General features: G+C 37.6%; 2 protein-coding genes and 1 non-coding gene across 5 annotated transcripts in view; 1 reads left to right on the top strand and 2 right to left on the bottom strand.

Moving 5' to 3' along the window:
• PALLD (palladin, cytoskeletal associated protein) overlaps positions 1-6,977 on the bottom strand; it is a 436,926-nt gene extending 429,949 nt beyond the window's left edge. For 2 of the 3 annotated variants that reach the window (XM_025384605.1, XM_025384606.1), the window contains exon 1: positions 6,849-6,977. The gene's annotated coding sequence lies outside the window, so the exon portion shown is untranslated. The remainder of the gene's footprint in view (positions 1-6,848) is intronic. The other variant, XM_025384604.1, reaches the window with a different exon arrangement.
• A 16,148-nt stretch (positions 6,978-23,125) lies between these two features.
• On the top strand, positions 23,126-141,608 carry DDX60L (DExD/H-box 60 like). The gene is made up of 38 exons (XM_025385892.1): positions 23,126-23,488; positions 30,819-30,937; positions 31,112-31,181; positions 31,697-31,886; positions 41,542-41,883; positions 45,569-45,685; positions 47,395-47,508; positions 50,308-50,466; positions 54,051-54,192; positions 55,263-55,418; positions 63,518-63,623; positions 64,052-64,167; positions 65,719-65,879; positions 69,038-69,299; positions 72,913-73,079; positions 74,024-74,173; positions 74,780-74,929; positions 76,332-76,451; positions 77,213-77,308; positions 79,816-79,931; positions 80,822-80,964; positions 81,112-81,221; positions 92,556-92,660; positions 93,182-93,310; positions 95,149-95,273; positions 98,239-98,400; positions 103,087-103,252; positions 104,588-104,740; positions 106,259-106,363; positions 113,053-113,253; positions 118,403-118,507; positions 118,730-118,871; positions 119,752-119,873; positions 122,653-122,800; positions 124,361-124,503; positions 126,450-126,601; positions 137,810-137,872; positions 140,669-141,608. Exons 2-38 carry the CDS (start codon positions 30,934-30,936, stop codon positions 140,796-140,798), a joined length of 5,142 nt encoding a protein of 1,713 aa, XP_025241677.1. The 5' UTR covers positions 23,126-23,488; positions 30,819-30,933; the 3' UTR covers positions 140,799-141,608.
• On the bottom strand, positions 32,092-32,221 carry LOC112625619. The gene has a single exon (XR_003119700.1). It is a non-coding gene; the product is annotated as a small nucleolar RNA SNORA51 (small nucleolar RNA).
• Positions 141,609-144,179: the final 2,571 nt, after the last annotated feature.

Here is a 144,179-nt window from a genome sequence, read left to right as displayed (position 1 = left end):
TCAAGGAGGACAAATATGAGCCAGGCATAGTTATTCTCCTTACATCATCTTACAATCCAGGAGGAGGGATTAGACAAGAGTAAAAAATAACTCAGTTACAAGGAGGAGTGTGATAATTGCTATTAAAATAGTTTCAACAAATTGCAGTAAGGGATAAAAATGGTAAGAGAGATCATAGTTACAAACTGGGTCACGTCCCTCTTTTGGTTTTTATTTTTTTCCTATGATGCTCTCTGGCTGGAGAAAAGCTCCAAAGCACGATGTGCAGGTTAAACATGCCCGTGGACAGTCTGAGCTGATGGAAGTTCTCCAGCCTCACCCTCCATCATCACTAACACACATGCACTCAGGCCTCCCTGGCCCACTCACCATTCCTCAGACATTTCAGGTTCTTTCTGGTCTTCACACCTTTGCACTTGCTGCTCCTTTTGCTTAAAATGTGCTTCCTTTCTCTTTTTCTTTTCTTTGTTTTTTTTTTTTTTTTTTTTTTTTGAGACAGAGTCTCGCTTTGTTGCCCAGGCTGGAGTGCGGTGGCACAATCTCGGCTTTCTGCAAGCTCCACCTCCCGGGTTCACGCCATTCTCCTGCCTCAGCCTCCCGAGTAACTGGGACTACAGGTGCCCGCCACCTCGCCTGGCTACTTTTTGTATTTTTAGTAGAAACGGGGTTTCACCGTGTTAGCCAGGATGGTCTCAATCTCCTGACCTTGTGATCTGCCTGCCTCAGCTTCCCAAAGTGCTGGGATTACAGGCGTGAGCCACTGCGTCTGGCCCTCTTTCTGTTTTTCAGGCTCCAGTTCATCCTTGAAAACTTTCTTAAATTTTACCACTTTTTGGTACTTTCTAACAATTCCCCAATCAATATAATTTGCTGCTTCTTCCAAGCATGTCGCTTCGCATTGCATTTCTCATAGCAGTCATCATATTAAATTACACGTATTTATTTAGAGAATGCTTTCCTCATTCAACTGTGAGCCCCATGGAAGCAGGAGCTGTGACTGCCGTCTTTGTATGGCAAATGCTTAGCACACTGTCTAGGTTATGGCAGATGATGGAGAAAAGCTAAGAAATACCGGGTGTTTGAAATGTGGTTTGAGCCCTGGATAGGATTTGACAGACCCATGAACAAAGCCATGAGGAAGGAAATGTTCTGATGTCTGATTTGCTTTCAGCCTCCCAGAACCTGCTGCGGCATTTCTCTGAGACATGCTCTCTTCAGCTAAACGCTATTCTGCTCTTTGGAGTGAGGGTCTCATTCTGTCTCCTGGCGTGGACTGAAATGGCATGATCATAGCTCACTGTAGCCTTGAATTCCTGTGCTAAAGGGATCCTCCTGTGTCATTCTCCTGAGTAGCTAGAACTACGGGCGTACATCATCAGGCCTGGCTAAATTTTAAAATATATTTTTGTAGAAACGAGGTCTCTCTTTTTTGCACATACCAGTCTCAAACTCCTGGACTCAAGGGATCCTCCTGCCTTGGTCTCCCAAAGTTCTGGGATTACAGATGTGAGCCCCTGAGTGCAACTAAATGTTATTCTGCTCTTAAACTAGGTTTTTCCTCAGTTTTATCAACTGTTACTTGTGTCCCAGGCTCTATTTTCTGGTAAGAACTTGATAGAGTAATCAGTGCTAAATGTTAGTATATACATACAACACATAACTGTGTCTACATATAAAATACACTTTACCTGCTCATTTTGCTAATACAAAATCATTCATAGGTCAGACATTGTGTTAAAAAAAAAAAAAGGTATCTATAACATGGATGTTAATGTTTCTCATTACCCTCGAAGACAGTTTCTTATGAAAAAATTTGGAACTAGAAAAGCATTCTATTTTCTGGCAATTCTATTAGACAAAGAATTCTGTAAACTTCGATGACGCTTTCACATGGATACTAGCAAGCTCAGGGTTAAATTTTCCGTCATAGAAATTCAGATGTTTTTAGCTAAAAAAATTTTTTTTGCTTACTTTTCTCATTGTTTTATTCAGTCAGCATTTATTTATTGAGTGCCTGCTATATGCTAGGCACCTCTTTTATAGGCCAGGGACATAGCTGGGAAGAAGATAGATTCTCTGTCCTAGGAGGTAAAGATTCTAAGAGAAAGGACAAAGGTAGTAAATTGAGAAAACATTTCAAGTTCAAAGCTTTTTATACTTGGTTTGATCTTCTATATTTTCTTAATTGATTTTGGGCAATTGTACTATGCTTTTATTGCATACAGCTTCAAACTAGCTTTGAAAGTTGTTAGGGTGCAAAAATATAAGATAAAATGAAATGCACATTCACATGTGAATTTCACATCTACAGACCACTGCTGTTTTGGGGGGCACACCCTTGGCGGGGAAGGTGGTGAAAGTCACAAGAGGAGAATGTGCTCAGGTCAATGTCCTTTAGGTTCCTTCAGAGTGTACCATGGGGGCACTGCTGTGTCATCTCATGGCACTCTGAAGGGAAATTCTCCCAGATGAATTTCAACATTTATGCATAATGCCAGACTCTTCATCTTAAGCAAACATTTAGTAAAGCAAAGGTTTGGGAGGGTTGGCAAATATTGTGAGTCATTACAGAATGCTATCCACCTTGAATTGTCAGCAGGCAGCTTATATCCTTATAAGCATCTTGGCTTATCCTAAGCAAATATTGCTTTCAAATGTAAACGTCCATGGTGACCTATTTTGTTAACCCCCTGGGCATATCTCCTTCTCCTGTTTTTTTCTTTTTTTAAATTTTGGAGATAGGGTCTCATTCTGTTGCCCAGGCTGTAATAGTGCAGTGGTGTGATCATAGCTCACTGCAACCTTGACCTAGTGGGCTCAAAGGACCCTTTTGCTTTAGCTTCCCAAGTAGTTGGGACTACAGGTGCATGTCACCACGTCCTGCTAATTCTCTTTTATTTTTTGTAGAGACAGGATCTACCTTCATTGCCCAGGCTTGTCTTCAACTCTTGGCCTCAAGCAATCCTCCTGCCTCAGGCTCCTGAGTTGCTGGGATTACACGCACAAGCCAAGAGGCCTGGCTATTTCATTCTTTCTTAAGGAATTTTATGTCACTTAATTTATAGATTACTTCTAATTGTAATTTTATGGTTTGCCACTTCTCCCTAAGTTAGTGTCATCTGAATTCTGTTAGATTCATGTTATACTATAAAATATAGAACATAAAAATAAGTTTTCATTGGTATGTGTATTACACATTTGACATAAGTAATTTTATGAATCTTATCTTGGCATGACTATCTTAATATTTGGGAAAACATTTATTTTTTAGTTCCTGAATATGTACTGTAGGCATAAATGTATATGGTTCACATTCATATATGAATATGCAAATGATAGAAAAGATAGACAAATTTAAAAATTATGACTACCGTTTACCTTTAAAGTTGCTGACTTTTGGGGATAGATTACCTGAAAACCAGCTCTATGATATTTGGGAGAATCCTCTCTGTTGTCATTTAAGAAATATTTATAGGGGGCTGGGCATGGTGGCTCAGGCCTGTACTCTCAGCACTTTTGGAGACTGAGGCAGGAAGATTGCTTGAGCCCAGGAGTTCAGTACCAGCCTGGGCAACATAGTGAGACTTCATCTCTACAAAAATACAGAAAAAACCCCAAAAACTTAGCTGAGTGCAGTGACGTGTGCCTGTAGCCTCAGCTACTCCAGAGGCTGAGGTGGGAGGATTGTTTGAATCCAAGAGTTCTAGGCTGCAGTGAGCTATGATCAGGTCACTGCATTCCAGCTTGGGCAACAGGGTGAGACCCTGACTCAAAAAACAAACAAGACTCCTGGGATCACCCCCTGGCGTGATCACCCCCTGGCATGATCCCCATGAATCAAGGCACTATTGACTGTTGAAATGGAAACAGGTTTCTTCCACGTGGAGGGACTTGGGGAAGACAAGGAATGTACATGAGAAAGAGCAGAGTCCAGTAGAAAGAATTCACTGACAAACAATGCAAGTTGTTCCTACGTAACAGCTTGGGAGTTACCTGCTTTCAAAACTGAACAGTTTGATCTTCAGAGCAATCCATGGAGTAGATGTTATTTTTCTATTTTATGTTTTGTATTACCCACAACTGCAGCAGAAAAACGTTCAATTATTTGTCCCAACCAGAGCCATCAGAAAGTGGCAGACTCAGGGTGGAAGCCTGCATTTAACTGCAGTTTTCTTTTCTTCTTGGGGATATTATAGGAAATTACTTTAAGAATTTAGATAAGGGGAAAACTTTTGAAGTCTGTTCATGAAATACTTTTAGAGTCGACGAAGAACTGCTACAATTTTGAAAGAAAAAGTTTGATGTTAGAAAAACGCTGACAGACAGTAAGGATCACTTAATACCATGTACCACATTCAGCAGATTCTTTAGAGAGTCCAGATGGAATAGCTAAATTCCCACAGTCATTTAAAAATGTATATATAGAAAGGAATAAATATATGAAAATGGTTGGAATAACATACACCAATCAATCAACACTGACTACCTCTGTGGGGGGATTTAGGCAGGGGTAAGAGTTGAAAGGTGGGACATTCAGGGGGATCTTTTGTTGCTTACTTTGTAATTTTTGAAAAAAAGTTATAAGTGATTTTTAATTTTAGGTTTAGCAGTTTTATTTATTTTCATATTTAAGCAATTACTAAAAAAGTAATGCAAACTATTGATACAAAGATTTAATATTGAAATATCTTTTAATAAAACCTAAACTATGAAAAACAAAGTTAGAAAGGCTTTAACACTTTATTTTCGTGCTTCAGAATCACAGGCAACCCCTAGACTAAATCAACTCCCTCCCTCCCTCCCTCCCTCCCTTCTCCCTTCCTTCTTCCCTCCCTTCTCCCTTCCTTCTTCCCTCCCTTCTCCCTTCCTTCTTCCCTGTTTCCCTTTTGCTACAAAGGGTCCTTTAGGGCAAAAGTCAAACATGAAAAATTTATGAAATTTTATATTTGATGCAGAAAATGTACTGCAATTTCATAATTTATTAATACACATGGATTATTTTCCTTTCTAATTATTAAATAAATTATCATTGCAGGAAGATATATTTATCCTACAGTTTTAAATATCTCTTTAAACAGCATATTTAATCTCAATTTCAAGGACATAATCTAATAGCTCATTTAATGCCAAAACAGCCAAATAAGATACTTTACAGAGTTTTTGAAGTTATCCCATGTCCTCTTCATCTTATCAACTTTATTCACCATGCCAAGTCCATTGCAAATATTTAGATTTTACATCTGAATTATCCATTTCCACTACCATTATCCAATTCAGGGCTTTATTCTTCTCACTTAAATTCAGAACCTATTCACCAAATTTGCTTCTATATTCTCTAATATGATTTAACAGTTAGAAATTTTAGTTGACGATGTTTTGTTCAATCTTTGTTTTCTTTGCTGTAATTTCACCAGGACACAGTCCTTAACTCTAGATGGCCTGAATTTCTAACTGGAGCTCAGTCATTGCAGTACCCTTTGACAGCCTCCACACACATATCGTTTAAGAAGTGGAGATCTTGTCTGGGCCTTGCAGATTTCACTTGGTATCTCTTAAAGAACTTGTCAGATTTATTTTTAAACGTGAATAATGAGTGCCCTCTACATTTTAAAAAAATGAGGTAAGGAGGTCAAAGTGATTGTACTTGTCTAGTGCAATCCAGATCCTCGTTCTATTGTGAAAGATGCTATAAGGCCAGTTTTAATATTCAACTCTAGCAGCAACACAGAGAAACCCAGAGGAAGAGCTGACACAGAACCCCTGGGATACAGACCCTAACCCACACCAGATTCTAGGATGCCGGAGGACTAATTTGTATTCTAGGAATGTGTAATCATGTATTTACAGGGCAGTTAGTGGCCAGATAAACCTCACTGGCCTTCTCTACTGTTAGCTATAACTTGTCAAAAAGACTTTGATTTTTAAAATCTGAATAATTGAGGTGAGTATTCAAGTTCTTTCTGTGAGAAAAAAAGATTGGAAGGCATCTTTATCATGCAATGAGGATTTAATTTCTGCATATATGTGACTGAATAGATTTTGAATAGTTTTATATTGCCAAGAAATGGGCTTTATATGTCACCACAGTATTCATACTAGAAGGCAATTAGTATTTTTAGCAAATGTTAATAAGTAATATGAGCCTGAAATCATTTTATGTCAACCTCCTCTGTTGGATTCAAGACAATTTCATGTGCAACTTAAAGCAACATGATAAAAATTATACTGTGATGTTTAAATTTGACTGGACTCCAGAGACTGCACTGTGGTTTCCCTTAGTAAGCGTTATCTTATTAAAAGTATGTAAATTTTATGCATGAATATAATTTAAAATACCTGCTGTTACTATCCCAACTCATTATGTCCAGTGAGTTACTTTTAGAATCTTTTGAAAGTGTAATTAACAATTTATAATGGACTAAAATCTAAAGTCTATCACTGTAAGCCATCATTACGTATTTAGCTTAAATATGGGTGAGGATCTAGAAAACTGCATTTTCCTTTTCTGTGAAACGTAACACGTACACAATCTTGACAAAAGCTGGCTCCATAAATACATTAAATTCTTTTGGAATTGATAGCACCAACTTAGCATGCTTAAGCTTATAACAGAAAGTATAATTCTCTGACAGCAAAGGCAGAGATAAAGTGGGCAGGCAAATCTTACGTATTATGTGTTTTTGGCAAAACCATAACATTCTCATTACTTTTCCTCTCCAAGCAAAAGAATAATTAAGATATTTTCTAAATATATCATGTTTTCAGAAAACCTTTTATAGTTTTTTTTTTTTTTTTTTTTCTTAAAACGTTGCCGTACTAGTTAGTATATTAAGATACACCTTACAGACCTTTTCAGTGCTTGGTCAGTTTGAAGACTCCAGAGAGGTGATGAATTTCAGATGAGCATTTCTTCTTTTCTGGGAGAATGGAGGTTGTGGCCTTGCCTATTCATTAAAGACTGCCTGGTCCGTAGTCACTTTGAGGCAACTGTGGCTTCAGACTCTCATCTGTCCTCTTCCTCCACTCAGCTATATTTGGTAACTGAGCTCATGTTTCAGCAGACTGCCATGATCAGGAATTCCAGCAGCGGGCTGGGAAGCACCCCCAGGACTGAGGGCTGGGTTCTTAGAAATAAAGCCACTTAACATAGAAGGAACTATATTTATGGATCTGATAAACATAGGATTTAAACACATTCTTCTATACTTTGGACTTGTAGCTGGAAATCACCACCTGCCCCGTTAACATGTTCTTAATCAATTTAAAGTACAGTATGTGACTCCAAGTAGAAAAAGTGATAATCCAAATGGAAGCTCTTCTTACTGTGATCTTCTGCTCTGTGCATTTAAATTTTGATCATGTGCTAGATTATCCTAAAATAGTAAATTCAGTAACTGAAAATTTAGCCACCTGGCAAATTGAGTGGAAAGTCCCATTGTTCTCTTACTTCATATTGCTAATTAAAAATTGATATATGACTATGGTATGTATTAAAAGTCTTGTCTATAATAGTATTAAATAAGTGTGAACACACAGGGACTGGTCTTATCCACGTGGCAACATTGAGTTCTTAGCTCAATGCCTAGGACATCATGAGCATCTAGTAAATATTCGTCAAAGAAATAAATAAATGTTGAATGAATAATATTCAGGAAAAGTATCAACCCTCTTACAGTTGCAAAAAATGTTTCACAATCATTTAATATTTTGATCTTGCAAATGACAAATAGAGATAGCAAGAGTTTAATATTTTGATCTTTCAAATAACACACACAGATAGCAAGAATAGAAAGCTTTTCAGTTTAAAGGTCAGATAGCAGAGTCAAATACAAGGGGGCACAAAGAGCAACACAGAAGCTCCCAGTTAACTTGGAAATGGAGTGCTGAGTCTTCCTTTGTCTGGATAAGACCATCACATTTGATTTAGTTTAATATCTAAAGTTTTTTTTTTCTGATGGTAGAAAATTTGTGAAGTATTTTCTTTATAGGAAATTGTATTGTATTTTCTTTATAGGCAAAACTGGTCCTTTATAAATGGTTCTTTCTGGAACTGGATACTTCTGTGGGTCATTTCATCTATTATATTAATTAAGAAGCGATTTTAAAATTTATGCTTACGAGGGAAATACAAGTCTCGTTGATTGTCTTAGTTTGTGCCATTACAACAAAATGCCACAGACTGGGTAATTTACAAAGAGCAGAAATTTATTTCTCGTAGTTCTGGAGGCTGGAAAGTCTAAGATCAAGGTGCCAGCAGGTTTATTGTCTGGTGAAGTTCCCATCTCTGCTTCCACAATGATGCCTTGAGCACTGTGTCCTCACATGGCAGAAGGTGGAAGGGCAAGAGGGGGTCAAACTTCCTCCATCAAGCCCTAAGGGCATCAAATCCCATTCATGAGGAGTCCTCCTGAATCACCTTCTAAAGGTTACACCTCCCCACACTGTTGCATAGGGGATTAGTAATTAACATAAATTTTAAAGGGGACAAAAACCTTCAAACCATAGCCTCGATTACACATATGTTTATATCTGCTTTTTCCTAAAGCCACAAGATAATTGTAAAAAACTGAAAAGGGCAGAAATTGGGAGGGAAGACAATAGAAGATATCAGAAGTGAACAAAACTATTGGAAAGAGATAAATGTAAGTATGCATGTAACTAAATTACAAAACTTCGATGCCTGCAGGAGGAGATGCAGAAAAGAAGCAAGTGATTCACCCCATGGAGTCTCAGAAAGGCTTGGAAATTGGAAGCAGTGAACTGTCTTTAGAAATAATTTTAATTGGCAACTCTGATTTTTGCCTCTGCCTTCTGGCGAACTGTGAGTCTCATGGTGAATTCCAGAGGCAATCATGTTGGTCTCCTGACCAGATGAGGCCTCTCCCACATTTCTTTGAATTGCTTGGTTCGTAAATCCTGGTACAACACCAGCGAAGTGATGAAGCCATAAGAAGAAAAAAGTAAAAAAAAAAAACAGCTTGTGGTCCTGAGAGAGGCTTCAAAGCCAGGTATGATTTTAGTCAAAAGGACAGAGAAATGTGACCTTTTTGTGTATGTATTATAAACAGTGCAGCAAACCAAGCTTGTTTTAAAAATCTTTGAAGAATTTGAGAAACAGAAGTTCTTTTCCTTAGAAAATTGGCATCAAAAAAAAAAATTGAGACAGTTGACCAATACTCTTAAGTGAGTATAGCAAGGTCCAATTGATATTAAGGATGAGATTAGTGTGTGGACAGTAGTATCATTTCTTATGCACTTTCATATTTCCCACCAGAGCCCATTTCTGTGTGCACCAACATTGGGAAAGGTGGTCTGTGGCTCCTTCACGGGGCTCCAGTTCAGCTTTCAAATGATTACTTCTTCTTATAGAAATTTCTGCTCTTTTGAAGCACTTACATTTGCATCAACCATCCTCCATCCCACTTTTTAAAATTAAGACTTTGGATCTAGTTGGGCTGTTGGTTCTCTTCTTCACTCCACACCCTGCCATTATTCTGGGTGACTCAGCACCCATTTTTCTATTCTATACCTTGGCATATTGGTTTTGGACCTGCTTTTCTCTATGAATCTTCATCTCCATTTCTCTTATAGATCACACAAACAGACCCCCTCCACCTCCAAAATCAGGTATAACTTATCTACTGCTTCATAACAAATTACTGCAAAAATTAATGCCTTAATACATATTTGTTATTTCACAGTTTCTATGTGTCAAGAATCCATTAGTCTTAGCTGGGTAATTCAGGGTATCATGAGATTGTACTGAAGATGTTGCCCCAGCTTCTTTCAGGTGGAAGCATGGCTGGGGCTGGAAAATCTGCTTCCAAGGCAGCTCACTCACATGCCTGGAAAGTTAGTCCTGTTATTGGCTGGAGCCCTGTTGACTTCTCTGTGTCACTGCCTGAGTTTCCTCACTTCCTGGCAGCTAGATTCTGCCAAGGTGTCTTTTTTTTTGTTTTGTTTTGAGGTGGAGTTTTGCTCTTGTTGCCCAGGCTGGAGTGCAGTGGCACGATCTCGGCTCACTGCAACCTGCGCCTCCTGGGTTCAAGCGATTCTCGTGCCTCAGCCTCCAAGTAGCTGGGATTACAGGCGCCCGCCCCACGCCTGGCTAAGTTTTCGTATTTTTGGTAGAGATGGGGTTTCATCCAGGCTGGTCTCAAACTCCTGACCTCAGGCGATTCACCCACCTTGGCCTCCCAAAGTGTTGGGATTACAGGTGTGAGCCACAGCACCCGGCCCCATGATGTCTTTTATGATCCAGCCTTGCAGGTCATATTTCATCTTTTCTGCAGTATCCTTTAGTTATACAAACTGGCAGTATCCACTGGGGGAGGAGACTGCACAGAGGCGTAAGAACCAGTTGGCAAGACAATGCATTTGTGGTCATCTTGGCAGTTGGCTACCACACCTCTATTCCCTTTAACCCATCAGTCCTACAGCCACATTGGGGCATGCTCTGTTTTCAAAATCACATTCAAACATGTTATTTGACTGTAAACTTTCTTCCTCTAGCTCTCTCATATACTGATTTTTCTTCTTCACCAGATTTTCCAGGCTGTAGATCACTCTGTTTTGAGATTATCTATCAGTGTGACCCCCAGGTTCAGGTCAATCAGGGAAACTGGTTTACAAACTTTGTTTTAGGAGATACTCTCAGGCAGCCAATAGAGAAAGTAAAGGTATTCTAAGTTTCCTTGATGAAAGGGGTGTGCAAAGAAATGCTGCAGACTTGCTCATTCATTCCCCTTTGATGTTTTCTTTCTCTTATGATCCAGGAAGTTTGAAAATCCTAAGTGTCAAGAAACAAGTCTACTTATTCCCTTTTCACTTTTATTCCTCTCTTTATTCCTGGCATCAACCATCAGGAAAACAAGGATCACGGAGCATGTGAGAAAATGGTAGCTGAGAAGTCTGATCAAAGAACACACTAAAATTGGAGGCATGAAACACTTGCAGAATTGTCCTAATGGTCCATCTGGTGATCCTGGGAACAAGTGTCTTTCAAAGCCATGACCAGTCTTTCTACTTCTTCCTCATACTTTGTATCTGGCTTGCGTACATGTCACAGAATCAGGTATGGCCCCAAAGACTTGTCTGATTAAACTGGTATATCTATCTGTACATAGCAGTGAACTCCACATTTGTCCCTCATGAGCTTGATTTTATGAAATGTGGTTAAATCTGCTGCATAAATGTAGCCTGAGCCTGTGGGTGGTCTTTTGGTCAAATGTTTCTGCTACTTGGGATGTTTGCTAACTGGTGCATATGCACAGAAATGAAGAGAGAAACATAATCTTACGATGATAGGTAATAGAAGTAGAATTGAAATAGTCTGAAAACAAAATCTATGTCTATATACGAGTATTGGGGTACAGTTAGATATTATGATCCTTAGAAATAATCTCGTTTTCTATTCCAAATGTAGAGAAAGTATTTAGTGTGAACAAGTCAGTAAAATTAATTTCAAAAGCAGATTTTATTGAATTTAAGCAAATAAAATAAGTCTTAGAATTTACAAAGAATGACATCATTATATCCTTATATTATCCCTTTATCATTGTGTCATTATTCAGTAATATAAAATTGAATGAGGAGAGATGATTGCACATTGGTGTTTTGAATAGTAAAATAAAATTTGAAAAAAATAGTAATAAATAAAAGCCAACAGTGTATTAAAAGAATAATACACTTTGGACAATTGGGTTTTAGCCAAATCATAAAAGTTGGTTTAACATCCAAATTTCTAGTATTTAATTCCTCAAAAGAAACTCAAATGAAAAAAGCCATATGGTCAGCTCCATATATTGTTACTGAGTCTTCAGACAAAATTCAATATCTAGTCCCAATGAAAAAAAAAAAGTTTGTGAGAAGTGAAGAGAATGGTTCTACTTTAACATTATATATTAAGGTATAGGTGCGTGTGTGACTGTGTATACATATACATATATGATGCAATATATAGTAATGAGATAAAACACCAAGGAATACTAACAACTAATATGCAGGTTTTAATGTATACTAAAGAAGAGAAAGAAATGAAAGAATGAAATAAATGGAATGCTATATTCTGTTCTTTATATAGGAAGAACTGAGTTTGTAATGTAATCAGTTATCAGAATAATCTACAAATGTCATATAATCTCGATTAAAATAGCATTTTTGCCAGGTACAGCAGTTCACACTTGTAATCCCAACACTTTGGGAGGCTGAGGAAGGAGAATTGCTTGACGCCAGGAGTTCAAGACCAGCCTGGGCAATAGAGTGAGACCCTGTCTCTAGAAAAACTAAAAAATTTAGCCAGGCTTGGTGGTGTGTTCCTATAGTCTCAACCACTTGGGAGGCTGAGGTGGGAGGATTGCTTGAGCCCAGGAGTTCAAGGCTACAGTGAGCCATGATTGTGCCACTGCACACTTCATTCTGGGTGACAGAACAAGGTCTTCTTTCTAAAAAATAAAAACGAAAATAAAAAGTAAAGTAGCATTTTTTGCTTTACTTAGAAAAACTGACACAAAAGTTTACCTAGACAAATTAGCATGGCAGTATATCCAGGAAAATTGTGTGAAAAGGAACTCTAAGGGCAGAGGAGTAGCCCTTCAGTGCTACTGGAGCACTAACAAATTTCTTATGGCAAGACAAGGAATGGAGGAATGGATGAATAAAATGACATATTTTATTCTTGTATGGAAAGAACATTAGTTTGAATTGGCAGTATATATGAAATAACTACATACATTTTGATTTATTTCTTGGCCTTGTTCAGTTCCACTGACTTCCCCCTCATTATTAAAAAACTGGATTCCTGTTTCTCTTCATTCAGCCAATTGAAGTTCTTTTGGCTCACATGAATTGGAAAAAAAATCATAGTGAAATGGATAAATACATATGTAGTCATAGAAATATATTCAAGATTTAGGATAAAAAGTATATACACAGGAGTGTGTTAGAGCATCATCATATTTGTATGTATAATTATATCTATTTTTATAATTTGTCTCTCTCTCCTGACATATGAATAAAACATTTTAAAGTTTTCCTGGAAGATGACAGTTTAATTTTAGTGAGAAAATGCATTCTGACTAGGATACAAATAGGGTTGTACGTTGACTCCAAAGTACATGCTGTATTGTTATTTTAAAAATGGTATCTGAGAAAAACAATGGCATCAGAGATTATCTTGACTGTTACTGTTTCTTACTCTTTATACTTTTCCCTATCAATAATTATGATTTTTAAAACGTGTGTTCTAAGGTACTAAAACAAGTGATATAGAAATAAGATATCCCAAATATAGCATTAAGTGAAACAAACACATCGTATACTAGTTATTATATCTGGAAGGTAAGATTAAAGGAAACTTGCATTTTTTTCTTTTTGTATTTGAAATTTGCATGTGTTTGCATTATATTTATCATCAGAAAAATTGCTGGGCTCAGTGGTACATGTTTCATTGTTGTATTTTTTTTTATGTTTACTTGGGAGGATGAGGCAGGAGGATCCCTTGAGTCCAGGACTTTGAGGCCAGCCTGGGTAACATAGTAGGACTCCATTTCTAAAAAAAAACCCAAAAAACAAAAATTCCAGTCATGAGCCTAAAGTCCATTTAATCTTTAAAAACCTTTCTTAATTGTTTAATCCACTAGAGAGTAAAATTTTTTGAAGTCTTTGGGTATAAAATAGAGAATAATCAATTAAAGAAATTTTGAATGCAGTATGTTTCTATTTGGAGAATGAAAAAAACTTTACTGATTTTAAAAATCTTAAACCAGATTTCCTCTACTGTGGAAAGCTCTTGTGTGATGATTTGCACATCAGACCCATATACAAGTGAACGATATTCCGCATATACTGTATGAACATTCCTCTTCATCTGGCAACCTTTAAAATGTCATCACCTTTGATCCACTCTATCTCTGGTCTGCTCCAAGGACACAATCCTAACTACAGTAAACACTTTATATAAAAACACATTTAATTCTATATTATTTATGGAAGCAAAAAAATTGAGGCAATCTAAATGTTCACGTTATGGAATGGCTTAATAAACTCATGGAATTTTAAAGTAACTGTAAAATATTTTTCTGATGTGTTTATATTAAAGGAAAAATGCTGATTATATTATGCTAAGGGAAACAGGAAGATAAGTCTTTGAAGTCTGAATATAACTTAAAAAAAGTTAAGACTGTTTGCATGGCTGAAAGTTTTAATGCTTTAAATTGAGTTGCTTTGACATTTTACAACATATGAAGACATCAATAAACTGTATAGGGTGATTTGTTTTTTCCTCCACCAGAAAGAAAAGGCAAATCTACCAAGATAATTAGTTATTTAGAATGATCTAAATCAAAATGAACAATATTTTGTTTCTCTTAAACTTTGCATTTTATATGCCTCATAGAGATACTTAGCGATATTCAACAACCTTGCAAATGGAGTGGTCGCTGCCAGACAGCTACGAACAGCTGTAGAACAATTTCAGAAGCTGCTTACCCAAGAAGTCTAATGTGGAAGGACGTGGCTGTCATTGCCTGGGGAAGCAAATAGGAAAGAATATGACAAAGGAGGAAATCAGCTGTTGGACCAAAGAATTTAAACATTGAAAAAATGCCAACCATCGAAGACAGTTGCTCTCTCGCACAAAATCCCAAGAACTGTCCATACTCTACTTCTGTCAGCCTAGCAATTTGCTCAGCTATTGCTATTTTGGGAAGGAATTTCCACCAAGCTTGGCCTATCTTCAGCCCCTGAGGTTTTCTCTGATTGACTGATCAACAGGTGTTGAAAAAGCCTGTTGCAGAAATATCACAGACCCAGTGTGCTCATCTGACTTCTGTAACTGTGACTGTAATTTCATTGAATATATTGTTTCTTAATCAAGAAGGCTTTCTCTGCAGGGTAAAATCAAACAGATTATTTAGAACATTTTTAGGTAATTACTTTTCCATAGAGACAGCATATGCATTTGTTAATATGCTTTATTATTTATGAGTTATAAATTGAATACTGTACTAATGATTGTACAAATGAAACCTAAATTAATATAACACAGAATGAACTTGTCAAAGCAATATTGGTATTATAAGCATAAAAATGCAGTTAGCCCTCCATGGACTCTGCATTTGGTGATTCAACCAACAGTGGATCAAAAATAAAAAAAAAAAAAATACAACAATGAAACATAATACAAATAATATAGTATAACACCTTTTTATAAAGCATTTACATTGTATTAGGTATTATAAGGAATCTAAAGATGATTTAAAGTATATGGGAAGATACGCCTAGATTATATAAAACACTACACCATTTTTTAAAATAAGGAACTTGAGCATCTGTAGCTTTTGGTATCTGCAGGGGGTCCTCAAACCAATCTCCCTTGGATACTGAGGAACAACTGTACTCCTATTTTTCTAAGCTATAAAAGGAGATTGAATGGAATCAAGGCTAGGTTATCTAAGTGTACCTGATTCCTGACAAGCCCAGTCTGAATGATGAGCAGGACTTTGAATTACTTTGACAGAGGTGTACCCTATAGGGTGCCCACTCAATCATCAGTGAAGCGGGCACCCCAGAGCCAGGAGTTTCCGTGGAAGTCTTCCCCTACCTTGCCTACCTCCAGTGACTTGTGAGAGAACCTCTCCTGAACCCACAAAACAGGTTCAATCAAGTTCCACCTTCCATTCATGGACTTTCCCCTCTTCATTGCCTCACACAATGTCATAGCCGGAAGAACTGACCTTGTCTGACCTCCCAAGAGAAGATATCTTACCCAAGATCACAAAGCGCCAAATGTCAGCTGGGCTGAGAAGTGGCTGGACCTATTCTTTGACTGTCTGGGCCAGCCCAGCCTGGGGAAGTGCTCTCAGTGCAAGACCCATAGTCCCTGAAAGCTTCACAGAAGTGGGTGAAGATGGGGAGAGAGCTTCTCCCCTCCTAGTTAAAGACAGGAATAATCATTAACGTTGCTTAGTGTTGCCCAATAAACAAGCTTAGCAGATGACTGAGAAGGCAAGGAAAGAGGATCAGACTTGGGATCCAGAAGCTGAGATGACCCTAGGGAAACTATTCTGCCTCAGGCTACTCTGAGGAATTGGGAGCTTTTAACTGGGCTGGTTAGGCAGCTGTTACTCACTGGTGTTTATGCCTGGTATGAAAAGGTGACTGGGGGAGGTGGGGAGATTTTAAATCAGGCAATCATCATAGGTGTAGACGGTGAGTAATAGGGAAATAAATGGAGTTCAGTGGGTGAAGCCTTGTCCTTTGAGCTTTTCTGAGAAACCCAAGTGGTATGTAGCTAGATTGGGGGGGGGGGGTGGATGACAGTGGGCCAGAAACTTGATAGAGGGACACTGCTCAAATAGAAAGCCATGGGGGAAGGATGAGGACTTCAGTGATTCCTCTGAAGAAAAAAGAAGTAGCTTTATGAGAGTAGATTAATTCGGATCAAGGGAGTGAGCCTGGGCAGAGGTTTTGAGTAAAGAGGGGTGGAGTTTTACAATGTGAGTCAAGAGCCAACAGCCTGCTGGATCATGCAGGGGTGAGGATGTCGGTGATAGGGCAGACCCCTCCCGGGGCAGAAGGGCTGGAATGCAATCGGTGCCCCACAGAAAGGACTAAGATCTACTGTCCCAGCAACCCAAGTTCACACCTGAAAGCAAGGGTATAGGATCAAGTTTCCAAAACCCAAGAGATCAGCTGCAGTGCATACCCTGCTCCCTGGCCTGCTCTAGTCCCTGTCTCCATCAGGGTCACCTCAGATGGGAGTGCTAGGGCTTACCAGCCATCTATCTGAAGAATTAACTCTGAGGCGTTCATTAAACACACTTAGACCATTAAACCTCACACCATACGCCAACATAAATTCAGGTGTTAAATGGAAAAAAAAACCCCAAAAAATAGCCGTAATAAAATACATGCTTATTTTTTTTTCCCCCCCCTCTATGGTAGTGAAGGAGTTTTCTACCCATAAGGGCAAATGAAGAAAATATAAAGGCACAATGTGATAAATCTGATGACTTCTAAACGTTCCTAACTGTAAAACTAAAACAAAATCTTCATTTAAAAAGAAGAAAAGGCAAGTTAAAAAAATGAAAGGAAACCGTGGCAAGATGTGTCCTTGCAATTCAATAAGAAAAAACACATGGATAGGAAAATGAGCAGTATATTTAAAATTTATAAGACGATAAATCTATGAAATAATATACAGTCAGCCCTCTGTATCTGTGGCTTCCACATCTGTGGATTCAACTAACCATGGATCAAAAATATTCAGAAAAAATCTGTATTGAACATGTACACTTTTTTGTCATTCTCTAAACACATTATAACTGTTTACATACTATTTACATTGTGTTAAGTATTATAAGTAATCTAGAGATGATTTAAAGTTTATACGCAAATATGCCATTTCATAAGGGACTTGAGTATCCATGAATTTTAGTATCCAAGAGGGTCCTGGAACTAGTTCCCCATGGATAACTAGGGACAACTACGTATTACATTATTTTGACTTAATTTTGTCTCAAAAACTGTCAAACCACTAGAACAATGATCAGTATTAGAGAAAAAACAAACCAAAAAAGAAAACAATCCAGTGTAAGATTGTCACACACGTAAGGAATACAATTGGTTATACTATTTTTGTATTAAATTTAATTTCTTGATTTTTTCTTTAACATATATCCAAAACAAAAGGAACATGTGTACATGAATTGTTCAAATTTTTAATAAAAGTATAAAATAAAATCTCAATGTATTTGCCATGACATGCCTTCTTATCACATTCAAAGTAAAAGTCACAGTCTCTTTTGTTCTCTGAGATCAGACATGATCTGCCTCCTCACCTTATCTTTGTGACATTCTCCCACTCTTGCCTGGTTCTTCAGCTTCAGCCACACAGGCCTCTCTAATGGTCCTTGAACCCACGTGGCTCACTGTATCTCAGGGACTTCCCTGTCCCTCAGCCAGTCTCGGTCTCTGCAAGAAAAAAGAATGGCCTAACTTCCTTCCAATCTTAAGTCACCTTCTTAGTGGGACTTTCCCTGTCTATCCTATCTAAAATTTCATCTTCTTTTCCCATCAGGATCTGATATTTCCTCTTCTCTGTGTATTTTTTCTCTTATAGCTTATTTTTATCTAACACAATGGTCTTTTTACTTCTCTTCTTATTGTTTATATTCTTTACTAGAATGTAAACTCTGAAGGAAGGAGTTTTTAATATTTTGTATCAGTGTTTAAAAAGTGTCTGGATGTCGTAGGTCTCCATACACACATGTTTAGTGAATCCCTAGAAGGGAATGTCCAGAAATTATGATGTTTGAATGCACATGGATTGACATTCCTGTTGCCACTCAACACAAGGCTTTAAGGCTTTTTAAGACAGAGTAAGACCCTGTTATCTGTCTCATAACTCAAGGAAGGACATGCTACCTAGTGCTGCATTCATGGTTCTCAGTATTTCCTGAAGAGAATAAAAATAATGATACCTGCATTTTATTGCTTCGTATCTGATCTCTTTACAACATTGAAGTCACTTAATCCTTTAACAACTCTGTGGATTATTTTTAACTCCCATTTTAGAGATGAAAGACAGAGGCTAACTTACCCAATATGCCGAAGCTAATACATGATGGAACTGTTATTAGAGAGATCCTCTGAATCAAAACGCTTACTTGTCACCATTAAGGTATAGTGTTTGGGAGCTCTAAAAAAAAAAAAGATGAAATACCAATAGGCAGATTTAATCTGAAAGCAATGAGTGAATGCTAATGGATTTTAAGACAGGGAGCAACATGATCAGGTTTACATGTTAAAGAAATTACCCTGGCAGGAGAGTGGAAAACAGAATGGAGAGAGCAGGCTGGAGTCAGGAAATGAATAGGCTTTTGCAATAAACCAGATGACAACACATGAAGCTCATTCTAGTGAGTGGAAGGAATGACATAAAAGAGAATATGGAATTCAGATGTATCAGCTGTGGTGAGCCAAGATCAAACCATTGCACTCCAGCCTGGGAGACAGATCAAGACCCTGATTCAAGGGAAAAAAAAAAAAAAAAAAAAAAAAGGAGAGGCTGGTATAAAATCTCGAATATCACCAATAGGTCAATAAATCATGGACTACATTGAATTTGGCAATTAATAGGTTATCATGAATGATGTTTGGCAGAGGTGCTTCAGGGCAGATTCTGGTCTAAAGGTAAACTAGACCAATATTTAGGACTTTGAAGGAGAAATGGAGATGATGAATGTATATCCTTATGAAGTGCCATGATCAAAAGGAGGAGATGAGGCCCTGGTGTGGTGGCTCACACCTGTAATCCCAGCACTTTGGGAGGCTGAGGTGGGCAGATCACCTGAGGTCAGGAGTTCGAGACCAGCCTGGCCAACATAGTGAAACTCCATCTCTACTAAAAATATAAAAATTAGCCAGGTGTGGTGGCATGCCCTTGTAATCTCAGCTAACCAGGAGGCTGAGGCAGGAGAATTGCTGGAACCCGGTGGGCAGAGGCTGCAGTGAACCGAGATCGTGCCACTGCACTCCAGCCTAGGCGACAGAGTAAGACTCCGTCTCAAAAAAAAAAAAAAGAAATGAAATAGGGCAGGGCTCATTCTTTTAATTGTTTTGGAGAGGAAAGTGACTTTATCATTTTAGTGGAATGAATAGTAAATGCCAGTTGCATTAGGTTCCTATTGTTGCTATAGCAAGTTTCCACAAACTTCGTGGCTTAAAACACACATTTGTTACAATTCTGGAGGTCAGAAGCCTAAAAATCAGGGTATTGGTAAGGACTCCATTATTTCTAGGGGCTCTAACAGGGAGTCCGTTTCCTTTTCCAGCTTCTACAGGGCGCGTGTATTCCTTAGCTTGTGGCCCCTTTCTCCATGTATAAGCCAGCAGCACAGCATCTTCTCTCTCCCCTGATCTCCTGTTTCTCTCTTATAAAGACCCTTGAGATTACATCAGGCCTACTCTGGAAAATCTAGGATAATCCCCCATCTCAAGATCTTTAAATTAATCACATATGCAAAGTTCCTTTTGCCATGTAAGGTAACATGCACAGGTTCTGGGGATTAGGGCATGCACAGCTTTGGGAGCCATTTATTTGTCAGTGCACACTCTGCCCCAAATATTCTCATCAATTCCGTATGCAAAACGAACCATTCTAAGGTCCCCGCAAAGTCCCAGCGTATTACAATATCGACTTAAGTCCAAAAATCCCATCTACATTTCATCTGCTGAAAAGACCTAAATGATTAAATCAGGTAAGGTTGAGACTTTGGGTATGAACCATCCTGAGGCAAAATTTCTCTCCATATAGTGAACCTGTAAGACTAGAAAACAAGTTATTTGCTCCCAAAATACAATGGTGGGACAGGAATAGGGTATGAGTGATAGATATTCCTGTTCACAAAGGGAGAAAATGGAAGGAGAAAAAGCCAAGAAATTTCAAAAATCTGCAAGGTTAACTCCATAGGTTTTAAGGCCTGTGAATAACCATTTGTGTCTCTAGGCTCTGTCCTCAGAGTCATCCTTCATGAAAGATAGCACAAGTTTGTGGCTGAATAGTTTCATCAGACTGTTCGTTGCTTACGAAATTCTGGGAGTCCTATAACCATCTTTCATTTTATTGTCTCTCTGTAGCTTTCAGCTCAAGCTAGCAGTGTTTCTGCTGATATTCTCAGAAATCTTTTGGATTCCCTGTGTATGTCACAGAGTTCTTTTTGAGGCACTAGCAAAAGGTTGTCCAACCGTACTCATGACTTTCTCTCCAGAGTATGTTTTCCCAAAAGCGAATCTCTTACTTTTACCATCCTTTGCAGTCTTGAAATCCTGATAATTTCCCACATTCTCCTTGTCCTGGTTCCTTTTTGATAACAGTCCTTCCCTCTTATAAGGACCCTTCTCATTATATCAGGTCCCCAGATAATCCAGGGTAATTTCCTCATCTCAAGATTCTTAGGAATATCTGCAAAGTTCTTTTTGCCACATAAGATGACATATTTATAGGTCCAAGGATTAGGATATAGACATCTTTGGGGGACCATTGTTCAATCTTAGGTCCAAGGATTAGGATATAGACATCTTTGGGGGACCATTGTTCAATCTACCACAGCTGTGAATAGAGGTTAACAATATAGGAATGGAGTGAGATTCCTGAGGAAGCTGGAGGTAACCAACTCAAAAGGGAGTGGTTATATTGTATATGGAGCATGTCATGGGCTTCTTGGACTAGATGGATGTGTCAGACAGTTGAGAGGAGTCTCTTTAAAACAGATATATTCTTAGTGGACTTGAAGAGAACAGCAGGATGCTCTAGGGTTTTAAGGGCCACTGTAAAAAAGATTGGGGACCTATAGTCATAAACAGTAAATTTGAGGTGAAAAATATTAGATAATTTCCTTCAATGTCCTGGTAAGGGCAAAAAATGGTTTACTAGATTCAGGTGATCAAGTTGCAGGGCAGGTGCACAGGAAAGTGAGTGGATGGAGTAGTTGAGAATGTTGGTGAGAGGAAGGTTCAGTGCCTGTTCACAGAGTTGACCCTGGGGAGGTGAAAGAGTGAGGCTCCTAAGGAGGCTGAGAGATTGAGGCAAGGGGGAAGGCTCCAAAAAGTTGAAATGGAGTTTATGATTTTCAAGTTTCTGAATAAAATCTAGGCTGGAGTCATGGTAATATCTTATTAAAGTGGAAGAGAACTGAATATTGATTTGGAGTAGAGTCTGTTTATGTGCATCGTACATATACTTTGGGGTAGGCAGTGGGATGTATGGAGTTAATATCTAGGGAATCCCCACCTGATATATCTATTTCTTTAAGACAGAAAAACAACAGCAGTCAGTCAATTACATTAAGAACATGTAGGGCCCACTGCTACAATCAAAAGAGGAAATCCCCATTAAATTGTATGTGCTTTGGGGACGGAATAATGACACTGTAGTATTTAAAAGAACTGGAATGAGATAATATATACAGAGAATATTGCAGATATTATCTTTGGAATTAAATTTTGAAGTCTTGGCTACCATTAACTACCTGTAGGGTCATGGACAAGTAATTGAATTCTCTAAGCCTTATTTACCTCTCCATAAAATAGCAACAGTAAAGTTGCTCATGAGCTTTCTGTGAGATTTAATGTGATAACACATGTTAAGCTCTTAGCCCATTGCCTGGCACATAAAAAGCTCAATAAATGCTGTTACAACAAAGCCCAATTTTCTGCTGCTAGCAAATGCATTCTTATGATACAAAGGTCCAGTATCAGATGCTAGAGAAGAACCCACCTGAGATGAACTCATGACTTAATCATGAGTCATTTCAAGTTCTTTCTCAATGTCATCCTCATTGAGAAAGACAATCATAACTCTTTTCAACCGAAAAAAAAAAAGGAAAATCTTAACAGAAGTGAGCAATGTTTTCACCTCCTTTTCGAAGCCACTTTATATTCCAGAGTCTAAGAAAAAACTACCCTTCTGGGCTCTTCCTATTGTGAACAAGTCACTTCCTCCCTTTTCTTGAAGACAGAACTTCTGGTTTCGAATTCTCTCCATTTATTACCCAATGTCGTTACTGGGGCACCCTCACCACCATCTGGACTCTCAATATATTCTGCACATGCATAACATTATGGAATTAAGTGTCTGGAGCACTAAGGGGCACCATGGGCTGGGGTTGAAACTCGAATTTCCAACATTAATGAGCTTGATGACAAAACTAAAGAGCATTCTTCTCAATTTAAATTCTTTGTGATATATGATTGGCCTTTCAAATGTTCACACTGGACAGTTATAATATTGGAAATTTTTCATAAAATGAACTTCTTAGGACAGAAACTCAAAGCCCCTAATCTTTTTTTACTCGATTTTTGCATGTCCGGTACCTTGCCGGAAAAGAAAAACACCACACCTCACCATAGACGTTCACAGTGCTTACAGTGCTGCATTTCCTCTCAGCCTCAATTCCTTGTTTAGACTCCCAGGTTTCTCTGCTCTTACATGCATGTCCCAGATAGCATATCATCGCTTCTGCTATTACCTCCCTAAGATGATCAGAGTAAACCAATGCAGACCTATATTCTACCTTCAGAAAATTGGGGAAATCGAAAAGGCCCCAGGATAGAGAAAAGAAACCGAAACTAACTCCCTAGATAAAAACTCAGGCGCTGGCTGCTGTGTGGCTCAGAGCGCCCAGACCGACGCCAGGGGCTGAACCCCTTCCACCAGGCCCTGTGCTCGGTCCCCCTTGCTCCACCTCCTCCCCGCGGGGCGTGCAGCTCAGACGCTCTATGGACCTAGCAGGTTCGGTGGTCGGGGTGAGGATTGCAGGTGACGTGGGGTGTCGCTAGGCACCCTGGAGCGGCGCTGTCCCGCGGGGTTCTAGATTTCCTTCAACATTCCGATGGACCGGGCGGGGAGGTGGCCCGGTGGCTTCGTGCGCGCCGGGGGAGGGGAGCTGGGGCGCCCACTGGGCTCCGGCGGCAGCTTCGCGGGCAGGCGTAGAACGGGCTTGGGGAGGGGTAGGGAAGAGGGACAACCGCCATGAGAGAGGAGAGTGCTCAGGCTTTTAACGAGTGCTCTTCACCCGAGGGGGCTGGGGATCTGGGGTACTGAGGAGAAAGTAAGGGTCATCAGAATGAGTACAGCCAGTCGAACCTGGACATTGACAGGCAGCAAGCCGCTTCCTTTCTTTCGTCTTGGATTTAAGCTCTTAATAGCGGAAGTCAGGCTTTGTTATTTCCCCGAAAGGTACTTCGTTCCCTTTCCCCGCTTCTCTTTTGTTTACAAAGTTACAATGATAAATTTATAATAAAGTCCTCAAGGTTTTCCATAAAGAAGCTGACATCGTCCGTGATGGGGACTTAAGGATTATGAAGCTCCTAATGACTGCTAGAAAAAGCGGTCAGAACCAGACAGAAGCAAGTCCTTTAAAGACACAATAAGAAGTCCAAACCATAACATCAACGACATACAGACCTTCATGATTTCGAGTATTCTCCTGAAAGCAGTAACATATCATTCAACCTAAGATTTGCAGTTTGAAGTTTAGTGGAACTCAGGTGCTGAGAGTTGAGGGTACTAAAATAAATGAGAGTGGATTATGCTTCCAAGGCCCTTCCTCTTCTATCCCAAAGATTTGGGGGTAGTTTAGTGTGAATCCTTCCTGATACTCTACAAAGAAACAAGTTTCTGTCTGTAGCTCCTGTCTCTCTTTCTATCCATCCATCCATCCATCCATCCATCCATCCATCCATCCATCCATCATCCAACCATCCATCCATCCATCCATCCATCCATCCATCCATCCATCATCTGTCCCTCTCTATCTTTAAAAGATATTTTGTCTGTCATACTGGTATGCTTTTCTCGGTTCATGATTTATTGGTACCTGTCAGTCTCATTTAATAATTGCTGTATGGTACCCCATGGTATGCTGGGTCATTATTGATCAGTTTTATTTGAAGCAGAAGAGAAAGACAAAACAAAAATTAAATGCCTTTCTCTACTACTTTCCCCTTCATACTCAGTCTCACAGTTTTAGTTCTCCTGAGGCGTTACCACTCCAAATATATACATTTATTTCTCAGTTGCTTATAACTTATATGCTTACAAATCAGTATTTTGTTTTATCAACTTTAGACAGACTCCAACGACTCCCTGTGAAAGGAACACCCAAGCCACCCACTTTGTCTTCCAATACGAGTTATATATTTTTAAAATTTCTTCTTATGATTGGCTTTATGGCTTTTAATAAAATATCCATGTTAGTTATCATCCACGGCTATGTTGATATGGGTGGAAATCTCTGCGGTTTTCCCTCTGCAGGCTCATTTTCTGCTTCGTAAGTATGGAGACCTGCTGGTTGATTTACTGATACAACCCTTTTTTATAACCTGCTGCTTGTTTTACTGATGTAACCATTTTTAAGGCAGCTCACAGTTTATTTGGAAATACAATTCTCTAAGAAATGTATCCAGCTTCTGATGCCCTATGCCGTTAATTACACCCAGAGAGTTTCTATTTTCATCCTTAATTCCCTCTCAAATTAGCAGAATCTGTCTTAAATTCATTTGAAATGATAGTCTGGCCTGGGAAGGTAACACCTCCACATAACATTTGCAGCAAGACGAAGTCCTTCTGTTTAACTGAAAATTCTTTATGAGTCTTTGTTGAGCAAGGTGGTTTTTTTTTTTTTTTTTTTAAGTCTTGTCACTTTTTATTTGCAGTACAGAAACTGTCACCTGTGCTACCCAAATTTCTTGGCTCCCTTCCTTCTTCTCCTCCTTTCCCCTCCCTCCCTCCCTCCCTCCCTTCCTTCCTTCCTTCCTTCCTTCCTTCCTCCCTCCCTCCCTCCCTTCCTTCCTTTCTCCCTTCCTCCCTCCCTCCTTTCCTCCCTCCCTCCTTTCCTCCCTCCCTCCTTCCTTGCCTCCCTCCATCCCCTTCCCTCTCCCTGCCTTTCCCTCTCCCTCCCCTTCCCTCTCCCTTCCTTTCTCTCTCCCTTCCCTCTCCCTCCCCTTCCCTTCCCTTCCTTTTTTAAATAGGGATGTGATCTCATTGTTGTTGCCCAGGTTGGTCTTGAACTCCTTGCCTCAAGCAGTCCTCCCACATCGGCTTCCCAAAGGGCTGGGATTATAGGTATGAGCCACTGTGTCCAGCCAATTCTCTTCCTTCTAGCTCTGCTTTCATACCACCCAGTTCTTTCTTAAGACATTTCTCTTTCCCATTCTTCTTTGGTCATAACTCCTCAAAAACAGCAACTAAAACACTATAGACGTTGACCATCAACCTTTTCCAATCACTTTTCTGTGAGCATCAGGCTTGTTGGCATGTGGTTGGCTTCCTAGTTTTGGAGGGGATGAGTTTTACTAGACATTTTGCTTTGTGTCACCTGGGTTTCCAACTTTTAAGCCCAAGAAGCCTAGTTTCTCACTGCCTATTATCTGTCCATTAGGGTGGAAATATATACCATGTTAATGGTTTTATAATCCACGTCTTCTCTTTTTACATCTAAGATGAGGATGAAAATTATATCTGTGTGGTATGTTATAGTTTGTTAGTATTAAGAAAATTAGTGGTACATAAAATGATGGTGCATCTTGCAGTTCATGGCGTTTTAGATTAAAAGAATGATAGCACCATACAATTATGTATTGATAGGAAGAATTTCATTTCATTTATTTATTTATTTATTTATTTATTTATTTTGAGACGGAGTCTTTCTCTGTCACTCAGGCTGGAGTGCAGTGGCAGGATCTGGGCTCACTGCAAGCTCCGCCTCCTGGGTTCAGGCCATTCTCCTGCCTGAGCCTCCTGAGTTCCTGGGACTACAGGTGCCTGCCACCAAGCCCGGCTAATTTTTTGTATTTTTAGTAGAGACGGGCTTTCACCGTGTTAACCAGGACGGTCTCGATCTCCTGACCTCGTGATCCGCCCGCCTCAGCCTCCCAAAGTGTTGGGATTACAGGCGTGAGCCACCGCGCCCGGCCAGAATTTCACTTTTGTACCAATTTCTGTAGCAGTAAGGGAATGCTAACTTCTGTAGCAAATACAACTTCTAAATTTCAGTGGCATTACACAATAGAAGTTTATATATATTGTCCTTCTAAGAGTTCAAAGCAGATTTTCCTGGCCAGTGGGCCCAATAGTGATTCAGGGACCCTGTTTCTTCCATATGGTGGTTCCACTGTTCCCTGGAGTCTTCATATTCTTCGCACCTAACTTTTTAAAGAGAAGTAAGAGTAGAGAAGGTATACCTACTTCTCAAAAGTCTGGCTATCACTTCCACTCAAATTCCATTGGTAAGAACTAATTTCATGGCTATCTCCAGATGCAAAAGAATGGGGAAAATCTAGTCATTGGCCAGATAACTACTTCTCAGTGATAATTCTTACATGTGGAAGGCGGAGCATGAATTTTAGTGGACAGTTAATATCTCTGATCCAATACATATGATTTTTTTTTCAATTTTTTTAACTTCCATCAGAATCCAAAAGAAAGTCTTCACATTACAATTGGTGTATAAATGTCTTGTTTTTTTAATCTATAGGGTTCCCTTTCTCTCTCTCTCTCTCTTCATCTCTGACTCTTTGTCTCTCCTTGCTATTCTCTATTAGTTCTTAGAATTAGAGGCATAATCAGTTATTTTTAATTTTTTATATTTTTGTTAAGAGTTCACATAGATGGCCCCATATTCCATTCAGAGACAGAGAATGTCTTGCTATCTCTATTTTTATGATGTTAGTATCCATTGATGTTCAATATCTAGATCCATTAATTTATTAGATGTTTCAAAATGAGGAAAATATAAATTCCTCATTTCTTCTTTTATTTTTTTGAACTGGGTTACTTATGTATAGACAAACTTCTCATACTATTTACTTAATCAGGGTTACATTTTGTATAACGTGACAATAGAGGATAAGTGTTTTTTTGTTTGTTTGTTTGTTTTTTCATTGCAAAGCATGTTCTTTTTAAAAACTTTTATTTCTTAAATCTTTATTTTTTGATTTATCTTCTCTCTTAGTTTGCTAAAGCTGCCGTGACAAAATATTATAGAGTGGTGGCTTAAACAACAGAAATTTGTTTCTCACTATTTTGGAGGCTGTGAAGTAGAAGATGAAGATTCTGGCTGATTCAGGTTCTGGTGAGGGATGTCTTCCTGGTTTGTACATGACTACCCTCTTGCTGTGTTCTGAGAGAGCGAGGGAGCACATGGGGGTGGGGGGTGGGGAGGGAGGTGGCAGGGGGAAGGGAGAAGGGAGAGAGTATGAGCTCTCTGATGTTTCTTCTTAAGAAGACTCCAATCCTATTAGATAAGGACCCTATTCTTATGGCCTCCTCTAATCCTTATTACTTCCTGAAGCCCCCATCTCCAATTATCATCACACTGGGGTTTAGGGCTTTAAAATACGAATTTTGGAGGGACATAAACATTTAGTATATAACATTATCTTTGGATGCTATTTCTGGGCTCCCTTTTTTTTTTTTAAATAAATGATAATCATAGCATTCCTACTCTTTTCCTATCGTTTTTCCCTCTTTGTACTTCTCAAATTGGTTAGCTATTTGAATATATTAACAGTGTTCAAAGCATTTACATTTTGGTTCTCTGAATAAATTAAGTTCATTGTTATTTGTCTATATATTGAGTCTAAAAATGGAAAAACAACAACAAAAAATAACTGTATATACAGTATTCATTATGGAGTCAAGTTTTGTGATCAGATCCAAATAGGAAATGCATCCTATATCATTAAAACTTGATTACAGTAGACTTTTCAAAGCATTAAAGAGGATGAAAGATGTTGGTCATGTGTCAGAGCATTCAGTGTTGGCCATAATGTTAAAAGAGCTGACTGTAATCAGTTTTCACTATGTCCAGGTGCTCTTTAAGCAGTTTATGTATTAACACATTTTATCTTGACAACCCTAGGATAATAATAATATTCCAAATTCGCAGACAGGAAGCAGAAACAGAGATGGAAGCAATTTGCCTCAGACCACACAACTAGTTAGTTGTACAGTTAGGAATTCAACCCAGGCATCCTGGTTTCAGAGCTCATGTTCTTATTCATTTTAATGCCTCTTTCATATTCATTCTTTTGTGACTAAAATGTCTTTCCTTTTTGCCCAATTTTAGATTTTCTCCTTATCTTTGGAGCACTAAAATTTTATCAGGATATCTCTAGCTGTGGCTTTCTCTTTTTTCATCAAATGTATTTTGTTTTTGGAGAACGTTTTTAATCTAGGGATTCATATTTTTCTTCAGCCCTGAGGCAGTCTTCTTAAATCACATTTTCTCACATTATGTTTTCGATTATTTTTACCACTCATTCTGGCATCCCGTTTATTTCCTCTGGGATTACCTTTTAATGGATTATATAAGCTTTGATCAATCTTTCATGTGTCTTAATGTTTCTCTGATTTCTATCTCATTGTCTTTCTGGACTCTGTCTTTTAACTTGGGATTCTGTTTGATTGTTCAGCAAACTATTTTATTTTATATCTGCAATCTTGCTTTGAATTTTCAAGAGTGCTTTCTTGTTCCTGTATTTTTTCTTTTCAATAGCAGCATGCAAGCTCCTACTTCATAGATTCAATGTCTTTGATTCTGTATGAAAATTCTAGTTGGAATTTTTTAAATTTCTCTTTTGGCTCCTAAATATCTCTGTTTTCTCAGTATGTCTTTTAGAATATTTTGATTTTCTTTTATTTGGTTTATTTATTTGTCTTCATTTTTGGTGTTTATTTTCTGTCCGATCAGTATTTTATATCTGACGATCCTTACTTTTGTATTCATATTATAAAATTTAAAAATCACAGTGCTTAATAAAAAAAGCTGATTTAGGCTTCCCTATCCTGTCTGTCTCTTAAATGGGAGGGGCTCTTTGAATGACTACTCCATTCACTCCTTCAGGGCTCCTCTGAAATGTCACTTTCTTGGAGATACTGTCTGTAGCAATCCTGTCCAATTCGTTATAACTCTTTTATTTTTTAAATAGTACTTAACTTTTAAATATTTAAAATTTTATTTATTTTTTTTCTACTAGATGATAAGCTCCTAGAGTGCAGCAAAGTCTACTTTTGTCCTTTTCACTAGACTCCCACCCCCAAGTGCAGTGCCTGTCACACAGCAGGTGTTTGCTCATTCAATAGTTGTTGAATAAATGCATTCTGCTTTCTGTCCCTTCAGTTTCACAGAGAGAGTACTTTCTTTGGCTATAATTACTTTTATACTTACCAATCCTGTGGCCATGTTGAGTTCTAACTGTATATTGCTGCTATTCTTTATGGTAGGTATGAAGTGAAGAAGTGAGTTCTCCCAGAATCAGCTCCCAAGACAAGGATTTGAGTGCCAATAGTTCATTTTGGGAGTGATCAGGAGTGGCCAGAAACTTATTTTGGGAGTGACCCAGAGTCACTAATAAGCACCGGTCAGTGATTTCTTCTGCCTGTGAAATATACTCATTTCCTCAGTTATCTTTAGAAATCAAATGACTTGACAGTTCTATTTCTAGCCCAGAAACTGTCCACCTTTCAGCATGCTTTGTCCAAGCCCCATCATCCATTCTGTTGTCCTTGCTAGGATCTGAGGAGTCATTCGTGACACTCCCAACTCTCCCTTCCCATGTGGAATCTATTGCCAAACTATGTCACATTTATCTTCAAACTGTCCCCCTGATGAATCTGCATCTCTCCAGCTCTAAATAGCACTGCATTACCTCAAACCACCATCATCTTTCTACAGGACTATTTCAGTAGCTTTCTCTATACATCTCCCCTTTCAGTCTGCTCTCTGTACTAAAGATAATGTTTTCCAAATGCAAGTATAATCAAATTACAACCAGTTTAAAACCCATCAATGGCTGAATTTAGCTCTGAAGATGAAGACGAAACACCTTAAAATCCCTTAGAAGACTCCTTAGCTTCCTTTTTCTCTAACCTTATCTGTCACAGCCTTACCCTCTGCTGCAACTGCACTCACTTCTTTTCTGAATCTCATACTTTCCATACTGTCCTCTGTCACAGGGCCTTTGTACATGCTGTTCCCTTTGCCAAGAATACTTTTTATTCCTTTTTTGGGGGGCAAATTAACTATAAGGGAGTACTCATTCCTTCAGGTCTCAGTTCATGCATTACGGGAAGCCACCCTCATCTCTGTGCCTTTTGTCACATTTGTGATTTGAAATTGTTTGTATGATTATTTGATCAATATTTGTTTGTTTACTAGACTTCTTGCTCTGTGAAAATTGTAACCGTATTTTTTGGGTTCGTTTCTTTGTTTTAGGAATAAATGCAGTTCTATTTTTTTTTTCTTTTATTACAGAGTCACCACTCACATCAAATGTAGCCATTTTAGAGGTGCCAAAATAAAATATATCAGCCATATTTAATAAATTCCAGCTCTACTCTTCTACCCTATAGCCCAAGAAGCAGCAACGATGGGTAATTCTCAATCTTTGATATTTGTAGCCTATAAAACCACAATCTTGTAAGATATTCAGATTCAATAATGTTACAAAGTAATTGGATATCTATATTTCATTTCCTTAATAATTACTAAATTATATAGCTGTGTAAAAATATTGATGGCTCAAAAAATCTCTTTTTTTTTTTTAGGGTTAAAGGATCATGAAGGATTTTTCAGGAAAATGACAAAGTTAATTTTGAATGAAATGCCAAAAGCTGGGTAAGTACTGTGAAGTAAAAAAGAAGGAGCTATACTATTGTATACTCTGGGTATCGACATCCCTCTTAACCCGTATACATATACATGATCACTCAACCTATTTGTCTTGGGGCAACTTGGAGAGGATGGGAACATACTCTTCTTCCTATAGTTGTCAAAGCTGTCACTGAACAGATAGTTTCCTAAAGCAATCAGATTTATGGAGTTGGGGGTTATATATGTCCTTATCCAGAATAACAGCCTTTAGAATCATATTCTCAAGTTCGAATCCTGGCTCTGCCATTTAGCATTGGATAAATTCCTTTGCCTCTCTGAGCCTAATTTTATTTTAATAAAATAGTAATTGTGCTATCTCCTTCTTATAAAGGACAGTTGCTTAAATGAGATATTTGAAAAGGTATCGTAGACTGGCATGAAGTACTCAACAAATAGTAGCTTATGCAATAGTAACAACAACAGCAACAAAGTCTCTGTGAAACATCTGTGAGTTTTATTCTCTTTGATTTTTATTTTAGGTATTCCAGCATATTAAATGATTTCGTGGAATCTAATTTTTTTGTGATTGATGGAGATTCCTTGCTTGTCACGTGCCTGTGTGTAAAATCATTCAAGTGGGGACAGAATCTCCACTTTTTCTATCTGGTTGAATGCTATCTTGTGGATCTTATGAGTAATGGAGGACAATTCGCCGTAGTTTTCTTCAAGGTAATGTATGATGATTGATGTCTTTTTAGTCCTTTGAAGACTATAACTGAAATCTCTTAACCTAAATAGTCTTTGACCTAAAATGAAGCATGCCATCATAGAAAATATAAAAAGACAGGTTAACAAAAGAAAAAAATACCCATAATTTCACTACTCAGAGATAACCATTCTTTACTTTTTATTTTATTATTTTTTTTTCCCTCAACTCTGTTCCCACGTTCATAATATAGATCAGGCACAGAGCCTGGGCTGAGGGATATATGGGGTAGTTTACACTACCTCCTTTTCTATACAGTCGGTATAAGAATTCAGCCTGTGGTAAGCACCAGGAAACCCATTCTTTAGGTTTCAATATTTTGTTATAAAAATTTCAAATATACCTAAGTTGAAAGGTTGTGGAGCAAATATCTATATTCCACCATCTAAATCCTACAATTACATTTTATTTTACTTCTTCATATATCCGTAAGCTTATCCATGCCTTTATTCACCTTTCAATCCTTTTATTTTGGGGGTGCAGTTCAAAGTAGTTATAGACATTACATTTAACTCTGAAACATTTCATCATACATGCCATTAACTAGAGTTCGGTACTTATTCGCACTTTTTTGATGGTAAAATTTACATGAAATGAAATACACAGTTCTTAAATGTGTTACAAAAAGTTTTGCTCCAACCTAATGCCATTTAATGAGCTTTGCCGAGTGCATAGTATTTACCAGTCCATTGAGTTTTGACAAATGCATGCATGTGTAACCCAAACTCTTGTTCCACAGTACGTCTTCTCATGCCCCTGCCCAGTCCATTCTCACTCCATCCCCTAGAAGCAACCACTGTTTAAATCCTTTCTATTGCCTCTTTAGTTTTGCCTGTTGTAGAACTTTTTTTGTTTTTGTTTTTGAGATGGAGTTTCACTCTTGTTGCACTGGCTGGAGTGCAATGCCATGATCTTGGCTCACTGCAACCTCTTTCTCCTGGGTTCAAGCATTTCTACTCTCTCAGCCTCCCAAGTAGCTGGAATTATAGGCGCATGCCACCATGCTCAGCTAATTTTTGTATTTTTAGTAGAGACAGGGTTTCATCATATTGGTCAGGCTGGTCTTGAACACCTGACCTCAGGTGATCCACCTGCCTTGGCCTCCCAAAGTTCTAGAACTTTTAATAAATAGAATTTTACAGTGTGAACTCTTTGTATAAACCTTTCATTCAACATAATAATTTTGAGAGGCATCCATTTTGTTGTGTGCAGTGGTATTTTGCTCCTTCTATCGCTTTTGAGTAAGGTTTTATTGTAGAAATGTGCCACGTTTTGTTTCCCCATTTTCCTGTTTCAATATCTTGCCTAGATGAATAAAGCTCCTATGTGCATTCGCACACAAGTCTGTGTGGATGTAAGTTTTCATTTTCCTTGTACATATATCTGTGATTGAAATACATATTTTATAAAACTGCCAAAGCTTTTCCTAAGGTAGTTGTGCCCCTTCACACTAACTCCAGCAATGAATAAGAGTTCTGGTGCCCTATGTAGTTGCAAACATTTGTATTTGGTCAGTCCAACCATTCTGTTGGATGTGTGGTGTTATGTTAATTGGTATTTATCAAATGACTAATGATGTTGCCTACTTTTTCAAGTGCTTATTGTTCGTTTGTATACTATGACTTGTGAAGCACCTGCTCATATCTTTTGACCATTTTAAATTGGATTCTTTATCTTTTTTATATTGAGTTGTAATAGTTCTTGATATATTCTGTATACAACTTCTTGTCATATATATTATTGCAAATGTATTTTCCAGTCTGTGGCTTGCCAGTTCATTTTCCTTCTTTTTTTTCTTTTCTTTCTTTTTTTTTTTTTGAGGTGGAGTCTTGCTCCATCACCTAGGCTGGAGTGCAGTGGCGCGATCTCAGCTCACTGCAACCTCCGCCTTCCGAGTTCATGGCATTCTCCTGCCTCAGCCTCCCAAGTAGCTGGGACTACAGGTGTGCACTGCCACGCCCAGCTAATTTTTTGTATTTTTACTAGAGATGGGGTTTCATTGTGTTAGCAGAATGGTCTCCGTCTCCGGACCTCGTGATCCACCCGCCTTGGCCTCCCAAAGTGCTGGGATTACAGGCATGAGCCACCATGCCCAGCTGCCACTTCATTTTCTTATGCCACTTCATTTTCTTGGTGCTATCTTTGGATGACCAGATATTTTAATTTTGATGAAATCTAATTTATTATTCTTTAATGGTTATTGTGCCTATATCCTGATAAGAATCATTGCCTATCTCTTAGTCACAAAGATATTTTCCTATATTTATTAATAATTCTAGAAGTATGTAGTTTCAGCTTTTGCATTTTGGTCTATGATATTTCTTGAATTAATTTTTGTGTGTTTGTGATGTGAATTGGGGATTGAGGTTCGTTTGTTCCAGCATCCATTGTTGAGAACATTTTTCTTCTACCAGTAGATTGCTTTGGTTTCTTCATCAAAAATCAAATGATTATGCATGTGTAGGTCCATTTCTGGGCTTTCTACTATGTTCTATCAAAGGATTTAACAAATTACCAGTACCACAATGTACTGATTTGTATAATTTTATAGTAAATCTTGAAACCCACTTTGTTCTTCTTTGTTTAACTTTGGCTATTCTAGGTTCTCTGCATTTCCACACAAATTTTAGAATCAGCTTGCCAATTTCTATTTAAAAAAAAAATGGGATTTTAATTGATATTCATTACATTTGTAGATCAATATAGTCTTTCAGTTAGTGAACACAATGTATATCTCTGTTTTTTTAAAGATCTCTTATTTCTTTTATCAGTTTTGTAGTCGTCAGTGTGGAGTTCTTGCATGTCTTTTGCTAAATCTGTTTCAAGATATTTCATGTTTTGATCTTACTGTAAATTGAATTTTTAAAAATAATTTTTTATCTTTTGCTGTTTGTATATAGAAGTAGAATTGATTTTGTTTGTTAACTGGTATCCTGCAATCTTATTAAAACAACTTACTAATTTCAGTTGATTATTTGTATATTTCTTAGATTTTTCAATGTCTTCAGTGAATAAATACATGCTTATTTCTCGTTTTCTGATTTTATTTTTTAATTGCTTTTTCTTGCCTTATTACAGTGATTGGCACCTCTAGAAATGCTGAAGTAGAGTGAGTGGGAATCTTTACCTGGTTCTTGATCTTAAAGGGAAAGTGTCCATTATTTCCCTACTAGGTATCATATTAGCTGTAGTTATTTTATGTATATCTGTTATCAAATTGAGGAAATTTATTCTTATTTTAGGTTTTCCGAGAGTTTCTATAATTAATAGGTGTTACATTTTAAAAAATGCTTTTTCTACATTTATTGAAACTCTGATACACCTTTCCTCTTTTATTAATTTGGTAGATTACATTAAGTGATTTTTAAATACTAATTCAATTCAATCTTTTATTCCTGGGAAAACCTCAGTTGGTCATGATAGATACCATTTTTTGAATATATTGCTGGGTTTGATTTCCTAATATTTTAAGTGTTTTTGGTATATAGTCATGAAAAATATTAATCTGTAATTTTATTTATTTATTTATTTGAGATGGAGTCTCACTCTGTTGCCCAGGCTAGAGTACAAAGGAACGGTGTCGGCTCACTGCAATCTCCGCCTCCCAGGTTCAAGCAATTCTTTTATCTCAGCCTCCCGTGTAGTTGGGATTACAGGCATGCGCCACCATGCTTGGCTGATTTTTGCATTTTTAGCAGAGATGGGGTTTTCCCATGTTGGTCAGGGTGGTCTTGAACTCTGGACCTCAGGTGATCCGCCTGCCTCAGCCTCCCAAAGTACTGAGATTACAGGCATGAGCCACCTTGCCAGGCCAATTTTATTTTTTATAATGTCTTTTTCTGGTTTTGGTATCAGGATCATGCCGACCCGGTGAATGTGTTGAAAAGCCCATTTTCCTCTTCTATTTTCTGAAAAAGTCTTTGTGAGATTGGTATTATTGCCTCAGATGAATTTGATAAAATTTGATCAAATTTTCCTGTGAAACCGTTTGGGTCTGGAGTTTTCCTTGGAAGAAAATTTTTGATAAAAAAGTCAATTTCTTTAATAAATATAGGGCTATTTAGACTTTCTGTTTCATGTTGTGTCAGTTTTGTTAATTGTATATGTCAAGGGATTTGCCCATCTTATCTAAGTTGTCTAATATTTTGGCATAAAGTTGTCTGTAATATTCTCTTATTTTCCTCCTATTGCCTAAAGATTTGTAGTGATGTTAGTGTTAGTTAGCAACCCCTTTCTTTTTTTTTTTTTTTTTTTGGAACAGAAACTAAATTTTCTTTTTTTCTAAATTCAAGACAGGTTCTCACTCTAGCTCCCAGGCTGCAACACAGCAGTAGCGTGATTTTGGCACACTGCAACCTCTGTGTCCTGGGCTCAAGTGATCCTCCCATCTCAGCCTCCTGAGTAGCTGGGACTACAGCTGTGTGGCAGTATAGTTGGCTAATTTTTGTATTTTTTATAAAGATAGGGTCTTGCTATGTTGTACAGGCTAGTCTCCAACTCCCAAGGTCAAGCAATTCACTTACCTTGACCTCCCAGAGTGCTGCGATTACAGGCATGAGCCACTATTCCTGGCCACTAAATATTTATTTTTTCATTTATTTTCACATTATGCAGTTTTACACTGAATGACACAGAAGGAAACTAAAATGACCGACAGTTTATATATAAGCTTGATTCCTGTCTTAAGGAAAAGAAGAACAGTATAAAAGCAACACATATTCTAACAAAACATGTTCTAACATGTTTTGTTAGAACAAAAACAAAAACCCTCTAAAAAGCTTTCACGTTACACTCCCATTTTGTGAATTGGCGGCTGTCCGTGTCCCTTAAATCTTTGATTATCTGCTGTTTTCTGTGTAGCAGGCTACAAAGCACACAGATCATAACTATAACTTACCAAAAGGAGATACATGGACTTTATACCCATCACCTGGATACTCTAAACCGGTTTTTAAACATAAACTGCAGAAATCCTGACTAATGCAGCAAAATAAGACTATTTTTTGGCCAGCTGCTAGTGACAACCAATGATGCAATAACAGGAGGAGACTGGTCAGAAACATGACACCAACTCTTAATAGCAACTGCTCTACTTGAAATTCACATCTGGTGAAATGGGGACAGATTTTTATTCCTCTATTTCTGAATGATAAGTATCATCACATAATTTTACAAATTAAAATGTAATTTGTCATTGTTGTATCTCTGATTCTATAACCTGATATACTGCTAAGGGAAAAGAAGGAGTTAACTTTTTAAAAAATGTATGAAAGCCATAGTATCATCTACTGTATGTGACAAAGCCTCACAGATTCTCTATTGTGATAATTTCCATTTTCTTCTGCCCTCATTTATCCTTTATATTGCTAAGTTGTGTCTTCTCTTTTCTTGATCTAGTTAGTGATTTATCAATTTTGTTGATGTTTTCAAAGACCTACCTTTTTTCGCTTTGTTAATTTTCTGTCTTGTCTTTTTTCTTATTTCACTGATTTCTACCCTTGTCTTTATTTGTTTCTCTTGGATTTTTCTTACTCTTTTTTCTACTAGCTTCATAAATTGAAATTTTAAGCTAAGATGTTTTTTATTTTCTATTTATGAACAATAAAATTTTTCTTGTAAGCTCTGTTTTAGCTACATATCACAAATTTGCATCTAATGGTTTTTTCTTTACCATTTTATTAGAAATAATTTCTAACATCTCTTGTGATTCTTTTTTGTTTGACCAGTGGATTATTTAGAAATTATTTGTTTTAAAAGTTGGGGGTATTTCACTACTAGATTTCAAGATATTCCACAAAACTCTAGTAACCCAAACAGCATGGTACTGGCATAAGAATAGACAGTTGGAGCAATGGAACAGAATAGAGAACCCCAAAATAAATTCATGTATTTATAGCCAAATGATTTTTGACAAAAATGTATCAAGAACGCCCACTGGGGAAAGGACAATGTCTTCAGTAAATGGTGCTCAGGAAATTGGATATTCATATGCAGAAAAATGAAACTGAGCCCTCACCTTCACTGTATTAAAAAATCAATTCAAAATGGATTAAGGACTTAAATGTAGGACCCAAAACTATGAAACTATTAGAAAAAAACATAGGGGAAATGCTTCAGGACATTGGTTAGTGTGAAGATCTTATGGCGACGACCTCAGAAGCATAGGTAACAAAGCAAAAGTAGACAAATGGGATTATATCAAACTAAAAAGTTTCTGTGCAGGAAAGGAAGTAATCAACAGAGTAAAGAGACACCTTCAGAATGGGAAAAATATTTGTCACTATTTATCCTACAAGGAATTAATATCCAGGATATGCAGGGAACTCACACATCTCAATAGCAAAAGAATTAAAAAAGATAATCCAATTAAAATGTGGGCAAGTGAACTGAATAGACATCGCTCCATAGAAGACGTACAAATAGCCAACATGTGTATGAAAGCATAGTCAACATTATTAATCATCAGAGAAATGCAAATTCAAACCATAATAAGATAGCATCTCACCCCATTAGAATAGATATTGTAATGCTCGTAAGGATGTAGAGAAAGGGGAACTCATGTGTTTCTGACATGAATGTGAATTAATTCAGTAATTATGGAAAACAGTATGGAGGTTCCTCAAAAAACACAAAAAGGAATTACTATATGAACCAACAACTGCACTACTAGATATATATTCAAAGGATAGGAAATCAGTATGTTAAAGAGATATCTGCCCTCCTGTGTTTATTGCAACACTATTCACATAGCCAACATATGGAAACAAACCAAGTATTCATCAACAGATGAATGGATAAAGAAAATGTGGTGTGCATATACACTATATAATACTATTTGGCTATAAAAAACAAAATTCTGTCATTTGTGGTAACATGATGATCTTGGAGGACATTATTGCACCATAGGGTGGATATAATTAACAGTAATTTATTGCATTTTTTCAAATAGAAGAGCAGATTTGGCATGTTTCCAACACATGCACATACACAAATAATTGTGTCTGATGTGATCAATATGCTAATTACTCTGATCATTACATATTGTATACATATATATCAGAATATCACCCTGTACTCCATAGATATATGCAATTAGTCTGGGTGAGGTGGCTCACATGTGTAATAGCAACACTTTGAGAGGCTGAGCAGGGAGGATCATTTGAAGCCAAGAGTACAAGACCAGCCTGAATAACAAAGTGAGATCCTGTTTCTACCAAAAATAAAGTCCAATTATAAAGTCATTTAAGGATAATTTTAAAAATTAAAAAACTATGTTTTAATGTATAAATTCTTGTTTTTTTCTAGATGTGTTATCATTGATTTCTAATTCCATTGTAGTTGGAGAAAATATTTCTGTATAATTTCAGTTATTTGAACATCTATTGGGACTTGTTTTGAGGTCCAATATATGGCCTGTTTTGGTGAATGTTCTGTGTGTTCTTGGAAATAATATATATTCTACAGTTCTTAAATATAATCTTCTAGAAATGTCATTAAGTTATAGTAGTTGATAGCTAAAATTAATTTGTATTCACAACAGTAGATACTTATTTTAAGGCCATCTAGGAACATGAGATAGGAGGTAGACTTCCCTCAACAACCTTTCTTTGCTCTCTGAATTTGTATGCTTAAATTCTAGGAAGCCCTTTAGGACCAAAACTGAGAAGAAATTGTATTTACATTCCAGTAGAATGGCAAATTCAATAGGGGCACTGCCCTTATTTGGATTGATCTATATAAATATCCTCAACAGTGTATTATACTATGGTTTTTAAAAATTACAGATTAAATGGCTTCCAATTTTAACAAATCTCAACCCAAATACAAAAGTATATTATGAGCCCATTCCCTCATCCTACTCCTAGAAGCAATTGTTGTTTTACTGCTAAGAATTCTAGTCTATATTTGTTCAATCTTTATACATAGGATTTTTTTGGGTGAGGGTTAGTTTTGGCACCATTAAAAGTAAAAGCAGTGTTTTGATTGATACCTATAGAAAAGTCAGGGTTCTTTTTAAATTATGACAGTCTAGTAGGCTAGATTGTCAATATCATTTAAAAACAGATTTTTTTCTTTTTTTTTACTTTTTAAGTTTAGGGGTACATGTACAGGTTTGTTATATAAGTAAGCTTGTCTTATGGGGGTTTGTTGTACAGATTATTTCTTCACCCAGGTATTAAGCCTAGTACCCATTAATTATTTTTCCTGATACTCTCCCTCCTCCCATCCTCCACTCCTCACCCTTGCGCAGGCCCCCGTGTCTGTTGTTTTCCTCTATGTGTCCTTGTGTTCTTATAATTTAGCTCCCACTTATAAGTGAGAACATACAGTATTTGGATTCCTGTTTCTGCATTTGGGACATGATCTCATTCTTGTTTATGGATGCATAATATTCCATGATGTATATGTAACACATTTTCTTTATCCAGCCTATCATCGATGACTTAGTTTGATTTCATGTCTTTGCTATTGTGAATAGTGCTGCAGTAAACATACACGTGCATGTGTCTTTATGATGGAATGATTTATATTTCTTTGGGTATATACCCAGTAATGGGATTGCTGGGTCGAATGGTAGATCTTTCAGGAATTGCCACAGTTTTCCACAATGGTTGAACTAATTTACACTCTCGCCAACAGTGTTAAGCATTCCTTTTTCTCTGCAACCTTATCAGCATCTGTTATTTTTTTATGTTGAGTTATTTTAACCCTCATTTTAAAAAAATTTTTAATAATAGCCATCTGACTGGCATGAGATGGTATCTCATTGGGGTTTTGATTTGCATTTCTCTAATGATCGGTGATGCTGAGCTTTTTTTATATGCTTATTGGCTCCATGTATGTCTTCTTTTGTTTTTGTTTTGAGACATAGTCTCTCTGTCGCCCAGGCTGGAGTACAGTGGCATGATCTTGGCCTCACTGCAACCTCCGCCTCCCGGGTTCAAGTGATTCTCCTGCCTCAGCCTCCCAAGTAGCTGGGATTACAGGCACCTGCCACCGCGCCCAGCCTAATTTTTGTGTTTTTAGTAGAAACAGGTTGGCCAGACTGGTCTCGTCCTCCTGACCTCAGAGGATCCACCCACCTCAGCCTCCTAAAGTGCTGGGATTATAGGCATGAGCCACCGTGCTTGACCGTATGTCTTCTTTTGAAAAGTGTCTGTTTATGTCCTTTGCCCACTTTTTAGCGGAGTTGTTTTTTTCTTGTAAATTTGAGAAATAGAAATTTTGATTTGCTAAGACTTACATTATTTAGGGAGGAGACACATCACCTGGAATGTTACATTTTTATCTACTAATGGTGATTCACATCAGCTTCTCAATCCAGATGGAATACATCTATCTTCTTGCTGCTTTGATCCCTATTTGAACATAGAGAGTAAAAGAATTAGAAGTGAAGTAGTAGTGTATGCCTGCTCAAGTAAAGGAGATGAATCTGTACAATCCACATCTTGACCTGTGGCATACACTTGTGAAATGAGTCAACTTTAAGGCCCTTGAGCAAAACAATTAGATCACATGGGTTCAGTCCTATATGGCTTTGTGCTGTAAGCAACAAAATTAACAAATCACTAAAGGAAGATTTCAAAATGATGTACTTTTTTCTTTTTGTCACCACAGGATGCTGAATATGCATATTTTGATTTTCCTGAACTTCTTCCATTGAGAACTGCTTTAATTCTCCACCTTCAACACAATACTAACGTTGATGTGCAAACGGAGTTTTCTGGATGCTTATCACAAGATTGGAAGTTATACTTGGAACAGCATTACCCGTATTTTCTGATAGTTTCAGAGGAAGGCCTGAGTGATTTACAAACGCACCTTTTTAACTTCTTAATCATACATTCCTGGGGAATGAAAGTCAACGTTGTGCTTTCTTCAGGGCATGAATCTGATACTCTCAGACTTTATGCACATACTATGGAAAGCACAGACAGAAACCAAACTTTTTCGAAGGAGGTAATTGACATTAATAGCTCTCACTTTTTGTCCTGATTTCTTGTTTTAATTCTCAAAATCGCTAACTCAATATTTCTGTATTTTTAATGGAACTTACTATAGGCAGTCTCCAAAGAGGTAATAAATTTAATAATGGTAACATTGATAATGACGGACATTTATTAAGCACTTATGCCAATTCCTTTTCCTAAATTTCTCTTAATTCTCAGGGTACTCCTATAAGGTTTGTGGCATTATTGTATCTATCTATTCGTATCTAATTATGATATTATCACCTCATCTGTAAAATAATGTTTGGAGTATTGAAGTAATTTGCTCATGTTAAATACCTAATTGTGGTATAATAAGTTTATTTATATGCAAACATAAGAAATATATTATTTACATACTTATTATATGCAAATATATTACAAAATATATTTGCACTTTGTCCCCAGTTACTGTCACAGAGCTCCTAAAACCTTTGGTATTTCTTGAGTAATAATAATGTCTTTTATTATTTGTAAGGAGCTGCTTTTGATCACATCTGAATTTTTTCCTATTGAGGTAACCTAGGGTGGGGCCCCTGAGTAGCCTCAGGGTTGGGCTGACCACCAAAAGGACCAAGCCATCAGAGGCTGGAAGCTTCAGTCCCAACCACCAACCTCTGGGAAGGGGAGTGAGAGCAGCTGTATATTAAGCTCTATAAAAACTCTTGAACAGTGAGGTTTGTTCAACTCCCAGGTTGGGAAGTTGGGGAGGGTGGTGCACCCAGGGCGTTACTGGGGCCACCTGCCCCTCTCCTCATACTTTGCCCTGTGCATCCATTCCATCCGGCTGTTCCACAGTTGAATCTTTCATCATAAACTGGTAATAGCAAGCAAACCACTTTTCCTGAGTTCTGTGAACTATGCTAGCAAATTACCAAACGTGAAGAGGGAACCCCAGATTTGTAGCTGGTCCATCATCAGCATGTGAAGCCTGGCATTTGTGATTCATGTCTGAAGTGGGGGGCAGTCTTGTTGGACTGAATCCCTACCCTGTGGGGCCTGCGTTAACTTAGGGTAGTTAGTGTCAGAATGGAATTAAATTATATGGCACCCAGTTGGTGTCTGGAGAGAATTAGAGAATTATTGGTGTGGAAAACCCATACTTTTTTTTTTGTTAGTGCTGTAAGTAAAGAAGTGGTTTTCCTTTATGAATAAAAGGTTGACAGTGGATTTCAACAAAGGAGTATGTCTCTAGTTTCTATATTCAGCTATAGGGTGTCCTGCTGCCCAGATCATGGAAAGTAAGAAATGCATTTAACTGGAAATCCTTGTGTTTAGAGGTTCATGTGTTGCATATAGGCAGTGAAATGATGGCTAACATGGAGGAAGGACTCTTAATGAGAAAGAAATGAAGAAGACTGACAAAGAAGCAAGTAATGAGATAATTTCTTTCCTTAACATAAACTCATGAAGTCTGTAGAATTTTCAGAGAATTATGATAGACTCATTATTTTGGTATAGTTGACATTAGGTTTATGCAGTATTTCTGTTATGAAACTTGGGAGTCAAAAACTATATTAATAATCTTATGAGTGAATCTAGTTTTATTTCGGTTTTCATATTTTGAAATGAATTCTGATGATGCAGGCCATTTGATAGTTTATCAAAAAAATCTTTCAATATAATTCATATTTTTACTTTTTGTAGCAGATCTCTGCCCTTTGAAATTGGAGCTCCACCTTTGTTTTTTGTTTTGGTTGGGAAATTGCTTTCTAAATGTACAATATGGCAATAAAACCAACTAAAATTTATCATGTTTTGAGAAACATCCTTCATGTAATTAAGACATACAGATGTTTGTCATGCTTATTATTTGCTTTACTTTTATTCTGTCATTAAAATATTTCCCAGGATTTTTTTTTTTTAACTTTAAACTTCATTTTCTTTTCTTTTCTTTTTTTTTTTTTTTTTGATTGAGTCTTGTTCTATTGCCTAGGCTGGAGTGCAGTGGCGTGATCTTGGCTCACTGCAACCTCTGCCTCCTGGGTTCAAGCAATTCTCCTGCCTGCCTTGGCCTCCCAAGTTGCTGGAATTACAGGTGCCTGCCATCATGCCAGGCTAATTTTTGAATTCTTAGTAGAGATGGGGTTTCACCCTGTTGCCCAGGCTGGTCTTGAACTCGTGACCTCAGGTGATCCACCTGCCTTGGCCTCCTAAAGTGCTGAGATTACAGGCGTGAACCACCATGCCCAGCCTCTAGACTTTATTTTCATATTGAGAAGAGGTACTATTACCAGTAAGTCCCTATTTTGCCTGAGAAATACTAGACTCTGACTTACAAATGCAATACTAGGGTCTTGATTGGTCTCTCTTTAAGAATAACCTTATTTATGTATTTATTTATTTTTAACAGAAATGGGGTCTCGCTATGTTGCCCAGGCTGGTTTCAAACTTCTGGGTTCAAGTGATATTCCTGCCTCAGCCTCCCAGAGTGCTGGGATTACAGGCATGAGTCACGGTGCCTGGCCTTCTTTTCTTTGTAAATTGATGATTTTATTTTCTGTGAAATTATTTCCTGATTCATTATCTGTAAGTATTTCTCTGAAAGTTATTTTTCTCACCCCCTTTGGACTGTTTAAATTAGTCTCAATAAATATTATAGATGTATTATATGTTGATAATTGTTCAGGATTGGGGGTTCATACTACCTTCTCTAATTTTCTATATTTTTGAAAGCTCCATGATACCAAAACAATTCATTATACTCAAATAAAAATTAATTTGGCAAAGAGGGAATATGCATGTTTATCAGAGCTTAAGAAAAATTGCCCTAAAGACATTTGAGGGTGATTTTGCTTAGTATACCTTATAACACATGTAGAATTCAAATATCTCATTACAAAATTAATTTAACTTTATTTTAAGTTCTGGGATACATGTACAGAACATGCAGATTTGTTACATAGGTAAATGTGTGCCATGGTGGTTTGCTGCACCTGTCAACCCATCACCTAATTATTAGGCCCTGCATGCATTAGTTACTTATCCTGATGCTCTCCCTCCCCCGTTTCCCCAATACGCCCTAGTGTGTGTTGTTCCCTTCCCTGTGTCCATGTGTTCTCATTGTTCAGCTCCCACTTATAAGTGAGAACATGTGGTGTTTGGTTGTCTGGTCCTGCATTAGTTTGCTGAGGATAATGGCTTCGAGCTCCATCCATGTCCTTGCAAAAGACATGATGTTTTCCTTTTTACAGCTGCATAGTATTCCATGAGATATATGTGCCACATTTTCTTTATTCAATCTGTGATAGATGGGCATTTGGGTTGATTTCATGTCTTTGCTATTGTGAGTAGTGCTGCAGTGAACATACTTATCCATGTATCTTTACAATAGAATGATTTATATTCCTCTGGGTATATACCCAGTAATAGGATTGCTGGATCAAATGGTATTTCTGGTTCTGAGTCTTTGAGGAATTGCCACACTGTCTTCCATAATGGTTGAACTAATTTCATCCCAATCAATAGTGTAAAAGCATTCCTATTTCTCTGCAATCTTGCCAGCATCTGTTGTTTCTTGACTTTTTAATAATTGCCATTCTGACTGGCATGAGATAGTATCTCATTGTGGTTTTGATTTACATCAAGTGTCTCATTTTTTACAGCTGAGAAACACTTTATTTAAGGTATTTTATATGGTTTTCTCCCTTTTACAGAATGAAGCAGTGATTCAGAGTGCATATAAAAGCCTCATACAACACTTGGAAGAAAGAAGAATTTCAGCATTAGCACCTCATTTTGAACATTTGAAATGGAATGATATGATGAAAGAGGTATTAACATTTTCATTTCTTTAAATAAAAGTTTGATAGAATTTGATAAATGAGAACCAACTTGTGATTAGGTCAGTCCTTAGACCAGACTAAAGGGTACCATATACCTCCTTAGTACATGTATACTATCTGAATCTTAGAATGTCATGCTCTCAATGTACTTTGAATTCATCGGATGGCATATGTAATTTTATGTTCATTTCTGGGAGCCATATTTTAAGACAGACTCTGGAAAACTAGAAAGTTATAGTACTTAATGCAACAGTAATGTTTATTTTCCATTATTAAAATTGAGGAGGGCTCTAAGATATCATTTGCCATATAAACAGTCAAAATGTGAAATTAATTATACCTTAAATCTAATTTTCTGATGATCTTCTCAAACTATTCTTTATACTACTGTTTATCATGATGGATTACTAAGCACCTCTTTCTTGTTTTTTTTTTCTGATTCTCAAATGGTAAAAGATAGTTGCATGAGAAAGTTTGGAAAAAACAGAAAAGTAGTAAGAATATCCATAATTCCACTTCTTGATATTAGCATTTTGATGTATATTTTTATGTAGCTGAGGACATACTGTGTGTGTGTGTGTGTGTGTGTATATATAGTTTATATATGTGTTTTTGGTGTTTTTTCTTATTTTTTCAGACAAGGCCTGACTCTGTTGCCTAGTCTGGAGTGCAGTGGCACAATCATGGATCACTGCAGCCTTGACCTCCCAGGCTCAAGTGATCCTCCCACCTCAGCCTCCTGAGTAGCTGGACCCACAGGCATATGCCACTATGCCTGCCTAATATTTCATTTTTATTTTATATAGAGATGGTGTCTCACTTTGTTACCCAGGCTGGTCTTGAACTCCTGGGCTCAAGTGCTCCTCCTACCTTGGCCTCCCAAATTCTTGGGATTATAGCTGTGAGCCACCATTCCCAGACTGTATATATATTTTTAGTGTACATTTCATTAAGATTAGTACATATTTTCTTGTCATTAAGAAGTTTTCATAAATGTAATATCTAATGAGTGCATTATATTTTCTTAATGCTAGACACTTAAATTACTTCAAAATTTTGGCGGATATAAATAATGTTATAATGAACATTTTGATGTATACATTTTTTGTATACATATTGGATTATTATTCTGCTATGCTAAATTCCCAGAAATTCAAAACTGGATCATAAGGCATGAATATATTTAATGATCTTGATGGATGTTGTCAAAGAGCTTTGCAGAAATTCTATATCTACCTGTACTTTCATCTTTAATCTGTCAGAGAAGTGACTCACTGCACAGTTTTCAATGTTGCATGATATTATTTTTAAAATTTTGATATTCTTGATATTTATAACAAGCTAATTATTGTTTTAACGTATATTTATCTGATTTTTAGTAAAATGGAATGATTTCATTTTTATTAATAATCTGTTTCCTCCTTTGTGAATCAGTCATTCATGTTTTACTAAATCTTAATTTCTTACTGAGTTATTTATTTCTTTACATATTTAGGTTTTCATATTTCTCTGCCATATTGATTGTAATTATTTTTTAATTTTCTATCATTAAAATTATACATTTTTAAACTAAACATTTAAAGTTCTGTTTAGTCAAATCTATACAGTCATTTTCTTTATGTTTCTTACAAGAGCACTTCTGAGTAAAAGAATATTTCTAAATAATTTGACATTTGAAGAAATTTCTCTTTTGATAGGCGTGTCAGACTCTATTTCTGCTTCAGTGCCTATGGCCAGAAGGATCGGACATCCAGCATGTTCTCTGTGTCACGTCATGTTCACTGTCCTTGAGAATGTACCATCGCATCTTAGTAAGTAAAAAGAAGGCAGCCGCCGGGCAGAAAGGTATAACTGTCGTTCATCAGGTGTTACTGGTGTAACTTCACTGGTGGCATCAGGTTCTCCACTGTTGACATACTCTTGGTTTCTGACGGCCATTTTCTTCATTAGGAATTTAGCTCCTTCCCACACCAAGTTACATGTATGAAATAACAAAAAAGAACAATTAGAATCTGTATAGATAAGAAAATATTATGTTATATAATTTAGTGTTTTTCTTAAAATACAATGTACGGTAAGTTTTATCTGGTGTTTCACTTAGTAGTTATTTAGCCCAGTTCTAACAAACAGAGAAAGTGAGGAGGAAGAAGAAACAAATTGTAGGAGGGGCCCCCCGTATGCTGTGTTTCAGGCTCTTTGTGTTACCTGACACCATGTAATCTTACAACAACTTTTCAGTAGAGCAATGATCCCTCTCTCCTGTCGATTCAAGACTTTGAGACCGAGACTTCCCTAACCTACCTAAAATCACATGGTAAAAGGCAGCCTGGATTTTGACTAGGATGGTTGGCTCCACAGCTTGTAATGATTCTGCTCTGTTAAGCTGTGTATTTAAAAGAACGGTTCTGTTGTTGTTTATTAGTATCACTGAGACTATAGAGAACCTGAGTTTGTATAATTGTTTTCAGCTTATAGAGCCCTTTAGGAATCTTGAGGAACATGGATTTTCCGCTCTACTATATGCATCCCTGCTTGCATAAGTACACACACACGCGCGCGCACACACACACACACACACAAGTTTGTATGCAGTCTAGATATCGGTGTGTTTCAGGCTGAAAAACTCTGTTCTTAAAACAAACAGCAATAAAAGAAATAGGAAAAAAAAAGAGAAAGAAAAAGAAAGAAAAAATGTGACTGTACAGGGCTCAAGAAGTTAGTATTCTACAGGAGAAAACTGTCCATTTCTTAAATCTATCAGCGTGATATACTTTGTGCATGGTAACACATGCCAAAAATAAATATATTTGGGGAGAGAGAAGAAATAGACAGGATATCTACCCCTATTGATCACACATATCTTGGAAGGCAATTTTAATGTCCCTTCGAAATAACTAGAGAAATTTCAGACCTCTAGTCTGAACCACCAACTCAACATTTTCACTTGGATTTGTAATAGACATCTCAAATTTAGGATTTATGGAACCACACTCCCCAAACCTGCTCCTGCCTCAGTCTTCTCCATCCCAACAAATGACAACAACACCCTTCTAGTTGCTCAAAAAAAAAAAAAAAAAAAAAAAACAAAAAAAAAACAAAGAAAAAACAAAAAAAACAAAAAAACCCCTTAACTCTTCAGGAGCACCATAGAGAATGGAGAATGGAGAGAGCCGTGAGCATTTTGTGCTTCTTCCTTCTTGATTCTTTCCTTAGTTTGAATTTCCCATCTTTGATTTTCTCTTGACTGATAACACATTTATTAATTCACTTAGCTAAGGATATTGATTGTCCAGTGTGTTCTAATAGCTGCTTTCAACCTACAGAGCTGGGATGTTATGAAGTCTAGCTAATAATAGGTAACACTTAGGGCTTACTATGTATTGGTGATATTCTAGATATTTCACGTGTCTAATCTCATTTAGTTTTTCCAGAAACCCTATGAGAAAGTGTACTGTTACTATCCTGATTTTTTATATATAGGAGAACTGACTCATGCACTGTCTTGACTGGAGTCAATTTTCAGAGCCCAGATCCTGAATTATTGTGCAATAGTCTTTTTAATGTAGGAGACAGAGCACTCCAATATTTTAATTTAGTATGTAATACAGTAGACCTTAGCTATGTAGATTTCTCTAAAATTGTGACCTTGAATACTTTAATTTTTGAAGATAAACAGTAAAAAATGAAGAAATTAAAAACTTTACATTATTTCAGCATGATTGTCAGAATTTTAAGGGCATACTTAAAAATGATAATTACCTTAATATATTCACTTTTACGCTATGCTGAAGATGTGCTGTGAGTGGGAGTGTGGATAGCACAGATCATAGGGTTCTGGGTATAAAAGTTGATTTCTCATAAAAGTTCATATTGATTAATTTGCTTCTTTCTTACATGAGTTAGAGATGGATAGGGACCACAATCTCATTTGAATCTCCTTACTGTACTTTACTAATTGTTTTTGGAAAAATATTTTCATATGACCATGCATGATGTTTTTAGTAGTTCTAAGTTTAAACAAATGAACATATTGAACCCAAATCAGTCTCCTTGTAATTTCAGTTATCCCTAATTTTGCTCTATGAAGATACCCAGATTAAGTTTTTTTTTAACCTTCCATGTGATAACCCTTTATATGTTCGTAAATAGTTCTGAAGTCTGCCACAGGAGGTGAAACTTGACCATTTCCTTCCCCGATTTCTCATTCAATATGTTTTACAGATAGATTGCCATCCGAGATTTCTCACCCTGAACCTGCCATGGGTTTGTGGAAATTATTCTTCACTCTCTGAAATGACAGAGCATTTTACATGGGACTCTGTCAATGCTCAGACCTCTGGGTCAGGGACTTCCTTTGCTGCCGGCTCATGTAAAGTCTAGCTTCACTGAAAATCCTAGGAAATGCATTATGTGAACTACTAAGCCTGGAGCTTTCCCTCCCTCTTACCTACTTCTATATCAGTGCAGCCAGATTTTGTATATGCGGAAGGGGACTTTCTCACAAATGTAGATGTAAAACTTTGAAGATATGTATCTTCATGGAGTGCCTATTTCAATGCCATTTCACAGCGTGACATTGTGGCTGTTCTCATCTTCTTTACTGTACGCAGGTGCACAGTAATTGCCTATCCCTGCAGGAGGTGGAAGATTTCTGCAGACTGCGTTGCCTCTGTGTGGCTTTTCAACTCCACTTACCCCTTTCTCAGAGAGCTTGTTCTCGAGTCATCACATGCTCTTGGCTTTGGGACAGTGATTCTTTCTTAAAAATGGTAAACAAATTTTGTTTATTTTTTGTCTGAACGTGAGAGGTGAAAACCATGATCACCTTTAAAACAAGAGTTATATTGGAATAATGCCAGATCTAATTAGCTGATCAGTCAAGATCCTATTTTCAACAACTTCTATTTTTGGTAGTGTAATGAGGAAAACCACAATATATCTGTTTTACAGAAGCATGAGAGCCTTCCTGTTTTTCCCTCGTATCTCTGATGAGATCTTGTTTTTATATAATCAATCATAGAAAATTGATTGATACTGTGTTCTCTTTGTAGAGAAACTCAGGAAAAGTGTTTATGTATTTATTTTTCTGTTTATAATAAAAGCGTATTAAAGGAAAGTTAAAAATTGAAGCAAAATTGATAATATGTATTCCTAACCTACTGCTCAAATTAATACTGTTAACTGTTAATATTTTGGTTTAATTTTCTTCATTTTTTATTTTAGGGCATAGTTTTTGTTTTGGTTGCAATCATACAATATATACTACATATTATTTTATTGTAAAAGTATTTTCACTTTTGGTTAGCATAATTTTTTAAATGTTTAATTTTTGTGAGTACATAGTAGTTGTACATCCTCATTGCGTGTGTGAGATATTTTGCTACAGGCATGCGATGCCTACTAATCACATCATGGAGAACGGCGTGTCCATTCACTCAGGCTGGTTAGCGTAATTATTATGGCTACTAAATATGTTTGAGTGATCATATTGTAGTTTACTTAATCATATCTCTGTCAAGGGACATTAGGATCATTTGAAGCTTTTGTATCGTAAATGCTACTGGCCTTGAGGGATTTTGTGTTTAAAGTTTTCCTTTTAATTTGTAATGAACTACTTTGAATAGATTTTCTGAAATGGGAAAAGAGATGATAAGCCAAAAAGGTGTGGAGGATTTGAGGATCTTGATAGATACTGTCAAATTGTTATCAAAGACATTTTAAAACCAATCTGTCAGGCAGCCAGTCCACACACGTTTATTCAGTGCATATTCACTGTGATCAGCACCAAGGAAGGAGTTGAGAGAAATACAAACTGTTATCTCTTCTTTTTCCATGGAATTTCAGTTTGCATTATTGAATAAACAGTAAAATGATTCCAAAGGTGCTGATGGATATGAAGGAGGGACTAACGAAGTTTTGGAAACTGATGATTAAGAGACACAACCCAGTCTGGAAAGGCTGACCTCTCTGAAGGGTGAAGAGAAGTGAAATGACTCATGTTCTGAAGGATGAGTAATAGTTAGCTGGGGGAAGGGAAGAGCAAAAGGTTTTCAAGAGAGGAAGTAGCACTTGCGAATGCCCCAAGGAGCTGAGATACGTTTAGTGTGACCAGAGAGGAGAAAAGCTGATGAAGCTGAGGGGGTAGAAGAAAACTCAATATAGTACTTGTTGGCTTTGTTAAGGACTTAGGAAATCCTAAGGGTAGTGAGAAGTGATTGAAGGGTTTCAAGCTGAAATTGACACTTTTGTTTAAAGGTTCTTTGGCTGAAGTGCATAGAGTGCATTGTGGACATCCAAATATAGACATGAGGAAACCGCCCCGGTGATCACATGGTGATGATGCTAACATGGCTAAAATGTTGGTGGCAATAGGAACAAATAGAAGTCGAAAATGCAAGAGTTCTTTAGTTCTTCAAGGCTTTGAAGCTGACAGGGTTAAGGAATAAGCTATGAGGCAGAAGGGAGAAGGAAGAGTCAAAGATGACTTTCTGGTTTCTGGCTAGGCCAACTGTGTGAATGCTGCCACTGTAAGAAGAACATTCTGAGGAGGAAAATAATGAATTTGGGAAATAGTGAGTTTGAGATGGTGGCAATGAGACTTCCAAAGGAAATACCTAAAAGGCAATTTCAGTATTCTTTGGACTGGGAATAAAAATTTGGATCAGATATTTCAAAAAGAAGGGAATGGTTTATTAGTGTTAAATTCTGAAGATAATATGAGGATGCTGACAGAAAATTCAGTGACTTTAATGGCATGAAAGTCAAGGCCAGTTATTATTACTGTTTTGAGACAAGGTCTTGCTCTGTTGCCCAGACTAGAGTGCTGTAGCATGACCATAGCTCACTGCAGCCTCAACCCCCCAGGTTCAAGTGATCCTCCCACCTTAGCCTCCCTAATAGATGGGACTATAGGCACACGCCACCATGCCTGGCTAATTTTATTTTTTGTAGAGGCAAGGTCTGGTCATGTTGCCAAGGCTGGTCTCGAATGCCTGGGCTCAAACAATCCTCCTGCCTCAGCCTCACAAAGTGTTGGGATTATAGGCATGAGCCATGGTACTTAGCCTAGGCTAGTTATTATTAAGAGCTGTTTTGGTAGAGTGATGGGGTACAAAATCTATGGAATATTCAAAAATAATGAGTGGATGGTTATAAAATAAAGGTAGTGGAGGCAACTCTTTCCTTGAAGTTGGTCTTAGTTCATCTGTAATCTTTTTTTTTTTTTTTTTAGGGAGACCAGAGTTTTATCATTACTCAATTCAGTCTCCTCTGAGCATTTGGAGATCAGAGTTTTTAAGGACAACTTGGTGGATAGGGGGAAGCCAGTGAGCCCAGAGTGCTGATTGGTCAGGTCAGAGATGAAATCATAGGGCGTTGAAGCTGTCTTGTTGCACTGAGTCAGTTCCTGGATGGGGGCCACAAGATCAGATGACTCAGTTTAGGCTGATGTCAGCTGATCTATCAAGTGAAGGGTCTGCAAAGTATCTCAAGTGCTGGTTTAGGTTTTACAATAGTGATTTTATCCCCAGGAGGGATACTGGGAAGGGTCAGAATCTTGTAGCCTCTAGCTGCATGACTTCTAAGCCATCATTTCTAATCTTTTGACTAATTTGTTAGTCCTCCAAGGGCAGTCTAGTCCCCTAGTCCCCAGGAACGAAGGGGGTTTGTTTTGAGAAAGGGCTGTTATCATCTTTGTTTCAAACTATAAACTGTAAGCTAAGTTCCTTCCAAAGATAGTTATAATTCAGCCTATACCCAGGAATGAACAAGAACAACTTGGAGGTTAGAAGCAAGGTAGAATTTGTTAAGTCAGATCTCTTTCACCATCTCAGTCATAGTTTTGCAATGGTGGTTTCGATCCCTCCTTTTGGGTTTTATAACATCTTAATCTTAAGGTCTTGGCTAAAGAAGATGGAAAAAGGCAAAGACCGCTCTAACTTCTTCCTGCTCACCAGGGGTGTCGTGGGGGTAGGTGTTGACCCCAAAGTGAGAGAAAAGGAATCATTTGCAACTGTCTGAATGTACTTATGCAAGCCTGGCTGGGATTCCAGGACCTACATGACAAAGGTGTTAGTATTGTCATCTATAGTTTTAGTACCACATTAAGGGAACAGCGTACTATAAGGTAAATTATGAGTACTAGGGTAAGCAGTGCAATTCCCAGTTTTAAAAGTAAAGACATGAAACTGTTAGTCTGGAGACTTATAGACTACCGTCTGTAATCTTTGTGGTCGTAATGACTTTATCATTCCACCCAGAAATGTCCCTTGTGACCTGCCTTACAGGGGGTTAACCATGAGTATGAAATTATTCCATGACTTCCTGCTAATAATGTTTTATTTTTAATTTTCAGAACAAGTGGTGTGAACATTTCATTTTAAGCAACTTAAACGTTTTGGGATGCTGGAATCTGAATTTAAATCATGTTTCTGACTTGTATGATGAACAATTGTTAAAGAATATTGCCTTTTACTATGAATTTGAAAGTACTCAAGGTAGTACCTTAATATGTATTAACATAATATCATAAACAAATTACATAAAACCCTTATAAGTTTTCCAGTACATACCACAGCAACATTTTTGTTTCTTGAAAACCTTTGTTTGTGTGTGTACATACTTTTTACGTATTTTATTTTTACTTCACTTAATAGCATTTGAAAATGAGTTTAATAGCATTTGAAAATGAGAATATGACATAATATTAAGTTATATTTTTATTTAAGTGGTAGATGCATATTTTATAACACTTACTGTAATTAATATAATCCTTTCACTATTTTTGAACATTTAAGGATGTATTGCATTTTTCCTAAAAATAAATAAAACTGCATTTTGGTACATACATAATTTTTGCCTTTCTTTGAATATTTTTATAGAGTAAGTCATCTAGAGTGGCTTACATAGAGAATAATAAAACATTTCAAAACATATCTTTCCTGAATGAACATTGTTGGAGTTTGTTGGGCTTCTGGCATTTAATTCCCTTAGATGACAAACATTTGAATAAACTCACTGCATAAAATGTAGCAAATTTTACTAGTTTTAACAAAATTCTCACCTACTCCATATTCTGTAAACTCTTTAAAAACTTGTTTTTAAATTAGTTTTTAAAGTTGCAAGCTTATATGTAGCATATTGTTCTTCATTATTTTAGGAAATAATTATATATTTATCATTAGCATTATTTAATAAGGACTATGATTAAAACGGTGATGTTCCATTGTTAATTTTTTTTTTAGCAGGGGGAGGGTATCTCAGTATGTTGCCCAGATGGCCTTGAACTCTTGGGCTCAAGTGATCCTCCTGCTTCAGCCTCCTGAGTAGCTGGAACCACAGGCCCATGTCACAGGAACTGGCTCTGCATTATATTTAAAGAAAAAATGACTTTAAAAAACTACAGTCATAGTATCATGACTAATTTTCATGCAAATGTGTAACTCACTCTAAGTTTCCATATCTGATCATCTTCCCAGAGCTCTATGAATTTATTCAAAAAAGATGCTCTGTGCGTGTCTGCATGTGTATGACTTTTAAGATTTTAATATTTTTTATTGTTATGCAGAACCACATTTGAACTTGGGAGATTCCATTAGGAGGGATTATGAACACCTGTGGAATGTTGTGTCACACCTGGTTAAAGAATTTGATGTTGGAAAGTGTTTTCCTCTGAGAACAACAAGAAGACCTTTTCTTGGACAAAAGAAATCAGTCATTCAAGGTATTAAATGGGTAAATTATAGTGGAACAAAAGCATGTTTTTCCTGAACAACTTTTAGAAGCTGTAATAATTCAATTGTTCCAAGTGTGAATAATTTTCCTTCACTGTGCTTTCTTGTTTACCTCTTAATTGAGGTTTAAGATACATATAATAATGTGGTTAAAGTAAACCAGTGTGCACAGTAAAGTCTGGTGAAATTTTACACAGATATATACATCTGTGTGATAACCACCGATCAAGAGAGAGGCCATTTCTAGCACCTCAAGAGAAAGTTTGTCATGCCACTTCCCAATCCATCCTCCCGCTCCTGTCATCTCTTTCACAGACTTCAATACAGTTTCTTAGTTTTGTCTGCTTTGAACTTTGTTGGGATGGAATCGTATGGTATATATTCTTTCTATTTTTTTTTTTCTGTCAGTATAATGTCTGAGACATTCCTGCCTGTTGTATTTACCATTATGCTTAAAAGTTATTGCTGTGAACTGTCTCTTTGTATGAATATATTACACTCTGTCCATTTGGAGCATTTCCTAACTATTGGCAATTGAATTGTTGAAGAAGCAGTAAAATGATTACAAAGCTGCTGATAGATATGAAGGAGGAACTAATGAATGCTGTGGAAACTAAAGATTAAGAGACACAACCCAGTCTGGAAAGGTTGACCTCTCTGAAGAAGTGAAGAGAAGTGAAATGGGTCATGGTCTGAAGGATGAGTAATAGTTCGCTGGGGGAAGGGAAGAGCAAAAGGTTTTCCAGAGGGGACATGGTACTTCAGAATTCCCCAAGGGGCTGAGATATGTTTAGTGTAACCAGAGAGGAGAAAAGCTGATGAAACTGACTAGGGGGTACTTGTTGGCTTTGTTAAGGACTTAGGAAATTGTAAGAATAATGAGAAGTGATTGAAGGGTAAAACTGTTATGAATATTCTTACATATAACTTTAGATAGATATATGCATTTATTCACTTCAAGTATATACATAGAAATGCAGCTTTATGAACTGCTGTCCAAATATTTTCTAAAATGATAGTTCCAAGTTAAACTCCTACCTTCCATGTGGGCATTTTGGAATTTTAGAATTGCTTCCCAGCCTTGTCAATCTCCTTTTTTTTTTTTTTTTTTAATGAGACAGAGTGTCACTCTGTTGCCCAGGCTGGAGTGCAGAGGCACCATCATAGCTCACTGTAATCTTGAACTCCTGGCCTCAGGCAAACCTTCCACCTCTGCCTCCCAAACTGCTGGGATTACAGGTGTATGCCCAGCCTACTGTTAGTCTTTTTTATTTTGGCCATTCTGATGGGTGCATGGAGGTAGCTCATTGTGGTTTTAATTTGCATTTTCTTGGACTTTTCATCTGTTATTGGCCATTTGAATATCCTCTTGTGAAATGCCTGCTTGTCTTTTGTCCATTTATAAAATACAGGTCATGAGTATTTCACAAGTCTGTGATTGATCTTGAATTTACTTTTGTATGGTGTGAGAGAGGGGTTATTTCTTCGCCCTCTGTTCTCTTTCATAAGTTTATCCTTGAGCCTTGTTTATCCTTGAACTAATATAAAAGTTGATTATGGTAGTTCTGCAAGAAACTTTGGTTTTGGTAGTGTAAGTGCTCCAACTTTGTTCTTTTGAAGATTGTTTAGTTTATTCTGAGTCCTTTGCATTTTCATTTAAATTTTATAATTGGCTTGTTAATTTTTAATAATAACTTGCTGACATGTTGATTATTGTCGTATTGAGTCGAAGACCCATTTGGGAAGTGTATCAGTTATTTTTCTACCAGATAAACAGAACTAGTAGGATACATATATTAAGAGATTTATTGCAGGGAATTGCCTTACCTGATTATAGGGACTGGCTCGGCAAGTCCAAAATTTACAGGGCAAGTCTTAAGGAAGGAGAGGCTGGAACTTTGGGGCATGAGCCGAAGCTGCAGGTCACAGGTGGAATTTATTCTACTTTAGGGAAACCTCAATTCTGCACTCAGGGACTTTGAGATGATTGGATCAGGCTCATCTAGATTATCTAGGATAGTCTTCTTTACTTAAAGTAAATCGATTGTAGTCTTTAAGCCCATCTACAAATACCTTTACAACAACAAACAGATTTGTGTTTGATTGGATAACTAGGGAACTATAGGCTAATGAAGTTGACACCTAAAACTGACCATTTCAGTCTACCTCTTGTCATCTGAGCACCCGTATACGTATCCTTAAACCATACGTAATCTCCCAATAAAGGCACTAACAAAATCACACTTGTGCTTAACATGATACAACTCTCCTGCGTACAACCAACAACATGTTAACTCTTCCTTCAAAAGATAACGCTAAGTTCTTGGGCGATTTTCACTCTTCTACTTTGATATCCTGTAACCTAATACTGTGATACAAAGCATACTTTTATGACTACATTGTATGTAAACTGATAAAAGAAGAAAACAAAAATGTCTGCTTAATATATATCTTTTCAAGACAAAATAAGGAAGAAATGCCCCTAACTATTACAGTCCTCATTTCTACAACTGGTCACATGGTCATAGCTGGTATTTATGACTGCCTCCTCCTCCCATTACCTATTCCCTATACTCTTTGCACCAGCAGGCACCTAAGCTGGTTATGGTTCTTTGCCTGAGGTCCTCCTTTTCCAGGGCCGCTGTCACAAAGCACCACAAGCTGGTGGCTTACAGCAACAGAAGTTTATTCTCTTACAGGTCTGGAGGTTAATGTCTGAAATCAAATTGTCTACAAAATTGGTTTCTTGTGGAGGGTCTGATTTAAAAGCCAAACTGTTCATGGAAAAACTAAACTTTGTAAAATATTTCAAAGAGGTTTATTCTGAGCTATATGGGTGACTGTGGCCTGGGGAAAGCACAATCCCAAGAAGTCTTGAGTAAGTGGCCCTGAGGTGGTTGGGTTACAGTTTGGTTTTATACATTTCAGGGAGGCAGGAGTTACAGGCAAAGACATAAATTAATACATGGGAGGTATACACTGACCCCAAAAGGCAGGATATCTTGAAGCAGGAGCTTACAGATTATAGGTAGATTTGGAGATGATTTCATTTGCAATTGTTTAAAGGAACAAAGCCTTGTCTAAAGACTTGGGGCCAGGCGCTGTGTCTCAGGCCTGTAATCCCAGGACTTTGGGAGGCCAAGGTAGGCAGATCACAAGGTCAGGAGATCAAGACCAGCTGTCTAACAGTGAAATCCCGTCTCTACTAAAAATACAAAAAATTATCTGGTCATGGTGGCACGTGCCTGTAATCCCAGCTACTTGGGAAGCAGAGGCAGGAGAATCACTTGAACCTGGGAGGCGGAGGTAGCAGTGAGCTGAGATCGCACCACTGCACTCCAGCCTGGGCGACAGAGTGAGACTCCGTCTCAAAAAACAAAACAAACAAACAAACAAAAAACTTGGAGTTAGCAGAAAGGTTTAAGTTAAGACCAGGAGTCTGCTCATCATCATGTGATGTTCTGCCAGAGTCAGGTTTTCAGAGCACGTCATGGTGTACTGAGTCATAGTGGCCTGTAGGGCGCATGATGTCACCTTGGGCGTGGCCTTAGGTCTTGTTCATGATCTTATTGCCACAAAGAGTCTGTTCTGTCAGTCTTGCAATCTCTATTTTAACATTAATGCTAATCAGTTTTTGTGTCTAAACTGCAAAAGGGAGAGGGGTATAGTGAGGCCTATCTGACTTCCCTTTGCATCGTGGCTCAGAACTCAGTTTTAAAGGTTTCTCTGGGGGTAACCTTGGCCGTTAGGGGATCCATTCAGTTATTTGTGGGGGTTGGGCTTTGAATTTTATTTTAAATTTACAGTCTCATGCCTCTCTCTCAGCTTCTGGCGGCTGCTGGCAATCCTTGGTGTTCCTTGGCTTGTAGCTGCATCGCTTTCATGTCTGCCTCTCCCTTTACATAGTGTTCTCCTTCTCTCTGTGTGTTCCCTCTGGGTCTGTGTGCAAGATTCTCTGTTCTTAAAAGAATACCAGTTATTACATTAGGCCTCACCCTAATCCAGAATAACCTTATCTTAACTTGATTTCATCTGCAAAGACCCTATTTCAAAATAAGGTCACATTCACAGGTAGCGGTAATTAGGACTTGAACATGTCTCTTCAAAGAACACAGTCCAATCCAATCCTTTGTTCCTTAAGGATATGGACCCATAGAGTACTGTTTGCATTGGGTTGTTGTAGTTTTCCATGGACATTAATCACATGGCATGGTAGTATGAAGGGATGTACTACAGGATCCTTAAGGGATCGCCTGTATTCTGGACATACTTTCTCTTTCCCCTCCATTGAGTAGTAGCAGCCCGATGTCCCCTTGAGAATCAGGATCAATCATAGCAGCTAGCACAATAACCCTTTCCTTTGCCTGTTGATTCAGAGGCACAAGGAATTCAAAATGGCAAGATGGCAGTCCTAACTTCTAGTTCAACAGAATCATTGTGTCTCCTGGTGGAAACATTCCTCTCTTTGGAACTAAGATCTCTAAACAGACAGAACATAGGGTTGCCAGAACAGATAGCAGAAATTTTGCTAGCCTATCACTTAGGAGTAATAGTCATCCCTTTTCTATCTCTGGAATCCTGAATTTGTGAATTATGCCTATAATTCACAAACAACACTATATATTGGACACTAATTCAGAGCAGTTACTGCCTTCTGGAGAACGTTGCCCCAGCCTTCAAAGTATTTCCACCTAGCTCACACTGTAACTGTGTCTCTAAAAGGCTGTTAGACTATTCTACTGAGGCAACTGCTTCAGGATGATGGAGAATATGGTAAGACCTGTGCATTCCATGAACATAGACCCACCTCCACACCTCATTTTCTGTAAAGTGAGCTCCTCGATCAGAAACCATATCGTGTGAAACACCAAGATTGTGGATAAGGGTTCTGTAAGCCCAAGGATGGTATTTTTGGCAGAAGCATTGCATGCAGGGAAGGTAACTATATCCAGAGTAACTGTCTGTTCCAGAGGGAATGACTCCTTTCATGAGGGAAGCAATCTATAATCAGCCTGCAATTGTGTCAGCGTGGACGTGTTGCAGGGCCTTCTCTTATTCTTGGCTCCAATAAGAACTAGCAGCTTTTCAGGTCACTTGATAAATAAGCCAGAATAGCACACCTAAGTGAGAAATATGTTGGCTTCCAAATTCACAAAGGCCCCCCAGGCATTATACTTTATTTTTTATTGTAGGAGGGGGCCAGATGCAACAACTATCCTTCTCCTAAGAAAGGATATCTTGATATACCCCACACAACTGGATTTCTACAAGTTATGCAGAGGTGGAACATCCTTGAATTTTTGTTCCATTCATTTTCCACCATCAACAAATTTTGCTGAGATGGAAATTCTCTGAATTTTTGCTGAATTTATTTCCCGTCTTTGACATACAAATGTCTTATTGGTATGTCAAGTAGTGTCTACTTTTTATTCACTGGATCCGAGCAGTGTAATATCAACTATGTGATGGACCAGTGAGATGCTTTGTGGAAGAAAAAATTTTCTACCAGAAAAATTCCCTGGGGGCTAAATTATGACATAGGGCTAGGGTAGGACAGTGAAGGTGTATTTTTCTGGCCTTCCCAGCTGAACGTAAAGGGTTCCTGGTGGTCTTTATTAACAGGAATGGAGAAAAAAAGCATTTGCCAGCTCGATAGCTGCGTACCAGGTACCAGGAGTTGTATTATTTTGCTCAAACAATGAAACCAACCCTGGAACAGCAGCTGCAGTTGGAGTCATCATAGGGTTAAATTTACAGGAATCTATTGGCAGTTTCTAGAATCCGTCTGTCTTTCTGCATAGGCCAAATAGTCACGTTGAATGTGGATGTGAGGAAAATCACCACTCCTGTATTATTCAAGTCTTTAATGGTGGCGTTAATCTCTGCAATCCCTCCAGGAATGCAGTATTACTTTTGGCTTACGATTTTTCTAAGTACAGACAGTTCTAGTGGCTACCATAAGCCCTCGTTCCATAGGTCAAGGAACCAACCCGGGGATTTGTTGAGTTGCTGAGTATGTCTGTCCCAGTTACACATTCTGAAACTGGTGAAATAACCACACAGTAGATTCAGGGACCCACTGTGAGATGAACTTGAGAGAAAACTTCATGAGTCACCTGACGTTCCACAAGCCCTTACTGACTAGGGGGTGGGTGGTTGGGGGCACAGTGACATTCTGGGTCGCCTGGAATTAGTACCAGTTCAGAATCAGTATCCAGTAATCCCCTGAAGTCAGATGATTTCCCCTTCTCCAGTGGACAGTCACTCTGATAAATAGCAGTAGGTCCCTTTGAGGATGACTGAAGAAAGATGAACAGTATGAGTTTGGGCAGTGGAGCAGGGTCCTTCTTCAAAGGGACTCAGCCTTCTCTCCAATCAAGGGATTCTGGGTCTGTAACGGGGCTTAAGTTTAACTGATTAGGAGCCATGACTGGTGATTTAAATTAGGCATTTGTTCACTTTCCTTAGAACTCTTTCTCTTATACAGATCAATTTAGAATTTAGTGGAATGACCATCTATTGTTTTTTTCTAGGAACACTAAGACCAGCTAGCCAATGCCGTAGGTTTCTGTGAATCAGACTATTCAGATTACTGCTTTGACTTTGCCGTCCATTATGGTAACCATAACTACCTTATCTTTAGCGATTAAGTGCTGCCACTTGCCCCCTGCCACCCCAGGATTGAATTATCCCTGTTGCATTTAGGGAACCCAGTTTGCTGGTAGCATTTCCCACTGCAATTTCTGACTTACACAGTAGAGTAACCATGGAGCTATTCCAGAATTCTGGGGTTCCCCTTACAATTTTATTTCTCATAGTTGTGGTGGAAGGTGTGTCCTCTGCACCCTCATGGGTTGAGTGAGCAGATCTTACATGAGAAGTCACTCTGACCTTCCAATCTCTCTAAGCCTTTGGATACCTTAGGTCAATCACATGTCCAGTTGGAGTTTCAGAAGCAGACAATAGAGACATCAGAGGAAGAAATATCCATAGATAATAACTGAAAATAATTTTTTTTTCTGATTTAATGAAAGACACAAATACCTGGAGTTAGGATGCAGAAATGAGTCTCATATAGGACATACACATATACACATTCACGCAGCTATGCCCACAACACACACACACACACCCCCAACTAGATACATTATAGTGTAACCGCAGCATACCAAAAACAAAGTTCTCTTAAGAATTAGAAAGAAAACGATTACCTACAAAGACATAAAAGTTAAATTGCTAGTAGACTTCTCCACAATGACAATGAACACAAGATGGTAATGAAATAATATCTTTTAAGTAACGAGACAAAATAATGGTTGTTGGGGGATAGTATAACCAGCATAAGTATAACTTATGAATGAGGAAATAATATAGATATTTTCAGATGCACGAGAACTGAGTTAACTAGCATCATATCCTCATTAAAAATATTTGTATATGATACAATTCAGGAAGAAGGAAATAGTCCCAAGGGAAAGTGAGAGATGCAAGAGGAATGCAAGTGGGAATTGTGGATACATTGGCAGACGGATATTGCCCAGAATTTAGGAATGAGGAAGGAGAAGGATTGTATTTTTTCATCTATAGTTTTGAACAAAGTTAAATTTAAAAATTCTTTAGTCAAAGCTAAATTTAAAAATTACTCTAAAGAATATTTGGTGATACATAAAATACTTGGATTATTAATTTTTTCCTATTTTTGTCATTTAATTTTCGTGGAGACTTTTATGTAGGTGAATTCTGAGTGATGCTTCTTTTTTCAAGTGCTGTTATTACTATACTGTGACTCATTATTCATATTGTGAAATAATAAAAAAGAATAAGTGTTTGGAAATGGAAAACCTACATGTTCATCTATCTGGTGATCTGTTACTATCTACATACATATATAAATGACTATACACTAATTTTTAACATACTGGCTTGTTATAACATGTTTGCTTTGAGGAATATCTCATTTGGAAGCTCTAACTTGGTAAACTTTAATAAAATTTATATAAAATATTGTGCATTTGAAATTTTAAAAATAATGTTCAAAATTCATATCGGGTAGTTACACCTTTCCTCTCAAATTTGTATTTGTTTTCAGAAATCTCCTTGGAAAAGATGCCTAGTGTGGGTTTTATTCCAATGACATCTTCTGTAATTGATGAGTTTGTTGGAGATATGATGAAGGATTTACCTATTCTAAAGAGGTATAGAGTTAACGAAGTACCTGATTTAGTGCCATTAACTCTAAAATACTAGTGAAATGAATGACTCATCAAAATGTCTGTGTAATATATCATATCAGGATATGGTAAATTCTATATAATATGGCTATAATACATTTAAGTGATTGTAACATCTAGTATGGCAATATGATTATATAAAAATCTATGTTATTTTGAACATACAATAAAATTACTTCAGCTATAAAGTTTACTACATAGTTGTTGATATAGATGTGACTGTTACAAGAATGACAGAAATTCAGGGGTTTTATGTCTCTGAGATTCTGTGACCCATATTATATCACAAAAATAGAAAAAGAGATTTTTTGATTTCTATATTATAGCCTGAAGTTTGTGCTAAAATTTGAAAAACCTAAAATTTTTAAAAAATTATTCATTTATTTTTACAGTGATGATCCAGTTGTTCCTTCACAGTTTAAAGAAAAGACATCTGATGAACTTTTGCACTGGCATGCTCAAAGACTCGTTAGTGACGACTATGACAGGATCAAATGTCACATTGATGGTGAGCTCTGTAACCACAATAAAATAGAGCTTATACAAATTGCCTTTGCTGCTCTTTTTATTAACAGTGAAAAGGCATTACATTGTAAACACATTATATTTTGAATGAGATCTATCTGTATATTATATATAATACAATATTTTGAATGAGATCTCTATCTACAATATATACTATATATACACATATATATACATGCCCACTATATATATATATACACAATTGAAGAGACACTGTAGGAAGCATGCTGTCTGAAAAAAATCCCACTATATTATCTGGTGTGCATATGTACGTATGCATGCAGATGTATCTGTTAATTCAAAGAGACATTTATTAATCTTTTAAGGACATACATATGCATGGTATTGTCATGAAAATATCAGATGCTGTTTAAGTGGGAAAGATAGTTAATGGTTTTAGGAATCTGTCCATACCTTGAAGTAAATACGCTGATACAGCCATAGTCTTCCTACAATTTTAGCTCTTTTCCTGCCAAACTATTGTCTAGTTGATTGCATGCTGCCAAGTACCAGCATACTTGTGCCCATGAAAACTCAGTAATGAGGAGGGGTTGAATCTGCAAAAAGTAAAGCCCATAAAACAATTAAAAATAGGTCGTAAGGAAAGGAATTCATAGATCTTTTCTTCCTGGTTCATTCTTTTAGTGTCTTTCTCCAGTCCCATGTTTATTTCCACCCTTTTCAGAACTAGTAAAACTTTTCAGAAGGATGTAGAAATAAGTCAAGTAAGCATGCCAGTTGCATATAGGAAGAAGTCTGTTTATTTAAGTGTCTTCCAAGATTCTGCATGGTGTGCTTCCAGAGTGGTTTGATTTGTGATCGCGTACACAAACACAGAAAAAGCAACAACATCCAAAACAACAAAATGCCAGCTTATTTATTATATCTTTTACATTTGTAAAGAGTGTTCCTAGGTCTCAAGTGAGTCTAACCTTGCTTCCTGGAATTTTCTGTCATTTGAATTTTTGCGTGGTGTAAGATAATTGGTATCAGCATCTGTGAGCTGTAAGCTCCTAAATATTTGTGACCAGAAGTAGAGGTTTTCCTTTTTAGGAATGCAAACAGAATGTTTTAGGTCCAGGGTCAGCCACCTTTTTCTGAAAGGTCTAAATAATAAATATTTTAGGCTTTGCAAACCAAGAGACAAAAATTGAGAGCATGATGTAGGTACTAATATAATCATTTAGAGTGTAACCAATTACAAAAAAATGTACTGATCAGATTTGACCATGTGGACCTAGTTTGTAGACCATTGTTCTAGGTGAATGTGCTATTATACTGTCCCGAACCTGCCTCTTCTTCTCTTCTCCTGCCAAATGACGGGGCAATGTCCATGTACTTGGAGCGGGACATTAGCAGAGCTTTGTCCTCTCTCTTCTTCAAATAATATAAGGAATTGTTTTGTCAGCATATGGTAGTCTGATCTCATTGGCAAATACTGAATTATTCTGGAGTATAAAAAAATAATATGTGGGTACACATATATAACAATATTTTAAAATACATGTTTACATTTTAAGTCTTTCTATTTCAGAACAATCTAGAGATCCTCATGTTCTTGATTTCCTGAAAAAGAGTCAGGATAATCAGCAATTTTATGGGAAATCATTAGAATCAATCTCTACAAAAGTCATTGTAACTCAAACTACTCAGCCAAAGGAGGATTCCAGTGATGCCAGTGGTAAAATATTACAGGTAGATCTCATATATTTTACCTATTTTTTTCTTTGATCTTGTTTTGCTTTCTTTAGCCTCATATTTGTCTCTAGAGGTGTCTTCCATGCTCTTCTTTCTCATGTTTGCTAACTGTCTTAGACCATTATCATATTGCTAGAAAGATATACCTGAGATTGGGTAATTTATAAAGAAAAAAGGTTTAATTGGCTCACAGTTCTGCAGGCTGTACAGGAAGCATGGTGGCATCAGCTTCTGGGCCTCAGGGAACTTATTTTTCTTTTTTTTCTTTTTTTTTTTTTTTGAGATGGAGTTTTGCTCGTTGCACAGGCTGTGGTGCAGTGGCGCGATCTCAGCTCACTACACCCTTTCCTCCTGGGTTCAGGCAATTCTTCTGTCTCAGCCTCCCAAGTAGCTGGGATTACAAGCACCCACCACCACGCCCAGTGAATTCTTGGCATTTTTAGTAACCACAGGTTTTCATCCTGTTGGCCAGGCTGATCTCGAACTCCTGACCTCAGGTGATCCACCCACCTCAGCCTCCCAAAGTGCTGGGATTACAGGTGTGAGCGACTGCACCCAGCTTTCAGGGAACTTATAATCATGACAGAAGACAAAGGAGGAGACAGCACTTCACATGATTGGAGTAAGAGGAAATGTTGGGGAGGTGCTACATACTTTTAAACAGCCAGATCTTGCACAAGTCACTCATTCACTATCATGAGAACAGCACTGAGTGGGATGGTGTTAAACCATTTATCAGAAACCCCCTCCCCATGATGCAGTCACCTCCCATCAGGCCCTGCTTCCAATGCTGGGGATTACAATTCTATATAAGATTTGGGGGGCCACAGACCCAAATCATATCACTTGCAAATGAGTTATTTTACTTGCTTGCCATTAGAAATTCTAAGAAGATTACATAAAATCTAGTATTCTATCCTTTTTAGAATAAGAAAAGATAGATTTTCTGATAACAAACTTAAAGCATTAAAGGATTACAAGCTTGGATTTAGAAAAGTCAAATTTAAGTTAAAAGAAATGCTTGTGATCTGGGTCCAGTGGCTCACACCTGTAATTCCAGCACTTTGGGAGGCTGAGGTGGGCAGATCACCTGAGGTCAGGAGTTCAACACCAGCCTGGCCAGCCAATGTGGCAAAACCCCATCTCCTCTAAAATACAAAAAATAGCCGGGCATTGTGGTGGGTGCCTGTAATCCCAGCTACTCAGGAGGCTGAGGCAGGAGAATTGCTTGAACCTAGGAGGCGGAGGTTGCAATGAGCCAAGATCATGTCACTGCACTCCAGCCTGGGTGATAGAGCAAGACTGTGTCTAAAAAAAAAAAAAAAAAAAAAATTTCATGTATTAGTTTAATTACAGTGAAAATCTTTTTACATAGAGGTGGCAAAAATAGGCCTAAAATTTCCATCAGCTTTATTATTTTGCCTGATTTTTGAAAACTGTCTATGTTTTTAAGTCATTTATGCCATTAATCTATCCTGGACTTTTGTTTATATTAAAGGTAAGACCAGGTCTTCTTGAAAGGAATCCTCCATAACTATTTTCTTTTTCTTTCTGGCTTTACACTGGACCATGCTTGTTTACAAACTTAGAATCCCTATAATTAAAAAAAAAAAATTAAAAAGGTAATGTGGAAAAGTATCAGGTAGTACAAATGATAGTGTTTATAACTGAACAAATGGTAGATTTTATGGCTCTGCTTGAGGAGGTACTACTTTGCGATCATTCTTCATCAGAGGGGATTTCATTAGGCTTCAGTACTTCTCTCTTGGCCTCATGGATGAGAATTAAGGAAAGGCATTTATTTGCTTTGGTAAATCCCCTTCCTGAGGTCAACCATGCTAAATACGTGAAAGAGCACAAACCAAACTATTGATAACCGATGGCACTTATTATGGCTGCCTTACCCTAATTGGAGTAGGAAAGGGAATGTTTTTGGAGAATGAAACATAAAAGCTCCAGAAGGAAAAGATCCAAAATATGAAAACATTTCTCTTTCCCACTAATGTCAGAAAATTCTTAATCAGAGATCTAGAGTCTTCCTTTTCCTTGCCAGACTGTGAATTCATTAACCAGGCTGAAGTTGCAAAGGCTACAAGGAAATCTTATATATCAGTGAGAGGATATCTCCTCAAAGCCATTCTAGGTAACAGTTATCACTAATTGCGCTGTAGGTTTCTTAGCACTACTGGTAGGTCTCTCTCCTAGAGCTATTTAAGGGCCCGTCTAGCCACAGAACACATACTTTCAACTGTAGAGGCTCCACCTCAGCCCACAGTCCTAACCTCCTCTGGGCTGAGGGTGGCCAGGTGGGGCTGGCTCAGGCAAAGGTCCAGGCTTGACTTCAAGCATAAGGATCAAAGTGAATACAGCATCCTGAAGCAACCACCTTCTACAGCTCTTGTGCAAGGGCCTCACCCAGCTGAGCCCTTTGCCAAGCCCTGTGCCCGAGGCTGGCCCCTGTGTCCCAGGCTGTGCACCTCTGCTCCTTTGGTAGCGCTAATTGCGGGGCCAGGAAACGATGTGAGCTTGTTCAGTTCTGTTATGTTGGTAGCATGAGGCCTAGGAGCAGCCTCTACACTGAAATAGAAGCAAAATGGGAATTAAATGTTTGATCTAGTTAGGGGAGGGGTGGGAAAAATTACCACCCCACTAAGTGTGTGTGATTCCTCCATTTTCCAGTGGGATTTCTGTTTTTTTCCCCATATTGACTAATTGTCTGCTTAGACCATTGGTGTTTTTCAACATGAGTCTCCAAAGAGTGAGCGGGATCTGGGAGGCCCAAAATGCTTTGTGGGGTGGAGAATGAATAAATTAATTAAGTTCCAAATCTCCAAGAAGCTCCCCTACAGTCAAGCTCAGTGGCTACTCTTTCTCTTCTTTGTTTTCTTCCATTTACTCATTTATTAATAATCTACACCATTTGGAAATCTAGAAAATCTTCTGCAGTAAGAGGCAATTTACATTTATATTGAAGTTTAAGTAGGTTTGCATCACACAGACTTTAATTTTAAGAAAAGACATTAAGAATTCTTGCCTGTGCAAGAGTAGAATGATGGCCAGAATCCTCAGTAAATGCACAAAACATAATCTTACTGGTGAAATGTCATAATGGAATTTTCCCACTTGTTTCATATGTTCCTTTTATTATTGAGCAGAATACCAAACCCTCCAAAATTACCAAAAAGAATAATAATAATAAGAAGAAGTCATTTCTCAAAGAAGACCAGAACAAAGATCAGCAAAAGGATGATCTGCTGTTTTCTATTGAAGAGGAGATGAAGATGAATTTACATTCTGGAATAAGGAAATTGGAAGAATATTTGACATCATGTGCAAGTAATTCAGTGAAATTTGGAGTTGAAATATTAGGATTAATTGCCTGCTTTAAAGCATGGAAAGAACATTGCCAAGGTGAAGGTATGGGACTCCATACTCTATGGATAAAGAGTAGTGATGAAAATATTAATGATGTTAACATATTTACTGAATGCATGGTTGTGCTAAAACTTCGTACAATCCATTGTCTGATTTTATTCTCAACGTGACCCTTTAGGATAGTTATTATTATATTTTGCAGACAAGAAAGTGGAATTGCAGAGGTTAGACAGAGGGTCCCAATAGGGAAAAGATGGCACATTCAAAAAGAAATGAGGAGAGTATAAAGAAAAAACTCTTTCCAAAAGTGTGGAGAGAATTAAGGGGATCCGCAAAGCAAGGTGAGGCTCAGCAGCAGCAACAGGGCCTATCAGAGAAGGAAAGCTGTCAGCACCAGGGAGATGTGAAGCTGCGGTTGAGAGGTGATTCTCCTTTGGTTTTTCCATGTTTCTGCCCACCTAACCTGTAGAGGCATTGACAGATTCACTTCCAGACTGTCTTTTTAAGTATGTTTGTATAGTGAACAGGCTTGGAAGGAAGAAATTGTGTTTCTCTCTAGGGCAAAGGCCAAGTTTGTTTACTGTCCAGTTAATAAAGATTACATTTCCTTCCAGGGCAAAGACGCAGGTTTTACCTGAGACTCATTATAAAATATTTTGGTTTTCTAAGCGAAGATTTCCTTAGCTGTGACATAAACCTACTTTGTGTGGTTTCTGCCTGGGCTCTATATCTCCCCCATGGAGCACAAGGGGAACCGACATATACATGATGTACGTTGTATTGTTTCCTGTGCCATGATAATAAAGCCTTTTGTCTCTGACCCAGTAGTCTCATGTCTTTCGCCAGCAACCATGAGACTATGAAAGACTAAATTGCTAACTTGTAAATAGGATAAAATCTCAGCCCTTTCCTAGTTTTTGACAAGAGCAGGGAAGTGGATGGTTGCCAGAATTCCTTGAGAGCCCTAGCTATGGGGGAATAGATGCCCAATAGCACCTGCAGTCCTAGGTAACGGTGCACAACCATTTCCACACTGTGGGCTGGCAGGGAGGGAACTGGATTGAAACAGGCCCTGTCTGCCTAGCATTCTAAGTGCTCCCTCAAATTTCTGTGGCTCCCCGTGCCCTCCTGAATCAATGTCTCCAACTGGCAGTAAAGAATGATTTTGGTGAAATATGTAGCAGAAATGATGTGTGCATATTATTTTCAGGTATTACGTCTTCACATGACTTACAGTGTGTGCTTTTATTACTTATTTTCCTGAAGACTGAATTGTGGAAGAGCTAACTAAGGGAAAGAATCAGAAAAAAACTGAGAAGAGATACGTGATTTTTTTTTTTTCTTTTCTTTGGGACAGAGTCTCACTGTCGCCCAGGCTGGAGTGCAGGGCAGCGATCTCAGCTCACTGCAACCTCCACCTCCTTGATTCTAGCTTCTAGTGATTCTCCTGCCTCAGCCTCCTGAGTAGCTGGGATTACAGGCAACTGCCTGTATTTTTAGTATTTTTGTATTTTTAGTAGAGACAGGGTTTTGCCATGTTGGCCAGGCTGGTCTCGAACTCCTGACCTCAGGTGATCTATCTGCCAGGGTGTCCCAAAGTGCTAGGATTACAGGCGTGAGCCACTGCGCCCAGCCTGAGATATGTGATTTTGATGCTAGACCAAGCTGACAATTCCTCTTCAAGTTGTGGTTGATCACCCTGTCTTGAGTATCTCCTACTCAGACCCTTTTCATGTGTGGCCACGTGACTCTGTAGTCAGGCTCACCTCTCTATTCTACTTCCCAGCAAAGCCAGTGCCTCAGTGGGCTGTCAGAGACCATGCTCATTTTCATCTCTAAGCTTTAGCATATGTGTTTGTACTTATCCATGATGCCGTATCAGATAGGAATTGCCATTAGCTATAAACAGAGATAGGAATTAACAGTGGCTTAAAAAAAATAGTTTACGGCCGGGCGCGGTGGCTCAAGCCTGTAATCCCAGCACTTTGGGAGGCAAGGACGGGCGGATCACGAGGTCAGGAGATCGAGACCATCTTGGCTAACATGGTGAAACCCCCATCTCTACTAAAAAATACAAAAAACTAGCCGGGCGAGGTGGCGGGCACCTGTAGTCCCAGCTACTCGGGAGGCTGAGGCAGGAGAATGGCGTAAACCCGGGAGGCGGAGCTGGCAGTGAGCTGAGATCTGGCCACTGCACTCCTGGGCGACAGAGCAAGACTCCGTCTCAAAACAAAAAAAAAAAAAAAAAAAAAAAAAAAAGTTTATTTCTCTTTCATGTAAAAGAAGTCCAGAGATAGGCAGTTCAGTGTCACTGGGAACTTAGGCTCTGCTATCATCATATTATACCGTTTTTAGTGCATGAGTTGTATTCTTAAAGTAATGTTATGAATGCAGTTGGCGACTGATGCTACAGCCATGATAACTGTATTCCAGAACAAAGTAGAAAGAAGAAAAAAGGGCAAATTTGTACATTCATGCTGTATTTCTTCTATGTAAGGAGCCTTACTCCCAGAAATTCCACCAATTTCTGCTTGCTTCTCAATGGCCAAACTTAGTAACAAAACCACACCAAACCACAGAAAGATTAGAAAATGTGAACTTTGAATGGAACATATTGCAGTATCCATTAGTATGGGGATTTATAAGAAAGCATTGGGTGAGAATGGATGTTGAGGAGATAATCATCAGTTTCTGCTACAGATGTTCTCCTGCTTGTCTTCATTGGCCTAAATTCAGTGTGTCCTTCAAGGCCACCCTCTCGTGGAGTCCTCCCAACTTCTCCTGCTCACATAACACTGCTTCTATCACTCCATTTGGATCCTGAATTGTAAATCACTTAGATATTTTACTGATCTGTTTCAACACGAATCCCTTGTTCTCCAATTAGACTGAAGGTTCCTCGATGTAAGACCTCTGTCTTAAATTTCATTTGTACTTCCTTGAAGCATACATTGGTGGTCTGTATAAGCAGTTACTCAGTAGTATTTGTCAAGAAAGAGGATATTTCTTGACAAAGAGGAAATAAGATAAAGAGCCCTGACTTTATATGGAATGGTTAGTAGTGGGATAGAGATAAAGAGGTTATATGTGAACAGGAGGTAATAGAAGGGCTTAGGAGAGTCTGGATAGAATGATTGGGATGCAGTGAGGTTGTATCTTAGCCCTCAATAATTGAGGGGTTCCGCTGATGGTTTCATAAATACAAGTACTGTATGTGGTCAAGAGTAGGCCTTGATAAATGTTGCTCATGTTTTGGTCAGGCGTCTAAAATCATAGGACTTTTTCCTATAAACAAGACGACACAGAAATATTATGTGGGTTATTGTGTTATTTTTCTCTGGAAATGTGTACAGAGCTCAGTTTCAATGGTTCTTATTTCTGCTGGAAATCACAAAATTTGTTTCTTTTCTTTTTTGCCTATACTTACCTAGCTATGTCTAAGTTACTTAAGATGATAAGTAAATGTGGGTAGATGGAGTATTAATTTAATTTAATCATGAGTTTTAGTTTTTAATGCTCTAAAATCCCCTTTAAGTCAAGTAAAATAGTGAGGTTTAATCAAATGAGGTTAATTGATTAACTCAATGATTGTCATTAGTGATCAAGCAGTTATTTCTGATGTTCTTTGTAACAATTTTATTGTTTCTTTAACAAGGCAAAATTTCAAAAGATTTAAGTATAGCTGTTCAAATGATGAAAAGGATTCATTCACTTCTGGAGAGATACCCAGAAATTTTGGAAGCTGAACATCATCAATATATAGCTAAATGCCTTAAATATTTAGGCTTCAATGATTTGGCAAACTCTTTGGATCCAACTCTGGTAAGAGAACTAGAATTTCTTATACTTTAAATTTTACTCAATTTTAATACAGAAGAATAATAAGTCTAATAAAGTATCTCACATATGGAGTTATCAATTGAAAATGTTTACTCTGATTATAGTTTATAAAATAATAGATTTGAGATTATTTATTAATAACCTAGCTGACAAACTTTGAAGTAAATTAAAATTAGAAAATTTGTACAGATGCTTTCTGAAAACAGAAATTAAATACTAGATGATGTCCAGATGCCGCTTTAAACCCTTCATAATAGGAATGAATCCTATACATAATTCTAGCACAATCTAAAAACTGTAATGTAGTGAGATTGAAGAATGATCTTTAATAGGGTTCCAGGTTCCAATTCCAGGATGAACTTTTTTTAACGTTAATATCTGCTATTTTACTTTTCCCAAGAATAATATTTTAGGTGATAAAACTCTTCTTACTGCAATATTACACTATTTAAAAGCATAGTAGGCCAAGCATGTTAGCTCATGCCTGTAATCTCAGCACTTTGGAAGGTCAAGGTGAGCAGATCACTTGAACCCAGGAGTTCAAGACCAGCGTGGGCAACATGACAACACCCTGTCTATACAACACACACACACACACACACACACACACACACACACACACACACAATATTAACCACAGTTGATGGCATGTGCCTATAGTCCCAGCTACTCAGCCAGGGGGTGGGATAGGGAGTGGTGGGGCTGAGGCAGGAGGATCACTTGCACCCAGAAGTTCAAGGCTACAGTGAGCTATGATTGTGCCACTGCACTCCAGCCTGGGTGACAGAGCGAGACCCTGTCTCAAACAACAACAACAACAACAACAAAGATAGTAAAAATGCCTTGTGCATAGAATGTGCTCGGTGGATATTTAATAAATGTTTATTCAATTTTGAATTTCAAATAATATATGAAAATAATAACAGATGATAGGAGATGACAAAAAGAAGAAGAAATACTCCATTGACATTGGACCAGCTCGGTTTCAACTGCAATACATGGGCCATTACTTGATACGAGATGAAAGAAAAAATCCGGATCCCAGGATCCAGGATTTTATTCCCAACACATGGCAGGTAATGACAACAAACGTTGTACTTTTCTAATCAGTGTGACTTCAGAACTTTTCCTTACTGTGTCTCTACATGTTAAATTTTGCATAAACTTCTTAATCTTGTTTAATGCCTTTCCTCTCCTGTGCCTGGAGAGTGTAACCAGAGTATGAGAAATCAATCACTTCTTCCCCTTCTTGGCCTCTTTATTTTCACCATCAGTGGAAGTTACACTGATACCTGTTTGTATGTGAAGGCATGCTAATGTGGCATTACTAGTTTTTAGCACTCAACTTTTGAAATTTCTTTCTGTACTTGCTCAATGAAAATTAGAAAAAGTGTTTTCTAATGGAAAAATGTGTTTTACTCAGTCTCGCTTTCGATTTTGCAGAAATGGAACCTTCTCTCTAGGCCAAAATGTAAAACAAAATCTCTTTTCTGAGGGAATGGCATGAGTAATCCAGGCATTTTCCTGAATCCTTCAAGTGTTCACTAGACGTAATCTTCAGGGGTTCAGGGAGTTCCCCCAAAGGTAGCATAATACGGGTGCAGGAGACAGAAGGTACAAAGGATACTGTCTGTGTTTTGGTAACATGCTGTTCACTTTCTTGAACGCTTTGTACCCTGCAGCGGGAACTCCTGGATGTGGTGGATAAGAATGAGTCAGCAGTGATTGTTGCCCCAGTGTCAGCAGGAAAAACCTATGCTTCCTACTACTGCATGGAGAAAGTGCTGAGGGAGAGCGATGACGGGGTGGTCGTGTACATTGCACCTGCAAAGGTAGTGCTTGAGTGACTTTCATTTTTTCTTTCATTCCTGAACATTCCTTTAAAAAGAATGCACATGGTCACATTCTAGATCTAATTCACTATTTTATTTTATTTTAATTTTATTTTTTTGAGACAGAGTCTTGCTCTGTTACCCAGGCCGGAGTACAGTGGCACGATCTTGGCTCACTGAAACCTCTGCCTCCCATTTTCAAGTGATTCTCCCGCCTCAGCCTCTTGAGTAGCTGGGATTATAGGCACCCACTGCCATGCCTGGCTAATTTTTGAATTTTTAGTAGAGATGGGGTTTCATCACGTTGGCCAGGCTAGTCTCGAACTCCTGACCTCAGGTGATCCACCCACCTTGGCCTCCTGAAATGTTGGGATTACAGGTGTGAGCCACTGCACCCGGCCAAGAAACTATTTTTGATATTTTCATTTTGTCTAATACATTAATATTTTCATTTATAGCTACTGCAATTATACTTATTTTTAGAAAATATTTCACTATCAAGAATGTAAAAATGATGACTATATAGTATTTTTAAGGATTAATTTTTTTTTTAAATTTACATTTTAAGTTATTTCCCTTTCTCTCCCCCCTTTCCTTTTTTCCTTTTCACTCCCTCCCTCGGAGTGGTATGCTATGATTATAATTATGAAGATTTGTGTTTTGCTTTTAATTAATATTGTTTCAGTTAAAAAACACAGACAGGCATATATGACTTCCATTTCCAGCAATATGGCCATATAGGTCAACAGAGAAATCTCTTTGTGTAAAATATCTGAAATGCTGGATAAGAGACACCAAACATCTTTTTATATGATTATAGTTAAGCTGAAAACAATAGAAGGGGAATCCTAGAGGCTGAAAAATTTAAGAGAAGGCCACATGGACTCTTTGCCTCTTTTAGGCAACAAGTTGCAGGAGCTTAAATAAGAAAGGATTCTGACAAACAGAGGCAGAGAGAGCACTAGGAGGATCCCAGGCAGAGCAATGGTGGTATACCGGGAATCATGAACTTTCAATAGAAAGTCAATGAAAATAGAAAATATTGATTTTCAATAGAAAGTCATTCATTTGCCCATTATCACCATATACACAATATGTAATCTCTGTCTATCTCGTGTGTGTGTGTGTGTGTGTGTGTGTGTGTGTAAAATCAAGGACGATCCAAGAGAATACTCAATGGTATCAAATAATTTCACTACTATCTGTATTTTTTCCCTACTTCTTTGTTTCATTTTCATTAAAGTGTGTGAGTGTGTGTGTGTATGTGAATGTGTGTGTATGAATGTGTGTGTGTGAATGTGTATGTGTATGTGTGTGGATTCTGTTGTCCTCAAGGTTTTATATATCTGTTCTCTACTGAGTGACTAATGGTTTTTTTTTTTTTTTTTTTCTTGTCAATCAGTCCCTTGTTGGTCAAGTGGCTGCAACTGTTGAGAATCGTTTTACTAAAGCGTTGCCTGCCGGCAGAACTCTATGTGGTGCTTTCACAAGAGATTATCGTCACAATGTACTAAACTGTCAGGTATGACATATTAATTAATGAGTTTATTATCAATTTATAGAGCAGTACTTATATAACTGTTTTGCTGGGAATCTGCAAAGCACAAGCCCTTATAGAAATCATTTCACTGAATTCACAAAGAAGATGAAATTGCTCACCCTAGAACTTAAAGTATGATAATAATAATAATAAAAAGAAAATGAAATTGCTCTAAGGAAAATTTAAGGTTGTTCTACTCTAAAAAGTAAGAACTAGGCTCACCATCTCTAAGGATACTCACATTGTGAGCTGAAATTTCAAATAGAAAGTTATGATATTTCGTTATAACTTAGAAACGGATTCAAGTAGATTTGACAAATCCAATGCATTACTGAATGACTACCCAACTTTTTGTTTCCATTCAAAATTGCCAGTTCTTGTGAATGATGTTTATGGATCCTCATAATAAAAACTTGTCTCAAAAAGATTGTGTGTTGACAGTGGACCCGTCAATAGGTAAATCATAGATTAAGATAGATTGTCTCCCTTATTGAATTCACCAAGTAGACATTTAAGACTAAACAAAATGTGAAACCATCATTACAGAGTAGAAGCTTTTTTTTTCACTTTTATTAATCCAAATGTTCATAGATGTAAAGATTTAAATGAAACATGTCAAAGATGCAATGTTATCTTAATGAAACTGCTATCAGCAGCAGCATATTTTCTAGGTTCCTGTTACTATGCCTGATATAAAATTAATGCTCTGTAAAGTCAGCTACACTAATCGTTCATATTTGTAGGTACTTATTACAGTGCCGGAATGTTTTGAAATCCTGTTGCTTGCTCCTCATCGCCAAAAATGGGTGGAAAGGATCAGATATGTTATATTTGATGAGGTAGGTTTGGTGTTAGTTCTCTGGTTGATGTTCTAGTCTGCATACACACTATAATTTGTAATTTAAAGAATATGGGGCTTTTTCAGTGACGGTAGTTATCTAAGTTGTGCGTCAGCCAGGGTACCAACTGCAAACAGATTGCATATCCACATTAGTATAATTTTTAGGAAAGTGTTTTTACCAAGGTGCTGTTTACAAAGGTTTGTACAAGGGAAACCACAAGGTAAGTACAGTAGTCCAGAAGAGTACAAGCCTTTTGATCCTGTAAGGATGGAGGGAGGAGGAAGCAGTATGAACCTTAACAGAAGAGAGACTCTATAGATATGTCTCTTTGAGAAGAACAGTGACCTTGGTGAAGAATCGCAGCTGGCCAAGGTTGACCTCTTAGGGAGAGAGAGCAAAAGAACAAAGACTTTGAGCTCATTGTCTTCTCTCCTTCCCATTTCTTGCCTACGCTTCCCACTGGCCAAACCCAGTAGAAGCTAAAGAGCTAAGGAGGCTGGGTGAGCCAATTCCCAAGATCAGACTTATTGGCCAGAGAGCAAGGTGGCGAATGGTGTAGATCTGGAAGGACATAGCTATGTTATTATCAAAATGAATGGAAAGAACTGTAAATAGAATTCAAGCTTTGTATTTTGTTGCTTCAAGGAATTTTCAACTTAAAGGAAAACTAGGTGACAAACCTATGTAGTAAATCTACTCCTTTTTTGTGTGAAGTTGGGAACTGGCAGACATGCTGCCATTCTGCTTTCTTTGTCCTGAAAGTAGTCTGTTTCCTTTTATGCATCAGGCTGTATTGTGTGTTGCTGACTTTGAACATTCCCGTTTAAAGGGAAAACAAAGCAAAATCCTTGATCTTCACGATCTAGAACCTTGGATTGTAGTCTCATCTCAAAATGCCTAAGCACAATGATGTTAAAACGTGGATAATGAGGCTGGGCGCAGTGGTTCATGCCTGTAAACCCAGTACTTTGGGAGGCCGAGGCAGGTGGATCACCTGAGGTCAGGAGTTCGAGACCAACCTGACCAACATGGTGAAACCCCGCCTCCACTAAAAATACAAAAATTAGCCAAGCATGGTGGCGTGTTCCTGTAATCTCAGCTATTCGGGAGGCTGAGGTAGGAAAATCACTTGAACCTGGGAGGCGGAGGTTGCAGTGAGCCAAGATCACACCACTACACTTCAGCCTGAGCAACAATAGCGCAACTGCGTCTCAAAACAAAAATCGAAATGTGAATAACTTTGGTTTTCTGATTTATACATGCACAGAACTTGATGGTAAGAAGGCTTTAAAAATTGTTTATTCTAGAAAGTTCAGAGAAATTGCCTGCTGATACAAAATATAAGATTAGCATTTGGTAAAGTGGGCGATTATCTGACTAGATCAAAGTCAGAATGGATATGAGAACATTCTTCTTTATGTATTTATTACTAGGCTTGGTTAGTAAGTCTTTCCAGCTGAGACCCAATTGTCACGATGCATTCTGTTTAATTAAGACTAAAACTTGGACCTCATCTCTAAGTCTTAATTTGCATTATTTAACCAAAGAGAATTGATTCATTCATTCAATAGATGTTAATTGAGTACTTACTCTGTGCTAGGCACTGTGCTTTCTCCCTGGTATGCCAGTACTGACCTTGTGGTTTAGTGAAGGAGAGAGCAATTAAATAAGTAAATGTACCAATGAAAATATAAGTAAACGTTGTGATACAAACTCTGAAGAAAAAAATCGGTCAGTTTTCACCAAGATAATAGCAAAATGGGAAGTAAGAACAACAACTTTGGAGCAGGTACTCAGGAAAGGTGTTTCTGAGGCAATGACCTTCAGCTGGGCTTTGCAGGGATAAGCAGGAATGGTCAGGTAAGAGGTGGATGAGGATTTTAAGTAGCAGGGTCTTATATGTGAAGACCCTCAGGTGGAACACATGTGTTCAAGGAATGAAAAGAAGGCCAGTATGTTGGGAGCAGAGTGCATGGCTGGGAAAGTGGCCTGAGATGGGGTTGGAAAGGTGGGAAGAAGCAAGATCACGCAAGAAGTTACACTTCCAGTTAAGCAGCTTGTAGTTTGCTGTAAATGCATTGGGAGGATAGTGTAGGGATTTAATTAGGGATGTAGTCTAATTTGATTTTTGTTTAATAATACCATTAGGGCTATGATGTGAAGAAAGTATAGAGAAAGAGTGGAAGCTAAGAGAAAAATCAGAAGGCTATTGTAGAAAGCCAGGTGATGGTGTGTTCAATGACAACAAAAAATGGAGAGAAAAACATAGCTTCAAAATAGATTTTTGGAATTGGAATCTGTAGGGATTAATAATGGATGAGTTATGGAAATTGGAGAGAGTTAAGTGTCAGTGATCTCTATTGTCTGAATATATCACCATTCACTTTATTTAGGTTAGGTCATTTATAGGAAACTGGAAAAATATGCATGATGATTTTATGCTTCTATTTTTTATTTACCATTTTGACATCAACTTTTCAACTGATTTTTTTTTTCTTTACTAGGTCCATTATCTTGGCAGAGAAGTTGGAGCAAAATTTTGGGAGCTCCTCCTTGTCATTATTCGATGTCCCTTTTTGGTTCTTTCAGCTACCATAAACAACCCAACTCTTCTGACTGAGTAGGTATAGGTAAAAAGAGTGGTAGTTATATATTCAGTGGTTGAATTATATACTGTCTATATGGTCTAAAGTCTTGAAGGTTTTTTCTATAATAACTTTCAAATAAATTTGTTACCCAATCTTTGAAACGTTAGGGGTCTCGCTTTGTTGCCGAGACTGGCCTTAAACTCCGGGGCTGAAGGAATCCACCCACCTCAGCCTCCTGAGTGGCTGAGACCACAGGTGCACATTACCATGTCTGACTTTCTAAAGTTTTTTTGAAGATATATTTCCTGGAAGTTAGGGAAGGAAAACATCTTCTCCAAAGAAAATCAAGGTCTCCCATAGCCAGATCTGAAATTGTGTAGGAAAATTTCTAAAGATTTTCAAATAAATGTCATCTGAAGTAAGAGAGTTGTATCCCCCTTTCTTTGTCCTTATCCAATAATTAAAGCTAAAATAGAAATAACTGGGACACAGTCATTGACCTTGCAGATGGCAGTCATAAGAACAACAAAGCATTATATGAACATCAAGTATTGTTTTGTTACCAGACTTGATTTTTCCTAGTAACAGCAACAATGATAGCAACAGCATCACTGGTAACAAACACGTAGTGCTTTCTATGTGGCAGGTATATTAACTCATTCAAGCCTTACAACACCCTTATTAGAAAGATACTGTCGTTATCTTCCATGTTATGATGGAGAAATGGAGGCACAGAGAAGTTGAGGAATTTGCCCAAAGTCCACAGCTCTGAAGTAATGGAGCTGGGACTCAAACTCAGGTGGTTTAAATTGAGAGCACATGCACTACATTTTTAAACTTATGAAATTTTCTTTGTTTAAAATATCCAAGTTCTTGATAAATCTATATTTTATTTAAATTACATGCATGTTTATTCTGTAAGGTGGCTGCAATCAGTAAAACAGTACTGGAAACAGGCAGACAAGATTATGGAAGAGAAATTTATTTCTGAAAAACAGGCTGACAAATGCCTCAACTTTCTCCGAGACAATTCATATAAAAATCAATCATATGAAGTTAGACTTGGTAAGCTTATTTTTTTATGTTTTACTATATATTTTTATATTTTACTATAAAGCTTTTTATAGGAATTTTTGTATTTTACTACAAAGTTATCCATATTCTAATAATTATATGTCCATTAATTTGGATATTCTTGCTCTTCATATCTAGTGCTCTGTGAAGAGAGAGATAATGATTTAGAGAAGCATATATGTTCAGTAAAACATGATGATGTTTATTTTGATCATTTTCATCCCTGTGCTGCACTAACAACAGATACTGTAAGTATAAAAGCGTATTTGTCCTGTTAGTGGAATTTTTAGTGTATATCACAACTGGAAAGGGACTCGATTAATCTTCATAGAATTGCAGCATGTACGGATAATCTTTTTCTTTTTTTACTGATTCTTTTATTCATTTATTTTTAAAATTTAATACATTTTTTATTTTTAATTTTGTGGCCATCTAAAGTAGCTGTATACACGTATGGGGCACATGAGATATTTTGATACAGACATGCAATGCATAATAACCACATCAGACTAAATGAGGTCCATGTCCATTACCTCAAGCATTTATCTTTTCTCATGTTACAAACAATCCAATTCTAATCTTTTAGTTATTTTAAAATATACAGTAAATTACTGTTGGCTATAATCACTCTGTTGTGCTATCACATACTAGATCTTATTTATTGTATCTATTTTTTTGTGCCCATTGGCCATTTCCTCTTCCACCCAACCCACTATCTTTGCTAGCCTCTGGTAACCGTCCTTCTGCTCTCTGTCTCCATGCATTCAATTGTTTTAATTTTTAGCTCCCACAGATAAGTGAGAACATGTGAAGTTTTTCTTTCTGTGCCTGGCTTATTTCACTTAACATAGTGACATCCAGTTCCATCTATGTTGGTGCAAATGATAGGATCTTATTTTTTTTTAATGGCTGAATTGTATTCCACTGCATTTAAGTACTACATTTTCTTTATTCATTCATTTGTTGATGGGCACTTAGGTTGCTTCCCAATCTTGGCTATTGTGAATGGTGCTGCAATAAACATAAGAGTCTGGATACCTCTTTGATATACTGATTTCCTTTTTTTTAAGTATATACATAGCAGTGGTATTGCTGGATCATAAGGTAGCTCTGGTTTTAGTTTTTTGAGGAAGCTCTAAGACTGTTCTCCATAGTGATTTTATAACTTACATTCCCCACCAACAGTGTACAAGGGTTCTCTTTTTTCTGTATCCTTGCCAGCATTTGTTATTACCTGTCTTTTGGATGAAAGCCATTTTGACTGAGGTGAGATGATGTTTCATGGTAGTTTTGATTTGCATTTCTCTAGTGATCAGTGATGTTGAGGGCCTTTTCATATGCCTGTTTGCCATTGTATATCTTCTTTTGGGAAATGTTATTGAGATCTTTTACCGATTTTTGAATTGGATTATTATTATTTGGCTATTCTGGGCCTTTGGTGGTTCCATATAAATTTTAGGATTGCTTTTTGTATTTCTGCAAAGAATGTCATTGGTATTTTGATAGGAATTGCATTGAATCTATAGATTGCTTTGGGTACTATGGACATTTTAACAATATTGATTCTTCCAATCCATAAACATGGAATAACTTTCTACTTTTTTCGTGTGTGTCCTCTTCAGTTTCTTTCATCAGTGTTTTATAGTTTTCTTTTGTAGAGATCTTTTACTTCTTTGGTTAATTCCTTAGTATTTTATTTTATTTGTAGCTATTGTAAATGGGATTACTTTTTTGATCTCTTTTTCAGATTGTTGGCTGTTGGCATATGGAAATGCTACTGATTTTTGTATATTGGTTTTGCATCCTGAAACTTTACTGGATTTGTTTCTCAGTTATAGCAGTATTTTGGTGGAGTCTTTAGGTTTTTCCAAACATAAAATCATATCATCTCAAAACAATGATAGTTTAACCTCTTCCTTTCCAATTTGGATGCCCATTTTTTCTCTTTTCTGACTGCTTTAGCTAGGACTTCCAGTACTATATTGAATAACAGTGGTGAAAGTGGACATCCTTGTCATGTTCCAGATCTTAGAAGAAAGGCTTTCAGTTTTTCCCCATTCAGTATGATACTAGCTGTGCGTCTGTTGTATACTTCTTTTATTGTGTTCAGGTATGTTCCTTCTACATACAATTTTTGAGAATTTTTATCATAAAATGATGTTGAATTTTATCAAATGACTTTTCAGCATCAATTGAAATGATCATATCATTTTGTCTTTCTTTCTAGTGATATCATTGATTGATTTGTGTATGTTGAACCATTTTTGCGTCACTGTGACAAATCCCACTTGGTCATAATGAAATATCATTTTAATATGTTGTCAAACTCAATTTGCTAGTATTTTGTTGAGGATTTTTGCATTAATATTCATTAGGGATATTGGCTTGTAATTTTCTTTTTTTGATGTGTCATTGCCTAGTTTTGGTATCAGGGTAATACTGGCATTGAAGAATGAGTTTGGAAATATTCCCTCCTCCTCTCTTTTTCAGAATAGTTTGAGTAGTATTGATATTAATTCTTCTTTAAAGAGAATAAACTAACTAATAGTTTGAGTAGTATTGGTATTAGTTCTCTTTAAAGAAGAGAGGAGTTAGTTCTCTAAAAGAACTAATTCCAAAACTACCCTGACTATTCTGAAAAATGGAGGAGGAGGGAATACTCCTCTATTTTGGTAGAATTCAGCAGTGAAGCCATTGGGTTCTAGACTTTTCTTTGCTGAGAGACTTTTTATAATGGCTTCAATCTCTTTACTTGTTACTGGTCTGTTCAGCTTTTGGATTTCTTTGTGGTTCAATTTTGGCAGGTTGCGTCTAGGAATTTATCAGTTTCTTCTAGGTTTTCCAATTTATTGGCCATTGGGTTCTAGACTTTTCTTTGCTGAGAGACTTTTTATAATGGCTTCAATCTCTTTACTTGTTACTGGTCTGTTCAGCTTTTGGATTTCTTTGTGGTTCAATTTTGGCAGGTTGTGTCTAGGAATTTATCAGTTTCTTCTAGGTTTTCCAATTTATTGGCATGTAGTTGCTTATAGTAGCCTCTAATGATCCTTTGAATTTCTGTGGTATTGGTTGTAATGTCTCCTTTTTCATCTCTGATTTTATTTATTTGGGTCTTCTCTCTTTTTTTTCTAAGTCTGGCTAAAGGTTTGTCTATTTTATTTATCTTTTTTAAAAAACAAACTTTTCATTTTATTGATTGTTTGTATTGCTTCCTGTTTCAATTTCATTTATTTCTGCTCTGATATTTATAATTTATTCTGTTGATTTTGGGTTTGGTTTGTTCTTGCTTTTCCTGTTCTGTAAGATGCATAGTTAGGTTGTTTACTGAAGTTTTTCTGCTTATAGGTATAAACTTTCATTTTAATACCACTTTTGCTGTATACCATAAGTTTTGGTATGTTGTGTTTTTATTGTTTTAAGAAATTTTAATATTTCCTTCTCAGTTTCTTAATTGACCACTTGGTTATTTAGGAGGCTATTGTTTAATTTCCACATGTTCATAAAGTTTCCAAAATTTGTCTTGTTATTGATTTCTGGTTTTATTCCATTGTGGTCAGAGAAAATGCTTGATATTACTTCAATTTTTGTTGAATGTTTTAAGACTTGTTTTGTGACCTAACATACGGTCTATTCTTGAAAATGATCCAGGTGCTTAGAAAAAGAATGTGTATTTTGCAGCCATTGGATGAAATGTTCTGTAAATATCTATCAGGTCAATTTGATCTATAGTGCAGATTAAGTCTGATGTTTCTTTGTTGATTTTCTGTCTGCATGGTCTGTCCAATGCTGGAAGTGAGGTGATGAAGTCTCCAGCTACTAGTGTATTAGGGTCTATCTCTTACTTTAACTCTATTTAAAATATCTATTTTTAAGATAAATTTGCCTTATATATCTGGGTGGTCCAGTGTTGGATGAATATATATTTATAATTGTTGTATCTTGCCAATGAATTGACCCCCTTATCATTATATAATTAGCTTCTTTGTCTCTTTTTATAGCTTTTGTTTTGAAATCTGTTTGGTCTAAATATAGCTATGCCTTTTCTGTTTTGGTTTCCATTTGCATGTAATATTTTTTTCCATCTGTTTATTTTCAGTCCATGTGTATCTTTATAGGTAAAGTGTATTTCTTGTAGGCAGCAAATCATTGAATCGTTTTTTCATCCATTGAGCCACTACATGTCTTTTGATTGGAGAGTTTAATTTATTTATATTCAATGTTGTTACTGATAAATAAGGACTTACCTGCCATTTTGTTATTTGTGTTTTTTTTTTCAGTTGTTTTGTGGTCTTCTCTTTCTTCTTTCTTTTCTTCCTGTCTTCCTTTTAGTGGAGGTGATATTCTCTGTTGGTATGTTTTAATTTCTTGCTTTTTATTTTTTGTGTATCTGTTGTATGTTTCTTGATAGGAAGTTACCATGAACCTTGCAAATATTGTGTTATAACCCATTATTCTCAAGTGAGGACAACTTAACACTGATTGCGTGTACAAACAACCAACTGCAAAAAACAAAAAAATGAATGAAAACTATATATTTTAACTTCCCACCCCAGATGCTTTTAAACCTTTTGTTGTTTCTATTTATATCTTATTATATTGTCTGTCTTGAAAAGTTGCTGTGGTTGTAATTTGTGATAGGTTCATTGTTTTGTCTTTCTGCTGAAGATATACTCATACCACAATTACAGTGTTATAATATTCTGTGGTTTTCTGTGTACTTACTAGTAAGTTTTTTACCTTCAGATGATTTCTAAATGCTCATTAACATCATTTTCTTTCACACTGAAGAACTCCCTTTGGCACTTCTTATAGGACAGGTGTTGCTGAAATCCCTTAGCTTTTGTCTGAGGAAGTCTTTATTTCTCCTTCATGTCTGAAGGATATTTTCACTGGATATACTATCCCATAATAAAAGATTTTTTCCTTCAGCCCTTTATGTCATGCCACTCTCTTCAGGTCTGTGAGGTTTCCACTGAGAAGTTTGCTGCCAGACATACAGGAGCACCACTGTGTTATTTGTGTCTTTTCTCTTGCTGCTTTTAGGATCCTTTCTTTATTTGTGACCTTTGGGAGTATGATTATTAAATATCTTGAGATAGTCTTCTTTGGGTTAAATCTCTTTGGTGTTCTATATCCTTCTTGTACATGAGTATTGGTATCTTTCTCTAGGTTTGGGAAGTTTTCTATTATTATCCCTTTGAATAAACTTTCTCCTCACCCTAGGGGTTTTAAGCCCCTTTAAGGCCAATAAATCTTAGATTTGCCCTTTTGAGGCTGTTTTCTATATCTTATAGGAATGCTTTATCATTTTTAATTCTCTTTTCTTTTTTCTCTTCTGACTATATATTTTCAAATAGCCTTCCTTCAGCTCACTTCTGCTTGATTAATTCTGCTATCAAGAGACTCTGGTGCATTCTTCAGCATATTGGTTGCATTTTTCAACTCCATAGCTTTTGCTTGATTCTTTTTAATTTTTTCAATCTCTTTGTTAAATTTGTCTAATAGGATCCTGCTATTATTCTATTGATATTATATATCACATTGATTTGTGTATGCAGAACCATCCCTACATTGCTGTGATAAACCCCACATGGTCATAATGAAGTATCTTTTAAATGTGTTGCTTAACTCAGTTTGCTAGTATTTTGTTGAGGATTTTTGCATTAATATTCATCAGGGATATTGGCCTGTAGTTTTCTTTTTTTAATGTGTCTTTGCCTTGTTTTGATATCAGGATAATGCTGGTTTTTTGAATTTCCTCAAAACAGCTATTTTGAATTATTAGCCTGAAAAGTCACACATCTTTGTCTTTCCATAACTGGTTCCTGGTAACTTATTTAGTTCATTTGGTGAGGTCATATTTTCCTGGATGGTCTTGATGCTTGTAGCTATTCATTGATGCTTAGACATTAAGTAGTTAGGCATTTATTGTAGTCTTCACAGTCTGGGCTTATTTGTACTTGCGCTTGAGAAGGCTTCCTAGGTATTTGGAGGGACTTGGATGTTGTGATCTAAGATTTTGGTTACGGCAGCCGTTTTCTGCATTGGGGGTGGGGGCACCCCAAGCTCAGTGAGGCTGTGGCCCTTATAGACTCATAGAGAAACCATCTTGGTGGTTTGGATAAGATCCTGAATATTTCTCCGGATTATCAGAGACTTTTGTTTTCTTCCCTTACTGTCTCCCAAACAAATGGAATCTTTTTCTCTGTGTTGAGCTGCCTGGAGCTGGAAAGAGAGAACAACATAGCATTCCTCTGGTGTCCACCGCAGAGACTGCACTGGGTTAAAACTGATTCAAGCACAGCATTAGGTGTTGCCCTAGGCTTGCAATAATCATTGGCTACTGCCAATTTTCATTCAAGGCCTGAGTGATCCACAATCAGTAGGTGGTGAAGCCAGCCAGACTTGTGTCCTTTTCTTCAAGGTGGCGGGTTCCCCTGACCTCGGGTGGGTCCAGAGATGTTGTTTGGGACCCAGGGCTTGGAGTCAAATTCTACCGACTCTTCTCTTCTTTTTCCACAAGTAGAGGAGTCTGACCACAAGCAGCCCTGGCCCATGGTGAGTTCTTCCTGGCTACTGCTAGTCTTCACTCAAGGCCCAAGGCCTCTTCATTCTGCTTGTGGTGAATGCTGCGAGACCTGGGTCTCTCCCTTCAGGCCAACAGGCTTTTCTCCGGCCCAGGGTAGGTTCAGAAATGCCATCCAAGAGCCAGGGCCTGCATTTGGGGACCCCAAGAGCCCGCTCAGTTCTCTACTCCACTGTGCTTGAGCTGGCATCTGAGCTGCAAGACTAAGTCCCATTTACTCTTCCCTCTCCTTTCTTCAAGCAGAAGTAGTCTGTCCCCATAGCCACCACAGCTAGGAAGGTGCTGGGTCATATCTGAAGCCAGCATGCTTCTATTAGGCCATCTTAGATTCTCTCTGCATGTCATGCGGCCACTGCTGGAGGATGCGGGATGGGTGGCATTGGCAGGTCGACACTGTCTTTCCTGCCCTCTTCAGTGCCTCCTTCAGTGATAAAGAGTTAAAACCAGATACTGTGATCACTCACCTGATTTTTGGTTCTTAGAAAAGTGCTTTTTGTGTGCATAGTTGTTCAATTTGGAGTTCCTGCGGGGGCTGATGCTCACAAGAGGCTTCTATTAGGCCATCTTTACCGATAATCTTAACCTCAGGTACACGGACATTAAGGATGGACTTCGTAGAAAAGTGAAAAACCTTTAAAAATTGTGTATGTATACATTCTTCTAGCTTTCTTTAGATCCTCGAAGTCCTTTGGGACACCCAAAGTTTAATAACTGGAAAGGAAGTAATGGAGAGTTCTAATTTGGGTTCTTTGGTTAGTCTATTCCTTTTCTTTATTTACAGACATTATTGTTTCCTATCTACTGCTTCTTAGTATCTATTTCTGTTTTCTACTTCTGTGAGACTAACAGTGCCACCACAACTGTATTGGCACTCCTTGTTCATGTCAGAATCTCCCATTACCAAATGGTCTGAACAGGGAAGAGACATTTCCTACTAACATAAAAATCGGAACATAACTTTTTTCATGGTGGACTGATAAGATGAAGTTTTTGGAGATCTCACTTAAGGCCCTGGATTATGAGTGTGGGAAGACATTAATTTCTCTTGCTATTCTCTCCTCTTTTTCCAGCGTATCTCTGTTATTAAATTCTATAGGTTCAAGTTGCCTTGTGAAGATATAGACATTAGCCAATAGTTGGTCCTTTTTTTATTACATTATGTCCAAAATTGTGCTGTTCCATTTATCTTCCTAAAACATAATTCTGATCCTCTCCTTATTCTACTCAAAATTCTTCAATGTTTCTCCATTGGAAATAAATTACAGACTTTGTAGCTTGGCATTCAAGTCTTCTATAACTTAGACTTTCCTCAGCTTTTCACTCAAACCCTAGCTTACCTAAAGCTTTCATGCTGTGTGCTGTACCTGGAATGCTTCATTCCAGATGCCAAACTCTAAGTTTCCAGATTCTATTCATCTTCCATGTCTTTGCTTATGTGGGATTTTTTCCAGAAGTCTTTCTATGATCTCTCCACATGGAATTAATCTTCTTTTCTGATAATAGGTAACTTATTATTTGTACTTTTAAAATGACACTAATTATGTTTAGCCTGCTGTTAAAAAAAATTTTTTTTTTTTTGCTTTCATGTCTTCTTTTTCTTATTAAATTACAAAACTGTTAATGAAAAATTTTGCACTTTTTCACCCCTGGATTACCTTATAGCTAGCTCATAGTGCCATGTGCACAAAAGTTGCTCAGTAAATATTTGTGGAATGATGATTGCCAACGTGTGTTGAGAATTTACGTGGCAGGCACTTGTTAATATTTATTTGTATTTCTCTTTTAACCTTCACAACATCTTTATAATAAATGTACTATAATTGTTCCCAACTTACAGATGAGGAAAAAGAGGGCTAGGGAGGTTGTTTAACTAGTCCAAGGACTCAGTTAGTAATTGTCAGACTATGGTACAAACTCAGAAGTTCTGGCCCCAAAACCTAATGTTCTTAATCATAGTGTTATACTAAATAATTTATGGATTGAATGCATGAGTAAGGAATTAAATGGAAATTACTTCGTAGACTCTGAGCTATGGTGATTAAGGGCATGTAAAACTCACTTAAAGTGATTCTGTCTCCCAGAAATTTTCAAGCATAATTTTATTATGTAGTTTTTTCTTGGCTTTGTAATGACTCATTCCAAATGGCATTCCTGTCCCTATCCCTCCCTATTCCCCTGACTCTGTGCTTAGGGAATAGATATATGATAAGCATACATCACTCTTTAAGCCTTCCAATTATATTTTGATATCTTCAGCATTGAATTCTCAGCAAGTTTTTAGTTGCGTAGTATTTTATAATGTTTTAATGGTTTACTCTGCTTAAAGTGATTTAAGGTAAGTTACCTTTAAGCATTTGTGAGTACAGTGGCCTGGAGTTCTTGGTAAGATCATCATTTTGGCCATGTGCCTTCCTCTATTCTCAGTAGCTATTAATGGAGTAATTGGAAAGCAACAGAACCATTACAGTGTGTTCTGACCCTGTATGACTTCTGCAGAGCTGTGCTGTTGTATGAATCTTCTCAGCTCTTTACTCTGTGATACTTTACTTTTGTATGCCTGGGGACAACTAGAGAGACATGCTTTTTAAAATGCTTAGACAACTGCTTACATCTGTGAGGTGTGCATTTATATAAGACCTTTCTTTGTGCTCCTAAGATAGCAATAACAATAGCAAGATGGTCTATCCAAATGAGTTTAGTATTCATGAGATTACATTGAAATTGTTCAAACATGAGGGGAAGCAGAATACATTGAAGCAACAAGAGAAGAATGTAAAGGAACCTTCTAACCTTGGATTTATTCTCTGTAACACTCATGGAAATAGCTTTGGAAAGGAAGGCATGGGAACAGGATGAGTGAGCTGGCTTTAATCCAGCTGTGATGAGGGATCACTGCAATCCATATATGGCTTGTTCCTGGGCTAAATGAAGAGCTGCACAGCCTTCCTACAAATTATGCTGCCATAAAAGAACAGCTGCTCAGTGCCCTAAGAGGCTGTTGGCACCAGGCAGTCCTCGAAAGAACTACTATCTGTCTCTTTCTGTGTAGTTCTGATAAATTCTTACCATATAACTTTTTAACTTATTTTTTATTCATTTTATTTAATTTTTTTTTCAGAAGGAGCATTGTGGTATGATATGCTTTTGTTTATGAATGAAGAAGTACAAACCAATATAACCATATAATTATCTTTTGTATATTGTCTTTCTGTATAATTTTATATATTATCTAGGCCAACTTAAGAGATGCCAGTTAATTACATGTTGTGCAGAGGAGAACAAGTGAGTTGGATATATCCTTTTAGTGATACAGTTGACAAACTGATGAAAAAGAATACTTGAAAGTTAATAATCAGTCACTATGATGGATGGAATACTAAAAAAGAGCAAGGCATTTTAACAGCATATTATATACATTATATCATTTAATCCTCACAACAAATCTGTGGTGTATTCCCGTTTTAAAGACAGGAAACCAAGGCATCCATAAAGGAAGGGAGATGCTTTGAAAATGAATCACTGTTATTCTAGAGACCAAAATAGAAGCATAGCATTAGTATGTACTTGGTAATTTTTAGAAAACTCTAACTACTTAGGTCAGCAATGGCTTCATTTGTAGACAGAATATGTGGTCACCTACAAGATGCAGTTTATGAGATGCTGAAATCCTCACCTTCTGAGATAATACTGTTACTAGTGTGTTCAAATGAAGTCCCTGCCAACTAGCTAACTTCATAAATTCAATCTGAGAATTGCTAAATGATGATTCTTTATATTTATGTTGCATAACATAGAATAAAAAGAAAATCTTGCTCTATTAACCTTTGGAATCTCACCACAGTCTTGAAGGCAAGCAATGAAGACATTGTCATTCTCATACTGTAGACAAGAAAGTCAGAACCCCAGAGAGTAGTGATTAGAGCTGTGATTAGAACCCAGATGTGTGGCACAGTCCACCAAACAGCCCTTCTTTGCTTTCTGAACTCTATGTTTGGTATTTCCAATCTTCTAGGAACCAGTAATAGGTATTTTTTAAAGGAAGGGTTCCTTCCTCAAATAAGTTTGGGAGAAATGTGACGTCCTATCCTTTTCTTGGAGATTCACAGTGCACATGAACACAATGGAAACCTTGACATAAAGATATTTGGTTAACTTGTTTAATAGGGTCTTTCCCATAGATTTCTTATGTTTAATTTTCTTTCTTGGTGTTATGGTTTAGATGTTGCTTTATCCTTTTTGTACATAATAGATTAGAGGAAGTGGTGATTGAAGCCAGAGGAATATAGAACACAAAGGTTATGAGGACAGAATTTGTTCTTGTACCCTACACAGTGCTTTGTGTGTAACATCAACAGTATTTGTGAGAGGAAGAGTAGTGCATGAGTTGTAAAGGCTTAAGACAAAAGCTGATCAGTAAGCAGAGTAGCCATCAGGTAGAAATTTCTTTGAGTATCTGAAGGTTGTCTGAGGGTCTTTGTCCTTATAAAGTTGATCCAGTTCTTATATTGGATTTCTAGGGGCAAAGCTTTGTCTCTTTTTACATGGCTTGGTAGCCATAAAATCATCTTCATCACTGAATGCATTTTAATGTCTATTTCAAAGGGATATTTCAAAAAGAAACGTATTTTTTTTGGTCTAAACTGAGTCTATTCTGTAAGAGCTCGTATTTTCCAGCCACCTAGTACCCTCACTGGCATTCTAGGGATGTTTCATAAAGCAGTGTTAGTTTATTATCTAGTGCAAATAGTCTCAGGAAATAGTACTGAAACTTATTAGTGGACTTCGGAGTTTTCCATTTCAGCAGGTTAGGAATGCTGCTTTGTTAAGATTTTATTAACAGATCCTTGCAGAGGTGAAGTATTACAGTTTATTGCCTTTTAATGTCCCTGGATTCATAGATAAAGACTTGAGGGTTTAGCCATGAAAGATAAAATAAAGGAAATATAAACATTGTAATTTTATTTGTTCATCCATCCATTAATTTGTTTATTCACAGATTGAAAAGTATGGATTCCCACCTGATCTTATCCTCACCCCTCAAGAAAGCATCCAGCTTTATGACACAATGGCTCACGTCTGGGAAGCTTGGCCCAGGGCTCAGGTAAATATAGAAATATATATTCATCAAAATGAACTTTAGTTAATGCTATTCCAGAATATAGCAAAATTCTCTTGAGGCAAGCACACGTATTCTCTCTATTTGCTGATGCTGCTATTTTGAAATAATTAGTAATTGTTTCTTTTTTTCAGACATTCTTTGTGACTTTATTATTGTATGTAGCGTGGAATATTCTATAATTCTTGAAAATATTTCTTCTTTTAGCTTTTGCGATACCATACTACTTTAACTGTGTTTTTGGAGTTATATTCCTTCATTCTCTTCTCTGTTGGTTTTCATCTTTTCATCATCTGTGCCCTGTATTCTTTCTTTTGAAGAGTTCACCCATCGTCATAGGTTTATGTGTTAGAAATTATTGGGAGGTGAAAAGATTTTCAACAGCCTCTGTCCTCAAGGAGTTTGCAATTTGGTTAAGGAGACAAGTAAACTTAAATACATCATTGTATCTTTCTTACTATAGATTGCATAGCTTAGCTTAATTTTGTAATAATTTTCCCCCCAAGGAATTGTGTCCAGAGGAATTCATTCTTTTTAAGAATAAAATAGTCATTAAGAAGTTGGATGCTAGAAAATATGAAGAAAACTTAAAGGCAGAATTGACAAATTGGATTAAAAATGGCAAAGTGAAGAAGGTAATTTTCACACTTTCTTGGACAAAGTTTTGCTTAATTGTTAATTGTTTGGAGTTGCATAATAATTTAGCTAATAACTGTTTTGTAATCTTTTCATTCCAATTTTTGTTTTAGTAATTCCATTTAAACATGTTATACAGTGACTATGAGATAGAAAATAGGAGGAGGGAACTGATTTCATTTCTTAGCTCAGTGACCTTTAAAACATGTGCCATAGGCTTTTGGTTTCTTCAGGTAACAGCTACAAACAGCTAAAAACAAAGAACCTTTAACTTTAACAGGAGAACCAATGTTGCCAAGGCTTTCACAGAAGAGCAACTGGCTCCAGAGGAATGATAGTTAAAATCAGGAATTAGTAGAGGGGCTAATCTGAGTAAGTCTTGTGCAAATAAAAATATAGTTATTTAAAAATAACCAATCTCTGAAACTCATGTACGTGATGATAAACGAGAGAATATAAATATACTTGCAAGAGGCTCAGGCAAATTTATAGATGACAGACTCATAGGTGACTGTGCTGAGAAACAAAGATATCCTTGAGCATAACATTGATGGATCTTTGGTTCTAGTTTGCTGACTGATTGTCATGTTAATTTGCCTTTTTCACTCTGGTGGTGAAAGAAATAAAGATAAAAATGGTATTGGTTGGCCAGGTGTGGTGACTCACACCTATAATCCCAGCACTTGGGGAAGCTGAGGCGAGTGGATCACTTGAGGCCAGGAGCTTGAGACCAGCCTGGCCAACGTGGTGAAATCCTGTCTCTAAAAAAATACAAAAATTAGCCAGGTGTGGTGGCGCACGCCTGTAATCCCAGCTACTCTGGAGATTGAAGTCGGAGAATCACTTGAGTCTGGGAGTCAGAGGCTGCAGTGAGCAAAGATCATGCCACTGTACTCCAGTCTGTGCAACAGAGGGAGGCTCATTCTCGAAGAAAAAAAAAAAAAGAGATATTGATGTTAGGAAGTATTACAAATAATTTAGCCTATTTGGCACAGAATGCTGTGTTCCATTAAGTGTTAATCGGGGAAAACTGAATACCAACGATGTCCCTATTTGCCACCCCTCAAATGATAATTAAAATGAAAAATAACTTTGTCAAGAAAATGTATTCATGATAGCACATAACTATGTCATCAGATTTTCCATTGTATATTATGTAAAGGAATTTAATGTTAATTCTCCTGATATAAAATAACATTAATTTTTTTCTGATTAAAAAAGAAGTAGATGCTGTTTATAAAAAATTATAAAACATGGAATAGTAGGATAAAAGTTACCACCCACAATTTCAGCAATATCTGAGGTGAACAACTTGTTACACTTCTATTGATCATTGTATTTTGTGACTCATTCATCTCTTGAATTTTCAGTTACGCATTATAAACATGTCTCTATACTATTACAAATTATTGGTAGACATAGTTAAAACTTTTTCTTTTTAATTTTAAGAGGTTCTTTTCCATTATTGATTTTATATATACTTCTTAACATATTTGGTTATCTAATAATTGGAGAAACCTTTGTCATTCTACCTGCAACAGTTGAAGCAGCAACATTTTAGGAACATCCTTATCCTACTGACTTATTTCTAGTGCCGACAAAAAAATCATATATTTTATATCTTTTATTGTCTATTCTTTAATATAGAGATGTTTGTGACTCTGTTGACTTTTACCACTACTTGATAATATATTCTAAAAGGACCATTTTAAAAACCCACCCAAAACTATATATGAAAAATTCTTCTAATTTTAGACAACAAAATAATTCCTTTCTTTCTTCTGTTTCCGCAAATTCTTTTTTTTTTTTTTTAAATAATTTTAACTTACTGCTCTAGGTCAAAAGAGTACTGAAGAACCTTAGTCCGGATTCATTGTCTAGTTCAGAAGATATGGTAAAAATGTTTCCTCTTCTCGTTGAAAAGTTAAGACAAATGGATAAGTTGCCTGCAATATTTTTTTTGTAAGTAACTGAAACTTAATTTATCTTTGTTTATATGTTAGAATTTTTTGTTTGGTTTTGTTTTCAATTAGTCTCATTTATATATAGTGGTTAGAAGTAACCCTACTTTTACTATTTTGTTGCATTTTAGAAAAATAACATAGATTTTATTTTTAAAGAAATGAGTCAGTCTTCTAGGTCAATCCTTATAAAATTTTTCATCGTATTGCCCTCTTAATTCCTTGACTCTTGATTTTTAAAAATGTTTTTGGCTTTCCTAAATGTTTTTTGTAAGTAGCTATCACTAACTTTAGAAATGCTCCTATAGGAACTAAATTGAAAGCATTCATAATTTATTGAATGGTTGGTTTTTAATTTATAGCTAAGAAAACTAAGCCCAGAGGCTTTCCTTGATATTGTGTGGTATAATAAAAAGACCTTGAGTGGTATTTAGCATCTCTCATTGATTAAGAGAACTGAAGTGGGACACGTTAAGTGGGTAACACTGTGTACCCTGGACCCACTCTAATAATCAGAACCAAAAAACTTATTTAGCCCAGAGAATTTTAAATTCTTTTAACTATGAAAGTTTTGTATAAAATAAATTCCCAGCACCTTGATCCAATGGTTATGTGAAATTGTTTACAAAGATAAATACACAAACACATAGGTGTTGTAGATATGTTAAATGGTCGCACTAAGCCACATGTGTATTGTTACGCATCCGAAGTCCATACTGGTGGTCAGTAACTAAAAGATGACGATGAGAGAAGTTAAAGAGTAGTATGACTGAAGTCACAAATGTGGGGAATTACAAGAAAATTTCTTCTTCTTTTGTGCTTGGACAGAGTAAACAAATGAGGTATTCTGCCAACATGTTATAACGTCTATCTAGATTACTTTCCAGTGTGGCTCTGAATTTTAGTTAGAAACAAATGTACCCCTATATGTCACTGAGGAATGGCTGAAAGTATGACTTTGGGATAGGAATCTGAATAGAAACAGGATTCATTATTTATGCACTTATATGCATTTAATTTTTTAAAATAAATTTTAAAAAGTTATTTTAAATGTTTGGGAATGAGATCTTTAATGGAGTTTCCAGTTGTCTTGAAAGTATGCTACAGAAATCCTAGGTTGAGTCCACTGCTTTGTAGCTCTGGAACATTGAGAACTCTATGACAGTTGGTTTAGACTCAAGCTGGGTCAACTTCCCTTCCTTAATCTGGACTCTAGAAAAACACATGGTGCTGACAAAATGCATGATTAGCGACTGGTGCCCATGTAGAGGCACAGTTAAGAGCCCACACTTTGGGTCAAATCTTAGCTTAAATTCCAGCTCTGCCCTCCTTTGGCTATGTGACTTCTGAAAATCTATTTAGCCTCTTGCAGCCTCATTTGAAAAATAGAGATAATAACTAATTCATTGGGTTGTGATGTGGATTAAATGAGGTAATTTATATAAAACACTTATCAGTAGAAAACATGACTGATTGAGGCCCATTCACTAGCCTTTTTTTTTTTTTTTTTTTTTTTTTTTAACACTGGACTCTTGTCATAGATTAACAGAGGGATTAAAAAAGGAAAATTAATTCTAGATGTCCTAGGTTTGTTTGTGTTAAAGCAGTAAGAAGAATCGTTTAATGCTGTCATTTAGGGTACTGTTTGCAACCAGTAATATATGGGTGTTGCATATTAACTTGTATTACTGTGAACAGGGAGGCAGATTTAGAAGTGCAGTTAGACATATAGCCTCTGCTTCAGTGAGCTGCAATTGCACTACTGCCTTCCAGTCTGGGTGACAGAGAAAGAGCCTGTCTCAAAAAAAAAAAAAAAAAAGCCTCTGAAGTTGAGGCTGAATTGCCCGGGTTCTAATCGCAACCTGACCAGTTACTAGGCTATGTGACCTTGAAGACGTTTTTAAATTTCCTTTGGCATTTACTTCTTCATCTGCAAAACAGAGATAATATTACCTTCCTCATAACGTGGTGGTAGAGATTAAATTAGTTAATATATTTAAGCCACATGGAATAGTGCCTGGAACTTGGTCATTGTTTGCTGTTATTACTTTTGCTTTTTTACATACCAAATCTTCTTACCATGCGTAGTAGACTGTGACTTTCCTAGCCTTTGTTTCTTCAGTGTACTCATTGAATGCTGATCAGCTAAATAAGATTTCTTTTTGAAGTCTGTTTTCTAAACATGCTAGTAAACCCATGGCCTCACAAGTAATATTCGAAAAAATTCTATGGTGAACTCAGCCTATAATGAGTGTAATATTACTGGACATTACATATATTGAGCCAAAACATTTTTTTCTAGCAAACTATATGTCAAGATGATAGTGGTAGATGGACATGTGATATTGTCAAACTCCCTAGAATATTTGAAGATATTTATTCTGAGCCAAATATGAGTGACTGTGGCCTGTGACACATCCCTCAGGAGATCCTGAGAACATGTGCCGAAGGGCTGCAGCTTGGTTTTATACGTTTTAGGGAGATATGAGACATCAATCAAATACATTTAACATATACATTCGTTTGGTCCAGAAAGGCAGGACAACTCAAAGTTGGGGAGGGAGGCTTCCAGGTTATAGGTAGATTTAAAAATTTTCTGATTGGGAATTGGTCGAAGTAGTTATCAATAGAAAGGGATGTATGGGTTATGATAAAAGGTTGTGGAGACAAAAGTTTTACCATGCACATAAAGCCTCCAGGTAGCAGGCTTCAGAGAGAATAGATTGTAAATGTTTCTTATCAGACTTAAGGTGTGTGTTGGTGTTAATGCTGGAGGGCATAGGGAGGTATGTAGAACCCCCACTTCCCATTGTGGCTTGAACCAGTCTTTCAGTTGAAATTTTAGAGTGCCCTGGCCTAGGATGAAGTCTATTCAGATGATTGGGGGGCCTTATAATTTTGTTTTTGGTTTACCAATATGGATGGAAACATAGTCTTTTCAAAGCACTATTTCCATTTGTTTTAAGGTTTAATAATGGTGATGTGGAAAAAAGAGCTGGAAGTGTGTGCAGTTTTCTGGAGAAGATAGAGACAAAAAGCCATCCCCACACTGAATGTCATAGTTATGTCTTTGGAATAGATGAAGTACTTGAAAAAGTTGTAAAAATGGAGAAGACACAAAAAAGGTGGTAAGTATTAATGTTTACTTGAACAAATTGGCCCCTAAGGACTTAAAATATTTATAAGACACTGTCAGAAATGTTTAGAGACCTGAGCCACAAAGGGGTTCTGGTTATTGTTATTGGTTCTTGTTTTTGCAAATAGAGTAAATTTGGGTGGGAGGATGGGAGGAAGGGAATCCCTCTTATACGTGTAGATAGATTTCATTTAGGAATCAGGAGAGGTGGGACTACGGCCTGTAAGCCTAAGAATCAACTGGGCCTCCTAGGAGGCCCTCAGCCTACTTAACCATAACCTGTATCATGCCCCAGGGTACAACCTGGAGGTTTCCTGGTCTGTAGAACACTTATTCACTATTGGTGGGAGTGTAAATTAGTTCAGCCATTGTGGAAGATAGTGTGGTGGTTCCTCAAAGACCAAAAGACATAAATACCATTCAACCCAGCAATCCCATTGCTGAGTGTCTACCCAAAGGAATATAAATCATTCTGTTGTAAAGATGCATGCATGCGTATGTTCATTGCAGCACCATTCACAATAGCAAAGACATGGAATCAACCTAGATGCCCATCAGTGATAGACTGGATAAGGAAAATGTGGTACACGTACACCATGGAATACTATGCAGCCATAAAAAGAATGAGATTATGTCCTTTATAGGGACATCGATAGAGCTGGAGGCCATTATTCTTAGCAAACTAATGCAGGAACAGAAAACCAAATACTGCCTGTTTTCACTTATGAGTAGGAAGTAAATGATGAGAACACATGGACACATAGAGGGGAACAACACACACTAGGGCCTATCAGAGGGTGGAAGGTGGGAGGAAGAGGGAAAGAGAGGATCAGGAGAAATACCTAGTAGGCACTAGGCTTAATACCTGGGTTTTGAAATAATCTGTACAACAAACTCTCATGACTTAAGTTTACCTATATAACAAATCTGCACATGTACCATTGAACTTAAAATAAAACATAAAAATAAAAGAATGACCTATAGAATGAATTGCCATACCAATTGTATGCGTGGGGTAGAACTTCACTGCTGTGATTTTTTTTTTTCCTTTCTCCCTAAGGTCTGATTAATTCTGACAGTTCTATGGTCAAAATATTTCTTCTCTCCTTGCCATTCTCTCCGTCCTCACTTACTGGCTCTGCCTTGGTTCAGGTCCTTGCCATTTGTTATTTGGGATTCTTTGGAGTCTTTCTCATGTGTAATGTCTTGTTCCAGGTTCACCTCTTCCAATGTTATTGACGTACAGGTGCTGGTCCGATTGTTCTGTTTTGGGATTCTATAATGGGTGTTGTTTTTCTGGCCAGAAACCTCTGTGGCCAATGTCACCTTTGCTGCATATAGCCAGGCATGCTAGCTGCAGAGGGGTGGGCAGCTCCAGGCACTGGCACAGGCACCAGCTTCCTGTGAGGCTGGGGCTGGACCAGGCATACCGCAAGCAGCTTCCATGGCTGGCACTGAGGAGCATGGTGGTGCCCAGAGATGGCAGGAACTGCAGAGCCTCAAAGAAGTTATCACAGCCCTGGCTTGGAGAACTCCTAGGTCTGGGCTCCCCGAAGGTCTGCAGCTCGTCTCTCCTTCTCTCTTCTCTCCTGCTTGTCACCCATAATGTGGCAAGCAAGGGGCGTGTTTCAGCCCTGTTTGTGTTATAGCTCTTTTAGCCCTGCCATTCAGTGGATCCCAAGTTCTTGTCCTGTGTCCAGGAAGAATGAGGTACACAGACAAGTGGAGGGTGAGCAAGGTGAAGAAGAGCTTTATTGGGAGATGGGACAGCTCAGAGGACACCTGCAGTGGGTAGCTTCTCTCTGCAGGTGGGATGTCCCAATGAGTGTTGAGCTCTTAGCGGAGAAGAGACCCTGGAGTGGGTTGCTCCTCTCTGCAGGCAGGTAATCCCGTCAAGTGCTCAGCTCTCAGTGGAGAGGAGACCCTGGAGTGGGTAGCTCCTCTCTGCAGCTGGTCGTCTGTTGAGTCCTCAGCTCTTAGCAGAGAGGAGGCCGTGGAGTGGGTAGCTCCCCTCCACAGCTGGTTATTCTAATGTCTGCTCAGCTCTCAGCAGAGAGGAGACCCTGGAGTGGGTAGCTCCTCTCTGCAGCTGGTCGTCTGTTGAGTCCTCAAGTCTGGCTGAGTCTGAGGTTTATATGGGATTCAGAGGGGAAGAAGTGCGTGCCAATTGGTCCATGGGTAGCCATGGGCAGGCCTGGAGAAAGCACCATAAGTTCTCAAGCTGGTCCACAGGACTGGCAGCCCAGCCCCCGGGTTTCAGGCCTTCCCCAGCTTGAAGGTGGGACTTCACCAGGGACCCACTCCTTTCTGCTCAGAGCTTGTCTGCCTCCTGCTGCTGTTCATGGCACCCAGGCTGTTTGTGCCAGAGAGCTGCCTGCAGACCAGCACCGAGCCGCTCTTAGCCCCTGCCTTGGCCTCCTTCCCATGCTCACTGGTACTCAATGTCTGGAAAGGGCCGAGCCAACAGGGGGCTGGCATGTCAGCACTGTCCTAAGCGTGCACATACCTGGCTAGGTTGCGACAGCACCTGGGCTCAGCCTCAACTTTGCTCTGAGATTGGAGTGGGTGCCAGGAGCAGGGAGAGGCCGGGCAGCAGGAGCAGACGCTTCTGAGCCTGTGCAGTAGGGGCCAGGAGCAGAGAGAGGCCAGGTAGTGGGAGCAGGCGCTTCCAAACCTGCAGGGGCAAGGGGGCCTTCCTGGGCCCCCGAGAGTGCAGAGATGCCTGGGTCCACAGTTGCAGCTTGGGTGGCTGCAGCTACACCAGGGAGGGTGGGGCTTCTGCCCACTCCTGGCACCCAAGTGCACAGGGAGGCCCAGGTCTGCAGCCATGGGTTGGGTGGCTGCAGCTATGCCCATAAGGGCAGGACTCCTGCCTGTTCCTGGCCCCCAAGAGCACAGGGATGCCTGGGTCTGCAGCTGCAGCTGCAGCTTGGGTGGCTACAGCTGTGCCTGGGGAATGCGTCTCCCACCCTGTCAACTTGGAAGTGGGCAGGACTTCCACCTATTCCCAGCTCCTGCTGGCTCCATGGAGGACACAGCCCTGGCCTCGCCTCCCACACTGAAGCCAGTGTCATGGCAGTGGCCGCCCCAGATTGGCCACTGCTGCCATCAGTTCTAACGTGCACATTTAGTTAGATTGTCCTACATACAAAGTTCTTCCTTCCGAATTACTTGGTAGAGTTGTTAAAGGGTAGGCACTCACACAAATTGCTCTCCACCATCTGAATCTATGTACTACACACTGCACCTACTTGGAGGGCCTTCCTTTCTGTTGGCTCATAAATCTGCTCATTTCCCCACATCTTTTGTTTTGAATCTGTCTTCTCTCTGAAGTTTATAATGATTCCCTCAAATAGATCTATTACCCTTTGTCTTTTGTTGTCATTCCACTTTTAATCATTAAAGCATTTGGATCAATTATAACACTGCATTGCAGTTGTTTCCATATCTTTATTTTCTTTAGATTGGGAGTTCCCTTAAAAGAACTGCATATTCTTCTTTGAGTCCCCTAATAATAGCATATTGCCTGGCACGTAGTAATAGTGCTTCATAAACACTTTTGAAAGACTAATTAAACCTTCCCTCAACATTTGTCTTAGTCCATAACAAATTACCATAGACTAAGTGGCTTCTAAACAGAAATTTATTTCTCACAGTTCTGGAGGTTAGGAAGTCCAAGATCAAGGTGTTGACAGAGCTGCTTCCTGGTTCATAGAGAGCTGTGTTCTCTGTGTCCTTACATGGTGGAAGGGGCGAGGGATCTCTCTGGAGGCAATTTTATAAGGTCACCAATCCCTTTCATGAAGACTTTGTCTTCATTACTTCATCACCTTCCAAAGACTCCACCTTCTGATATCACACATGGAGTTTAGGATTTCAGCATATGAATTTTTTTTGAGGGAGACACAAACTTTCAGTCTGTAACAATATTGAAACAACTTTCATTGCCTTTCTCATTCAGACATTTCCTAAAGACTAGGGCAAGCTCTCTATTGATTTCACCACTGCTTTGATCTTTTTTCTGCTTGTTGGACATAGGAGAAGGGAAAAGTACCTGGGAGAGAGATGTTGAAGCTCCAGGTCTTCTCGGTGACTGATTTTCTTCAGTCAGTCTTTTTTCAGGACTAAACTACATTTCAAGTTGGATGTGTAGTGAACGACATTGGCCATGAAAATAGAGAGTATTTAATGGTATAATCAATTTTTCTCTTAGGCCTAGTCAGGAAGGGTCTCTGTTGTCAGTATGAATATTTAAAATACCCTTTTCTGTCTGGAACCCTCTTCGTTAGACCAGAGTTAGTGGGATCAGAGGATGTGCCAACTCATTCTAGACTGTGCCACGCACCCCACCCCCTTTGCTTTTCCACTTTGCTCTGGCCACTGCTCAAGAGATTCAGGAGCAGAAATTTTCCTGAGAAGAACTGGGTATCTGTTACAGCGTGGAGGAGGAGAAATTTTGCAGAGAAAAGGAAGAAAATACAGGGGATTTTGCTGATGATGGGCTCTGACTGCTAGATGAAATGGTGGAAATATACATGAGGAAGGGGAGACCAAGTCAGGATTGATGGAGCTACTGTCACTGTTGGATGACCAAGTGAAATCTGTGGGGCCTTAGGCTTCTTGCTGTAACTGAATATGAGTTTTCATTACTTAAAAGTTTATTTTTTTTAAATAATAGCATTAAAAAAAAACCAAAGAGGGCTGAAAAACTGGAAAGAAAACTAATGTATAGAGCTGAATATATTAATTTCCTGGAGAATCTGAAGATTCTGGAAATCTCTGAGGACCACACGTATGCTGATGTCAAAGCCCTGCACACTGAGATTACCAGGGACAAAGGCTCAGTACGTCAGAGAATTATTAATATAATACTTTACAGTTGTGACATTTTATCATAGTGATTGTTTAATATCTTTGAACACTGAAATGACTTTTGTAATACCTTTGAAATATGATTATCTCTGTGTATTATTTTGTCTGTTTTGCAATGATTATCCCAATTTAATGTGCCGAAGTTCTATAGGTGACTCTTCCTTGCTCAGTGTGAATGTCAGCCTCTTATTTTATTTCACTCTATTATCCTGGATTAGTTTATAGCCTGATTCTAGAATTCAATTTGATATATTTTAATACTGGTCATGTTTGGGTTTATATGACACAATATATTTTAAATAATATCAACTGAAAGTTTCAATTTCAGAGACCTTCTATATAACATTCAAAACATTTTATTAAACAGATACTGAAATATCCAAGGATAGTATGGCATTTAAACATTTTTTATTATGCAAGTAATTTATGTCCATTGGAGAAGTACTTGAAAATAGAAAATAAAAATAATGTCACAGCTCACAGAGACTCACTGTTCTATCAGATATTTTTTTTCTATTGCCTGTAGTCACAAGCATGTCCACACTCACATAGACATTCCGTGTATTTATTTGTTAATAAGATAGGCCATGTTATATACAAATTAGTCTGTAATCTCCTTTCCTCTGTTACCTATTTATTTCTTGCCGACAATAGAGCTACGTTATTATTTTAATAGCTTCATAGTGTATATTTATGTGGATGACTATAATTTATGTAACCAGTTGTCTTACTCTAGGCTGCATAGGCTATTTTTATTATTTTTTCTTGTTCTTGTAATACGTTTTTACCTTTGACATCTTTGCCAACTGCTGGATTTCCTCCTGAGGATACATTCTTAGAAGTGAGGCTGTGAGGGTATGGACATTTTAAAGGGGTTGGATATGACTTCTGAGTGGTTCACAGTGAGAAGTAAGAGTTCTCTGAGCATCTAGAGTAGAGATCTTGTTCTGCCTTCTTGGAGAAGTCTCTCTCTCTTTGCTCGAAAATCTTAAGGTTCCAATAGAGAACTAGTCTCTCTCTCTCAGGCAGCAGAAGATCGGTTACTCATCTGTCCTGGGCATTTGATCTGCTGCTCCAATAGCATCTTGGCCTTTGGTTTATAAGTGCCTCTTTTCTCAGATAGTCTGTTCACAAAAATGGGCAGATTGTTTCTGTAGTCATAAAACATGTAGATTCAGGGTCGAAGGGAAGCCTCATTGTGTGCAAGATGTAAGTGATTTGTTCATGAAAATGTCCTTTGATTCTGATTGAGCTTGAAATTAAATAAAATACATGATCAATTGTTTTACACTTCTCTCTTGTTTTAGACTTTGGATAGGGTATTAAAACGAGTGCGATTAACAAGAAACGGCAAAGAACTGAAGGCTTTAGCACAAAGGGGGATTGGATATCATCACAGCGGCATGTATTTTAAAGAAAAAGAGTTCGTTGAGATACTCTTTGTAAAAGGGCTTATTAGGGTAGGTACATTTCTTTGCATTAAAAAAATAAAGTTGTGCATATATGATGCTGGATACCAGTAAAAGGTAAAACATTATACCAGTTGTTTTTCTCATTTAACCAGTGTCTTTTTATTACAACTCGCTGGACTGTTCTGCTTCTCCGTCTATCCCATTTATTAGAGGAGTTTAAAAATTATTTATACACTGAAAAATAATATTTATAATGAAGTAGTATAGCTGTGGTATCACCTCATGTGATCCACCTGCCTTGGCCTCCCAAAGTGCTGAGATTACAGGTGTAAGCCACCACACCTGGCCAGAACACATTTATTTTTTTTAATGGTACTCATTATGGTTAAATTCTAAAGTTTAGTGATTTGAGCCTTTCCTTTTCATTGATGAACTTTTAAAGATGAGCAAATAATGGGTTGAATTTGGATGGGTTTATAAATATCAATTAGAAAGTCTTTTTGCTTACTCTGCATCATTAAATAATTGAAATAATTATGGCACAGGTTAATATTAATGTATTTGACAGGAAGAGAGAGCAGCTATATGCACCTAGCACTAAATAGGTGATTGGGCACATAACTGATATTAAGAAAGTAAATAAGGAAAATGTAACTTTATTATGCTTCAATTAATTAGATCAGTTATCTGTTTGGATAAAACCTCCATAAACAAACATGAGAATAAGAGAAGGTGGTTGTCCAGAATATACATTATTACCCCATCTTTTTTTTTTTTTTTTTTTTTGAGACGGAGTCTCGCTCTGTCGCCCAGGCTGGAGTGCAGTGGCTGGATCTCAGCTCACTGCAAGCTCCGCCTCCCGGGTTCATGCCATTCTCCTGCCTCAGCCTCCCGAGTAGCTGGGACTACAGGCGCCCGCCACCTCGCCCGGCTAGTTTTTTGTATTTTTTAGTAGAGACGGGGTTTCACCGGGTTAGCCAGGATGGTCTCGATCTTCTGACCTCGTGATCCACCTGTCTCGGCCTCCCAAAGTGCTGGGATTACAGGCTTGAGCCACCGCGCCCGGCCTTATTACCCCATCTTAAGGAAAATTTGTATGGTAGTTCTTCATTCATTCATGCATTTATTGGACACATGTTTATTGTGCATCTGCTGTGTGTCCAATACTCTTCCAGGTGTTGAGGATACAGCAGTGGCTGAGAGAGATCAATGCCCATGTCCTCATGATACTTAAGGTCTTAGAGGGACAAGTAAACATGGTTATTTTAGAAATGATGGTGCAGGAAGTCTTTTTGTACATTTATATAGAGATCAGAAAAAGCCTGCAAATGGAGATTTGGAGAAAATGATTTTAGGGTGAGCAAATGGCAACAGTTAGGATGCTGAAGTAGCAGTGTTCTTTGAATACTCAGGCAGTAGCAAGAACAATGGGGCTAGTATGTTAGTTTTAATGACATGTGGTTTATTAAAGCTCTAAGAGCTGTTCAGTGACTGGAGTGGAAAATAGACCTTGTCTCCTTATAGAGATGCTATATTGTGTATGAACTCTTCTTTTTTTTTTCCTAGGTAGTGACGGCTACTGGAACACTTGCCTCAGGGATCCACATGCCATGCAAATCTGTTGTGTTTGCTCAAGACTCAGTCTATCTGGATGCTTTAAATTACAGACAGGTAACTCTCTGACTCTTTAACTCCCACTGCTGAAGGCTGAGTGTGAAATAATGAACCATGTGGCACTTGCATCTGGTAACAGGATACAGCTTGTGTCCTTCCTTTTACTTCCTATGTGGCATAGCGTTTTTGAGTTGAGTGGCCTGAGATCTTGTTGCTTCATATTGTGTGGTTTATCTGTTTCACTATTTTCTCACAGTTAGCATTTATTGGCTTAATAATCTTAATGTAGTTTAGTTTTTAGTGTAGTTTTTATGTTTCTTGAGAAATATACAGCTGTTCTGATTCTTGATCCTTTATAGTGCTCATTTATTTTATTTTTCTGGGAGTATGTAAAATGGTCTGAAATTCTTTGCATTATCTGTTTCCTTTAATTTGCCTTTCTCTGTGTGTGGCACTTGGTATTATCAATTCCGGGGTCTTTTGGGAATCCTGTCATTTAAATTAGGTAGGTTTTGACTTCCTTACTTCAAGTTTAAGTATTGAGTATTTAGGAGCCATTGACCACCTGTTTTCCAAATTCCAAAACTTTAATACCATTCACCTTCTTGGGGGTCTATGCTCTTTTTAAAAAAAATGTTTTCATTATCATTTTAGTGGAATTTCTGGAGGGAGAAATGTTACTTGGAGGTCTCTAGATAACTTTTTAAAAATCAAGGATAAAAATATATCTGTCTTATAAGGTGAGGGAGGAAAGAGAGATAAAGAAAAACAAGTTTGAGAGTGAGAAAAATAAAAATAAAAGAGAAGGGCTATATAACAGAGATTTAGACACAAAGAGAAAGATGTTATACCTGAGCATCTTCTCATTTCCTTTTGTGACATCCTATAGGTGGTATATATTGCAAGTCAAAGGGGAGAAAAATTACTTCCTCTCTACACACTGCTAAAAAAAAAAAACCTGACAATAGTTTTTTCCTAGTCTCGAAATATGAAAGATAAATTATAAAATATAAATTTTTTCATTTTGCTTATTCTTGAAATTTTCCTCTTTTCTTATTCAAATGTAGATAATGTGAACTCTCCTAGACTGGAATGTGAAGATTGTGATTTTACAGAGAAAAGGAGTTTATCTCCATTTCATGACGTTTTAGGATGTTGCTGTTTCACCCTTAAAAGCCATATTTTCCTTTTCTCAAGTATAGCTATGGACCATTTCACCTTTTACCATGTGCTGTTAGGAAAAACAGAAAGTCCCTGAGCTGGAATTTTTTCAGTCTTTCTCCTTTTCATGTAGTGAGCAAAGTTTCTCTTAAGGGACTTTTGTTTCCTTCAGAATTATGGTCTCCTTTTTTCTCTTCCTTGCCAAAATCACTTGTTTGGAAGAAATCCAACATCATTTATTTACTATGGACCATAATGAAAGTGGAACTACTTTGTTATCCTGCCCTAATGACTTAGCATTATCTCCTAGGACAGAATAAAATATATTTTCTCTGTGAATGGATTTTGTTTGTTTCTCAAGGGTCAGGTGGCAGGCCTTTCTGGGAATTACACCTTGCACTTAAACCCCTCAACAACCGCCTAATCATCCCAAATGTCAGGTTGCCCCTGTTTAGAGAAATGCACTTAAATCAGAAATGCATTTCCATGTTATTTACAATTTGTCTAGAAGGATGTGTCATATGATGAGAACCAGAAAATATTAGTTCTACTGCTTGCACTTTTGTACCAAAAGTATTTCATACATTTCAGTTTAGTCATGATCTTATAGCTACAGCCTTAGTTTAGCTGTCATTATTTTGACTTCACCTCAGTATTTTGACACATCTTCCAACTAGAAGTAAGCATTTACTATGTTTTAAACTTAAAAGTTTTAAAAAAGAAAATCTACCTGTGGATTTACATTTCTCACGCAACAGTTAAGTTATTATTTAGAAATATAAATAGAAAATTCAGTCTCCAAAGCTGGTTTCCCAGGAACTGACTTCAGTGACTTTGTCCAGCTGTTTCAAAATCTTGTTCTTTCTCTAGATCTATTTGAATAGGAGGCATGAAGCTACGCATCTTCCTTCCTTCTAGCTCTTTTTTGATAGAGGAATCTAGTCTCATGGGAGTGTGATTTTTCCTAGCACAGCGGGTAATACAGACCCCTGAACTATGTATTTTATATTAGGTCTTTAAAGCAAATAATATGCTTTACTGTGTTAATTGAAAAAAAATGATGTGGATTTTCTGCTAACATGCTGTTTTCTCCTTTTGGTCTTTCCATTTTCTGTCGTTTAAAATATACTCATTTATATATTCCTTCAAATGGCATTTATTATGAGTCAAATACATGTCATGACCTGCTCCTAGGTGTCTTCCTCATGTTACTCAATCTTCATAGGACTTTATTGCCTGTAAAATAAAGAGAATACTTCTTAGCTTCACCTTCCTGACTTTTCTTCAACAATCAAGGAGAGCAGATTACACAAGGCTGTGGGTAGCAGGAAGCTGTGATTATTAGAATCATTGGGAACAACCACTGAGAAAGCTGCCTACCATAGTTTGCTGCCTGGGTCCTAATGAGTCACTTCTCTCCCATAAGCAAAAACACATTCACTGCCTCCCAGGGTCTCCAGAAGTCTCCTTGTTGGCATAAGCCTGGGATTTCTCTAGTCATCAGAATGCCCTTTATTAAAGGGCATTGCTTTCACAGTCTCTTGGTATCCTTTCCTGGGCCTCTTCACCACCGTGTCAGCGTTACCTTGATTCTGCCTACATTCAAACCAGCCTGTTGCCCTGCCCCTCCCCTGGTGGCCTGGCTCAAGTCTTGCCTCAGATACCTATGTGCTGGATCTTCACAGTGCTTCTGAAGGAGTGTGTATAAGGATTAACATAGGGGAGCTGGTCCTAGATTCCCTAGGCTTAAATCTGACCTTACTCTTTACTAGCTGTTCAACCACGGACACGTTAGTTAATTTCTCAGGTGTCAGTTTCTCAATCTGTACGATGGTGACAATGATTATATTTCAGAAGGTTATTATGAGGACTATCTGAAAAATGTACACCACTCAGAACTGTGCCCGGCACATAGTAAGTGCTCGATGAATGCCAGCTGTTATTAATAGGGCCCTTTGCATCCTGATCACCATGTGATTTTTAAAAATATATATATTTATTTCTTGGTTTTTCCTAGTGAGAACCTTCTGGTATAAATTTTTTAGTAACTGACCTCTCATTTCTGCTATGCCTTATTCATCAGGACCTTTGCTCTCCTTCTTCCTCCTAGAGACTTTCCCTTCTTTCCCCTGATTGAAATCATAGCCCCTTTACAAGTATCTGATTGAACTATCCTCATGTGTTTTCTTTGAAGTCTTGTTTGATTACTCTAGCTTTGGGGAAATGTGATTGCGCTTGTTCTCTCACTGTTCTTGTTATGTACTCTTGTAAATTCCATTAAGGAATTTGTATCTCAAATAACAATTAGCATAGGAATGACAAGAGATGCTGAAGGTATTTGTGGCACTGATGATTTCTTCTGTACAATGTGCATCCATCTATGCTAGGCTGTCATTTTCAGTTGTGGTGGTATAATGGAAACCATGATCACGGAAAATCTGCAGACATGAGGTGATTATTGCCAAACAGATGTGAGACTTCAGGTGAGATATCTGAACTGCTGGATCTTCCTTCACTATCTCCAGAATGGCTGTGATAATCACTACCCCACAGCCTCTGTAAGGATTAAGTGAAATAGGAAAGAGACACATTGAAGGTCCTTAATAAACATTTCCTTCTTCATTTACTGTGCACACTTTTTCACTCCGGAATCATCTTTAATGCTTTTCTCTCTCCTTTGCTTTTGATGCTTAATCTATTACAAAAGTCATCCAATTACTCTTCTGCAGTGGTGCCCTCAGATTTCTGTCTCACGATTTCTGTAGCCAGCATCCTCCTTCCTTCATTCTTTACCCAGGGCTATTATAAGAGTGTTAACAAAAGGACATGAGATCTGCAGAGGCAAAACAGAGTTTTATTTTCTGTAAAAAACAATCTGCAGATTGGAGAAACTCAGCCTTTACTGTATGTGAAAGTGGGCTCTTCAAAGAACAAAGGGAGGGTCTGGCTTAAATAAGGAAAGTTCTCAGCCTTATTTTCAGTCACATCCTTTGTTTGCAAATGAAGGATTCAAACTTCTTCTGTTCTGATTGGTTGGAATAGTTGAGCCCTGACTGAATGGTTTCCAAGCTCTGAACCAGAAGTTTCCATCAGATGTTTCAAAGAGCTAGGAGTGGAGATTTTCAACCATAGTTTATCTTAGCGCCACCAACAGCAGCTGGTTTGGCTTGATTGTAGGAAGGGTCCTTTGACACCTTTACCTGTTTCTGAGAACACAGCGTGCATGACCACTCCCTCACCCTGCTGTGGCTACCTAGTTCTGTTTTAACTTTGAGCACCTCAGCCACAGGAGTCCATTCTGTCTGTTGGCCAGGGGCCTACTTTAACAGTCCTCTGGGTTATCATTTGCCCTTACTCTATTCTGTGCCACAGATGATGGATAGCATCGTTTTTCTCCATGTCATTTTCTGGCAAGGGAACATTTGATGGCTAATTCTACTCTGGGATCAAATATAGAAATGTTGGCAATATTCAAGCCCTTTATCAACAAAATCCCTTTTGCTCTCTAAAATATGTATATTCTTATGCTCATGAACATTTGTCCTGATCAATCTAATCTTCTTACTGTTTCTAACCATCGTTCTAATCTCTGTCTTCTTGCTCTCTTCTCTGGTGTCATTTTTTTGCATGGGTTGTCTACCATGTAATCTTCAGGAATCTCATTTTTAGGATTCCCAGACGCAGGCTCACGTGGTCCTTGGGGACATGACTTTGATTAAAAAAAAAAAAAATCAGGGATTAGTTGAATCTGCTACTTCTCAGTTGTTGGATTGTGGCTAAGTTACTTAAGTTCTCTGTGCTCAGTTTTCTCATCTTTGATCTTCTTTTTTTTTTTTTTTTTCAAAATCACATTAGAAGTCCTTCTTTATCTTTAAATGGGACTGACAATACTCTCTACCTCACTGGATTATTATGATGACTGCCTAAAACTAATTTATACCAAGGGCCTAGCACATATTAAGCATTGAATAAATGGCTGTTATTTCTTCTGCAATTAGTTGGTCCTTGACATACCTCTTCCACAAAGCCTTTCAAAATGTCCCTTCCAATAAGTTTACTTGATTTGTATCTCAAGAGGCTTAGGCACACTTTTTAAATTTCATTACTTTTAACTCTATTTGTTAAAAGAGTTAGAGAAAATGGCTTAAATAGGGAACAGTTGCTGTTGGTGGTGCCAAGTGTGGTTGGAATTCCCCACTTCCAGCCGTTTGAAAGAAACATCCAGCAGACTCTTCTGGTTTGGAGCTTGAAACCACCCAGTCATGACTCAACTATTTCAACCAAGCAGAACTGAAGAAGTTTGAATCCTTCATTTGCAAAAAAGGGTCTGATTGAAAACAAGGCTGAAAATTTTCCCTATTTAAGCCACTCTCTAGTTCTATTCCTCTCTATCTCTCCCTCTCCCTCTCCGTCCCTCCCTCCCTCCCTCCCTCCCTCTCTCCTTCTCTTTGTCTGTGTGTGGTGAGAAAGAGTTGGGGGTATATGGACTCTAAGCTCCTTGAGAGCAGGTTCCATTTGTAAGTTTCTTTTACATATCATCTTACAATCCCTAATACAGTTGTCTGCATAATAGGGAATATCTGTTAACGACGCTGCCTCTGAATATGAGGAAAAACGCAAACTGCTTTTTCTATTATCTCACTTTCTAATAATCACTACAATCAACACAGAAGACTTCTGTGACCAGATGTGTGGGGATTTGTGCTCACCACCAAGTGAGCAGTCAGTTCTGCAGCTCAATTCAATTCCGCATTACCGACCTGAAGATAGCATCAGATTCCACACATTGAGGGCTCAGTCCCCAAGACTGCCTCCTCTTCAGACACCAGTCACAAGTCCGGTCCTCTGCAACTTATGACCAACTGGCTTCAAGTTGGGGTTTCCATGACCCCCTCTTTGGGTGCAGTTAACTTGCTGGAGTGGCTCATGGAACTCAAACACTTATGTTTATCAGTTCATTATGAAGGATGTTATAAAGGAAACAGAAGAAGAGCTATGAGGGCAAGGTATGGGTCAAGGGGCATGGAACTCCCATGCCGTCTCAGGCACACCACCCTCCCGGAACCTCCATATATTCAGCTGTCTGGAAGCTCTTTGAGACAGTCCCTTTAGGTTTTTATGGAAACTTCATTACACGGGCCTGATGAATTAAACCATTAGCCACTGGTGATCAACTTAACCTTCAGCCCTTCTCCCTTCCCCAGAAATTGCGAGGAGGGGCTGAAAGTCCCATTCCTCTAATCATGCCTTCGTCTTTCTGGTGACCAGTCCCCATCCTGAAGCCGCCTAGAGACTGCCAGCCATCAGCCAACTTATTCACATACAAAGATATTAGAGAGTCCGAGGATTTTAGGAGTCATATGCCAGCAACTGGGGCCGAAGACCAAAGATATATCACAATGCCTCGTTATCTCTTTGGCCCAGCCACACTATATTTTTTAAGTGCCATGTTAACATAGATTAGTTTCAGGACTAAATGCACAATTTAACACAACCCCGGATAACAAGTGTAAAGTCATAGATCTTTGGACTTCATAGGAAATTATTTGGGGAGGTTTTACATTGTGATTCTTTGCTGCTTCCAGATGTCTGGCCGTGCTGGAAGAAGAGGTCAAGACCTGCTTGGAAATGTATATTTCTTTGATATCCCATTGCCCAAAATAAAAAGACTCCTTGCATCCGGTGTTCCTGAGCTGAGAGAACAGTTCCCTCTCAGCATAACCCTGGTCCTGCGACTCATGCTGCTGGCTTCCAAGGGAGATGATCCAGAGGATACCAAGGCAAAGGTACCGTGCTGGACACTGCCTGAGTTCAGTCTTCATTACTGTCCTGGCTCTAGTCAGGTCTACTGCTCTTTTAGAAGTCTGTCTTGAGAAAGAAAATAAACTTTCTTTTTGTTTGTTTGTGTTTGTATTTGGAGATAGGGTCTCGCTGTGTCACCTAGGCTGGAGTGCAGTAGTGCAATCATGGTTTACTGCAGCCTTGATCACCTAGGCTCAAGCGATCTTCCCATGTCAGCATCCCGAGTAGCTGGGACTACAGGTGTACATCACCATGCCCAGCTAATTTTTATTTTATTTTATTTTTGTAGAGGTGAGGGCTCACTGTTGCCCAGACTGGTCTCAAACTCCTGGGCTCAAGCAGTCCACCTACTGTGTTAGTCAGGGTTCTCTAGAACGACAGAACTAATAGGATAGATATATGTATACAGAAGAGTTTATTAAGTATTAACTCACGTGATCACAAGGACCCATAATAGGCCATCTGCAAACTGAGGAACAAGGAAGCCAGTCTGAATCCCAAAACAAAAGAACTTGGAGTCTGATGTTCAAGGGCAGAAAGTATCCAGCATGGGAGAAAGATGTAGGCTGGGAGGCTAAGTCAGTCTAGCTTTTTCACGTTTTTCTGCCTGCTTTATATTCTGGCCTTGCTGTCAGCTGATTAGGTGGTGACCACCCACATTAAGGGTGTGTCTGCCTTTCCCAGCCCACTGACTCAAATGTTAATCTCCTTTGGCAACACCCTCAGAGATACACCTAGGATCAATGCTTTGAATCCTTCAATCTAATCAAGTTGACACGCAGCGTTAATCATCACACCTGCCTTGGCCTCCCAAAATGTTGAGATTACAGGTGTGAGCCAGCGTGCCCAGCCAAGAAACTTTTTATCTGAGGAATGTGAGTGCCCTTTAATTATCAGGCCCAGAGAGGCATTGGAATGTGACAGGGTGTGACAGCAGTCACGTCTCACTCCCCTGTTGAGCTAAATAATTACCTCTTGAGGCCACTTGCTGTGTGGGCTCTAGGCTAACTGACATGAAGTAGCCATAAAACACCATACATTGGACACCGTACCTCATTCCCTGTAGTTCAACAATGTATAGCCAATCACAAATCAATGTTATTTCTGTAAAACTATGAGAACTCCTGTCAAAAAACTTTGTATCAGCCCACTTCTTGTCCCCTTTTGCCTTTAAAAAAATCTTGTAACAAAAGCTGAGCAGAATACTCCTTAGGACAGCTTGGAAGTATGTCTGTCCCAGACAGCTGTCCTCAACCTTGGCCCAAATGGACTCTCTATATTAATTTTGCCTCAGTATTTTTTAGGTCAACAGTAGCAATATCTCTTAAGTTTCATCACTCTTTTAATGCTTTGTACTTTCTTGATTGTTTTATGTTTCTTCAGGACAGAACAAAATAATTAGTTTTGTTTTACCACCAAAGATCTTAAGGCACTAAGAATTACCAGGATTATTTTAATATGTGAAAAGCAATATAGTATAGTGGTTGAATATTGGCTATAGACTCATAAAGGTCTGGAATACATCCCTGGTTTAATTATTTACTGACTATTTAACTTCAATAAGGCAATTACACTTTCCTAAACCTCAGAACTGTCAGCTATAAAATGGCAATAACAACCACTATAGATTGTTGTTAAATTAAATGAACTAATTAATGCAAGTCAAGGACTTCTTAGCATCATATTCGATTAGTAAACACATAAATGTATTATGTAAACACATAAATGCTAGCTATTATCATTCGTAGTCTCAGGTCCTATGATTTTAGTTTTAGGTTTTGTTTCGTTTTGTTTTGCTTTAGTGTTCATTAAAGAGAAGAATGGGAAAAGCACTTGCTAACTTTTTCATTCTCTTTATATGTTGTTTTTTACTTTTTCCTTTATAAAGGAGATCAAGTATAAGTGAAAACTGATAATATAACTTGTTTTTGACTGTCTATATATTTTTTGTGGAAAAATAGATTTGCTTCTACCTTAAATTCTGTTATGTTGTCAGCATTTGCCACTTAATTAATTAGATCAATAAGAAATTTCTACATTAAAGAATTAACAGAAGAATTATAATTGAAATGAAAGATTGAATTTGTTCTCAAATGTATCACTCTTAATTACAGATAAGAATGAGGAAACCAGTATTGCTATATTAAAAATAAAAACTATATTTTAAATATAAAATTACCTGTTTATAAAAGTTTATTTGGAACCATAGAAAAGCTGAAAGAGGAAAACTCACCAATACCTAATTCCACTACTCACTTGATCTTAGCCAAAAGGCCAAGAAGCGATAGTTCCACACTACTCAAAGGAAACTGCTTTATTATTTTGATATATTTGTTCCAGTCTTTTCTACCTAAATGTGGGTAAGTGTTTGCTTTTTAAAGCAGGAGGATGCAGTTATGTTGAATTAGATACCAGAATTTGGTAAATTTGCCTGAGGTTTTCAATCAGAACAATTTTGGGGGGTATAACCCCATGTTGAGTAATATATAATTCACATTAAAATTTAGATTTAATAAAATGTCATTGTAAGGTTGCCAAGTTTTCCATATTCTTATATAGTCATTATCATGGCCAGTTACATCAGATTCCATTTGCCAAGATGAAGAGTCTTCCCAGAACCCTGTAGTGAGTCAGGTGTGTGCCTATTGATAGTCACAGAGGACAGCGACACCCAGTTCTATGTAAAAGTGGCCCCATTCTTGAGCTCTTAATTTGGATTAATCTCCCAGGAAGAGAGAGTAGTACACTTTCAAGGTTTTTGTTGTTGTTCTTTATATAATAATGTTTATGAGGGTGACCTATTTTCTGGGCTCCTGCATATTCGAGGAGATTTTTGTTTCTTTTGTAGTAAGGATAATTTAACCAGGCATAAATTTATTGGATTTGAGCCATTAGTCTTCAAAATTGCTGATGCTTCATTTTCTTTGGCATCTACTGTTGTAGAGATATAATCTGTGACCCTACTGATTGCTTTTTTTTTTGTAGGTCACTTGACTTTTTCTGCCCATGTATATGGATCCTTTTCTTTATTCTTATATGTTACTTTTTTAGGAGAAGTTTCTATAGTTTTTTTTAATTGATAGTGTTTATCATATTCAGAACCTTTTCAATTTTTCGCATTCAAGTTGTTTTTGAAGTCATAAGTATATTAAATTAGATTTTTAATTTGGTTTCTATTTTAATTGCTTTGGTTTCTTTATTAGAAAAAGTTTCACTGGCTGGGTATGGTGGCATGTACCTATAGTCCCAGCTATTTGGGAGGCTGAGGCAGGAGAATCACTTGGGGTCCAGGAATTTGAGGTTGCAGTGGGCTGTGACCTACTGCACTTCAGCCTGTGATGGGAGGGAATGTTGCAAAGGTCTCTGAAATGCCTATGAGGCCTTTTCCAATTTCTTTGCTATCAGCATTTTCCTTCCTTTTAGTTACACAAACATATGCAGGCTGCTTGAATTCCTGCCCAGAAAGTAGGTTTTTCTTTTCTGCCACATGGCTAGGCTGCACATTTTTCAGGTTTACACTCTACTTCCCTTTCAAATACAAGTTCTAGTTTCGGGTCATTTCTTTGCTAACACATATGTGCATAGGCTGATAGAAGCAGCCAGGCTACATCTTGAACACTTTACTACTTAGAAATTCCTTTCTGCCACATACCCTAAATCATCTTTCTTTCTTTTTTTTTTTTTTTGAGACGATGTCTCGCTCTGTCACCCAGGGTGGAGTGCAGTGGTGTAATATTGGCTCACTGCAAGCTCTGTCTCTCAGGTTCACACCATTCTCCTGGCTCAGCCACTGGAGTAGCTGGGACTACAGGTGCCCTCCACCACCCCCGGCTATTTTTTTTTTTTTTTTTTGTATTTTTAGTAGAGACGGTGTTTCACCATGTTAACCAAGATGGTCTTGATCTCCTGACCTCGTGATCTGCCTGTCTTGGCCTCCCACAGTGCTGGGATTACAGGCATGAGCCACTGTGCCCAGCCAAATGATCTCTTTCAAGTTCAAATTTCTACAGATCTCTAGAGCAGGAGCACAGTACAGCTAACCTCTTTGCTAACGCTTAACGAAAGTGACCTTTGCTCCAGTTCCCAATAAGTTCTTCATCTCCATCTGAGACCTTGTTAGCCTGGACTTCATTTTCCATACTACTATTAGCATTTTGATCACAACAGTTTAACAAGTCTTTAGGATGTTCCAAACTTTCCCTCATCTTCCTGTCTTCTTCTGAGCCCTCCACAAAATTCCAACTTCTGTCCACTACCCAGTTCCAAAACCGCTTTCACATTTTCATATATCTTTCTGAATTAGTATCAACTTTCTGTATTAGTTCATTCTCACACTGCTATGCAGAGACACTTGAGACTGGGTAGTTCATAAAGAAAAGACATTTTGTTGGCTCATGGTTCTGCAGACTGTACAGGAAGCATAAGCAGCTTCTGCTTCTGGGTAGGCCTCAGGAAACTTTCAATCATGGCAGAAGGTGAAGGGGAAGTAGGCATGTGTTACGTGGCTGGAGCAGGAGGAAGACAGACAGAAGGACGCTGCTACACACTTTTAAACAACCAGATCTCACGATAACTCACTCACTATCACGAGAACAGCACCAAAGGGGAAATTCACCTCCATGATCCAATCACCTCCCATCAGGCCCCACCTCCCACATTGGGGATTACAATTTGACGTGAAATTTGGGTGATGACACAGATCCAAATATTTCCATTCTGTTGACTGCAGTCTACCTAGTTCCATCAGGTTTGATGGGATAACTCAAGACTCAGAATAATGTAATTACTCAATTTGCCTTCTAGGCCTAAGAGAGCTAAACTTGTAAGCCAGATTGGCTTTCATACTTTATTTGTTCAGGCTGCTATGAATCACCACTGTTTCAGAGATTTAGCAGATTATTTGCCAATCTGTGTTATGTATAACAGTTCTGCTTTATGTGATGTATTTAATTCAAGGAAGCATGTATCATGTGAAGACACAGTCAAAGAGATAACGTGAAATCAAGTGAAATTTACTTTCACATGAGATCTGGTAACATTATCTATATAGTATGTATGTGTACTATTTATTACATATCAGTATTTACAAATACTATTTAAAACTAGATAGATTAAAGTACTCTTCTTTTATAGGTGTTGTCAGTGCTAAAGCATTCATTGCTGTCTTTTAAGAGACCAAGAGCCATGAAGACTTTGAAACTTTATTTTTTGTTTTCTTTGCAGCTCCTGATCAAAGAGGTATGATCACACTTTGGCTTTTTTGTTCTCTATAACTAATACTATGTACATTTCTTTCTATGCTAAACCAACTGAACTTTATATAAGCTGCATTCAATGATAATGTTACTTATCATTTATTAATAAATGAAGTCAGGTAATATTTGGCAATCACTCACCCTGGTATTTGATGGTATTTGAGTACATGGTAAGTTAAATCAATGTTTTTTTCCTTATTTTTAGGACTATTTAAATAAAAATGGTAATCCAAAAAAATTTGCAGGACTTGCATCATATTTGCATGGTCATGAACCTTCAAATCTTGTTTTTGTAAATTTTCTCAAGAGAGGCCTTTTCCATAATCTCTGTAAGCCAGCCTGGAAAGGTAAGCTTGGGTTTTATACCTGTAGTCCAAAAATGGCAACATATTTATTGAAAAGCCAAAACCTCAGATACGTTTTTCTCTTCTTCCTCCTTCTTCTCTTTTTTTTGAAGCAAATAAATAGTATATGTTCAGATTTACATATGCCAAAAATTAGACACTAAAAGTCAACTTATATTTATTCTAATAGTATTTGGGGGCTACTTATGTATTACTTAACTGATAAAGAATATTTGCGGAAGAGAATACTGAGAAGCATAGAAAGAGAATAAGTTTCTGATGGTCATGTGATTCTAGTATGCTTCAGAGCCCAGTTAATTAAACCTAGCCACCTCTTAATGCCTATGGTATGGTGCTAATGTGTTATGGGGAATGGAGAGTAGGTCAAGATGACCAGAACCTAGAACTAGTGTTTAGAAGTGTTGGTAGGTAAGTTTGGGAGCTTCATTTTGACAGGATTTGAAACACCCTAAGTGGCAGGCCAAGGAACCTGGATTTTTCAGTTAGCCATTGAGATAACCTCAAAGATTTTTGAGTAAGTGGGGGACATGCTTATATTTATGCTTTGGAAAGACTGATCACTCTCAAGATGGCCTGAAGAAAGGAGAGTGCAAGTCAGGAAACTAGTTAGTAAACATTCTGGGTTGGGAACTAGGGCTGGTATAGCAAGGATGAAAAACAAGGCACAGAATGTAAAAGCTCCTGTCTTAACCAAAAAATTAAATGTGTACATAGTGTGCAAATATGTTCAATTTCTGAGGTATATATTTACTAGAAATTTTTGCCTTCAACAAAAGGAAATGTACTATAAAAACAAATTTAAGCACAAAATACATGGAATCAACTTTATTCTTATTTACAATAATGCTCTTTATTTAAATAGGTGCACAACGGTTTTCCCAAGATGTGATGGAAAAGCTCGTGTTAGTATTGGCAAATTTATTTGCAAGAAAATATATTCCAGCAAAATTCCAAAATGCTGATTTAAGTTTTCCTCAGTCAAAGGTAAAGTTTTTGTACTTATAATGATGTAATAATGATAGTTATTAAATGTATGCTACTGGAAAGCATTCAGTACCGATAGGGTTAAATTTTATATAAGCTACTCCGTTTGTTTTAATAGTGTTGTCTTCTCATAATCAGAGTTCTATTTAATTTTTAGTTCAAACATCTTCCCCTGCTAATCTAACAAACAATTCTTATCCCTAAAGTGTTTTCATTTTATTGGAGCAAATTACGTAATTCAGTAGCAACAGAGATTACATACACAAATAGTCGTTTAAATAGAATGACAGCCCTACTGCTGAACCTATAGTTCCCTTGGGATTGTTTACAGCTAGGGATGGGAGTGCAGGGAAGGAATTACATCATGAGCTCTAATGTCCTCTTCAGACAATATTGAGGCAGTCACCTAAGAAAGAATCCCCTAACTTAAGGGTTGAGAGACTGAAAGAAAAATTATTTTCTGAGTTTATTTAAAACACTGTTTCCAATTTCTTATTTTTTTTCAAAGACACAACAACAACAAAATAATAAGCAAACAAAACCTAAGAAAATGTGCATTAGAACCTGGGAATGTAGAAGAAGCTTGTTGCTATCCAGTAACCCTAATAAATAGAGAACAAAAAGGGAATTAGCATCAGTCTAGGCTTTCTGACCTCACAATGCCTCTGGATATACCTCCAGACTTGAGCACCCAATTTTAGTTACATCTATCCACATTGCACACCACTGGAACTGTTCATCCTTTTCTTAAATGCATACACATTTTAAAGTATTTAAAAAGGAAAGTTCATATTTACTACTACCATAAATAGAAAGCCAGGATCTTTGGTTTCAAAACTAAGGAAGCCATAAGAATAGATGCAGTTAACATGGTTCTCAGCTGAAGCTGCTCTCTCTTTGCTACAAAAAGAGATGATCAACTTTTAGAGAAAGAATGGTGGTCTATTGCCTCTGGACTTTCTAGGGTTATCAGAAAGAATAGAAGAGGACTGGAAAGAAGATATTTTATTGATTGATTGATTGAGACGGAGTCTTGCTCTGTAGCCCAGGCTAGAGTGCAGTGGTGCAATCTCAGCTCACTGCAACTTCCAGCTCCCAGGTTCAAGCCATTCTCCTGCCTCAGCCTCCCAAGTGGCTGGGATTACAGGCACTTGCCACCACGCTCAACTACTTTTTTTGTATTTTTAGTATAGTTGAGGTTTCATCAGGTTGGCCAGGTTGGTTTTAAACTGCTGACCTCAAGTGATCTGCCCACCTTGGCTTCTCAAAGTGGTGGGATTACAGGCATGAGCCACTGTGCCCGTCTAGCTTTTCATTTTGTAAAACTGATTTATAATTATTTAATGTTCTGTGTGTCAGGCTAAATCATCTAATGTACCTGTAATATTATGTACCGTAATTTGGGATAACTGCTCTATATTAGTGAAGATTTATTGAGCAATAAATATGTGCAAACTGTAACAAAAATCATAGTTGGGAAACATAGTTGCTACCTTCCAAGAGCTTGCTCTCCTGATGGGTCTGCATAGCATACACATTCGAGAAGGTGGCAAACAACACAAGGTGTAGGTAATAAGCAGCACATGTTCCCCTACAACGGTGTCCAGTGGTGACCCAATGGCAGGGTATGGAAGGCATAGCAGTAAAGAGACCATATCACTTTGACCAGAGTGTAGAACTGCACCTGTCAATTTGTTCTTTTGTCTTGGTCCATCCACAGATAAAGCTGAGTCCGAAGTAGGATTGTGGAAATTGTCATACTATCTACTGTAAGGAGTTGGTAGGGGCATTCTTTATTGTGTCCACACAGTGTGCCTTTTGTAAGAATCCTCCAGAAAATTCTTATCTGATATTAGTGCTGAGAATAAATAGCTGTTTATCTCATAGACATTCTGAAATGTGTCATTCACACTTGCTCCTAGGAATCGTAGAATATAATTTGTGCCCCATTTTAGCCTCTCTTTCTTACTTTTCTTTCCTTTTTACCAAATTTTGATTTATATGATTGTAGTGTATTATCTTCACCCTTATAAAATACCTCAATTATTGGAAAAGTACAGGGTATGAATAAAATAAGGAAAATATCAATAAATAATAAAACCCGTAATTGTAATAGAAGAAAACCAAGAACATTTCTAATGTCATAGCTATTTCTAACCCACGCTAAAGAAACTTCTAGTCCAAATTCTGAAAGAATTTGTTTTTAAACATGAAATTTGGAAGCTGAGTTAGCTTACAATACCAGCTACTTCTCTATCTACTACCTGTTGGATTTGGAACAAGTTTACCTCTGTGAGGCTTAGCTCCCTCATGTACAAAATGGAGATGAAAATGTTTACTGCATAGGGTTGTTCTCAGGATTAATTGAGCTAACAAACAAGTGCTTGGGGCAGCACAGCACAGTGTTGGCACATAATCTGAACTCAATAAAGAACTGCCACTACTATTGCTACACTGACTTGTTACTTGTTCTCTAAATATGTCCCTCAAGTCTCTGAACCATACCTAAGTTTAAGATCAGTGTAGGACATGTTTCTGTTAAATTGGTGGTTTTGGCTAAGTGGAGTCAAAACAACTTTTTTTAGGAAAGATATTTCCATTTGTAAATGTTGGTTGAAATCAAAAGGAAATTTTACCTTAATCTCACAAGTGAATAAAGTAATCAAGGGCTTTGATGAATGAACATCAATCTACAGAACTATGCTGCAATCTATCACCAACCAGTTTAATTTTTTAAATGAAAGTAAAGACATCTCTCTGAAATGTGTTTCGCCCGTAGGTGATCCTTGCCGAACTCCCGGAGGATTTCAAAGCTGCTTTACATGAGTATAACCTGGCAGTAATGAAGGATTTTGCCTCCTTCCTACTGATCGCTTCCAAGTCGGTGAACATGAAAAATGAGTATCAACTCCCTTTGTCAAGAATCAGTAAGCAAAATTTAGTTCCATTCTGGAACAATTTAAAGAGTAAGCAATCTTGGCTAAGAAAACGTCTGGATATTGGATGCTTCAAAGCTGCTAAAGGAGCTTATTACAGAGCAACTGTGCTAACCCGAGTGTTTTATCCCCAGAAAGCAATGTAGCCCATTGTAGGGTGTGGCAATGGCTCTGTTTTCCAAGTAAAGAAAAAACTTTACCAAGTATTTATTGGGCAATGGAGGAAAAAAATAAAAGTCATTCATGAACCATTTTAATGGAAGGTTGCCTATCTGTTCAGGTTGGAAAACTGGGTCAGAAAATATGACATGAAAAAGAAAATGGCACAATTTCTGGCATTTTTTCCCCCTGAGAGGTAGTAGCATAGTGGTTCCAAGTGTGAACTCTGGAAGCAGAGTGCCAAGGTCTAAATTCTGGCTCTGCTACTTATTAACCATGAGTTCTCATGCCAGTTACTTAATCTTTCTGTGTCTCAATTTTTTAATCTGTAAAATGAAATGACTAAAAGTATTACCTAGCTTACAGAATTTTAGAGGATTAGGTATATTAATGTTTACAAGGTTCTTAAAACAGTGCATGGCACATAGTCAGCATCATGTAAGTCTATGCTACCCAATATGGTAGCCACCAGCTAGCTACGTGTCACTATTTAAATTAAGTTGGTTAAAAATAAAACAATTGAAAAGTTAATTCTTTAGTCACTTTAGCTTTAGTCACTTTAACTTTCCAGTGCTAGTAGCTTCTACTTGGATATAGTAGAGGTAGAATATTTCTATCATTATGGAAAGTTCTAGTGGACATTGCAGATATCATTGTTTGCTTCAATTATTTGTTCTTGGTTGAGGAGTGACTGGTATTGCAAAGTAACTAAGCTTCCAAATTTCAATTTTATAGCAGGAAACTTCTAGGGGAGAATAAATGGGAAGAACAAACTAGATTAAGAGTAAAGAATGGAGCCATAAAATGATTCTCATATTCCCCTGTCTCCTAATATAGTCTTAGTTGGAGTAAAAGACAGGGAGGTAAGCATTGTAGTTACTCAAGATTTGTTGATGTAGGACACAGCATGAGCAAATGCAGGCAATAATGGTGGAAGCAAGGAAAGTACTGCAGAGAAAAGACGATAGGAGTGTGTGATTGTGTCATGATGGGAAAAAGGAGCCAGGCCTGAGTGCATGACTTGGTGCCTTCAAAGTCCAGCGAGATGGTACTCGCTGGATGGAACCAGTGTTTTATCTCTTATGCCAGCTCCAAATCCACTGGTAGGAGCTGCCTGAACATTATGTCTTGGAGGTTTCTGAGGTTATATCTGAGTTCATAGGCAAAATTAACAGGTAATAAAAAAAGAGTAATGATAATAAGTTAATATTCAACATGGATTGAATGATTACTCTGCGCCAAGTTGCGTTAATGACTTTACGCACCATATCTCAATCCATTTTCGTTCTGATGAGATGAATGTCACCTACTGTGGCCTGATTTACAGTGAGTTTAACAGGGTTTTCTGGGCTGATTTTTAAAACCTAACGTGACCTCGTCCCAAATGGTCAGAATTCACAGGTAAACAATGTGAAGACTCCCAGCTCGTGTCTCACTTGATGAGCTACAAGGAAGGAAGAGCAGCTGTTTCACCATTTGTTTGTCTTTCGGGGAACACAGATAATGATTTGCTTCGACCAGAGACTGTCAATCAGGTAAGTGAAGGATTCGTCTTATGTACAAAACGTGTTTAACAGAGAGAGTGGGGTTACATTGCTGTGAAGCCTTGATAGGACCTCGAACCCAAAACACTGAAAAATGTCCACTGATGCCAGCACCATTGTCTAAGAGAACGAGACCCTGGAGGCCAGTGTGATTTTATGCTCTGTGGAGTTGGTCTGAGAAACCCTGCTTCTTTGTCTAAAATTTCAGACACCACTTCTTTTTTCTCATTTTTTAATGAGGTTTGCCATGGGTTTGCTGTGGGAAGAGGAAAAGAAAGTGGCTTACGTTTTTCCAAAATTGATCATAGACCTCATAGTGCTTTCTCTGCTCCAGACCACATGGATCTTTGGGGACGGTGGTCTACAAAGGGGGCCACAAAGCATTAGAACTTCTGGGAGGTTCTGAATAAAATATTAGGGTGCTGGAAGATTTTAGATTTAATTTGAAATATGAGAAATAAATTCCACATTGATTATATTTAATAATAAAGATTGACACTGTGCACTGGCTTATTTTATCCCTGGGTCAGAGAGTCATACATCATGTCAAGAGTGGTCTTCAAGTATTTTTGCATATTTAACATTTAAAGGAATTTTTAAAAATCATGAATCTTCTTGCACAGTTTGAGGTGATATCTAAAAATTTTGTTAACCAAAATTTAAATAGCTGCTAATGTAATTTCAGGTTCATTATAAATATTGGCATTTTAAAAGAACTGTTAAATTATTTAAAAGTTCATCCAAAAGAATATAGATATCAAAGCTATTTGATACCCAGAGTAAACAAATAGAAAAGAACACAGATGATCAAACAAATTCTTCAAAGTTACAGATTCTACATTATATTTTTTCATCATCATATATATCTTCCCTTGCCTTCTCTCCCCTCCCCTCCCATCCCTTCCCCTCCCCTCCCCTCCCCTTCCCTTCCCTTCCCTCCCCTCCCCTCCCCTCCCTTTCCACCCTTTTTATTTGTGACAGGGTCTCACTCTATTGCCCAGGCTGGAGTACAGTGGCACTATCTTGGCTCACTGCAGCCTCAACTTCCTGGGCTCAGGTGATCCTCCCACCTCAGTCTCCCACATACCTGGAACTACAGGCACGTGCCATCATGCCCAGCTAATTTTTTATATTTTTAGTAGAGATGGGTTTCAGCATATTGCCCAGTCTGATCTCGAACTCCTGGGCCCAAGCAATCCACCCACCTCAGCTTCCCAGAGTGCTAGGATTACAGGCATGAGCCACCATGCCTCGCCTGAACTTGTATTTTTATTCCACCCTGCTCCACAGTTTAATTTTACCCATGCACTGGCAGAATTTGCAGATTCCTTCTGATTCTGTGCAGATTAATTTGTCTAATGTGCCCAGAACCATGGAGACTTAGTTTTTATTTGTTTGTTTTGCTTCTCTTCATTTTCTCCTCTTCTACCTCCTCCTCCGCCACTTTTTTCTTCTCTCTGGAGCCCAAAGGTTTGTGCTGTTTCTTTTTATTCTCCTTGTGAGCACAGGGAGACACCAGCTACATGACACTCCTTTCAAGGTCATTCTGTGCACCAATTAAGATAATGATGAAAATTCCACCTTAAAATCAGCTTCTATTTATTTTTCCTTAGTGAATGTTGCTAACAGTATTGTAGTTGGACAGTTGAAATTGCCTTCAGTATGCTGTGAGAGTTCCTATTTGCCTCAGTGGGGCTGCCCATTCCAGAGGCATGCTTAGTGTGGCACTGGCCAGTGTCTGTAATACGCCCCTTTCCCTCACTGTAATGGGCCCTATTTCCCTCAACCCCCATGGGAGTACCCCTCTGCCTGCCTCCGTCACTTCGACTTCTTCAGAACATACTTTAAGAAACAGATTCATACAAAAGAAATCTCAAACTGCAAACAGTTACTCTTTACATATCAATAATGAATTAATAGAAAATGTCTTCCTTCAGGTCATTCTGCGCACAATCGGTGTTAGCGGCACTCAGGCTCCTCTGCTGTGGCCATGGAAATTAGATAACCGAGGAAGGAGAATGCCACTAAATGCATATGCGCTCAATTTCTATCAACACAACTGCTTGACAAGATTAGACCAAACTAATGGGTAGGTTTATGGGTGTGTTTCTGTAAAATATATACATACATATATATCTATGTTTTATTGTATATTCATATTATATATGTAACAGCATATAATTTACATTATATAATTGTATAAACATAAATTTATATATTTTTAAATAGGAATTTTAATACATAATCTTTTTAAGAGTTTAAAATACAGACTAATCATAAAAAAAAATACTAGATCACTTTGTAGAAGACTAATTTCTGGTGATTAGAAACTCCAGTAATATTTTGGATTTTGGGGCTACTACCAAAATCTTGGTACTTGAACTGGTTCTGGTGAATGTAATTCTGAAGACAGAAAATTTGGATACATTACAAAGCCCAAAAAGATATTTTAATTATACTAAAATTTCTTTTAGTGTAATTTAGAATAAATTATACTAAAATTTCTTTTATACTAAAAGAAAATTTTTAGTATAATTTAGAATAAATTATACTAAATGAATAATTTATGTTTATTAGTATAATTAGTATAATTCTAAAATTTCTTTTATTCTAAAATTTCTTTTAGAATAAATTACACTAAATTATTAGTATAATTTAGTAATACATTATCACTAAATTATTAGTATAATATACCATTACACTATTCATTGTATAATTCACTAATTATATTATTAGTATAATTTACCATTGCACTAATTATCTATTAAGAAAGAATGTTGGATGATTTCCAGAAGTATATCAAATATTATTTTTATGAAATATTTTTAATGAAATAAATATTTATTTTTATGAAATAAATTAATATTTATTTTTTTCCCACAAATGCAACATGGAGGGAAAAGATCTGAAACTTACATTATGAGATAGTTAACTTAGCAGGTATCGTTAGAAAGTGACACTTGTTCTAGTTCTTTGACATGGAAAATATTTTACAAAGCAGTAAAGAAGGATGAATACTTAGAATTCACATGGAAAGTGAATAATTTAGCCCTGGAAACAAGTAGGTAGAAATGGGGAAGGTTATGCTTTTAAACAATGATTCAGGAATTCTCTTTGTATTTTACATAATTTTTATTATTTTGTTTTATTTTATTTCTGAGATGGAGTCTCACTCTGTTGCCCAGGCTGGAGTGCAGTGGCCGGATCTCAGCTCACTGCAAGCTCCGCCTCCCGGGTTCACGCCATTCTCCTGCCTCAGCCTCCCGAGTAGCTGGGACGACAGGCGCCCGCCACCTCGCCCAGCTAGCTTTTTGTGTTTTTTTTAGTAGAGACGGAGTTTCATCGTGTTAGCCAGGATGGTCTCGATCTCCTGACCTCGTGATCTGCCCGTCTCGGCCTCCCAAAGTGCTGGGATTACAGGCTTGAGCCACCGCGCCCGGCCCATAAATTTTTAAATAATTCTGATCAAAATAAGTTTTAAATATTTAAATACTATTCTAAGTTTTTAAATTGACATATTGTAACTGTACATATTTATAGGGTACAATTTGATATTTTGAAACATATATGTTGTATAATGATCAAATCAGGTTAGCCAGGGTACCCATCACCTTATGCACTTACTATTTTTTTTTTTATTTGTGGTGAGAACATTCGAAAGCCTCTCTTCTCACTGCTTTGTAATCTACAATACAATACAGTTAACTGTATGTACCTTACTGTGCAATAAAACACTAGAACGTATTCCTCCTATCTACTTACTGTGATTTTGTACATGTTGACCAACCTCTGCCCACCTTTTCTCTCTTCCCCTCCCCAATCTTTGTAACCATTATTCTACACTGTACTTCTATTATGTTAATTTTTCTTCTTTTTAAATTTCACATGTGAGGAATATCATGCAATATTTTTCTTTCTGTCTCTGGCTTATTTCACTTAACACAATGTCCTCCAGATTGATTCATGTTGCCACAGATGACAGGGTTTCATTCCTTTTTATGGCTGAATAGTATCTAATTGTGTATATGTACTACATTTTCTTTATTCATCCATTGTTGGACACTTAAGTTGATTCCATATCATAGCTATTGTAAATAGTGTGGCAATAAAGATGGGAGTGCAGGTATCTGTTTGACATACTGATTTAATTTCTTTGGATATGTAACTAGTAGTGGGATTGCTTGATCATATCGTAATTCTAGTTGCAATGTTTTGCATAATTTATACACTGTTTTCCATAATGGATTTCCTCATTTATAATCCTACCCACAGCATATAAGGGTTCCCTTTCCTTCACATTCACACCAACACTTCCTTTCTTTTGTCTTTTTATTATTAGTAGCCATTCTAACTAGAGTGAGGTGGTGTTTGATTGTGGTTTTGATTGACATTTTATGATGGTTAGTGATAGTGAACATTTATTCATATACCTATTGGCCTTTTGTATACTTTCTGTTGAGAAATGTCTATTAAAGTTTTTGCCCATTTTTAAGTTGATTTTTTTTTGCTGTTAAGTTTCTTATGTATTCTGCATATGAATCTTTTGTCTGATGTATAGTGTGCATATATTTTTCTGCCATCTTATAGGTTATCTCTTCACTCTGTTAATTGTTTTCTTTACTGTGGAAAACTTTTTGGTTTGATGTAATCTCTTTTGTCTGCTTTTGCTTTTATTGCTTGTATTTTTGAGATCTTATTTAAAAAAATCCTTGCCCTGTCCAGTATCATGAAGTTTTTCTGCTGTTTTTTTTTCTTTTCTTTTCTTTTTTCTAAGGCTATATTAGTTTGTTTTCACACTGCCGGTAAAGACATACCCAAGACTGGGCAATTTTAAAAGAAAGGGGTTTATTTGACCTACGTGTGAGTTCCACGACCTCACAATCATGATGGAAGGTGAAAGGCATGTCTTACATGGTGGCAGACAAGAGAAGAGAGCTCGTGCAGGGAACCTCCCATTTTTAAAACCATCAGATCTTGTGAGACTCATTCACTATTAGGAGAATAGCTCAGGAAAGACCTGCCCCCATAATTCAGTCACCTCCCACCAGATTCCTCCCATGACACATGGGAATTGTGGGACTTACAATTCAAGATTAGATTTGGGTGGGGACACAGCCAAACTATATCATTCTGCCCCTGACCCCTCCCAAATCTCTTGCCCTCACATTTCAAAACCAGTCATGCCTTCCCAGCAGTCCCCCAGAGTCTTAACTCATTTCAGCATTAACTCAAAAGTCCACAGTCCAATGTCTTATCTGATACAAGACAAGTCCATTCCACCTATGAGCCTGTAAAATCAAAAGCAAGTTAGTTACTTCCTAGATACAGTGGGGGTATGAGGATTGGGTAAATAACAGCAATTCCAAAGGGAGAAATTGGCCAAAACAAACAGGCTACAGGCCCCATGCAATTTGAAATCCAGCAGGGCAGTCAAGTCTTAAAGCTCCAAAATGATCTCCTTTGACTCCATGTCTTGCATCCAGGCCATGCTGATGCAAGAGGTGGGTTCCCATAGTTTTGGGCAGCTCTACCCCTTTGGTTTTGCAGGGTACAGCCTCCCTCCTGGCTGCTTTCACAGGCTGGCATCGAGTGTCTGTGGCTTTTCCAGGTGCACAGTGCAAGCTTTCAGTGGATCTACCATTCTGGGGTACAGAGGATAGTGGCCCTCTTCTCACAGCTCCACTAGGCAGTGCCCCACTTAGGACTCTGTGTGGGGGCTCTGACTCCACATTTTTCTTCTGCACTGCCCGAGCACGGGTTCTCCATGGGGGCCCCGCCCCTGCAACAAACTTCTGCCTGGGCATCCAGGCGTTTCCATACATCTTCTGAAATCTAGGCGGGGGTTCCCAAATCTCAATTCTTGACTTATGTGTACCTGCAGGGTCAACACCATGTGGAAGCTACCAAGGCTTGGGGCTTGCACCCTTTGAAGCCAAGGCTCGAGCTCTACATTAGCCTCTTTCAGCCATGGCTGGAGCAGCTGGGACACAGGGAACAAAGTCCCTAGACTGCACACAGCACAGGGACCCTGGGCCTGGCCCGTGAAACCACTTTTTCCTCCTAGGTTTCCAGGCCTGTGATGGGAGGGTCTGCAGTGAAGACCTCTGCCATGTCCTGGAGACATTTACCCCATTGTCTTGGGGATTAACATTAGGTTTCTTGTTACTTATGCGAATTTCTGCAGCTGGCTTAAATTTCTCCTCAGAAAATGGGATTTTCTTTTCTATTGAATTGCCAAGCTGCAAATTTTCCAAACTCTTATGCTCTGCTTCCCTTATAAAACTGGATGTCTTTAACAATGCCCAAGTCACCTCTTGAATGCTTTGCTGCTTAGAAATTTCTTTCTCCAGACACCCTAAGTCATCTCTCTCAAGTTCCAAGTTCCACAAATCTCTAGGGCAGGGGCAAAATGCTGCCAGTCTCTTTGCTAAGACATACAAGAGTTACCTTTGCTCCGTTTCCCAACAAGTTCCTCATTTCCATCTGAAACCACCTTAGACTAGACTTTATTGTCCATGTTGCTGTCAGCATTTTGGGCAAAGCCATTCAACAAGTCTGTAGGAAGTTCCAAACTTTCCCACATTTTCCTATCATCTTTTGAGCTTTCCAAACTGTTTCAATCTTTGCCTGTTACCCAGTTCCAAAGTCATTTCCACATTTTCAGGTATCTTTTCAGCAGTGCTCCACTCTACTGGTACCAATTCACTGTATTAGTTCATTTTCACATTGCTGATAAAGACATACCCAAGACTGGACAATTTGCAAAAGAAAAAGTTTTATTGGACTTAGAGTTCCACATGGCTGGGGAGACCTCACAATCATGGCGGAAGGTGAAAGGCACAGAAGGTGGCAGATGAGTAAAGAGAGCTTGTGCAGGGCCATTCCCGTTTTTAAAACCATCAGGTCTCATGAGACTCATTCACTATCACAAGAACAGCGCAGGAAAGACCCGCCCTCATAAGTCAGTAACCTCTCACTGGGTTCTTCCCATGACATGTGGTAATTGTGGGAGTTACGATTCGAGATGAGATTTGTGTGGAGAGACAGCCAAACCATATTAATTGTTTTATAGTTTCGGGTTTTACATTTAAGTCTTTAACCATTTTGAATAGATTTTTGTATATGGTGAGAGGTAGGAGTCTAGTCTCATTCTTGTGCATGTGTATATCTAATTTTCCCAGCATCATATATTGACATATTAGCATTATTATGCTATTATATATATTGTTAAAATAAATAAATTTATAAATTTATAAATAAAATTATAAAATTAATAAAATATTAAAATAATATATATAATTATGCTATTATAATAGCAATATTATGCTATTATATTTAATATATTATTAACATGTTAACATATAACATATTAGCATAACCTATTAAACACATATATAATAGCATATAATATATTAACATATAATGACATAACATATTAAACACATATTCCCTTTTCCCTCATGTGTGTTCTTGGCACACATGAGGGAAAAGCTAATTTATAAAAAATCAGTTGGCTATAAACGTGTGGGCTTATTTCTGGGTTTTCTATTGTTTCATTGGTCAAAGTACGTGGTTTTTATGATGGAATCATACTGTTGGTTATGATAGCCTGTAGTATATAGTGTGTTGAAGTCAGGTAGTGTGATGCCTCTAGCTGCATTCTTTTTGCTGAGGATTGCTTTGCATATTTGGGACTTTTTGTGATTTCCTACAAATTTTAGGATGTTTTCCCTATTTTTGTAAAGAATGTCATTGGTATTTTAATGGAGATTGTATTAAATTTATAGATCATTTTGGGTAGTGTGGCCATTTTAACAACACTAATTTTTTCATTCCATGAACATGGAATCTCTTTTCATTTCTTAGTGTCCTCTTTAATTTCTTTCATCAATGTTTTACAGTTTTCAGTGTAGAGATCTTTTACCTTCTTGTTTATTTATTATCTAATTTTTGTACTATTGTACATGAATTTGTTTAAAAAATTTTAATTTTCAGTTTATTATTGCATAGAAACACTACTGATTTTTGTATATTAATTTTGTATCCTGCAAATTTATATTATTTATTGATCAATTCTAACAGTTTTTCACTAAGTCTTTAGGGTTTCCTATATATAAGATCTTGTCTGAAAACAGGGACAATCTGACTTTTTCCTTTCCAATTTGGATGTCTTTTATTTATTTATTCTCTTGTGTGGTTGCCCTGGCTAGGACTACTGGTACTATGTTGAATAAAAATGGTGAAAGTTGGCATCCCTGTCTTGTTCCTGATCATATGATGTTAGCTATGGATTTGTCATATATGTCTTTTATTGTGTTGAGGTACATATCTTCTATACCTAATTTGTTAAGAGTTTTTATTATGAAGGGATATTTTGAATTTTGTCAAATGCTTTTTCTGTATCTATTGAATGATCATATGGTTTTTGTTTTTCTGTTAATGTGATTTATCTCATTTATGGATTTGCATATCTTGCACTATCCTTGCATTCCCAGGATAAATCCCTCTTGATCTTATTGAATAACATTTTTAATGTGCTTTGGAATTTGGTTTGCTAGTATCTTGTTGAGAATTTTTGGATTTGTGTTTATCAGAGAGACTGGCCTATAATTTTTGTTGTTGTTGTTGTATCCTTATCTAGTTTGAGAGTCAGAATAATATTGGTCTCATAAAAAAAATTTGGAAGTAGTCCCTCCTCTTAAATTCCCTTAATAGTTTGAACAGGATCGATATTAGTCTTCTTTAAATGTTTGGTAGAATTCAGCAGTGAAGCCATGAAGTCCTGGGCTTTTTTTTTTTCTGATGAAAAACTTATGATTACTAGTTCAATTTCCTCTCTCATTACTGCTCTGTTTAGATTTTCTATTTCTTCTTTATTTAATTTTGGGAGGTTGTATATGTCCAGGAACTTAGCCATTTCTTCCATGTTATCGAATTTTTTTGGTGTGTAGTTGTTCATAATAGTATCTTATTATTTTTTGTACTTCTGTGGAACTGTTGTAATGTCTCCTTTTTAATATCTAATTTTATTTATTTTAGTCTTCCCTCTTTTTTTCTTAGTCTTGCTAATGGTTTACCAATTTTCTTTATCTTTTCAAAACCATCTTTATTTTGTTGACCTTTCAAATTGCGTTTTTAGCCTCTATTTTGTTTACTTCTGCTTTAAGCTTTATTCTCTCCTTCTACCAGTTTTGGGTTTAATTTGTTCTTGTATATTAAGTTTCTTGAGGTGCATCATTTGATTGTTTAGTAAAAATCTTTCTTCTTTTTTGATTTAGGCCTTTATTGCTATAAATTCCATTTTAAAACTGCTTTTTCTATGTTCCATAAGTTTCGTTATAATATGTTTCCATTCTCATTTGTCTTAAGAAATTTTTAAATTTCCTTTTTACTTTGTTTATTGACCTGTTGGTTTTTTTTAGGAGTAATTGTTTAATTTTCATGTATTTGTAAATTTTCCAGAGTTTTTCTTGTTACTGATTTCTAGTTTTATACCATTTTGCTCAAAAAGTTACTTGATATGATCTCTATTTTCTTAAATTTGTTCAGACTTGTTTTGTGATCAAACATATGATCTATTGAAGAGAATATTCCATGTACAGTTGAGAAAAATATGTATTCTGAAGCTGTTGGATAGAATATTCTGTTAAAATCAGCCAGGCACAGTGGCCAACACCTGTAATCCCAGCACTTTGGGAGGTTGGGGTGGGATGATCACTTGAGATCAGGAGTTCAAGACCAGCCTGGGCATCATAGCAAGACCCTGTCTCTAAAAAAAAGGCTATTAGGTCAATTTGGTCTATGGTGCAGTTTAATTCTGATGATTCCTTGTTATTCTTTTTTTGCCTGGATGACCCATTCATTGTTGAAAGTGGGATGTTGAAGTCCCTAATATTATTATACTGCATTTTATCTCTCCTTTTAGATCTAATAATATTTGCTTCATATATGTGGATGTGTTGGTATATAGAATTACAATACTATAGCCTCTTGTTGAATTGATTCCTTTATCATTATATAATGACTTTATTTGTCCTTTTTATAGTTTTTGTCTTATAGTTTATTTTATCTGATATAAGTATTGCTACTCCTGATCAGTTTTGATTTCTGTTTGCATGGGATATCTTTGTCCCTTCCTTCACTTTCAGTCTATGCTTGTCTTTAACGATGAGATGATTCTCTAGTAGTCAGCATACAATCATATAGTTGAGTTAGTTTTTTAAGAGATGGGATCTCTCTCTGTCACTGGGGCTGGAGTACAATGGCACAATCATAGCTCACTGCAGTCTCAAACTCCTGGGTTCATTCAGTCCTCCCAGCTCAGCCTCCTGAGTAGCTAGGACTACAGGTGCGCACCACCAAACCTGGCTAATTTTTTATTTTTCTTTTTTGTACAGACAGGGTTTTACTATGTTACCTTTAAAATAAAATCCATTCACTCTGTATCTTTTAACTGGAGACTTTAATCTATTTATTTTCAAGGTAATTATAACTAGGTAAGAACTTACATCTGCCATTTTGTTCATTGTTTTCTGGTTGTTTTGTAGATTCTTTGTTCCTTTATTCTTCTGTTGTTGCTTATGTGTGTGGTTTGGTGGTTTTCTGTGGTGCTAACTTTTATTTCCTCCTTGTATCTTATTTGGGTGCCTGCTCTAAATTCTTTCTTTGTGGTTATTATGTGCTAACATAAAGAGTCTTGTAGTTATAATAGACTGTTTTATGCTGATAACAACTTAACTTTGGTCACATAAAAATATTTTAGATTTTCTTGCTTCCCCACAATAATTTCTGTTTTTGTTGACATAATTTACATCTTTATCTATGGTGTATTCCTTAGTCATTAATTGTAGCTGTTATTGTTTTTTGACCATTTTGACTTAAAGCTTTCAAACTAGAGAATTGAAGGATTTCTGTCCCGTAGCACCCAGACAGCATGGGGTTATTCTGAATTTGATTATGAATTTTCTTCTATTGATGAGTTTTAATCTTTCGAATAATTTTGTGATAGTAATGATCATTCTTTCATTTTTAGTTGTAGCATTCCCTTAATATATTTTTGTAAGCCTAGATGAGTGGTGATAAATTTCCTCAGCTTTTGCTTGTCTGGGAAGATCTTTATGTCTCCTTCATTTCTGAAGGATAGCTTTCCTGGATATAGTATTCTTGACTGACTTTTCTTTTTCTTTCAGTACTTTGAATATATCATTTCATTCTTTCCTGGCCTGTGAGATTTCTGCTGGGAAATCTGCTGATTCCCTCATATGTGACTTGATGCTTTTCTCTGCAGCATTTAGAATTCTTTGTCTTTGACTTTTGACAGTTTGGTTATAATGTGCCTCAGAGAGTATCTTTGTGGGTTGAAACTAACTGGGGACTTTTGAGCTTCTTAGATGCATATATCTCCCAAGACATGGGAAGTTTTCAGCTATTATTTTGTTAATAATAACAAAGTATTTCTCTACTTCTCCCTCTGGTGCCCTATAAGGTGAATATTTGTTCATTTAATGGTATCCCATAAGTCCTATAGGGTTTCTTAATTCCTTTTCATTCTTTTTCCCTCTTTGACTGATTATTTCCAAAGACCAGTCTTCAAGTTCAGAAATTATTTCTTTAGCTTGATTTAGTCTGTTGCTAAAGCTCACATTCTTTTTTAAATTTAATGCATTGAATAGCTCCAAGATTTTTTTTGTTCTTTTGTATGATATCTACAGGAGGATAGGCTACAGATGTTGGTGGTGTAGTTTTGCTGGGGGAGGGGGCACTGCACTGGTTATTTGGGGCAGGCATGTTTTGGTTCAGTGTGCTAGCAGGCTGTATGGTGAACTCTTCAGAGAAATGAGGCTATCACCAGGCTGGCTCTTAAGCTGGGTATCTGTGGGTGCAGTGAGCCAGCCAGCTGTGCAGTAGTGTCTCTCAGCGGGAGGAAAGACTACTGTTGGACTGCTGTTGGCTTCAGTGCAGGCAAGTGTGGGCTGGCTAGCTGTGTGGTAGTGTCTATGGGGAGGTCAGGCTGCTGCGGACTGGATATTGGGCCAAGTGCACGTGTAGTGGGCCTGCTGGCTGTGTGGCAGTGTCCCTGGGAAGGCGAGGCCTCTGCTGAACTGGCTGTCAGGCCAGGCACATGTACATGCATGCTGGGCTGGCTGGCATGCAGCAGTCTTTCCGGGGGAGGGGGGCACCTCTGCCTTGGTGCCAGACTTGGCATGGGTTGCAGCATGAGTATGCACTGAGGTAGTGGCCTGGCCACCTGTTCAGTGGCTTTCTTGCTGTGCATGTCTGCCTTTTCCCCAATGGGTTGTGGGCTGGCACATAGCTTTGAATTTGAAATGATAGTGCGGCTTCAGGGATGGAGAGAGAGAGTGGCTACTGGCCTTCAAAATGTCATCATGCTGTAGCTGCTTAGGTCATGAAGGAGGGGATGCACAATGTGGGCTCTTACTCGGGGGCAACGTAGCTACTTAAACTTGTGGCAACTCTCCAAAATAGATTCTGGGCCTGTGAGGACTGGGAGACTGTCTTGTAGCAAGAACTTCTGGCATCTGTGATGGCTATGGAAACCCCTGGAAGTATTTAGCATACCATTTTCCTGTTAAGAAGAAGCCACCCTGACTCCCAGTCATTCCTGGTAGGAGAGACAGTGTGGCAGAGACAGGTGCCTCACTCCATAGCCTCTATGGTGCTATCTTGGGCTCCTGTGCTCCGCAGGGATTTTGGCGCTCCCCTGGTGCTCTCCATCATACTGAGTCACTCCAGTTGAAATAGAATTGTTTGTTTGTTGTTTTGGTTCCTTTTTGTGGGGGAGATGAGCACCAGGCAACTCTCGTTTTCCATCTTGCTCAATGTTCTGCCATCCTTGACAAATCTTGAGCTACATCTGTTTTTCTTAGGTCTAGTTCTTAGCTATGAAGAACTAAGAAAGTAGAAATAGAACTAAGAAAGTAGAAGAAGTAAGTAGAAATAACATTAGTAGAAATAACATTAGTAGAAATAACATTAGTCTATCAACTTGTTTTATTTTCACTTTAATCTCTAGTCCTCATTGACCCTTCTAAGCTTTACTTTTATATTTCACCCTCCCCCTTTGATGATGGTCAAATTATCTGTTTAATAACTTTTTTGTGGTTTTTATCTATGCCTCTCAATTTCATTATGATTAATACGATAGAATGAAGTCTTAACTGGGAATGTATTTGGCAGATAAATTAACTGCCATGGACAGACCATTATTAAAGTTTGAGTTAATTCTTTTATGTTTATGTTTTTATACTTTTTAATTAAGAAATGTTGTTCTCTTTAGGATGCGTATGGGGCAGCTTTTAAAGTGTTTGAAAGATTTTGCATTCAACATTCAGGCCATCAGGTATGTTTCATGCTGCATTTGATTTTCTCAATTATTTAATGGTAGTTTAGCAAACATATAGCTCTTCCTTTGTGTAAGTTTATGATTCTCATGAAGGAGCACTCTGAAGATACCATTGAGCCTCCCAGGTTCTCTACAACTCAGCTGTCCATAGCTCTGTAGTCCCATTCCTCAGGACACTGTCATACTGTTCTTTGTATTAAGATTCATCTCAAATCCATTTGTAATTGAATTTCATTGAGATCAGAGCCTGGAAGGCACTTCCTCATGACTTCATAAATCTCCATGCCTCACTGTACTCAAGTTCTACCAATGCTGAGCAGTCACACTGAGTCAGATAAATAACTTCAGTAGGTCTCTGGTTTATATCCACTTCAAAGCACTTAAGTCTTTCTCATACTCGGTGCCTTTCCCAGACCCTGACATCTGTTGATTTCCTGTGTTCATCTGCCCAATGCTCAACAGAGACCCAAGCAAATATGAACTCTATGTGAGCACTCCTTTCTCTATGCTCCATTGGTCATATAGTTTTTGTCTAGCTCCATTTTCCTTATCTCTAGTCCTTACTTCTTTATCAAGTGTATGTGGTTTTTCACATAAATTCAGTTTTGGAAGGAGAGTATTTATTTAGAGTTCCTTGTTAGTGAGGACACATTTGTGGTTTTCCTTGGTCTGAGCCGAGCCTGACCCTTTGGGAAACTTTCTACAAAGAGTGAAAGTCTTAGGATGGCCCTAAGTGGCTTATAGCTACCAGAGCTACAACCTCTTTGAGCAGCCTGAGAAACTTTGGAGATTTTAAACGTATCTCAAGAGTTTAAACAGGAAAAATAATTCCTTCCTTCATTTTTCAATTATAAAAGTATCAAGGTCTTACTGTGTTAGAGGCACTGTTCCAGGCACTTCAATGTCATGGGAGAAACTTTCTTGTAGATAGTCATATGTGGTAAGTGCTATGATTGAGTTACACATAAAATACTAAGATAGCATAAATAACTTTATGATTAATGCTACTATAATCAGAAAAAGCATTATAGAAGATGTAATTTCCAATCAGGTCTTAAAGGAGAAGTGAAAATTCATTAAGTAGATTAATTATACTAAATATAATTCTAGTTAATTAGGATAATTAAGTAGAATAATTAGTGTAGTCAGATTTTAAGCAGGGAGAATAGTATATCCAAATGTACAGAAATATTAAAGGTCCTGATGTATTCAGGGATAGGCCCCCAGCTAATGATGGGGAAGTACAGAATGTGGAGGTTGTGACAGGGATCAGGGAAAATGCTGAGAAGTGAGTGTGGAGTCTTTGATAGGAATTTGGTTGTATATGTGAAGGGTCTTATTTGTTATGCAATGAAGTATGGATTTAAAATGGTAGACAAAGGTGAGGCAGGGGAGTTTCTAAGGATGAGTATGACATAGATCTATGTTTTAGAGATATTATTCTGGCAGAGTATAGAGATTAACTCAAGAGGTAGAGAAAATGAAAGCAGGGAGCTAAAGCTGGAGGCTATACCCATATTCCAGGTGAGAGAAAATGAATTAGAGGCTTGAATTAGACAGTGGTGGCAGAAATGAATGATGAGAATTGGAGACATATTTAAGAGGAGGAACTCCTGCAGTGGGGAAAGAGATATTATGACAAATTGGGTTTCTAATTTGGTTAATTATAATGTTAATGAAAGTAAGGAATACATGATGATGACTTGGGAACTGACAATAAAAAAGTATGAGTTAGAATTTAAAATGTCACATGTGTTGTCTATAAGACATCCAGGGGGAAATGTTGAGCAGTCAGAGAGAACAATAGGTCTGAAACTGGAGGAATTTCAGACTTAGAGATAAAGATGTGATCATTGCTAATATTCAGCCACTGAGGACGAGTAAAAATCTGAAACTCTGCCCAAGAGTGAATAAGGTGGAGCATGAAAACAAAAAGGATGGCAAAATGTCAAATCACAATTGATTTCGGTGCTCGAATAGCATGTCAGGTAGCTGAGAGACTCACTTTTCTGTGTCTGCTCTCATTCACCCTAGCTTCTATCCTAAGATATGTGGATAGGGACGGAATTTTTTTTCACTGAATTGGGTGACTGTGGGTTTTTAAAAATAATTGGTCCAATATTAGGAAGTCCATATGGCTTTCATGAGATGCATAGAGAGAAGAAAAGAAGTTGAATAACACCTCTAGGGTCCAAGAATATGGCATTCTGTAGTCTTACAATACTCACAGAGCAAGTTTAGGTGTAATATAAAGAGGAACTGTGGCCGGACATGGTGGCCCACACCGGAAATCCCAGCACTTTGGGAGGCCAAGGTAGGTGGATCATGAGGTCAGGAGTTCAAGACCAGCCTGGCCAAGATGGTGAAACCCCATCACTACTAAAAATATTAAAATTAGCCGGGTGCCTGTAATCCCAGCTACTCGGGAGGCAGAGGCAGAAATTGCTTGAACCCAGGAGGCAGAAGTTGCAGTGAGCTGAGATCAGATCACACCACTGCACTCCAGCCTGGGCAACAGAGCGAGACTCTGTCTCAAAAAAAAAAAAAAAAAAAGAAAAGAAAAAGAACTGTGTGAAGGTATATATCTTTATTTTTCTCAAGATACATGATGTATGTTGTAAAGATTTTATAAGAAAGATAACTGTGCATTTTGTTAATATTCTGCATACTTTTTCTCCATATTTACATCTGATAGGTTTTGGGGGGAATTACTTCTGCTAACCTTCTAATAATATTGCTTGTTATCAAAATGTGGGCTCATTATTATTTTTATTATTATTATCATTTATGCAGTGATTCCTTGAGTGAACTGTGTGAAAATGAGCATGACAATGTAGTCCTGGCATTTAAACAATTGAGTCAAACCTTTTATGAAAAACTTGAAGAAATGCAAACTCAAATGCATCAAAATCACTTAAAATAACACCGTGGAAAACTTTCAAGTCTGATTATGTGGTATTTATCCCTTTGCAAGGAGAGATATATTTGAGCTTACGCAACGAAATGGAAAAATTTTTTGTCTTGGAGCCAAACAGAATTGAACTCAAATATTAGCTCTGCTGTTTTCTAACTGAATGACCTTAAGTTATGTCACACATCTGAGCTTTAACTTTATTTTTGGCAAAATCAGAGTAAAAATGAATACCTCTAGTTGTTTTGAGGATTAAATGAGATAATGTATGAAAAGTGATTGGGATTGGGTGGTGACTTAATTAACGGTAGTGTTTCTTTTTAGTAGTTAAAGTTAATATATAGCAAAATTAGTTTCACATTGTCAAGTTTTCAGTACATCCCCAAGTTAACTGAATTTTAAATTAACGGTTAATAAATCACAAAGGACTCAAGTCAATTCTGAACATCTGAACAACAATTTGGTTATGTAAGAAGACTTCTGAGATTACAAGAAAGTCACTGCTGTAGACTGGATTTTTGTGCCCTCCCCTTCAAATTTTTTTATACTGAAGTTCTAACCCTCAATGTGATAGTATTAGGAGATGATAAGTCATGAGGGTGGAGTTCCTTGGTTGTAATTAGTGACTTTAGCTGAGACAGAAGAGAGCTTGCTCTCCAATCTCTGCTCACTACCACTGGATGATACAATGGGAAGATGGCTATCTGCAGACCAAGAAGCAGGCCCTCAACAGAACTGAATCTACTTACATCTTGATCTTGAACTTTCCAGCCTCCAGAATTGTGAGAAATACATGTTTGTTGTTTAGCCATCTGGTCTGTGATCCTTTAAGAAAACAATTAACTGAAAACTTGGTATTGTTGTAGTTTATGTAGTAAATGACTTGGCACTCATCAGAAAATAAAGGGCATTAAATTGATTTACTATTGTGTTCCTTATGTTAAATCTGTTAGTCCATCCATTTGTAGACACATATGCATTAGGTATTTTGCCTTCATTGCTGTCTATCTGTACTGCAGCCCTAGGTCACGAACTACAAAATCTGTTTTAGACCCAGACCTTGAACACAGAGCATTTCTTTCTCAGGATGAAAGACATAACCTTTTGTATCATCCAGAATGTAACAAGACACCATTTGTTGTATGGCATTACTTACAGATACATTGCATAGGCTTAGAAAAACACTTTGTCTAGAAATGGAAAAGCCTCTATTCCTTAGAATTTAACACAAAATTGGTTTATATCAGTCATGTGCCAAAATCTTACTTGTGACTGTTTTCTTAGTGCTGATCCTAAATTTTTTTATTTAAAATAAGCACATAGTAACAAACATAGTAGATATTAATCCAGCTTTATAGATAATAACTTTAAATATCAAAGGCTTAAACACAACGAAAAGACAGAGATTGTCAGAGTGGATCAAAACACAATAACCAACTATATGTTGTCTACAAGAAACCTTTTAAATATAAAGACACATGTAAATTAAAAGTAAATGGATGTGACTTATAGTTTATGGTTTCTCATGTAAGAAGCTTAGAATCAACCACTCCATCCTAATTAGTGAAAACAGGAACAAACTGAAAAATTGATAATTCTTCTAGATCCCTGAGAGAAGTGATGTCATGGGGCAAACTGTTGCCCCTCAAATTGGAGCAAAATACAGGTGGATACAGAGAATCACAACACACTGAGGCAAAAACCTGCACAGGAAACAGTGCTGGAGCAGGAAAACCTGAACTTTAATGAACAAATTTCTAAGTGTGGGCACATCTGAGAGAAAACTCCAGGGGGATACATTCACCTGGGAGCCATGCTTCTCTATGAGTTTTATATCTGGGAAATGAACCAAGATCTTACCTTAAACATTGGAGAACAATTCCCTTATGCTTCTGGAAGGAGGAAAATAAAATAAACTGTATTAAAATGTGCCAGAGCACTCTGTTCTTTTTAATAAGGTCTGCCCTCAGGAGAAACTAGTTACTCAGAGCCTAGCCTGCTGGAGTTTTATCAGAGACTAACTCACCTGTTAGAAGGGAAGTACCCTTCAGCCCACCCTAGACATCCTACCCCACCTAAAGCAGGGTGTAGAACAAAGTTGAGGAACACTTGTAAAGTTCATAGTCTCGAGGCACAAGCTCACTAAATGTCAGAAATAATTATAGTCATAAGTCTCTTCTTAATGGGAATATGTTCTGAGAAATACATTGTTAGGTGATTTTTGTTAGGTGATTATAGAATGTACTTACATGTACTTAGATAGTATAGCCTATTATAGTCCTAAATCATGTGGTGTAAACTATTACTCTTAGGCTACAAGACTGTATAGCATTTTACTGTACTCAACACTGTAGGTAACTGTAACACAATGGTAAATATTTGTATAGCTTATCACATCTAAACATAGAAAAGGTACAATAAATATATAGTATTGTAATCTTAGTAATTTTATGGGACCACTGCCATATATGCAGTCTGTCATTGACCAAAATGTCATTATGCAATGCATGACTGTATAGGACTATAGACCACTCCCCCTACAACTTACCATCACATTACTAAAGACCTATTGTTTACAGCGGTTCTTTTTACCCAGTACATTATATCTGGCTATCAAGAAAAAATTACTAGGCAAAAAATTACTAAAAGGCAAAAAAAACCAATTTGAAGAGATGAGCAAGCATCAGAATCAGACATGGCAGAAATGTTGGAATTATCAGAATGGAAATTTAAAATAGTTAATTTAAAATAATTAATTTGCTATGGGCTTCCATGGATAAAGTAGGCAGCAAGCAAGAACAGAGGGGCAGGCATTATCCAATTTATTGAGGGACAGAATAGAACAAAAAGGTAGAGGAAAGGCAAATTTGCTTTCTTTGCTTGAATGCATCCGTCTTCTCTTGCCCTTAGACATCAGCACTCCTGATTCTGGGGCTTTTGGACTCAGAGTGGGACTAACACCATTGGCAACCCATAGGCTCCATCACCAATCCTCAGGTCTTTGGACTGGGACTGAATTATACTTCCTGCTTTCCTGTTTCTCTAGCTTGCAGGTGGCGGATCATGGAACTTCTTGACTTTTATAACCACATGAGCCAATTCCTAAAATCAATCTCCTCATCTCTCTCTATATGTGTTCTATTGTTTCTGTCTCTCTGGAGACCCCTAACTAAAACAATACCCTCTTAAATAAAATTCCAGAATTGCTATAAATTGTTTTCTTACAAAAAGGCAACAGAAAGTATAAAAAGAAATAAAATTGATTCATGAGACTTTTGCTTAGGCTAAGAATTCAGTTAGATAATTTTAGTCAATTTAGGTTTGACCTAATATATTACTAAAAATGTTCCCGTTTCTGAGACTTAAAAATTCTGAAATTCAGAGCTTAAATGA

This window comes from Theropithecus gelada, chromosome 5 (genome assembly GCF_003255815.1).
Source record: "Theropithecus gelada isolate Dixy chromosome 5, Tgel_1.0, whole genome shotgun sequence".
NCBI classification, from domain to species: domain Eukaryota; kingdom Metazoa; phylum Chordata; class Mammalia; order Primates; family Cercopithecidae; genus Theropithecus; species Theropithecus gelada.
This window is presented reverse-complemented; position numbering and strand designations above follow the sequence as displayed.

What these genes read in the sequence shown, in the direction of transcription:
- DDX60L (XM_025385892.1), top strand. An exon ending in AAGCTTGGCCCAGGGCTCAG is followed by an intron (nt 92,661 to 93,181) that starts GTAAATATAGAA and finishes TTTCCCCCCAAG; the next exon opens with GAATTGTGTCCAGAGGAATT. An exon ending in ACTCCCTTTGTCAAGAATCA is followed by an intron (nt 122,801 to 124,360) that starts GTAAGCAAAATT and finishes CCAAATGGTCAG; the next exon opens with AATTCACAGGTAAACAATGT.